This window comes from Oncorhynchus nerka, linkage group LG8 (genome assembly GCF_034236695.1).
Source record: "Oncorhynchus nerka isolate Pitt River linkage group LG8, Oner_Uvic_2.0, whole genome shotgun sequence".
In the NCBI taxonomy this organism is placed as follows: Eukaryota; Metazoa; Chordata; class Actinopteri; order Salmoniformes; family Salmonidae; genus Oncorhynchus; species Oncorhynchus nerka.
The window spans coordinates 42684609-42828787 of NC_088403.1; the positions used below are offsets into that span (position 1 = coordinate 42684609).

General features: G+C 42.2%; 4 protein-coding genes across 5 annotated transcripts; 3 read left to right on the forward strand and 1 right to left on the reverse strand.

Moving 5' to 3' along the window:
* Positions 1-19286: 19286 nt before the first annotated feature.
* snapc2 (small nuclear RNA activating complex, polypeptide 2) lies at positions 19287-24090 on the reverse strand. The gene is given in 6 exon segments (XM_065021812.1): positions 19287-20131; positions 20535-20623; positions 21073-21675; positions 21678-21840; positions 22800-22973; positions 23351-24090. Coding segments are annotated over 6 exon segments (1863 nt in total). The 5' UTR covers positions 23582-24090; the 3' UTR covers positions 19287-19528.
* A 25790-nt stretch (positions 24091-49880) lies between these two features.
* nat16 (N-acetyltransferase 16) lies at positions 49881-72624 on the forward strand. Its single transcript, XM_029666434.2, has 5 exons — positions 49881-50082; positions 66556-66779; positions 68925-69149; positions 69407-69676; positions 69980-72624. The coding sequence occupies exons 2-5, from the start codon at positions 66564-66566 to the stop codon at positions 70310-70312; spliced, it is 1044 nt and encodes a 347-aa protein (XP_029522294.1). The 5' UTR covers positions 49881-50082; positions 66556-66563; the 3' UTR covers positions 70313-72624.
* Positions 72625-98137: 25513 nt separating this feature from the next.
* On the forward strand, positions 98138-105962 carry LOC115133320 (uncharacterized). Of its 2 annotated transcripts, none has more exons than XM_029666436.2 (7): positions 98138-98462; positions 99967-100140; positions 100338-100523; positions 100803-100959; positions 102548-102602; positions 104557-104781; positions 105015-105962. In XM_029666436.2, the coding sequence occupies exons 1-7, from the start codon at positions 98396-98398 to the stop codon at positions 105282-105284; spliced, it is 1134 nt and encodes a 377-aa protein (XP_029522296.2). In that variant the 5' UTR covers positions 98138-98395; the 3' UTR covers positions 105285-105962. The 2 variants fall into 2 exon arrangements, with proteins under 2 accessions (XP_029522296.2, XP_029522295.2); XM_029666435.2 differs by having other exon boundaries at positions 98141-98462; positions 104979-105962.
* A 9429-nt stretch (positions 105963-115391) lies between these two features.
* On the forward strand, positions 115392-124967 carry nat16l (N-acetyltransferase 16, like). The gene is made up of 6 exons (XM_029666437.2): positions 115392-115459; positions 115803-115950; positions 118805-119002; positions 119170-119279; positions 119396-119519; positions 124016-124967. Exons 3-6 carry the CDS (start codon positions 118814-118816, stop codon positions 124595-124597), a joined length of 1005 nt encoding a protein of 334 aa, XP_029522297.1. The 5' UTR covers positions 115392-115459; positions 115803-115950; positions 118805-118813; the 3' UTR covers positions 124598-124967.
* The last annotated feature ends 19212 nt before the right edge of the window (positions 124968-144179 follow it).

Genomic DNA, 144179 nt, shown 5'->3' on the forward strand with positions numbered 1-144179 from the left:
CACAATGTCAAGTTATGTGTCACTAGATGTGATTTATTACAAGATTAAGGGTATACTGAGCAACTTTCATAAGGTCTGGATGCCTTATATGGAATTTCAGTACGACTAAAGGAGTCTGTATTGAAAACATGCCCAAGTCAGGGGAGATTCCTATTTAGGCAATCCCTAGAGTGTAATATTGAGCTGGGTGAATGGAATATGAATGACAGTCACCCAATATGCTGTAATAGAAATAAGAATATGCTCATAACAATTTTTTCAAATCCTCCATAGTCTTAAACAGCACCAATCGTCACACACACACACACACACACACACACACACACACACACACACACACACACACGCGCGCGCGTGCGGCTATTCTGTGTTGAGCGGTTAACAAATAAACAGGTCCTCCTATATGCTTAATTCATGCAACTTTAGTTGTGATACAAACGTTGGGATATGTTTAGATTTTTAATACATTCTAATACCGCCTGAGGCAATTCTAATGATGATTTGAAAAAGTTGCATGAAAGGCATGAGCTCTGATTTGTTTCTTGTGCACAAGCACTTGATAATATTCTCACCAGGCTTCGAATATCCCAGCGGCATGCCCCTAGTGTGGCCGCAATGTAACCTAAAAAATCCATGCCTTTTGCAGCCAAAGTGGCCGTTTTGCCCTTGGGCTGAATATAATAATTATAATTCCCCTCTAGCTGCCGTGCTCCGAAGCACCTCTCACTCACATGGATCTCAGATATCTCAATTCTTATTAGTCAATGCCCATCACGTGATCGGGTCCTTCTCACAGACATCTCAGCTAAGAAGTAGGCTACAAGTGAAGACAGACACATCGGGGATGCAACTGCATGTCCCTCTATTGAATTCTCATATTGAAGATGTTAGAATTGTCAACATTTTGCCTACTTTTAGTGAGCCAACAAGATGAGCAGGCCTAAAGAACAGCAAAAACATGTCAATCTACTATTCCCCCATAGTACAAAAGTTGACATATTCTATAGGTCAACTTGTCCTTCTGTGCAATAAATAAATATTCCAAACATACTCTGGGACAGTTGTGGGATGCGATAGATTCTATATTCATAAATTCAGACTACTCTTGGTGGACTAAGATTTTTAGTTGGGGCCAGTCATAGAAATGCAGGAAATGAGCTATAGATGCCCCCCAAAATTCTGAGGGCAGACCCCCTGCCAGGTTATTCCCCCCCCCCACTTCTAAAAATAAAGTTGCGCCCCAATCTTTACACATACTAAATAATATATGTGTGAAATTACTTTGGATTTAGAATGGACCATTATCATGCATCTGTCTCGGAACAGGAACATGGGAATAAAAGAACACGTCATCTATGCATTTATGTAGGGAATGGAGGACGCTTTCCCTGTGGTTCACATTCATGCCAGGTAAAGCGAAGCAATGTGCTTAATATTAAGCAAATCTGATAAATAAATATAGTAGGCCTAGTCTATAGAAAGCTGATAGGATCCTCTTTTTTAAATAGAGGCCATCAAAACTCTGTTTTCTCACACATAGCCTATACAAATGTTGCGCAGCATGACCTCATGGGGTGTTCGACTAGATTTCTCCGAAAACATTTGCAATGATGTCAGAGTGATTTGAGGGACAATAGAGTGCTGAGTGCCAGGCAGTCAGCAAGTTTGAGAGGCTACTAATGACCATCAGCAGCATCAGAGAGTGGAGAAGCCTAGTTACCGTGTCTAAACGGTCACATGGAATGTGACTGCGCTCATGACTCGTGACTGCCGGTGTGGCGGTAAATATGGTCACCGTAACAGCCCTAGTACTATCTCATGTCAGTGTTGTAAAACTTTAACAGACGGGATTGACCTGTGTGAAATAATGACTTGTGTTGAAAAGACATTATCAGCGAGTTTGCCATGGAGGAATCACATGAGTTGAGTATCACATTCTGCTTCTTATCAGAGATTGGGAGCGTGATAAACCATACAACAGAGATACAATTGAGAGTGCGAGCAAGTGTTTCCTGTCGATGGATCTGGCAAAGGACGGCTTGCAGTAACTGCAGGATCAACAGAAGTCACAAGTGAACTTTCTCGTGGACACTTGACAGATTCACAGCTGATTCCACTCAATTACTGCGAAACCGTTGATAAAAATGAAGTTAATTTATTAAGGGAGTATAAATGTGTTGGATTGCATATTGGAACCCACTTGTGCTGTAGTGTTGCAGAGTCATATACAGTCAGGTCCATAATTATTGGAACCCACTTGTGCTGTAGTGTTGCAGAGTCATATACAGTCAGGTCCATAATTATTGGAACCCTCTTGTGCTGTAGTGTTGCAGAGTCATATACAGTCAGGTCCATAATTATTGGAACCCACTTGTGCTGTAGTGTTGCAGAGTCATATACAGTCAGGTCCATAATTATTGGAACCCACTTGTGCTGTAGTGTTGCAGAGTCATATACAGTCAGGTCCATAATTATTGGAACCCACTTGTGCTGTAGTGTTGCAGAGTCATATACAGTCAGGTCCATAATTATTGGCACCCACTTGTGCTGTAGTGTTGCAGAGTCATATACAGTCAGGTCCATAATTATTGGAACCCACTTGTGCTGTAGTGTTGCAGAGTCATATACAGTCCATAATTATTGGAACAGTCAGGTCCATAATTATTGGAACCCACTTGTGCTGTAGTGTTGCAGAGTCATATACAGTCAGGTCCATAATTATTGGAACCCACTTGTGCTGTAGTGTTGCAGAGTCATATACAGTCAGGTCCATAATTATTGGAACCCACTTGTGCTGTAGTGTTGCAGAGTCATATACAGTCAGGTCCATAATTATTGGAACCCACTTGTGCTGTAGTGTTGCAGAGTCATATACAGTCAGGTCCATAATTATTGGAACCCACTTGTGCTGTAGTGTTGCAGAGTCATATACAGTCAGGTCCATAATTATTGGAACCCACTTGTGCTGTAGTGTTGCAGAGTCATATACAGTCAGGTCCATAATTATTGGAACCCACTTGTGCTGTAGTGTTGCAGAGTCATATACAGTCAGGTCCATAATTATTGGAACCCACTTGTGCTGTAGTGTTTCAGAGTCATATACAGTCAGGTCCATAATTATTGGAACCCACTTGTGCTGTAGTGTTGCAGAGTCATATACAGTCAGGTCCATAATTATTGGAACCCACTTGTGCTGTAGTGTTGCAGAGTCATATACAGTCAGGTCCATAATTATTGGAACCCACTTGTGCTGTAGTGTTGCAGAGTCATATACAGTCAGGTCCATAATTATTGGAACCCACTTGTGCTGTAGTGTTGCAGAGTCATATACAGTCAGGTCCATAATTATTGGAACCCACTTGTGCTGTAGTGTTGCAGAGTCATATACAGTCAGGTCCATAATTATTGGAACCCACTTGTGCTGTAGTGTTGCAGAGTCATATACAGTCAGGTCCATAATTATTGGAACCCACTTGTGCTGTAGTGTTGCAGAGTCATATACAGTCAGGTCCATAATTATTGGAACCCACTTGTGCTGTAGTGTTGCAGAGTCATATACAGTCAGGTCCATAATTGTCCATAATTAACCCACTTGTGCTGTAGTGTTGCAGACCAGTCAGGTCCTTGAACCCACTTGTGCTGTAGTGTTGCAGAGTCATATACAGTCAGGTCCATAATTATTGGAACCCACTTGTGCTGTAGTGTTGCAGAGTCATATACAGTCAGGTCCATAATTATTGGAACCCACTTGTGCTGTAGTGTTGCAGAGTCATATACAGTCAGGTCCATAATTATTGGAACCCACTTGTGCTGTAGTGTTGCAGAGTCATATACAGTCAGGTCCATAATTATTGGAACCCACTTGTGCTGTAGTGTTGCAGAGTCATATACAGTCAGGTCCATAATTATTGGAACCCACTTGTGCTGTAGTGTGCAGAGTGTTGCAGTCAGGTCCATAATTATTGGAACAGTCAGGTTGCAGAGTCCATACAGTCAGGTCCATGGAAATTATTGGAACCCACTTGTGCTGTAGTGTTGCAGAGTCATATACAGTCAGGTCCATAATTATTGGAACCCACTTGTGCTGTAGTGTTGCAGAGTCATATACAGTCAGGTCCATAATTATTGGCACCCTTGATAAAAATAAAGAATACAAATACTGAGCTATATTCTATGCTAATTATACTAATACAATTGCTCAGAGAAAGAGATGTTTAACAAGTAATACAAAAAATGTCTCAGGAAGATAGGTGTCAAAATGTTCAATACTCTAGCAACCTCCCCTTGCGAGGATAACAACACTGAGCCTTTTCTTCAAATGTTTTATGAGATTGGAGAACACATTGGGATGGATCTTACACAATTCCTTATGGACTGCCCTCTTCAATTCAAACCACAGATTTTCAATGGGTTTCAAGCCTGGAAACTGAGATGGCCATTGCAAAATGTTGATTGTGTGGTCAATTAACAATTTTTTGGGTGGATTTTGATTAGTGCTTAGGGTTATTGTCTTGCTGGAAACCTTGAATCCAAAACAAGACACATTCATTAATTAATTAATGCATTTGTCCATCCATTCCATTGTAAACAAACAAGGTATAGCTTCAAAACATGGTTAAAGAAATCATGTGGTTGTCATGGACTGTCAGTCCTTGCATCTAGAGCGTTGATCGTTTGGTTGGTTGCAGAGAATAAAAAATAAAGTACGAAGAACATTTATTGCCGCATGTGAATAACAAGCTATACAATTTACAACCCTTTGTTATCTTCTACAATGGTAGCTCCATTGGAGCTACATATCTCTTATTTCTTGCCTTGCCATCGCATCACTTCCCTCCTGTCCTCACACCAAGGCTATAATAAATCCTATTTAGAGATCAAAGTGAGGTGATGGTTAAATATTGAAGCAACAGCTCGTTTGACACAGACCACCTCCCTTTAGTCACTTCTAAGTCATTGTATATACAGCGTAATATGCACCTCAGCTCTTGTTGAATGTCATGTTAACATAGCGGTTGCCCCTGAGCAATCATGGGTCTCAAGAGAACCCATGCTATGGATATACTATGGTGTTTTCTACTATTGATGGCAGTTATAGGTAAGATCCCATACTGAATGCATTTGAATGGAAAATACTTGACCTTTTCTATGCTTTGTGTGCTTTTAAATTACATTTAACCCAAAAAGTGCAAACATATTTTGAGCTTAAAAGTCCAATACAGATGTTTTTGGGTAACAGTTAGGTACATTACTGTGTTTTCCCCCAATTAGAATGGTGAAAAAGAAACAAAAATAGCTTCTTAGCAAAGAGCAATTTCTCAAGCAAGAATTTTGCTAGGACTGCCTGGGAGTTGGTCTGAGTGGGTAGGGGGAAATGAGCTATTTGGAACTCTGTCTTATTGGTCTATTAACTAACCAACTCAGTTCTAATTGTATCTGAAAGATGAGACTCTCAACCTGGTATAAATACATTGACTGGAAGCTAAATATGTACAGTGCCTTTAGAAAGTATTCACACCCCTTGACATGTTCCACATTTTGTTGTGTTACAGCCTGAATTTAAACTTAGATTTTTTTTGTCACTGGCCTACAGACAATAACCCATCATGTCAAAGTAGAATTATGTTTTTTGAAATGTTTACAAATTATTAATTAAACATTTAAATCTGAAATATCTTGAGTCAATGAGTACAGTATTCAACCTCTTTGGTATGGCAAGCCTAAATAAGTTCAAGAGTCAAAAGTTGCTTAACAAGTCACATAATAAGTTGCATGAACTCACCCTGTGTGCAATAATAGTGTATAACATGATTCTTTATATTAATACCCCATCTCTGTACCCCACACATACAATTATCTGTAAGGTCCCTCAGTCGAGCAGTGCATTTAAAACACAGATTCAATCACAAAGACCAGGCAGGTCTTCCAATGCCTCGCAAAGAAGGGCACCTATTGGTAGATGGGTACAAACAAAAGCAGACATTGAATATCCCCTTGAGCATGGTGAGGTTATTAATTACACTTTGGATGGTGTATCAATACAGCTGTCCTTCTTAACTGAGTTGCTGGAGAGGAAGGAAACAGTTTTAAATATTTCACCATAAGGCCACAGGTGACTTTAAAACAGTTACAGAGTTTAGTGGCTGTGATAGGAGAAAACGGACAATTGATCAACAACATTGTAGTTACTCCACAACACTAACCTAATTGACAGAGTGAAAAGAAGGAAGCCTATACAGAATGAAAATATTCCAAAACATGCATCCTGTTTGCAACAAGACATTAAAGAAATACTGCAAAAAATGTGGCAAAGAATAATTAAATTCTTGTCCTGAATACAAAGTGTTATGTTTTTGGAAAACCCAATACAACACATTACTGAGTACCACTCTCCATATTTTCAAGCATAGTGGTGGACACATCATGTTATGGGTATGCTTGTAATTGTTAAGGACTGGGACATTGTTTTTCAGGATAAAAAAAAAGAAATGGAATGGAGCTAAGCACAGGCTAAATGCTACAGGAAAATCTTATTCAGTCTGCTTTCCACCAGACACTGGGAGATGAATTCACCTTTAAGCAGGACAATAACCTAAAAGAAAAGGCCAAATCTACACTGGAGTTGCTTACCAAGAAGATTGTGAATGATCCTGAGGGGCAGAGTTCCAGTTTTTACTTAAATCTACTTGAAAATATATGGCAAGACTTGAAAATGGTTGTCTAGCAATGATCAACAACCAATTTGACAGTGCTTGAAGAATTTGTAAAATAATAAATGGGCAAATATTGTACAATATAGGTGTGCAAAGCTCACTTACCTAGAAAGACCAAAGGTGATTCTAACATGTATTGACTCAGGGGTGTGAATACTTATGTAAATGAGATATTTCTGTATTTTATTTTCAATAAATTTACTAAAATGTCAAAAAACCTATTTTCACTTTATCATTATGGGGTATTGTGTGTAGATAGGTGAGAAAAAAATATTTAATCCATTTTGAATTCAGGCTGTAATGCAAAAAAATTTGGAATAAGTCAAGGGATATGAATACTTGTAGTTATTTTTTAGTTATAGCGGCTGCCATGCCCTCAAGGGGCCTAATCTGGGGTGGCTCCATATCGATATCTTTTCAGGGTACATACATCTACCTCTGTGCCAAATTCTGTGCTTTAATCTATTTGTGATGGTAAACACAGAAATCATGTTAAATATATATTATTTTGTTGGTAATCATGGTTGACAAAGTTCCAACATTTCAGAACGATTAAAAAAAAAACTGTTAAAACGGACCTCTATTGCCTCTGTTAGGGTTAACAGCTGGTAACTTAAGTTAGTGTTAGTCATCAGCAATACAATACACTTTCTATGGCTGTTATAGGTATACTTAATGGGTAGGCTAATTAAGTTTAATGGAAAATGTATTAGATTCTCTAATGATGGGTGTGGTTTTAAACTGCATTTGGCTGCTGGTGAAGTTATAGTCAGCAATACAATATACTGTACCACTTTTGAGGATCTATCAGGCAATTTTTTTTAACCACTGATTGAACCTCCGAAAAAACACAAATGATATAATGCATGCATTTTATTAATTACACATTTTTAAAGTATCAGTGAGTGAACTGTGAAATTATGGCAATGATAATTAGACCTGAGAACTTGGGGAAACCTTCTATGTGTATAATCAAATTGTAGTCATACTACTGTATAGTCAAACTCGGAGCTTAATTCGAACTGGATCCAATATCCGGCACCTCTCTGTTTCATTCCGGAACCTATTTTCCCGTACCCGGGACCTCTCATGGCATGAAACATTATTTGCACTCTTTGCAATGTAAACATTTGAATAAAAGCAATCAAACTTCATTTAAATTGCCGCTTCATTAATCTCCTACAGCTTCAAAACACGTAATGTGATAACGTAGATTTTCAGCCCACGCCTGATATGCTAAGAATTTATTTGGGTTGGGTCGGCCGGTTCTATGCTTTGCGCTACATTGTAACCTAAAGACCAATGCGTGGCTTCTGCTGTGGGTGAGTGAGGGATGCACGTCTGAATCTCTACCAGAACTAGAATGAGATTCACTTGCTATATCTCTCCCTCTCTCTGCTCTGCTAGACATGAGCCTGCAACTCATCTCTCCAGCGTTGCACTTAATCATTTATTTCCTTACAGAATCAGAGCTGCGGGCACTCCTGATAAATTGAAAAACATTTGCCAAAGTTATAGAATTACTGCTGTCTGTTCAGAAAGAAATGAAATAATCCAGAATAGCCTATTACACCATCAGTAGCTATTTTTTATAGCCTAGTTATGGATATGTGTAGCCAATTATAAGACATAGCCTACAGTCGAAAACTTGCCGAACAGCAATGCAGACAAAACAGGCCTTTCGAAATATTTCAAATACAATTTTGGGAAAACACAGGTTGGAAAGCAAAGGGCTCCCGCGGAAAACAGAAGACTCTAATCTATCTGCCCCAGGCTACCAAAATATTTGATAAACTTCCAAATAGGCCTATTTAGCGAACATTGTTTTACAAAGCAAAACAAGAGAGATATGCTTTTGGCAGGAGCGCATTGGACATCGGCAGCGAGTGAGATGCGAATCATTGGGTGAGCTAGTGAAACTGGATAGTTTTTTAGGACTATAATTTCCTCTCCATATTGTACAATATGTGTGTCTCTACACACCTATGCCTAGGCTATTGATGGATTCAAGACAAGGTCGTTTTAATTGATCTCAGATTCTCAGTGTCAAAATAGCCTGTCATTTAGATAATTTGTGTGTCTCCAGTCATGTCAAATTACGTAGAATTGCATGAAATTCAAAAATGTTTTCCCATCCGTGCAACTTCTGTAAGTGCCTCAACTCTACTGCTTTATGCCACTATGCAATGATTTATTAGAAAGGTAGAGAAAAAACCTGGTACCTAAAATACCCCCAGGTTACCACTCTCTGGCCTAACTTTTTGTTCCCGGCAACTCACGGTTTACAAATTAAGCACTGGTCAAACTATAGGCAAACATACAATAAACATAAAAAGTAAGCTTTGTCAAAACCAGAACAGCCCATAGGTCAGGAACGGCTGTTTCTGCAGAGTGACCATAGATGTGTACATGGAGAAAGACCTAAGACAGCTGTGCTACATCCAATGCTATGAGCATACAGTGGCTTGCGAAAGTATTCAACCCCCTTGGCATTTTTCCTATTTTGTTGCCTTACAACCTGGAATAAAAATAGATTTTTGGGGGGGTTTGTGTCATTTGATTTTCACAACATGCCTACCACTTTGAAGATGCAAAATATTTTATTTTATTTTGAAACAAACATGAAGACAAAAAAACAGAAAACTTGAGTGTGCATAACTATTCACCCACCCCAAAGTCAATACTTTGTAGAGCCACCTTTTGCAGGATTTACAGCTGCAAGTATCTTGGGGTATGTCTCTATAAGCTTGGCACATCTAGCCACTGGGATTTTTGCCCTTTCTTCAAGGCAAAACTGCTCCACCTCCTTCAAGTTGGATAGGTTCCGTTGGTGTACAGCAATCTTTAAGTCATACCACAGATTCTCAATTGGATTGAGGTCTGGGCTTTGACTAGGCCATTCCAAGACATTTAAATGTTTCCCCTTAAACCACTCAAGTGTTGCTTTAGCAGTATACTTAGGTTCATTGTCCCGCTGAAAGGTGAAAATCAGGCCTAGTCTCAAATCTATGGAAGACTGAAACAAGTTTCGCTCAAGAATTTCCATGTATTTAGCGCCAACCATCATTCCTTCAATTCTGACCAGTTTCCCAGTCCCTGCCGATGAAAAACATCCCTGCCACCACCATGCTTCACTGTGGGGATGGTGTTCTCAGGGTGATGAGAGGTGTTGGGTTTGCGCCAGACATAGCATTTTCCTTGACCAGAGTACCAAAGTACCTTCTTCCATATGTTTGGGGAGTCTCCTACATGCCTTTTGGCGAACACCAAACATGTTTGCTTATTGTTTTCTTTAAGCAATGTATTTTTTCTGGCCACTCTTCCGTAAAGCCCAGCTCTGTAGAATGTACGGCTTAAAGTGTTCCTACGGACAGATACTCCAATCTCTGCTGTGGAGATTTGCAGCTCCTTCAGGGTTAACTTTGCTCTCTTTGTGCCTCTCTGATTAATGCCCTCCTTGCCTGGTCCGTGAGTTTTGGTGGGCGGCCCTCTCTTTGCAGGTTTGTTGTGGTGCCAAATTCTTTCAAATTTTAATAATGGAATTAATGGTGCTCCGTGGGATGTTCAAAGTTTCAGATATTTTTTATAACCCAACCCTGATCTGTACTTCTCCACAACTTTGTCCCTGACCTGTTTGAAGAGCTCCTTGGTCTTCATGGCGCCATTTGCTTGGTGGTGCCCCTTGCTTAGTGGTGTTGCAGACACTGGGGCCTTTCAGAACAGGCATACATTGGGGCAAATAAGTATTTAGTCAGCCACCAATTGTGCAAGTTCTCCCACTTAAAAAGATGAGAGAGGCCTGTAATTCATCATGGGTACACTTCAACTATGACAGACAAAATGTGAGAAAAAAAATCCAGAAAATCACATTGTAGGATTTTTTATGAATTTATTTGCAAATTATGGTGGAAAATAAGTATTTGGTCAATAACAAAAGTTTATCTCAACAATTAATAATTAACTAGGCAAGTCAGTTAAGAACAAAATTATTCAGCCCCCTTAAGTTAATACTTTGTAGCGCCACCTTTTGCTGCGATTACAGCTGTAAGTCGCTTGGGGTATGTCTCTATCAGTTTTGCACATCGAGAATTTTTTCTCATTCCTCCTTGCAAAACAGCTCGAGCTCAGTGAGGTTGGATGGAGAGCATTTGTGAACAGCAGTTTTCAGTTCTTTCCACAGATTCTCGATTGGATTCAGGTCTGGACTTTGACTTGGCCATTCTAACACCTGGATATGTTTATTTTTGAACCATTCCATTGTAGATTTTGCTTTATGTTTTGGATCATTGTCTTGTTGGAAGACAAATCTCCGTCCCAGTCTCCATCAGGTTTTCTTCCAGAATGGTCCTGTATTTGGCTCCATCCATCTTCCCATCAATTTTAACCATCTTCCCTGTCCCTGCTGAAGAAAAGCAGGCCCAAACCATGATGCTGCCACCACCATGTTTGACAGTGGGGATGGTGTATTCAGGGTGATGAGCTGTGTTGCTTTTACGCCAAACATAACGTTTTGCATTGTTGCCAAAAAGTTCAATTTTGGTTTCATCTGACCAGAGCACCTTCTTCCACATGTTTGGTGTGTCTCCCCGGTGGCTTGGGGCAAACTTTAAACAACACTTTTTATGGATATCTTTAAGAAATGGCTTTCTTCTTGCCACTCTTCCATAAAGGCCAGATTTGTGCAATATACGACTGATTGTTGTCCTATGGACAGAGTCTCCCACCTCAGCTGTAGATCTCTGCAGTTCATCCAGAGTGATCATGGGCCTCTTGGCTGCATCTCTGATCAGTCTTCTCCTTGTATGAGCTGAAAGTTTAGAGGGACGGCCAGGTCTTGGTAGATTTGCAGTGGTCTGATACTCCTTCCATTTCAATATTATCGCTTGCACAGTGCTCCTTGGGATGTTTAAAGCTTGGGAAATCTTTTTGTATCCAAATACGGCTTTAATCTTCTTCACAACGGTATCTCGGACCTGCCTGGTGTGTTCCTTGTTCTTCATGATGCTCTCTGCACTTTTAACGGACCTCTGAGACTATCACAGTGCAGGTGCATTTATACAGAGACTTGATTACACACAGGTAAATTGTATGTATCATCATTAGTCATTTAGGTCAACATTGGATCATTCAGAGATCCTCACTGAACTTCTGGAGAGAGTTTGCTGCACTGAAAGTAAAGGGGCTGAATAATTTTGCACGCCCAATTTTTCAGTTTTTGATTTGTTAAAAAAGTTTGAAATATCCAATAACTGTCGTTCCACTTCATGATTGTGTCCCACTTGTTGTTGATTCTTCACAAAAAAATACAGTTTTAAATCGTTATGTTTGAAGCCTGAAATGTGGCAAAAGGTCGCAAAGTTCAAGGGGGCCGAATACTTTCGCAAGGCACTGTACTATGATACTGTCATAAAACTATTACAAAACTGTACTAATGACTGATTATCTACATCCGTAACTACAGAAAATCCAACCTCATCAACTGGTTTTATATTAGATCTGAAGAGAACAAATTTCCATTATCAGATAGGATTACAACATCAGAAACGTGGGTGATACCAAACAAACTCAAAGCAAATATGGCTAATTCTTTGAGGAAAAAAGTGTCAGCAACAAATGGTACGCAGGAAACAATTACCTCAAAACCTTCTGTGGTTCCCAGTGAGCCTGCCACTACAATTAAACAAACTTCAGAAGTCACAGAGAGGCAAATATCAGGCACTGCCATTGGGCTCTCATCTACCCAGGGAACCGAAAATACAACTTACACAATCACTTCTGGTCACACAACAGTGCCCCCTGAAGTTACAAGTTAGTCTTTAACTAGCACTGCTGGCACCTCAACATCAAGTGAGGCATCAACAGTGACTTCTGAAACAAACACATCCCCTGAATAATCAACAGCTATAGCAGCTGGTTTAACAACGGCAACAGATGAAGCTGTTTTCAACATCGGGAGTGACTATGAAACCGGAAACAACCAAATACACACTTGAAACAACTAAAGCTCAAGTCCTCAAGTGCAACCAGTGCCTCACCAGAAACAAGTCCTTCACAACCGTCTACTGTCACCAGTGAGCCTGTCACAACAAATGAACAAACGTCAGCAGTCACAGAAGGACAATTACCGGGCACAACAGTTGGACTCTCATCTACTCGGGGAGCTGACGGTACATCTACAAAGCCAACTGACACCTCAACTGCAGTAGGACCTGGAACAATCCCTGATGAGCACACAACAAAGGCAGAAATGACAACAACTCCCGCTGAAGCAATAACAACCACTGTCACAATAACAACCACTGTCACACAATCAGCAAGCCCAGAGACTTTGACAACTCCCACAATCACTCCTGGTCACACAATAGGGACCCCTGAGGATGCAAGTGAGTCTAACTGGAACTGCTGGCACCTCAACACATAGTGAGGCATCAACAATAACTGAAGCAATAACCACAACACCCTCTCTAACCATCCCGACCACACCGTTTACCACACCTCTTCTAACTACCCCAATTAGGCCGACCACACCATCTACAACACCTTCTCCATCTACCCCATCTACTACATCCAATCCAACTACATCTCCTCCATTGACCTCTCCTCGTCCCGCTACATCTGGACCTACACCTCCAATAACTGTGACTGTGGGTAAGGGATCACATGACCTTACCAGGAAAAACTCTCTAGTGATATTACTACCTATCTCTACACAATATGCTGTCCTGGTTGATCTACTTAACCACTGTCCTGTTTGATCTACAGTGGGGAGAACAAGTTTATGATACACTGCTGATTTTGCAGGTTTTCCTACTTACAAAGCATGTTGAGGTCTGTAATTTTTTATCATAGGTACACTTCAACTGTGAGAGATGGAATCTAAAAACAAAAATCTAGAAAATCACATTGTATGATTTTTAAGCAATTAATTTGCATTTTATTGCATGACATAAGTATTGATACATCAGAAAAGCAGAACTTAATATTTGGTACAGAAACCTTTGTTTGCAATTAGAGAGATCATACGTTTCCTGTAGTTCTTGACCAGGTTTACACACACTGCAGCAGGGATTTTGGCCCACTCCTCCATACAGACCTTCTCCAGATCCTTCAGGTTTCGGGGCTGTCGCTGGGCAATACGGACTTTCAGCTCCCTCCAAAGATGTTCTATTGGGTTCAGGTCAGGAGACTGGCTAGGCCACTCCAGGACCTTGAGATGCTTCTTACGGAGCCACTCCTTAGTTGCCCTGGCTGTGTGTTTAAGGTCGTTGTCATGCTGGAAGACCCCGCCATGACCCATCTTCAATGCTCTTACTGAGGGAAGGAGGTTGTTGGCCAAGATCTCGCGATACATGGCCCCGTCCATCCTCCCCTCAACACGGTGCAGTCGTCCTGTCCCCTTTGCAGAAAAGCTTGGGGTTGTACACATCCTTCTTCTTCCACCAAACACAGCAAGTGGAGTTTTGACCAAAAAACTATATTTTTGTCTCATCAGACCACATGACCTTCTCCCATTCCTCCTCTGGATCATCCAGATGGCCATTGGCAATCTTCAGATGGGCCTGGACATGCGCTGGCTTGAGCAGGGGAACCTTGCGTGAGCTGCAGGATTTTAATCCATGATGGTGTAGTGTGTTACTAATGGTTTTCCAGCTCTCTTCAGGTCATTGACCAGGTCCTGCCGTGTAGTTCTGGGCTGATCCCTCACCTTCCTCATGATCATTGATGCCCCACGAGGTGAGATCTTGCATGGAGCCCCAGACCGAGGATAATTGACCGTCATCTTGAACTTCTTCGATTTTCTAATAATTGCGCCAACAGTTGTTGCCTTCTCACCAAGCTGCTTGCCTATTGTCCTGTAGCCCATCCCAGCCTTGTGCAGGTCTGAAATTTTATCCCTGATGTCCTTACACAGCTCTCTGGTCTTGGCCATTGTGGAGAGGTTGTAGTCTGTGTGATTGAGTGTGTGGACAGGTGTCTTTTATACAGGTAACGAGTTCAAACAGGTGCAATTAATAAAGGTAATGAGTGGAGAACAGGAGGGCTTCTTAAAGAAAAACTAACAGGTCTGTGAGAGACGGAATTCTAACTGGTTGGTAGGTGATCAAATACTTATGTCATGCAATAAAATGTCAATTAATTACTTAAAAATCATACAATGTGATTTTCAGGATTTTTGTTTCAGATTCCGTCTCTCACAGTTGAAGTGTACCTATGATAAAAATTACAGACCTCTACATGCTTTGTAAGTAGGAAACCTGCAAAATCGGCAGTGTATCAAATACTTGTTTTCTCCACTGTATGTAACCACATTGCCTTAAATGTGAATAAATAAATAATAATAATTAAAAGGTCAAGTTGTTGTTCTTTTTCCTGTCAATTAACTACAGAGACCATTAAAGTATAAACAGATACAGTTGATCTACAGTGCCTTCGGAAAGTATTCAGACCCCTTGACTTTTTCCACATTTTGTTATTTTACAGCCTTATTCTAAAATGTATTAAATAGTTTTTAAATCTACACACAATACCCCATAATGACAAAGCAAAAACAGGTTTTAATAATTGTTTGCTAATTTGTAAAAATAAAAACTGAAATATCACATTTATAAAAGTATTCAGATGCTTTACTCAGTAATTTGTTGAATCACCTGGCAGCGATAACAGCCTCGAGTCTTCTCGGGTATGACGCTACGAGCTTGGCACACCTGTATTTGGGGAGTATCTCCTATTCTTCAAGTCCTATCAGGTTGGATGGGGAGCGTTGCTGAACAGCTAGTTTCAGGTCTCTCCAGAGATGTTCGATCAGGTTCAATTCTGGGCTCTGGCTGGGCCACTCAAGGACATTCAGAGACTTGTCCCAAAGCAACTCCTGCACTGTCTTGGCTGTGTGCTTAGGGTCGTTGTCCTGTTAGAAGGTGAACCTTCTGAGGACCTGAGCGCTCTGGGGCAGGTCTTCATTAAGGATCTCTCTGCAATTTTATTTGTTAATCTTTCCCTCGATCCTGAACATTCTCCCAGTCCCTGCCACAGAAAAACATCCACACAGCATGATGCTGCCACCACCATGCTTCACCATGGGGATGGTGCCATGTCTCCTCCAGATGTCATGTTTGGCTTTCAGGCCAAAGAGTTCAATCTTGGTTTCATCAGACCAGAGAATCTTGTTTCTCATGGTCTAAGAGTCCTTTAGGTGCCTTTTGGCAAACTCCAAGAGGGATGTCAATGTGCCTTTTACTGAGGAGTGGCGTTTGTCTGGCCACTCTACAATAAAAGCCTGATTGGTGGAGTGCTGCAGAGATAGTTGTGCTTCAAGAAGGTTCTCCCATCTCCACAAAGGAACTCTGGAGCTCTGTCAGAGTGACCATCGGGTTCTTGATCACCTCCCTGACCAAGGTCCTTCTCCCCCAATTGCTCAGTTTGGCCGGGCGGCCAGCGTTAGGAAGAGTCTTGGTGGTTCCAAACTTCTTCTATTTAAGAATGATGGAGGCCACTGTTCTTGGGGACCTTCAATGCAGCAGAAATGTTTTGGTACTCTTCCCCAGATTTGTGCTTTGACAGTCCTGTCTCTGAGCTCTACAGAAATTCCTTCGACCTTATGGCAGGGGTTTTGCTCTATGACATGCACTGTCACTGACAGGTGTGTGCTTTTCCAAATCATGTCCAATCAATTGAATTTACCACAGGTGGACTCCAATCAAGTTGTACTGTAGAAACATCTCAAGGATGATCAATGGAAACAGGATGCACCGGAGCTCAATTTCGAGTCTCATAGCAAAAGGTCTGGATGCTTATGTAAATAAGTTATTTCAGTTAACTAAGTCCCCACTCTTCCCTTTCCTTCATATCAGGGATAAAGACATCCATACTGAACCAGTGGCTGGAGGACGACTTTGAGTGGCCCGACAGGCCAACTACGAGTGGCGACTTGGTTGGTTCAAGTAGTACCACGGTCCTAACAGGTAAACTGTCTAAAGCTTGCTCTGCTATCATAGGTTGTTGCTATAATTGTGTTTTAACCCCCTGGAGTCAAATTATTGGACGAAACATTGAATTTGACGCATTGCTATTAGCCCCTAGAAATGTATTGAATAACAGATTCATACATGGAAAAAGAGATAGTCCAAAAAACATATCTGAGAAACATAAGATCAGGATGTTTTTTTTTATTGTAACACCTTTTCTTTTTGCCACTAAACTATTTCCATATACACAGTGTACAAAACATTAGGAACAGCTGCTTTTTCCATGACATAGACTGACCAGGTGAAAGCTGTGATTCCCTAATTGATATCACTTGTTAAATCCACTTCAACCAGTGTTGCTGAAAGGGAGGAGACAGGTTAAATAAGGATTTTTAAGCCTTGGATTACTTGTGTGTGCCATTCAGAGGGTCAATGGGCAAGACAAAATATTTATGTGCCTTTGAACAGGGTATGGTAGTAGGTGCCAGGCGCACCAGTTTGAGTGTGTCACGAACTGCAATGCTGCTGGGTTTTTCACACTCAACAGTTTTCCGTGTGTCAAGAATGGTCCACCGCCCAGAAGACATCCAGCCAACTTGACACAACTGTGGGAAGCATTGGAGCCAACATGGGCCAGCATGTTGACACCTTGTAGAATCCATGCTCTGAGAATCCATGCCCTGACCTGAGGCTGTTCTGAGGGCAAAAAGGGGCATTCATTTTTATAAACTCGTACCAGGCTACTTTCAGACGAGTCTTGTGAGCGTCCTGGACCGACATGTACGTGTTCGTGAGAGTCTCACCTTCCCAAAGAGGGTTCATATTAGTGTGTAGCCCAAACTGTTCGGATGCTGCAGACAGAAGTTGGCAGATTGGCAGTACCGAAATCAGATGAATCTGACACTTGTGGGGGTCGTAGAGAAAAACCGAGAACACCATCGTGTTTGTGAGAGTGTCATCTTTCCATAGAGGGGTCATAATAGTTTGTAGGACATTCGGACACTACAGACATTTTTGTGAAGACTGATTTTTCAGGATGTCTCATGGTCAGACAAACATAGCTGTAGCGCTGCCACCTTTCACCGCAAGTGCAGAAGGCCAAAACAGAAGGCCAGCAGTGTTGAGATGCAGCCCATGCAACAACAAAAAAAGATATCTCTAGCTTAGACAGATTTTTATGTGTATTTAAAAAATAAAATAATGCTAATTATATCCCGTGTGGGCGCAGACATCGACTCTAGTTAAAGGGATAATATGCCATTGTTATACAAAGTCTTTGGCATAACACCACCTTCCCCAAAAAGGTTTTATTAATTATCCTCATCAGTAGAGTACTTGGCCTGGTTTAAAACATGATTAGCTTGGGGGACCATTTGTAAATATATTTTTTCTCCCCTATCATAGAGAATAACCCTAACCCACCTTATGGTGGCCGAGTGGGCTTGCAGTACGAGGCAGAGGGAGACTCCTCCAACGTCTCCCTACCATGGAACACAGGCACAGTTGGGGATTCTATTCAAGCTATACTAGATGCCATCTCCTGACCTTGTGCCCCTTGAGCAAGTCATTTAAACACTTTCTCAAGGGGTTAAAAAGCAACAAAAACATGATAAATAAAATTGGACAGTAAAGCTTTGTTCTTACTCTTTCTTCTCCTATAAAAGGTGTCCAGGGAGAGGTTTGAAGACCATCTACCAGTTCCTGGGGGGCTGATAGGGACGCCATACAAGACATACAGACACCTGAACCGACCGACCTCTTCAGGGCAACGTTTTGCATTGAGTGACCCTGGCAGCCAATCAAAGGCGGAAAGAAGGACAGAATGCCGTATTTAAAATGTATTATATACTGTATTTCTTTGTCGTCAAAATTTGCAAAAATTAGTCTAGCGCTTTTGGAATTTCTGATGCTCCCAGAATGTCTAGCTTTCATTTCGATGACTGTTAGCAAGCTGGACAAAAGTGAAGAGACTATAAATGAAGGTCCAATATAATTTCTACAAACGTTTGATTTGGTTTTAGTAATTTCAATGTCGATTGACATCGTTTTGCTGCAACAAAACAAAAACATTCAGATTGTATAGGCTCGCCTTGAGTTTGACAAGTGGGCTACATTGTCATTCAACCGGTTAAAAAAAGCTGTAAAATACATTATACTGTGGTTGCACTTTATAAACTGGTGTACTTTCATGGTAAATTACTACATAGGGATACTATGGAGGAGCTAATGTTGACTTTAAAAACCTATTCCATACTTAAATACCTTTTTTCAATATTCCCTGACAGTTTATGATCAGCAGACCGGAGATAAAGTCACTCTGAGATGTCTTGGATCATCCTTTAAATCAGTGTTTCATCGACCACCGGGAAAAAAACAGACTGGAACAAGAGCTGTATTGGAAGGTCTCCTCTTTGGGAGCGAAGACTGAATGAAACAGCAAAAACTATTTTACCAATGATATGATGAAACTTATGCCAGTTTGACAATTAGCAGTACTCATTTTTAACGTTGGTACTAAAGCTAATGAATAATGTTGTAATATCACATGTATATAATAACATGGCCTAACGTGTCTGTATACAGAGAACAGATATTGAACACTCAAAACATCTTTGAAATGTGTAATAAAAAAGATTTATTTCCTGACTCATTTTTGTAAACTGCATAATATCAAAGCAACCAAAAATGACAAACCACAATCAAATGAACCATGAATGAAGGTTAAAGTGAGACATTTCTAATTAAAGAACATAAGTACTGCTGTACTAATCTAAGGCTTAGAACATTCTATGAAATCCTCAAGTTGTCAGCCATTTCGTTTTTTCCGTCTCAAAATATAAAACAAAATGGAGGCTACTGTAACACAGCCTCGTCCAGCGACTGGATCTGTTTCCGTGCCAACAGTTTCAAAGGCACCATGAAGGGGTTAATGGGACAGAGTCCCGCCTTCTCCCAGTCAGATTTTCTTTGCGTAGCCGTCCCTGACTTTGCTGACGTGTCATTGGTCGAGGGCGTTTGTCCCTGGGCTTGTCCATTGTCCTGTGAAGGCGCGACAGTCTCAGTTCCCGCTCTTTCCTCTGTACTCCCCTGCAACGGCACAGCCCCATCCTTAGCAACGGAATTGGAACACCCGGCGACCAGGTTGGCAGGCACCACCGTTGCAGCCACACCCTGATTGGTTGAGGTGCATTCCATCCCATCACTTCCCAGACCATCTGGGATTCCACTAATAGCCACACCTCTTCCTCCTTCTACCTGACTTCCCTGTTGTACTTGAAGTGGGGCCCCCACCTTGTCACCAGCATCTAGACTTGGGGGCGTTGTCACAGCAACAAGTATTGCATCTGTTGCTCCATCTTGTCTTCTTTGATCTCCCACTGCTGAGGACCAGGGCCTCCCAGTACCGGTGCCCTCCTGGGTCACTTTGGGAACTGGGGCTGAGAACCGTTCATGGACCTAGGGGTAAGAAGAAAACAGAGTAATGTTGTCAAATATATCTCAAAAGGGAGAGATGGTGGAAAGAATATATTAAAAAGAGAAAACGTAAGATGGTGGAGAGGTCTGACTAGCAAAAGGGCAAACTCCCTCAAACAGAAATGAGTGAGGTGGAGATCTATGACACATCCGCAATTCTAGGCCTGGGCCCGTACTCACAAAGGGTCTCAAAGTTGGAGTGCTGATCTAGGATCAGGTCCCAATTCTTATTCCTTGCTAAATTAAAAAGCTAAACTGATCATAGAGCTGCACTAATACTTTGTGGATAAAGTCCCAGGTCTTATTCATTATGAATTAAAAAGCTAAACTGATCCTAGATCAGCTGGGCAATCTGATTTTAGATCTGTAGTTGAGTGTACTGTACCTGGAGCAGGTGGTGCTGCAGTCTGGCACAGTCCAGGAGGGGGAGCTCTTCAGGCAGAGACATCAGCAGGTCCAGTATTATAGCACTTTCTGGGGAAAAAAGAAGTCAAAGAAGAACAGGAACAAGAAGAAGATTATGATGAGGAAATGGGACAGACTGGCCAATCTTTTTGCAACATATGAATGTGACAGAGCATGTTGACCACATTGGAAATAGCCTAGTGCTCTAATGTGTTATCCTCTTGACCCAAATGCATCTTTACAAGCAATTGGTTGTATAACAAGCAGGGTTGGGGTCAATTCCATTTCAATCCCGGTATATTCCAGAACTACACAGAAATTCCAATTATCTTCAATGCTTTTCAAATGGGAATATGAACAATTAAAATTTGGTTAACTTTCTGAATTGACTGGAATTTAAAATGGAATTGACCCCAACCCTGGTAAGACATGTAGAAAGAAAGAAACCAGATTATCAACTGTCATAAGGTAAAAAGTGTATAACTTACACCCCACCCCAACAATAGCTATCATCTCACCCATAGGAGTCAGTTTGAAGCATTCACTCTGCACATGGACCGTACTTAAGAAACGATAGATCTTCTCAAAGTCCACAATGCTCCCCAGGCCTGTGTATCTAGGTGTGTTCTCATCCGCATGTTTACTTTTCCTTGGCCCAGCCCCGGGATGCTGAGGCTGCGGCCTAATAGAGGAGCCTGCAGCAGAGGGCTGTTGTTGTTTTGACACATCGGCAGGGGCAGGAGAGGACATCACTGCCAGCTGAGTGGAAGGGACGTTGGGCATGGTCTGCCCATGCGCGCCACCTTGTGCCACCGACTGGGACTGCAGTGTTGTAGTAGGACCAGACGATGAGGCAGAAAGGGACTGTACAGGCATTGGTACTGTAAGCAGAGTGGAAATGGCAGACCCTTCTTGAATCTGACTGAGGATGCTGGAGTTAGAGCAACCAGGCTGGGGTAGGGCTCCAACCGTAGAGGCTGGTGTAGTGGTCCTGCCTCTCTGTTTGGACGCGCCAGAAGCGGGGTTCATTGTGGACGGCTGGGTGGCAGGAACACCAGAGACTGGTACAGAGACTGCAGGTGGTGGTTGGGGTGTAGAAGCAATGTTAAACACTATAGGGCTGTTAGATACCCCTGAGGGGGCTGGTTTTTTTGGGAGATAGGGGTGGGTATGGGTCTAGGTGGGATGGTCTTGAAGTTGGAGCGTTGTTGCTTAGGGAGGTAGTCTTCTCGAGGCGGGTCTGAGTTGGTCAGGCTGCCGGGCTCTGTGGCTGAGATGACTAGCATCTGGAGAGAAGATTGAGGGAGAAGGGAAGAGAGCGAAAGAGGGGAGATGAGAGAGGGAGAGTTTGTATCTTTCAATCTTGAATATGTCTAGACTATCATCTAAATATTTAAGCCTAGTCAAATCAAATGTTATTGGTCGCATACACATATGTAGCAGATGTTATTGTGGGTGTAGCGAAATGCTTGTGTTCCTAGCTCCAACAGTGCAGTAGTATCTAACAATTCAAAAATATACACGTATTTAAAAGTAAAATAATGGAATTAAGAAATATATAAATATTAGGACGAGCAATGTCAGAGTGGCATTAACAGTAGAATCGAATACAGTATATATTGCCAGCAGCATACCACCCTGCATACCACTGCTGGCTTGCTTCTGAAGCTAAGCAGGGTTGGCCCTGGTCAGTTCCTGGATGGGAGACCAGATGCTGCTGGAAGTGGTGTTGGAGGGCCAGTATGAGGCACTCTTTCCCCTGGTCAAAAAAAAAAATATCCCACTGCCCTGTGTAGGGTGCCGTCTTTCGGAGGTGGAGGAGTCAGGTGTCGTGACTCTGAGGTCATTAAAGATCCCATGGCACTTATCGTAAGAGTAGGGGTGTTAACCCCGGTGTCCTGGCTAAATTCCCAATCAAACCATCACGGTCACCTAATAATCCCCAGTTTACAATTGGCTCATTCATCCCTATAACTATTCCCCAGGTCGTTGCTGCAAATGAGAACTTGTTCTCAGTCAACTTACCTGGTAAAATAATAAATCAAATAAAAAATACATATGAAATGAGTAAAGCACTATGCAAACATTATTAAAGTGGCCAGTGATTCCATGTATATAGGGTAGCCGGCTTGTGATGTTTTAATCCATATGTTTGCACTGTTTTCTAACATAATTGCCCCTTTTGAGATACTTTCACCTTCCCTTGAAAGACGTGGTATTGTGTAATATATATAAATGAACAGACCTGCGCGAAGGCTGAGGTAATGGGTTCCTCCAGAGCTCCAGCCATATCATGGGCCAGTTCAGCCCACAGCTGGATGGGCTTCAGGGCTGCCTTCTGCTCAGACCTCTGCTTCTTCACCTGGCCCACCACCGCTCTCAGCACACGCATCATCAGAGACTCCAACTGGGACTGGATCTGGGAGGGAGAGTGGATGGAAGAGAAACACTAATTGGTGTGTTGTGTATGAACATACGATACAGAACTGGACACACACACACACACACACAGTCATGCGCAGCTAACCTTGTGGGGACATACAATTCAGTCCCATTCAACATCCTATTTTCCCTAACCCAAAAACCTAACCTTAACCCCCCTAGAAATAGAATTTAACCTTATGGGAACCAACATAATGTCCCCAGTTGTCAAATGTTTGTTTACTATTCTTGTAGAGAGCGAGACACAGAGAGAGAGAGAGACAGAAAGAGACAGAGAGATAGAGAAATACATCTCTCACATGCACAATGAATGATCGTGACCTCAATTTGAAATACACTTTCTAGCTAACTTACTTCTTCTCTGGACTGCTTGGGAAGTTTTTCGTGCAGGGCCTCTAGGTCTATTGCCCCGTGAATCCCGCCAGTCATCTTGTTCTGCTTGTTGAGGCACCGCAGCAGGACCTGTTGCTCCGTCCGACTCCATCCCGTGCACGCGAACTTTGGTTTTCGCTTCGAGACAGTCTTTTCGGTCTTCTTGTTCACATAGCGCGTCGGTTGTATTCGAGAACGAGAGGGCGGCTTCATTGTGTTAGCTAGGTAGCAACGTTTAGTTGGATGGAAGACAAACAATTAGACAGGAGCTATCGTAGCTAGCACTGGTCCACGCGCATGCGTCGGATTTCCAATTAGCGTTACGCGCTGACGTATTCGCGTGGACCAGAGCTAGTCTGGCGGTATACAAAGTGCTCAAGTCGTCTTCCTATTTTGAAGTAATGGCACCCTGTACAGACAGAGACAACTTATCCAGCAACACATTTGCTTTGATGAAAGGATATAGTAAAATGGAACGCGACAAAAGAGTGCAGAGGCAACTCGTTGTCGTCGCGCGAAAGACCAGCGTTAACTTGCTTAACTACAAAGCTATCCTTGTCCCAGTCCCTAAATTATAGTTTATCGACGTAATAAAGTGCAAGTAGATACCTGTAAATGTTGAGTTTTATCCGGAAAGAGTGAATCCTGTTCTGTTTCTATACCTAACCTTGACAACACGTTTACTGCTCAAGAATCAATACACTACGGATTGCCGCAGGTTAAAAAAAGTACGAACAATGTACCACTCGAGAAACGCGTTCTGGAAATACAAACTACATTTTGTAATGATGTGAGTGATTTTTGCACATTAAAGGAAATATATCATAGATTATAGTCGTATATGAAATATAATTCTTTATGAAAATTTAAACAAAGAAAAAAACATTGGCAGCGGTGGGATTCGAAGAGACTGGAGCCTTAATCCAGCGCTTTAGACCGCTCGGCCACGCTACCGTTGCGCACAGCATGAACTCTATAAGTTTATGTTTCATTTCTTTAAATTCATCTGACTCGCTAATGAAGACCAGCAGACATATCCCACCATTTACACGACATAACCAAATGTATGTGGACACCTTTGCTGATATAACAACCTCCACTCTTCTGGGACGCTTTCCATTAGATGTTGGAACATTACTGCAGGGACTTGATTCCATTCAGTCACAAGAGCGTTAGTGAGGTCGGGCACTGATGTTGGACGATTAGGCCTGGCAGCCAGTCGACGTTCCAATTCATCCCAAAGGTGTTCGATGGGGTTGAGGTCAGGGTTCTATGCAGGCCAGTCAAGTTCTTCCACACCAATCTCCACAAACCATTTCTGTATGTTTCCTACTTTGTGCACCAGGCAGTAGCTGTGTGTGGGTAAAATCACTGGGGAAGCAAAGCCACCCATATTACTTGCTATGTGTTGTAATAGTTCAATAATTTATTCAAATGCCTTGCGAATGTGATATTGGCCTAGAGACCGAGACAATAAAAAGACACAGTGGCAGAATAAATTCACTGCGCCTTTATTTATTATTATTATTATTATTTTTTTTTTTCTTAATTCTTCTTGGGCCTCTATAACTATATCTTTTTATTTTTTTTTGTGTGTGATTTGGATTAATCCCCTCTACCACACGGAACCCCACTAATCTACTGACGTATTCATTGATCTGGCCAAGGCTTTCGACTCTGTCAATCACCACATCCTCATCCGCAGACTCGACAGCCCTGGTTTCTCAAATGATTGCCTCGCCTGGTTCACCAACGACTTCTCTGATAGAGTTCAGTGTGTCAAATCGGAGGGTCTGCTGTCCGGACCTCTGGCAGTCTCTATGGGGGTGCCACAGGGTTCAATTCTTGGACCGACTCTCTTCTCTGTATACATCAATGAGGTCGCTCTTGCTGCTGGTGAGTCTCTGATCCACCTCTACGCAGACGACACCATTCTGTATACTTCTGGCCCTTCTTTGGACACTGTGTTAACAACCCTCCAGGCAAGCTTCAATGCCATACAACTCTCCTTCCGTGGCCTCCAATTGCTCTTAAATACAAGTAAAACTAAATGCATGCTCTTCAACCGATCGCTACCTGCACCTGCCCGCCTGTCCAACATCACTACTCTGGACGGCTCAGACTTAGAATACGTGGACAACTACAAATACTTAGGTGTCTGGTTAGACTGTAAACTCTCCTTCCAGACCCATATCAAACATCTCCAATCCAAAGTTAAATCTAGAATTGGCTTCCTATTTCGCAACAAAGCATCCTTCACTCATGCTGCCAAACATACCCTTGTAAAACTGACCATCATACCAATCCTCGACTTTGGCGATGTCATTTACAAAATAGCCTCCAATACCCTACTCAACAAATTGGATGCAGTCTATCACAGTGCAATCCGTTTTGTCACCAAAGCCCCATATACTACCCACCATTGCGACGTGTACGCTCTCGTTGGCTGGCCCTCGCTTCATACTCGTCGCCAAACCCACTGGCTCCATGTCATCTACAAGACCCTGCTAGGTAAAGTCCCCCCTTATCTCAGCTCGCTGGTCACCATAGCATCTCCCACCTGTAGCACACGCTCCAGCAGGTATATCTCTCTAGTCACCCCGAAAACCAATTCTTTCTTTGGCCGCCTCTCCTTCCAGTTCTCTGCTGCCAATGACTGGAACGAACTACAAAAATCTCTGAAACTGGAAACACTTATCTCCCTCACTAGCTTTAAGCACCAACTGTCAGAGCAGCTCACAGATTACTGCACCTGTACATAGCCCACCTATAATTTAGCCCAAACAACTACCTCTTTCCCTACGGTATTTAATTAATTAATTAATTTTGCTCCTTTGCACCCCATTACTTTTATTTCTACTTTGCACATTCTTCTATTGCAAATCTACCATTCCAGTGTTTTACTTGCTATATTGTATTTACTTTGCCACCATGGCCTTTTTTTGCCTTTACCTCCCTTATCTCACCTCATTTGCTCACATCGTATATAGACTTGTTTATATACTGTATTATTGACTGTATGTTTGTCTAACTCTGTGTCGTTGTATGTGTCGAACTGCTTTGCTTTATCTTGGCCAGGTCGAAATTGTAAATGAGAACTTGTTCTCAACTTGCCTACCTGGTTAAATAAAGGTGAAATAAAAATAAAAAAATTAAATAAATAAAAATTTGATCACAAAAAGTCCACAAAGCATATTGCATGTGGGTGATTTGAGCAAATATGGGGCTTTATGTGTCTCAGGGTTAGATCTTTAATACAACATTTTCATTTAGATTTGTTTATTTCACATTAAGTAGAGACTAAAATAACCTTACATTTTTCAGCTTTCAAAATGTTTTTTAACATTTTATTTTCTAAACTATTTCATGTCTGTATTTCACTGTTTTGCACTATTTTTGTCCTGTCTCACACCCAGACACTTTACATTCTGTATGTACTACACTTATAAAAGTCTTGATAATTATAACATTTTTAATGCACTTGTTGTATTTAGGATCGGACCCTTTTTTTCAATTTTCGCCTAAAATGACATACCCAAATCTAACTGCCTGTCACGCCCTGGCCATAGTTATCTTTGTTTTCTTTATTATTTTGGTTAGGCCAGAGTGTGACATGGGTGATTTATGTGTTTTGTCTTGTCTAGGGATTTTTGTAGATTTATGGGGTTGTGTTCTTTTAGGTGTCTAGGAAAGTCTATCGTTGCCTGGATTGGTTCTCAATCAGAGGCAGGTGTTTATCGTTGTCTCTGATTGGGAGCCATATTTAGGCAGCCATATTCTTTGGGAATTTTGTGGGTGATTGTTTCCTGTCTTTGTGTTTTATGCACCAGTTAGGACTGTTACGGTTTTCACGTTTATTGTTTTGTAGTTTGTTCATGTTTGAGTTTTCTTATTAAAAAAACATGAACTATAACCACGCTGCGTTTTGGTCCGCCTCTCCTTCCCAGGAAGAAAGCCGTGACACTGCCTGTAGTTCAGGACCTGAAGAAAGGATATGCATATTCTTGATACCAGTTGAAAGGAAACACTTTGAAGTTTGTAGAAATGTGAAATTAATGTAGGAGAATATAACACATTAGATCTGGTAAAAGACAATACAAAAAAACAAACATTTTTTCAATATTTAAAAAAAATCATCTTTGAAATGCAAGAGAAATGCCATAATATAATATTGGAGTTTAGGTGCAATTTAGATTTTGGCACTAGATGGTGTGCAAAGTTTCAGATTGATCCAATGACGCGTTGCAATACTGCACAATATTTTGTATCAAGTCTGCCCAAATGTGCAGAATTGGTACGTAACTATAGAGAGAACAAACAAAAATATAGAGAGAACAAACAAAAATGATATGGTAATGCAAAATTTTAGTTTACACACTCCCAGGAATGTCATAAATAATAAAGGTAAAATTAAAATACATGATGGATCATTAGCTCATTCACTAACCTTCACACATCTAGATGGCCGGGGGCGTGGTGGGTGTGGAGCTAGAGACAGCAGGGGTTCAAACTGTAGAACTCAGTTCCTACATTTTAATATAAAAAAATATTTTATCAAACAAATCTATGCTACATTTTATCTCTGGGTCCCTCAGGATGACAAATCAGAGCAAGATTATTGAATGTAAGTACATTATTTACCTTTAGAGGTGAATGTATCAAACCAGTTGCCGTGATAAAAGTGTTTTGTTGCTGTGCACACTCCTCAAACAATAGCATGGTATTTTTCCACTGTAATTGTTACTGTAAATTGGACAGTGCAGTTAGACTAACAGGAATTTAAGCTTTCTGCCAATATAAGACATGTCTATGTCCTGGAAAGTTTGCTGTTCCTTCTAATGTCATTCTAATCACATTAGCGCACGTTAGCAACAAACATTCCGGTATAGGGACACCCCGTAGCGATTAAAAAGAGAGTCAAATAAATGGAAACTACGTATATATTAGATATGCACAAGCCATTTTATACTTTTTTTTTACACAAAATACAGTCATCTCTAAGTATTGTGTCATCACCACGAAGAGCAAATTACATGATAATAACCTTCTTTCAACATTTTGTGTACTTGGTTAGTATGGATATGAATAGTAACATGGATGTCATGGAGGTGAATTCCAATTTAGATGCCAGGAAATGATAGAAAATAAAGGTAAATATGACTTTATACATCATTACCAAATAGGCTATAATTTTATCAAATTATGTTAGATTTTTGAAATAATGTTTTAATTATGTGTATTTAGGATACATTGTATGCTAGCTGTTCAACAGGAGTTAGCATTCTAGAATCCCTGCTATTTACAGTATGACCAAATACTGTAAAGATGTCATTCCCACCACACGTCATTACCACCATATAACTGTGATGGTAAGGACAGAATGTGGTGGTAATGAGTGGTGATAATGGTGGTAATGAGTTCATACATTTTACTTACCTTAAGACCTGAAAAGACAAACAAATTACATATATGATTATGGTTAAGTTGAAATTGGACACCTATTTGCAAAATAAGACCATTACATGTTGTATTAGGATAGGACGATTGAGTGCTTTTGATGTCTATTTATGTGACCTACTATGGTTATTACTGAATTTAATTATTTATAAAAAATGTTTCTGTAAGATGCCCTCTAAATCAACCAAGGAGAGGACAAGGACATACGCTATATATACATAAGTATGTGTTCACGCCTTCAAATAAGTGGATCAAATTAGTGGATTCGGCTTTTTCAGCCACACCTGTTGCTGAAAGGTGTATACAATTGAGCACACAGCCATGCAATCTCCATAGACAAACATTGGCAGTAGAATAGTCCATACTGAAGAGCTCAGTGACTTTCAACGTGGAACCGTCATAACTGTAGGATGCCACCGTTCCTTCAAGTCAGTTTGTCAAATTTCTGCCCTGCTAGAGCTGCCCTGTTCAACTGTAAGTGCTGTTATTGTGAAGTGGAAATGTCTAGGAGCAACAACGGCTCATTCGCAAAGTGGTAGGCCACACAAGCTCACAGGACGAAACCACCAAGTGCTGAAGCGCGTAGCGCGTAAAAATCATCTCTCCTACATTGTAACACTGACTACAGAGTTCCAAACTGCCTCTAGAAGCAACGTCAGCAAAATAACTGTTCGCCGGGAGCTTCATGAAATAGGTTTCCATAGACAAGCAACCGCACACAAGCATAAGATCACCATGCACAATCACACTTCACCATCTGGCAGTCCGATGGACAGATCTGGGTTTGGAGGATGCCAGGAGAACGCTACCTGCCCCAATGCAGAGTGCCAACGGTAAAGTTTGGTGGAGGAGGAATAATGGTCTGAGGCTGTTTTTCATGCTTTGGGCTAGGCCACTTAGTTGCAGTGAAGGGAAATCTTAACGCTACAGCATGCAATGACATTCTAGATGATTCTGTGCTTCCAACATTGTGGCAACAGTTTGGGGAAGGCCCTTTCCTGTTTCATCATGACAATGCCCCTGTGCACAAAGCGAGGTGCATACAGAAATGGCTTGTCGAGATCGGTGTGGAAGAAATTGTCTGGCCTGCACAGAGCCCTGACCTCAACCCCATCGAACACCTTTGAATTGGAACTAATAGTCTGTTCTATATCTTCAATAAAATGAAACACGTACAACTGTGACATTAAAATGTTAAACGTTATTTTTTGTCAGTTGTTTAATATGAAATGTCATATCCACCACACTCTGTCATTACCACAATGCTAAGTCATTACCATCACACCAAATATTTTAGAGGCAAAGGTGTATTAAATTACAATTGATATTGATGATTTTTCCCATATGTGAACCTTATACTGTATGCTTGTTCTTAAGATAATTTCTAAAGTAATGTAAAATGTTAAGATATTGATGTGGTAAATACATGTTTCTGGGTATCATCAAGGCATATATGGACCTTTAGACATGACAATAATGAATACATATAATTAAGAATAAATCAAATTCACGTGAAATGTTATATGAAATACCGTAGGCACAATTTCTGTCATTTTCTTTTCAACTAAAATATCCAATTTTATGACACGGTGGTTATGACATTTCCCCTGGGGTATTTGGCCAAACCGATAAAAATCTTAAATAGTATGGTCTCAGCCACTATTAGGTCTTTTTTCCAGACAAGAGTGAAGAAAATATTCAGATAGATAAAAAGCAGTTTCAAGAGGTTTCATTTTCCAAACCATTTTACATCCAAAAGTGCCTGTATTTGCAAAATCAACCATGTACAGTAACAGAAAGTTACATGGCCTACAGGATGGTCAAGCAAGTTCATGTTTCCCAACATTTTCGGACCACTAAACAACTATTGATTTAGAACCAAAGAGAGTTACCGCAAGTCGCAAAGAAAACAGGAGCTGCCTCCACGATTCCAGCACCATTTCAACTTCCACATCATCAAATCTTAACAAAGGGCTGCAGTTAGTTTCAGAATGGGTGGCAAGGAATATGTTCATTCTAAATATTTCAAAAACGAAAAGCATTGTATTTGGGACAAATCATTCACTAAATCCTAAACATCGACTAAATATTGTAATGAATAGACCCTAATGTGGAAATTGAGCAAGTTGAGGTGACTAAACAGCTTGGAATAACCCTGGATTGTAAACTGTCATGGTCAAAACATATTGAGACAACAGTAGCTAAGATAGGGAGAAATCTGTCCATAATAAAGCTCTGCCCTGCTTTTTGAACAACACTATCAACAAGGCAGGTACTACAGGCCCTAGTTTTGTCGCACCTGGACTACTGTTCAGTCGTGTGGTCAGGTGCCTCCAAAGAGGGACTTAGGAAAATTGCAATTGGCTCAGAACAGGGCAGCACAGCTGGCCCTCGGATGTACACAGAGAGCTAACATGAATAATATGTATGTCAATCTCTTCTGGCTCAAAGTGGAGGACAGATGAACTTCATCACTACTTGTATTTGTGAGAGGTATTGACATGTCGAATGCACCGAGCTGTCTGTTTGAACTACTGGCACACAGCTCGGACACACATGCATACCCCACATGACATGCCACCGGAGGTCTCTTCACAGTCCCCAAGTCCAGAACAGACTATGGGAGGCACACAGTACGACATAGATCCATGACTACTTGGAACTCTATTCCACATCAAATAACTCATGTAGGCAGTAAAAATTAATTTAAATACCAAAAATACAACTTATGGAACAGCAGGGGCTTTGAAGTGACACACACACAAGCACTGACACATGCATACACACACACGCTATACACACACACATGGATGTTGTGTTGTAGATATGTGGTAGTGGAGTAGGGGCCCCAGGGCACACACTTGGCCTATTGTGAAATCTGTTGTAAATGTGCTTTGAAATGTGTTGTGAATGTGTTGTAATGTTTTTAAATTGTATAACAGCCTTAATTTTGCTGGAGGAGTAGCTGCTGCCTTGGCACCTCTGCTTAGTCTAATACAGTGACAACTAAAAGATACCAAAAACTATTTAGTCCAATCAACGTAAGTTAAATATGTTGTGGCTGTCCATGGTTCTGATTTCTGTGTGTGCCTGTCAGTGTGTGTGTGCGCGCTCATGCAAGTAGAAAAACATGTTGACTCACCCTACTTGTAGAGAAACGCCAATGCCATCCTCCTCTCTTTCATGTTGACGAAACTGTCATACAGTACACACTTTTATTTTTTGTTGTATCTATCTGGCTAAAATGCTTGCTCACTAGCCAAATTTCCATTCATGGGCAAAGTTAGCTAGTTTAACATTAGCCTTCTGCATCTAGCTACATATGGAACTTCCTTCCTCTCGGGCCAGGGGCACAACAATGTATGAATTAATGGTTGGATCAGAATTGCCGTTCTAACCATTGCTCAGTACGGAGAATTACGTACAACCACAAGTCCAAATCTCTATCTCCATCCATGGCTAATTTAGGAAAGGGCCCATTTTAGCTAGCTAGCTAGCCACCGGAGGACAACAATACAACCAGATGCAACAATTGAAGTTTTTCTGTCAGTGATGAATGCTCCGAAAGGGATTTGATAGGAGTGATGTCAGAATCAAAGCTGGCTTCACCTGAGACTTCATTTGGTGCACCAGGACCATTCACAGTTGAGCTCGCTCAGTTCAGCTCAATGCTGATTGGCTAACTGTTATATTATTTTTTATCAAGGGAGGCCAAAAACTTGCTGGCTTCCCTTGCTTACAATGTTATGTGCGGCAACAATGTCATACTCGTTTGGACCAGACAGCCACGGATAGAGGGCCTACGATGAGAGAGACAGAGGGGCGCTGTTTTGCTCGCTCAGATGCTTTCTCCTCTGAGATACATTCAGCCTCTTGTGAATTGAAGGAAAATTATGAAACACAGAGAGACAAAATATAAATAGTTTTATGTTTTTTGGGGGCGGAAGCCTGGCTTCCCTTGGCAGCCATGAATACACGCCACTGGCACGGGGGCATTGTCATGCTGAAACAGGAAAGGGCCTTCCCAAACTGTTGCCACAAAATTGGAAGCACAGAATCCAGCACAGAATCAACACCACTCCAGCCGACGTTTGGCATTGCACATGGTAATCTTAGGCTTGTGTGCGGCTGTTCAGCCTTCATGAAGTTCCCAACAAACAGTTATTGTGCTGATGTTGCTTCTAGAGAGGTCAGATTATTTTTTACGTGCTACACTCTTCAGCACTCAGCAGTTCCATTCTGTGAGCTCGTGTGGCCTACCAGTTCATGGCTGAGCTGTTGTTGCTCTTAGACATTTCCACTTCACAATAACTGCACTTACAGTTAACCGGGTCAGCTCTAGCAGGGCAGAAATTTGATGAACTGACTTGTTGGATAAGTGATATCCTATGACGGTGCCACGTTAAAAGTCACTGAGGTCTTCAGTAAGGCCATTCTACAGCCAATGTTTGTCTATGGAGATCGCATGGCTGTGTGCACAATTTATACACCTGTCAGGAACAGGTGTGGCTGCAATAGCAGAATCCACTGATTTGAAGTTGTGTCCACATACTTTTGTATACATAGTGTATCTCCCTATTGTAGCCTAGTGGTTAGTGCATTGGGCCAGTAACCAAAAGGTTGCTGGATTGAATCCCCGAGCTGACAAGGTAAAGATCTTTTGTTTTGCCCCTGAGCAAGGCAAAGCACCCACTGTTCCCCGGGTCACAACTTGATGATGTCCAAGTGTATTTTATTCAAGTTATCTCTTATTGCCCAAACAAAAACGATGTCAACTAACAACACAACAACTCCGGATTAGGAAAACAAGATCGTTTTATCTGCAGCATAAACAGATAATATGATACTGATGTAGTAGTTGTGATTAAATATTTGTGACACAATCAGTTTTGTATTACAATTAGGATAAACATAATGCTTTCTCTGCAGCCTGAGCCTACGATAGTGCACAATGATGCAGCCTAGTTGTGATTTGTGTCATTTTCACTCAGTCGGTACTGTCTCAACTTCTCTCTATCTGCACAGCTACAACAGATAGTGGTGAATTGCTGCTGTAATGGAGAGATAAGGGCGTTTTAATCCTGAAGCCTATCCTAGCCGGAAGTCTTACAGACTGCCTGTTATGATAAGCACAGTTATATTTAAATAGCTAACCCTTTCTTCTTTTCCTCCTCACTACAACCTCTACCCCCCCCCCCTCTCTCTTCTCCATAACACCACCCCCTGCCCCGCATCTATATTTAGCCCACACAGCCTCCCTACTGTGTATCCAAAATAACTTCAATGACACACATTAGGGCACTGAAGCCTCTCCTTTCAGGACAGAGAGTCCTGTCGAGAATGTAAAAGCAAATATGTTACAGACATGGTAAGAAACACATTGATAAAGAGATTACCTTTGTAAATAACATACGTTACGTGTGAACGACTAGGTCGTATGGAATGACAAATAGAAGAATATATTGTCAAGAAGTAATGGGATGTAATGGCGAGAATGATAGAGGGGAGAGATGAAAAGAGAGAAAGAGAGAGGGGGGGGGATTGAGAGGTTCACAGTTTTAATTTGGACAGGATTCTTTTTTGCAGTGCCTTGCTCCTCGTGTTTAAGCTTGACCTCAACAGGGTCAGGGGTGACAGCTGAAGAAGAAGAAACAGAATATCTCAGGGAAGATAAATATGTCACAACATCATATCCGGCTGTGTCCCAACTGGCGTCCTATTCCCTATACAGTACATTACATTTGACCAGGGGCGGTGACATGACTGAACAAGGTGTAGCCTAAACAAACGGTTAAAGGCCAGGTCCTCAAGTAGCCCAGTTTTAGAACGGCCCACGAAGGTATGATGGAAAGAAAAAAACGTAGCGATGGTATTATGGGTCCTATCGTTTGAATGATAAGGGCTATAATCAAGCTGAGACTTGGCTACGATGGCTACAGTCCCTGGCTAGGAAATGCAGTGGTGACAGTGGGAGGGTTGAGCGAGACTACAAATTCAAAGACAGCCTACTTTTCTATGCTCAAGGGAGAGAAAAACTTGGTTAAGCTGTTGTTTTACTATGAAACTCAATGCTGCTATTGTTTAAAATTCCGTAAAGCAGCTTGTGACTCTTAACTGGCTGGTGATGACTGGTTAGGTACACGGAAGCAAGAGAGTCGCCTGCGCGACTTGTATAATCGGAGGCGGAGCCTGAGCCGGAGCGGAGCCTGTCTGCCTGCCTGCCCACACTCCTTGCTTGCTCCCCCGCAGCTAACCAGCTTATGTAGGCTGGCTGTGTGTGCTGGCGTGTTCTTCCCACTGCTGAACAGATATTAATTGTGCTTATCACTGAAAAGCTCTAAATCGCTCCGAAATCTCTTGTTCAGTCCACTTAGTAGTCAGATTTTAGTCAGAGAGATAATTTTGTCTCATCTCGTTGTAGTCAACTGAAATGAAAAATCATTTTTGTTTACTTATAGTCTCATCAATTGCCACTGAAATTTAGGTGTTTGATGAATATTTTAGTCACTCATTTGGGTTAGGGTTAAGATTAGGGTTGGGATTGAAATCAGATTGTAAGAAGATACATTTTAGAAATAGGCAGGGTTTAATCATTTAATCATTCATTTTCCTGCCGTAGCAAACTGGCTCAAATTAAGATCCTACATATGTATATACAGTTCACCCAAACATTCCCCCACGTAGGTTGGTGTCATAATTTATTCATTTGGATTTATTCAATGGGAGGGAAGTTATTTTAAAGTGAGGAAATGGAATTTGCCGAATTTAAAATAAAACACAACATGGGGTGAAGAGGAATTTGATAACCTCATTGTTTCTGACATACTACATGACAAAAAGTATGTGGACACGTGCTTGTCGAACATCTCATTCCAAAATAAATATATAGTTGGCACTGATGTTGGGCGATTAGGCCTGGCAGCCAGACGGCATTCCAATTCATCCCAAAGGTGTTCAATGGGGTTGAGGTCAGGGCTCTGGTGCAGGCCAGTCAAGTTCTTCCACACTGATCCCCACAAACCATTTCTGTATGGGCCTCGCTTTGTGCACAGGGGCATTGTCATGCTGAAACAGGAAAGGGCCTTCCCCAAACTTTTGCCATAAAGTTGAAAGCACAGAATCGTCTAGAATGTAATTGTATGCTGTAAGCATTAAGATTTACCTTCACTGGAACTAAGGGGCTAGCCCGAACCTTGAAAAACAACCCCAGACCATTATTCCTCCTCCACCAAACTTTGGCACTCTGCATTGGGACAGGTAGCTTTCTCCTGGTATCTGCCAAACCCAGATGTATCTGTCGGACGGTCAGATGGTGAAGCGTGATTCATCACTCCAGAGAATGTGTTTTCACTGCTCCAAAGTTCAATGGCGGCAAGCTTTACACCACTCCAGCCAACGCATGGTGATCTTAGGCTTGTGTGGCTGCTCGGCCATGACAAACTGACTTGGAAAGGTGGCCTCATATGGCGGTGCCACACACACACACACACACACACACACACACACACACACACACACACACACACACACACACACACACACACACACACACACACACACACACACACACACACACACACACACACACACACACAGAGACGCCTTTCGTTCCAGTTCTCTGCTGCCTGTGACTGGAACGAATTGCAAAAATCGCTGAAGTTGGAGACTTTTATCTCCCTCACCAACTTCAAACATCTGCTATCTGAGCAGCTAACCGATCGCTGCAGCTGTACATAGTCTATCGGTAAATAGCCCACCCAAATTACCTACCTCATCCCCATACTGTTTATATTTATTTACTTTTCTGCTCTTTTGCACACCAGTATCTCTACCTGTACATGACCATCTGATCATTTATCACTCCAGTGTTAATCTGCAAAATTGTAATTATTCGCCTACCTCCTCATGCCTTTTGCACACAATGTATATAGACAAGTTATTGACTTGTTAATTGTTTACTCCATGTGTAACTCTGTGTTGTTATCTGTTCACACTGCTATGCGTTATTTTGCCCAGGTCACAGTTGTAAATGAGAACTTGTTCTCAACTAGCCTACCTGGTTAAATAAAGGTGAAATAAATTAAATTAAATAAAAACACACACACACACACACAGCCACAAACATGCACATATTGGTTTGATGACCTGAGGGGCACTTTGGTTACAAAGGTTCACTCTACTACTTCGGTTAGATAGGCCTAACTGCTCATCCCAAATGACCCTGACAACCTATTGGGTAGCCTGCAGATATAGGATTTCCATTTTAGACAGTTTACTACAGCAGGAAAATAATCCTGTAGCAACACAACATTTATTATTATGTGGATTATAATGAATGGACATTTTTGTAGGGGTTTATAGAGAGAGGAAACATCGAAGTGGAAATTACAAACTTCAAATACACTGCAAGTTTTATATTTCCTGCATTGCAGGAAAGTTCTCCTGCAACAGGGTGATCAAATTAAGATCCTAGTGTAGGCTATGGGTGGATAGGGTATTCATTTAATCTGTTTGATCACTTCATAGTCCAGTGGTCACCAACTCTTGCCCGGGACTAAATAAAGGTTGTAGGCTTTAGTTCCAGACAGATTGGAATAGAACACATTCGACTTGTTCTATTAATGCTGGCATGGATTAAATGCCTGAACTGCCTTGACCAGGATCGGGGTTGGTAAGTAGGCTACTGCTATATCCCACTCCACTGATAAAAGCATAAATCTGTATCTATCACATATGGTGTCATGAGAGACAAAATATGGGACAATATTCAGTTACTTATACTGTGACTGTGAACGACCAAGACTGACCCCCTTTCCCATTCCCCATTTCAATCAAAACCTCACTTTAATCTTGTCTAACTAGAACATGCTGTATTTTAGGGACAGCGGAAACGAGATGACTTCCCCAAAGCTCAGAAGATAAAAGAGATTTCTGGCCCTGTGCATCCCAAATGGCACCCTACTACCTATATACTGCACTACTTCTGACTAGAGCTCTATGAGTCCTGGTCAAATGTAGTGCACATTTGGAGCTCTACCTGGGATAACTGCTGCAGTCTGCTTTCATATCACTGTGACAGCTGTTATCCCCACTACTTCCAAGATGAGTCGCTCTTATCCGCCCTGTAACGATGGTTAATGTAATAACACCGGTTAATGTGATAACTTTTCTAAACGTATTAACCTTTAGATTTTTTATGTAATAAAGCCGGTTAATGTAATAACTTGGCAGATAACGCAATAAAATGTTGAAAGGGTAACATAATCATTTTTTCCACTTAAAGGGATAGTTCACCCAAATGACAAAATACATATTGTTTTCCTTACACTGTAAGCAGTCTATGGACAAGGTATGACAGCAATCGATGCTTTGGTTTAGTTTCCCTGGCATGGTTTCCACATGCATATTTTTTAGCGTTTGTGGCACAAATCCCATACTAGTCATGGGACCGATTTTAACATTTTACTCACATGTTCAAAACATCTATAAGTGACTCTGTTGAGCTTCACAATCTATTTTAGATACTTTCTGATGATTTGGACATGATGTGGACTTACACTCTTAGTTGTTAGTCTGTTTCTCATTCTGAGCATTTGAATACATTAACACATTTTTTTATTGGTTTTCAGTTTGCCGTAGATTACATTCAGTCTCTCTCTGTAGGAGAGCAACAGTAGCTTCCATGTTCCTCAGTTCTTCTACCTACCTGTCAGTCTGGCTTCTGCGGCTCCTAGTTCCATCAGGAGGTTACACATGTCTGGCTGGCAGCTACTGTTTGTCTTGGCTAGGGTAGGACTCTCTTGTACTTGGTTCTATCGTGACATGACTTCATTAATATCGAATAAACTAACCAACTGTTAACTGTTACTCGATTAAATTAACCACGTAACAATTAACTCATTAGGATTTGGGGCACCACGGAAGTTGTTTAACGAGTTACCATCTCCTGAATTAAACGCTAGATGATATATACATAAGATATATCGATAACAGTAATTTATTAATCATTACCTCATATCAGTCTCATTCTGAATTTTTTACATTTTTGTATTTTTATTTATCCGTTATTTTACCAGGTAAGTTGACGGAGAACACATTCTCATTTACAGCAACGACCTGGGGAATAGTTACAGGGGAGGGGGTGAATGAGCCAATTGTAAACATAGCAGACCTCTTGAATCTGCAAGATCCTGCACAAATTGATTGAATTATGTGTTTAATAACTAACTAAATACTAACAAAGAATACACGTACGCACTTACATGAGACAAAGGTCCCTAGTGAACTGACAAGATATGACGGCTTATTACGCAGAGATGGAGAAGGGGGTGGGAAAAATAGAGAGATAGGGAAAAAGGGACATTTATCATATATTTACGCTCACAGTAACCATATATCTTGCACATGAGCTGCCGCCCGTTTGTGTAAGAAACGCAATGTATTTACATGTAGATGTCTTTGTTCGTCATCTCTCTGTTGAAACCAATCAATCCTTCTATGGGGAATGGCTCGATGGGTGTAAGGTTCTGGTTGTCTACTTGAGGTCACAATGTCCTTCTTCTTAGTTGTCCTGTCTCCAATGACTGTTTCCTCGCAGCAGCTACTTAGCTGTACAAGTGACTGTCTGAAGTGAGCTTCTCGCCTCTTTTCTTCCTCGGGTAGAGAGTCAAAGTCCCAAATCACTTTACACATGCAGCTGCAGACTGGCGTTGTTTCTGGTCTGGTAGGTTTATCTTCTTCACCTCATGTAGAGATTGAGAGTTTCCAACCATTTCAACGTGTGAACCACGGTCACACGTCTTCTGGCATAAAGGAATTATTCAGGGTTCAGCTCCCGACCATTTTACACGCCAGCAGCAACCCAGCAATGTCTGCTGCATAGCAGAGTCCACTTGGGGGCTTAGAGTACTTATTTTATACACATGATTGTCAGACTTGCTCCGTTCGGCCTCACACTTATCTGTCATGGTTTGCAGGTAGAGAGGTCTTGAGTGCGGAGCGAGAGATTCAGTGATGAGATTTCCTCCGCTTGCTTAGAAATCAATATTTCCATCTTCATCACCTGATTTCTCTCATCATTCATTTGGTCAGCGACTTCAATGAGTTCCACTGATTTGTCATCCAACTTGGCCACAGTGTTCATTAACTGATCGTCTCTGGCCTGCAGCATTTGTACTAGAACATTATTGCTTTGAGGAACGTTCATCAAAACTGCATGCATGTTATCAAGTTGCGCGCTCCTGCTTGTAGATAACTCATCAGATTTATCTAGTTTGGAGAGGGCCTCGTCGTATTTAGTTTTGGCTAAATTGAGTTGTTCCTGTAGAAAATGATTTTGTTGAAGAGTTTGTGATCGTTCATCGTCATACGTTTTTCCATGACTTTTAATTGTTCCGTTTTCAAACACAGTTCCTCGGCTAGCAGAATGTTTTCCTCTTCCGCTTTTGTCATTCGTTTCCTGGTTCTCTCCAACTTTCCCTTTATATCAGCAGTTTCTTGCATGTGCTTCTGCTGTACACTGTGGTACTGGACTGATGCCAATCTCTGATGGTGACACATCAGGGCTAAACTGGAGAGAACCTATACAAGTCCTGCGCCCAATGGTTTAATTTGGAGGGCGATTGTCGCAATATCTGCTGGTTTTCCGCTCATGGCATAGTTAGGTTTGATATCGCTGCTGAGGTCAGCGATCAATCTTTTTATGAGTGAGGGTTCACTAATTAGCAGGGGAATGGGGACCACTCAATTAACAGGTGTGCCTTGTTAAAAGTACATTTGTAGAATTTCTTTCCTTCTTAATGCGTTTGAGCCAATCAGTTGTGTTGTGACAAGGTAGGGGTGGTATACAGAAGATAGCCCTATTTGGTAAAAGACCAAGTCCCTATTATGGCAAGAACAGCTCAAATAAGCAAAGAGAAACGAAAGTACATCGTTACTTTAAGACATGAAGGTCAGTCAATCATGAAAATGTCAAGAACTTTTAACATTTCTTCAAGTGTAGTCGCATAAACCATCAAGCGCTATGATGAAACTGGCTCTCATGATGACCGCCAGAGGAAAGGAAGACCCAGAGTTACCTCTGCTGCGGAGGATAAGTTCATTAGAGTTACCTGCACCTCAGATTGCATCCCAAATAAATGCTTCACAGAGGCAAGTAACAGACACATCTCAACATCAACTGTTCAGAGGAATCAGGCCTTCATGATCGAATTGCTGCAAAGAAACCTCTACTAAAGGACACCAATACGATGAAGATACTTGCTTGGGCCAAGAAACACAAACAATGGACATTAGACCAGTGGAAAGCTATCCTTTGGTCTGATGAGTCCAAATTTGAGATGTTTGGTTCCAACCGCCGTGTCTTTGTGAGACACAGAGTAGGTGAACGGATGATCCTCTGCATGAGTGGTTCCCACAGTGAAGCATTATGGAGGAGGTGTGATGGTGTGAGGGTGCTTTGCTGGTGACACTGTCAGGGATTTATTTAGAATTCAAGGCACACTTAACCAGCATGGCTACCACAGCATTGTGCAGCGATACGCCATCCCATCTGGTTTGCGCTTGGTGGGACTATCATTTGTTTTTAAACAGGACAATGACCCAACACACCTCCAGGCTGTGTAAGGACTATTTGACCAAGAAGTAGAGGGATTGAGTGCTGCATCAGATGACCTGGCGTCCACAATCACCCGACCTCAATCCAATTGAGATGGTTTGGGATGAGTTGGACTGCAGAGTGAAGGAAAAGCAGCCAACAAGTGCTCAGCATATGTGGGAACTCCTTCAAGACTGTTGGAAAAGCATTCCAGGTGAAGCTGGTTGAGAGAAGGAGGAATATGGAATGCCAGAGTGTGCAAAGCTGTCATCAAGGCAAAGAGTGGCTACTTTGAAGAATCTCAAATATAAAATATATTTTGATTTCTTTAACACTTTTTTAGTTACTACCTGATTCCATGTGTTATTTTGTTACATTATTTATTTTGTGTATGGTGTCCTAGAAACAAGGGGTGGCACAACTAACCCTTTGGCACAACTTACCCCACTTTCTTCTACTGTGAAATATATAGGTTTTTAGTTTTAGTTGAATAGTAATTTAGTTAAATAGTAATACATTTTAAATTATTTATTTGTATTGTAATATTGTAGATTAAATGTGATATGTTTTACTTACTTGTAGTAGGACCAATATATATGATTGGGACTAGGAAAAATGAAGTATTTTTCCCAACTTGGTAATAGAGGATTCCTCACTTCATTTCAAATGTTGTCTTGTTTCCTGTCAGACCAGAATATTGGGTGCTTATTTTGAGTTGTGATCCTTCGCAAAGAATATTAACGCTGCGATGTGTTCAGTTGAATTTGTAGAGGATAAAAGGATGTGTTATCATTTAAAACCTCTAGAGGGACAGTTGTAGTTTGAGTCAAAGTAATCTGAGCAGCAAGGAACGTACCAACTAACCTACAGTATGCAGACGATGTGTTTCTCTCTGTCACAGGAAGAGGGCGGTGTTTCTTTACAGGTATGTGGTTTGATTGAGAGTGATTGATGAAAATGTCAGACTTAGATGTTGCAGATTCAAGATGACATCTACATCGATTTAAAATGAATGTATACACAGAGTCTACAATACATTAAACACTTGTGCTTTCCATGACATAGACTGTATGGGTGGTCCCAGGAATCAAACCCACTACCCATATCCTTGAGCTAACAAGGACAACAACCCTGAAGCAATTATAGTTCAGCGCCTTGCTAAATGACACATGAACAGATGTTTCACCTCAGGGATTCGAATAACGACCTTTTGACTACCGGCCCAACACCCTAACCACTAGGCTACTGTCCGCGGTTACTAATTGTCGCAAAGACTGATAGCAAAAACAGTCAATTGGTTGTACATCTCTGCTGTGTGTTGGATTGTAAACTATTGTGTGAAAAGGAATCTTGTAGTAGCGGGAGGTAGATTTGTGTCGTAATGTTGTTCTTCCCTGCCAATGTGGCCAAATATACACACATATACATACCAACACAGGGATTGACATTAAAGGAGTTGCTCCATCCATTTTTGGAATGAAAACGTAAGGATGTACCTATTGATTCTTGAAAAATATAACTTAGAAAAGGCCTTGTGTACTTAGTTCAACTGTCATACCTCATCAGAACTCAAAGTATAAGCTTGTTTGACTCCAGTATTTGTAAACAAACACTATCATAGCCTCAAAACATGGTTAAAACTATAATTTTGATATCATGGATGGTCAGTCCTTGCATCCATAATAATAAAAGTAATAATAGATACACAATGAGTAACGATAACTTGGCTATATATACAAGGGGTACCAGTACAGAGTCAATGTGCAGGGGTACGAGGTCATTGAAGTAGCTATATACTGTACATACAGTATAACTAGGATTAAAGTGACAGATAGTAAACAGTAGCAGCAGCGTATGTGATTAGTCAAATAGTTTGTGCAAAAAGGATTCCTCCCAAGTGGTGCAGCAGTCTAAGGCACTGCATCGCAGTACTATCTGCGTCACTACAGATCCTGGTTTGATCCCAGGCTGTGTCGCAGCTGACCAGGAGCCCCATTGGCCCAGCTTCGTCCTAGCAAATTCTGTGACGGGCCGGGTGCAATGCACACTGACGCTGTTGCCAGGTGTATGGTGTTTCCTCCGACACATTGGTGTGGCTGGCTTCTGGGTTAAGCGAGCATTGTGGCAAGAAGCAGTGTGGCTTGGCTTTGGAGGATGCATGGCTCTTGACCTTCGCCTCTCCCCAGTCTGTACAGGAGTTGCAGCAATGGGACAAGACTGTAACTACCAATTGGATATCATGAAAAAGGGGTAAAAAAAACTCAGGGTAGCTGTTTGAACTGTTTAGTAGTCATATGGCTTGGGGGTAGAAGCTGTTCAGGGTCCTGTTGGTTCTAGACTTCGTGCATTGGTGCTGCTTGCTATGTGTTAGCAGAGAGAACAGTCTATGACCTGGGTGGCTTTTTAGGGCCTTCCTCTGACAGGGCATGGTAAAGAGTTTCTGGATGGCATGGAGTTCAGCCCCAGTGATATACTGGGCCGTACGCATTAACCTCTGTAGTGGCCTGCGTTTAGATGCTCTCGAACCGCTCCTCTACAGCCCTGACGATGTGAACGGGAGTCTGTTCGGCCCCATTCAACTCCTTTGTTTTGCTGATGTTGAGGAAGAGTTTTTTATCCTGGCACCACACTGTCAGGTCTCCCTATAGGCTGTCTCATTGTCGTTGGTGATCAGGGCTACCAAATTTGCGTCATCAGCAAACGTAATGATGGTGGTGAAGTCGTGCAGTAGTGGGGAGAACAGGGAGTACAGGATGGGACTAAGCACGCACCCCTAAAGGAGCCCCCGTGTTGAGGGTCAGAGTGGCGGATGTGTTGTTGCCTACCCTCACCACCTGGGGGCGTCCCGTCATGAAGTCCAGGATCCAGTTGCAGAGGGAGGTGTTCAGTCCCAGGGTCCTTAGCTTAGTGATGAGCTTGGAGGGCACTATGGTGTAAAACACTCAGCTGTAGTCAATGAACAGCATTCTCACGTAGGGGTTCCTTTTTTCCAAGTGGGAAAGGGCGGTGTGGAATGCAATAGAGATTGCGTAATATGTGGATCAGTTGGGGCAGTGTGCAAATTGGAGTGGGTCCTGATGCCAAAACCGAGTCCCGGAATATATTGCAGTCAGCGCTAGCGAAACAGTCCTGTAGATTAGCATCCGCTTCATCGGCCCTCTTCCATATTGAGCACGTCACTGGTACTTCCTGTTTGAGTTTTCTGTTTGTCAGCAGGAATCAGAGGGATAGAGTTATGGTCAGATTTGATAAATGGAGAGCGAGGGAGAGCTTTGTATGCATCTCTGTGTGTTGAGTAAAGGTGAGCTAGATTTTTCTCGACTCTATTTGCACCGGTGACATGCTGGTAGAAATGAGGTACGATTAGGTACGACAGATTTCAGTTTTCCAGAATTAAAATCACTGGCCACTAGGAGCGCCACCTCTAGATGAGAATTTTCTTGTTTGCTTATGAACCTATACAGCTCATTGAGTGCTGTCTTAGTGCCAGCATCAGTTTGAGGTGGTAAATAGACAGCTACGAAAAATATAAATGTAAACTCTTGGTAAATACTATGGTCTACAGCTTGTCATGAGGTATTCTAACTCGGGCAAGCAGAACCTTGAGACTTCCTTAAAGGAAAGGAACAAACACAAACGGTCCCCTAGTCAACAAGCGTACAGTCAACAGAATCTCAGACTGATTACGTGCCAATGACACGTTTGAGGCAAAACGTTTTGCTTTTACAAACCCAAACCCTTTCAGGTCGGTATTTGAACTAGTGTCGGGGTTCCTATTGTATGGACTGGTTTTGTGCAGTGGTTCCCTCCCTATTTGGCCTTACCTTCCCATGTAGATCTCCTTAGCACATAGACATTACATCACAGCTCTGTCATACTATCACACACAGTCATACCGTCACGTCTAAGAACATACTAAGTCAGAGCATGCCATGGTATGGAAGTGGAAGTGGGCATGCGACGGTGTTGGTGTTTGCCAGTATATACTCTGAGTGTACAACACATTAGGGTCACCTTCTTAATATTGAGTTGCACCCCCCTTTTCCCATCAGAACAGTCTGGATTATTCAAGGCATGAACTCCACAAGGTGTCAGAAGTATTCCACATGTGTCAGGTAGCCTAGTGGGGTGGCAGGTAGCCTAGTGGGGTGGCAGGTAGCCTAGTGGGGTGGCAGGTAGCCTGGTGGGGTGGCAGGTAGCCTAGTGGGGTGGCAGGTAGCCTAGTGGGGTGGCAGGTAGCCTAGTGGGGTGGCAGGTAGCCTAGTGGGGTGGCAGGTTGCAAGATCAAATACTTGAGCTGACAAGGTAAAAATCTGTTGTTCTGCCCCTGAACAAGGCAGTTAACCCACAGTTCCTAGGTTGTCATTGAAAATAAGAATTTGTTCTTAACTGACTTGCCTAGTTAAATAAAGGTTAAAAAAACTAAATCTACACTGATTGAAGTGGATTTAACAAGCGTCATCAATAAGGAATCATAGCTTTAGTCTGGATTGCTATGTCATGGAAAGAGCAGGTGTTCATAATGTTTGTACACTCAGTGTATGTGCGGGGTCTTTGTTAAGTGTGTGTACACTATGATAATGTGTACGTACGTATCAGTGAGTTTGTGCGCCTGTACACACAACACAACTTATGTTGCAATAGCAGATTAAAAGTCCACATTTTTGTGTGCACATTCGTTTGTTTGTAAGCGTGTACGTACTGTATCACATGTGAGTGTACGCGACTACTGTTCAGTATGTGGATGTCACAATAGCAGATTAAAAGTCACCACAGTACCATATTGCCATGGCAGCTGAAATAGAAGTGGAATAGTACAGTATGGGCGTGGAAAGATTTCTTAACGCTACTTACAGTGAATTACTGACACTTGCTGTGATTGCCTCTGTTGTCTGTAACAGTGTTCTTTCATTCTTAATAGCGTTGAAATAACTTCACTTTCTTTATATTACAACACTTGCACAACTACTCACATTCACTGATTGTCAAGTGAGTGAATCACCTGCGTATAGGAAGTGACAAATGAGAGACACAATGCATATCTTAGGTAGGTATGTACGTTACTGATGTGACATTCCAGTTCACTAGTTCATAAGATGTTGATATGATCAGGTTATTTTATAATACACACATAACTAAGTTCACAATATTGCACTTTCTTTTTCTGGCTCGTTAATATATGTCATTTAGCAGACCCTTTTATCCTAAGAGTGCATACATTTTATGTATGGGTGGTCCCATACATAAACTTCTGTCATCTTCCGACAAATTAAATGTATTCATTTGGGCCATTGAAACTAAAGCCAGCATATGTTTTTTTTGCTTCACCAAAACTGGTGTCTAACCCTTTGGCCATTTGACACAATCAAGACTGTATCAAAAGACTGCCCTCCACTGTGTGAGGTTGAACGCTCAATCAAACTGAGCCAGATCTGAATGACACAGTTATTTACCTGGAATCATAGAATCAGCAAAAATACAATTAAAATGTTATCTGGAGTTGGATTATATTTAGGCCTAGATTGCATATATTATTCTTATTTCCTTTTCTTTGCAATATAGTTTCCAAGCATATTTAACACGCGGTGGAAGAGAATAAATCAGATCCGTGAAAAGGGTGCAGTGACTCGACACAATCTATTGTCTGAGTGTCAGGCGTAGGTCCAACAATTGTTTCCACTCAGTACACCCTCCCCGAAAGGCAGCACATGAGGAGAGAAGCAGGTTTCTCCATCCATTGTCCCTCCTCTCCTCGCGAAGCTGTTTTAAGTAGCGGGTGAGTGATAAAACGTATCGGCGCTCGTCGGCTATTGGCCATAAACATTACACAACAAGTTGGAAATCGCAAATTCAACAATGAGTGGTTCGGAAGGAATCAGTGGCTAACTGCAAGCGGTGCAAATGCAATCCCTAGCCTGCTTTTCAGTGGAGTGGGTGTGTGGTCTGGGTTTAAAGGGTCTCTTTACCAAGCTGAAAAGGACAAACATTCAACATTGGCCATGCTGCCAATCCAGCATGACCATGCTCAAAACAACTGGAAACTCGGAACTGGGAAATCTCAGACTTCAGTGAGTTTGAGACAACTGGGAACTCTGAGGGAAACGAGCTCCGCCTGGGAAAATACGTTTTAAACTGTCATCCAACTTTGAATTGCAAGTCGGGAACTCAGGCCTCTTTCTAGAGCTCCAACATGAAGATCACTGACATCACCATGATTCGACCTTGTTTTTCCCCCCGAGATCCCAGTTGTCTTGAAAGCACCATAAATCCAGAGAATGCCCGACTTTGATGACAAAGCTTGAAGACAAAATTTTCCCACACAGGACCGTCGTGCCACCTTCCTGTTCAAGTGAGCACAGCACCACAAGGTGAGTCCAAAAATGCCTTGTATGCTGCTTCATAAGTCATGTCATATGCCAGGGCGATACGAATGCTATAGCTAAGAAAGTAATACTAAGTGTATGTTGTGTAGTAAGCTGTTAGTAGCCCATGTGCCTCATCCTAATAATTTGGTCCCTTTTCCCCCTCATCATTTTGCCTACTGTTCTGACTTGGTGGTGCACATGTAGCCTATATAGCCTGTTGTAGAGAAATGTAATCACCGGATATTGTAAGAGCTTTCATTGCCTGCTTATATGCCCCCTTTATTAATCCTATAGTTCTGACTTGGCATACAGGGAGAATACTGTAAAAATGGCCCATGTTCTGAATTCTGTCGCTGTATATTTAAAAAGTGCTGAACAAATAGTTATATTGACTACGTCCGTCCAAGCTCGCTCATTAATGTCTTAATCGAAATTACGGATTGCCTCTTATCGACTCGTCGTCCCCTTATGTCATAGTTTGTACATCTCAATTGTCAGTAGAAACCACATTTGTTTAACCCTCCTGTTGTGTTCGTTTCATTTTAATTAATTTTGTGTTCCCGGTCCAAAATGACCACCCCATAACTGATTATAAATCCATAATAATACATATATTATCACCTAATGTTGTGTTAGATCTTTTTATCAACTTAAATTCTTGTGAACATTACAAGTTTTGAACTTCTAATTGCTATTTATGGCCTGTAGGCCTCATTGACCTGAGCTCATACAACTCGTTTTTGAGTTTAAAAAAAGCATAATGTATGGATTATTTTGACTATAACAAATACTCAGATGGAACATATTGTGCTACTGATCACAGACTACTTTGTGTCAAAGTTTAACAAAGACTCTCTCCTCCTCACCAGTGTCATGATCAAAGATATGACCAAGAGCCTCACATATAGTATATCGTTTGGTCATTGCGCTGCCACAGAATGAATTGTGAGCAAGGTCTCAAAAAAGATGTATACACCAGAGCTGCGAGAAAAGTTCTATATATTATTGAAACAATAATTGTTTGTGAGAATGCCAACAGGTGTGGTTCCTGTGGGGGAAAGATTCTATTGGGGAAAGGTTCCCGTAGGGTTTGCCATGGAAGCCAAGAAGGGGAGTGAGGTGTGTATGTGTGTGCTCAAACACACATGCATGTGGGGGTCTGGGAGAGAAAGTGTGTCCATTTGATGAATGGGCATGTGCCTGAAATCAATTTTATACATTCATTGTAGTCTCACCCATTCATTTCAAATTTTTGACGGGGGAACACCACAGGTGTACAAAAGTTAAATCATCTAAATGTATTTTGTGTGTTCAGATGCCCTGTGTGGACAAAGTCATGGAAGCTTATTAACTACATTTTTCAGAGAGAAAACTTGTAAATCGGTCCAATTGGAATGGAACACGGCAAGTTTTTTTTAAAGACCGTAAATAAGGCTGAATGAACTGTTTGGCTGCCAGACAAGGCTCCGCTGATAGCCAGGTGTAGCAGTGGTAAGGTGTTGGGAACTGCTGTTGAGACTCTGCTGTTGGGACAGCTTGTGGCCACTGTTTGTCACCGTTATAATGCCATGAATGTATTGTTTACTGTAGTGTTGTGTTGTGGCTTTGCTGGCATGTATCTAAAAAAAAGTATTTTTACCCCCCCAGATTTACATGGGAAACTCGCCACTGCACAGAACCACAAATCATTTGAAAACAAATCCAATTTTGATAAACTCCCATATCTATTTTGTGAAACACAACAGTATACCATCACAGCAGCCAGATTTGTGACATGTTGCCTTTCATACTTCAACTATTTGCATATTGTTATAACACTGTACACAGCCAGTAATATAACATTTGAAATGTCTCTATTCTTTTGAAACTTTTGTGAGTGTAATAGGCTATTTACTTTTAATTATTCCACTTGGTTTGGCAATGTAAACTTGTTTCCCATGCCAATAAAGAGAGAGAGAGAGAGAGAGAGAGAGAGAGAGAGAGAGAGAGAGAGAGAAAGAAAGAGAGAGAGATATTGATGGGCGGCTGGGTGGGGGATATTTCGGTGATGATGGTAGGCAGGGGTTAGGATAGCCTAGCCTACTACGAAGAGAGAGAGAGCCGAGCATGCAGGGTTTGTAGGAGGGGCCTAAACGGTAATCTCTTATATTGAAAACTCGAGCCGGTGGCTGGGAGAATTTGTATTTTATCCTGAATTTGAACAGTAGCTGCTGTAACCATCCATCCACCTCTTGCACCTGGCAATACACCTGCCGTTACCGACAACACTTGCACGAGACCTCCGGGCTTCACTAACGGTAAGAGGGAATGAATACATTTCACCGGCAGTGGCAGACATTTGGAGCACATTGGTGAGCATAGTCAAGATGATCGATCACTCACGATAACGGTATCCATCCATGATCGATCATTATGATTTTGTGATATTTGTTGTCATATTTGAAATCATATTTTATTTCTGGGCCAAATTATATTTTCAAAGAAGGCTACGTGTGATCGGGTATTCTGCATTGCCTTTCTATCATGTCTCTATAGCCTACCTAAACCTTTTCTCATATTCCCGACCCGATTATTCCACTATCCCCATCCTATTCTTATCGGCCATTTTGTGTGTCCAAATTTAAGGAATTTGCCCGAGAGACTTAGTTACAGCGGAGGAGATGGTAATGATAAAGCAATTAAACGATGTATAAGACTACCCCGAAACTAGTCCATAGGCTACAATGCAGTTTTTATAGTCTACTGTGGGCCTATAGCATTATGGGACGGTGTGTCTGTCTGTATGTACTATAGTATAGGCAATGCGGATGAATGATGCCGATAGCCGATCTAATCGAATATGGACATGATCAAAAGATTCACCCAATCACCGTTGAGGATGCAATCCTGGCGCTGTCACCACCATCACCCTCAGCCGAATATAATAAATGAATATAGTCATACGAAACAATAACGATAACAAACATGTTTCTCAGATATCACCTTTCGGCATCACTTTTGCGATATATTTATTTGTTAGGCTCTATCCAAAGATAAGCTATGCAGTTGCAGTCAGCATGGAATGCTGAAAGCCCTTGGAAAAGGAGTCGCATACATTTAGGCATAAAGGACAGATAGATGACGTGTGTGGGCGGGTGAAAGCGGGAGATTTAGGGTGCAGGAGATGGCAAGCTACGATGAATAATTCCTTTATTCACAACATAGGCTATGTTGCATAAATACGCATCTGCGGCCGCAATGCTATGGCACCAGTGAGGGAGCTGCTGAGCGGTGCGCGCGCCTCCGGTATGTGTACGTACAGCACGTGCTTGGATAGAGTCGTGACAGCTAGAATTCTTAGGTTCTCTATACGTTGGTGCACGTGTGGAGCAATTCAGGTTATAGGCTATTTCTCAGAATTTAGCTATAACAGCAATTCCTGTAATTCTACGTATAGGTTTAACTTAACATGTAAAGGAAATACATTATGTATAAGCACACATGCTATGCATGCATTCTAGGCTATGGTTATTTCCCAGCCTGGGACAGTTCCACCGTAGATCAAAGCCTGATCTATTTCTCCACATTCAGTCTGGGTTGGGAAACTCGCTCACATTCGGCATGAGGAGCTGTGAGAGATGGAGTGAGACTCCTAACCAACCTGCTCTTCGAACCAACGTGCCCATACAGTGCGCGTGCCGTGCGCCAAGGAGCGCGTGTGCGTGCGCTCGCGTTTTTGCTCCTCTCTTCGGGAATGACGAGGGAATGCATGCATACTTTGTGATCTGATTCCACTTGGCAGTTTGGAATTCGGGAATGAAAGAGGAGAGACATGACTGTGTCCTCATGATTAGATGTATCCAGAGACAGTTGATGAGGGAGAAAGATGGGAAAGCACACAACATTGAGTAGAACAGATTCAGGGCATCAAGGCCTGCAAACTGTCCAACCTTTTATAGATATACAGACAGTTCTCTCTTTCTCATCCTACTCTTTGATTTCTGGTCTGTCTGTCTCTCGCTCTCGCTCTCTCTCTCTCTCTCTCTCTCTCTCACTGTCTCTCTGTGTCTCACTCTTCTCACTCTAGATAGATTTGGGATGGAGTGAAGTGAGTGAGTGTCGCAGCATTTTCAAAGGACATGCCCGAAGGACTTGCTGTGCGTCCCACATGACACCCTGTTCCCTATGTAGTGCACTACTTTTGACTAGGGTCTGTAGGGTTCTGGTCAAAAGGAGGGAAATACATAAGGAAAAGGTTACCATTTGGGGTGGTTGAGCAGTTATATGTTTTATCATGAAGGGCTGTCGTGGAAATTCAGTACTGAGAGAAACTTGGTCATTTTTTTCAAACAATCCTCTTTATTTAATATCAATTAATTATTGCAATAATGAGGCTGGTCGACCCCCCCACTCTTGAGTGTTGGACTGAGTAACCTAACCCGTACAAGTGCAGAGTCCTGTATATAGCTGACACTAAGAATGATTCATCGTGGTTGGTTCAACCACTTCATACAGACCAAGGAGCATCATAAGTCACTCTGGGTTCATCCTGCCGTTATCTGCACGGGGAAGTGGTCTATCTCGGTTACACCGACCACATCTTGTATATGTAATGCAGTCTTTAACTCATCTGTCAGCTCAAGCCATCTCTAGTGACCATACGCCCAGATTAGCTGCAGGGAACTAGAGTGGAGACCATAAAAACACAGACACTACTAGGACAGAAATGTCTTACTATTAGTTAAGTAAATAATTGTTACATATCCAACAAATGAGGTATGTATGCAATTTTCAGTGTGTGAATTACAGTGTGTGGGGGGGGGGTCTCTTCCCTAAATGCAACAGCAGTCAAACTTTGGGGTTTTTGCTAATTTAACCATTCTCCTTTTTGTTTGAAATGCAATTTACCTGGGCATGAAAATGAAAGGTTATTGTAAATGAAACGAAGACCCCCACCTATCTGTCATGGTTTAAACCATGTATTGGCTGTTTGGATGCTGGAATTATTTCGGAGTGGACGAATATGCACAGGTAGCCTGCTTTTTGAAGTGATTTGTTTGACAATCAAGATGAAAACATAATGTCTGGTTGTGTTCATGCCCCCCCCATCACATTCATCAACCCCTCCCGTCCCCAACCCTCCACCCTCCCGTCCCTCTTAACCCAAAAGCAATTCTGGTGAAGTTAATTTATTCAGACTCACTGGAGTGTCCTCTATACCCACACAGGACTGAGTACCGACCATGCAGTTTATAAAGGCTTAACAACACGCACACACGCACACACACACACACACACACACACACACACACACACACACACACACACACACACACACACACACACATATATATATATATTTTGGGGTGGCAGGTAGCCTAGTGGTTAGAGTGTTGGGCCAGTAACCGAAAAGTTGCTAGATCAAATCTCTGAGCTGATAAGGTAAAAAAATCTGCCGTTCTGCCCCTGAACAAGGCAGTTAACCCACTGTTCCCCGGTAGGCTGTCATTGTAAATAAGAATTTGTTCTTAACTGACTTGCCTAGTTAAATTTAAAAGAAATAGTTGGTTGAAGTTCCTCATGTATTGCCTACACACTGATCTGAGATAATTCTGTGTTTTTCCACCCTAAGGTTAGGAGTGGGGGGGTTAGGATTGGAGGAGGTTAAGCTGATCCTAGATCTGTGTAGAATGGCTAACTCTCTTACCGGAGTGAGTGACAAATAGTGTTATGGGAAGGTAAGAGTGTTGATGAGTTCAGTGCAAGAGCGTCATCGTCAGCTATTCAGTCTTGTTAGTCTGTTGCTGCATTTGCTTGCTTGTGATGCAGACATTATTGTGATGCCGATCTGGGTCTTGTTCATTCGGAACAAAACGGAAGAAAACAGACTGAAACAGGTAGGGACCTGTACTTTTCCAATAAGAGATGTTCATTTCATTTTCATTGTGTGTCCTAATGATCATGGTGATCCATTCCAGGGCATTTGTCCTGTGTCACTCACATCAGTATAATGGACCTCAAGGGAAACAGACTCATGCCTTGGTCATTCACAGCTGGATAAGAATAGCATGTTTGTTTCATAAGTGTTTTCTAAGACATTTTCTTAACATAGAGATACGAAAAAGGGTCATGTTTTGGTCGCAACTTTAATTTTTCTACTATCCCATCCCAGCACATTGCATCAAACCGATGCCCGTTTTTGTTTAGGGTTATCAATTCAAATGTTATTTGTCACATGTTAGTGTGTTAGTGTTTGCTTGGTCCAGCACAGCTCTAGTATAATGTATGGCTATATTTCTGAAGCTCTAGTATGATGGATGACTATATTTCTGCAGCTCTAGAATTATGTGCGTCTACATTTCTGCAGTTCTAGTATGATGTACAGGTAACTGCCAAAATAAAGGAAACACTTGAGTGAATGAGGAATACAAGGTATGTTTAAAGTAGGTGCTTTCACACAGGTGTGGTTCCTGAGTTAATTAAGCAATTAAAACATCCCATCATGCATAGTGTCATGTAAGAAAATGCCCAGTTGCTCATTATTCTTCGTACCATGGCTAGAAGAAGAGATCTCAGTGACTTTGAAAGAGGGGTGTCAAAGGAGCATAGAGGGTTTGAAAGGTGTGTGAGTGTGTGTGTGTCTCAGTCACCAGGTCTCAACCCAATTGAACACTTATGGGAGATTCTGGAGTGGCGCCTGAGAAAACAACCAAATTATAGAATTTCTCGTGGAAGAAAGGTGTCGTATGCCTCCAAAAGAGTTCCAGACAAGGCGCATTTAAGCTGTTCTGACAGTTTGTGGTGGCTCAATTCCCTATTAAGACACTTTATGTTAGTGTTTCCTTTATTTTGGCAGTTACCTGTACGTCCCTATTACTGCAGCTCTGCTAGTATGTTCTAATATGTCTATATCAATGGTTCCCAACCTTTTCCACGGAGAAGCACAATCTTTAAAGCATGAAATATATTTGCGATCACATTTAGTCCATTTTAACAGTGAATGTAACAAATGAAAGGCCTAATATTATTATAAACCATTTGTATTGTGAAAAATAATGTCAGATTGCTTACAATGCCATTAATACTCCCAAATATTATAGTTTTTTAATGTTTATTTTTATTTTTTTAGATATAGAAAATATATGTAAAATAATTTGCAGACCAGCTGCAGTACTCCCGCGGACCATGTGTAGAAAACCACTGTTTTCTACACATACTGTACTACTCTAGTATGATCTAATACATATATATTTTCTGCAGGATGTAAATGTCTTTTTCTGCAGCTCTAGAATGATTTCCAATCCTAACCCAAGGATATTGTATGTAATTCTCCTTAATAAAACTTACATAACCAGAGAGATGGGAAGAGGAAATTAGCCTTTTGAAATTATGCAATGTAAAACTTCCATATATCAGGATAGTAAGTTTGCGATTTTGACAAAAACTATAGGATGAGAGACAGATAGAGAGAGAAAAAGAGAGAGAAATAGAGAGAGACACAGAGAGAGAGAGAGAGAGAGAGAGAGAGAGCAGGACATTAGAGAATGAGACATTTATATAAACAAGGAGTTGTTCTGTAAAATGATGGGCTGATGAAGATGGGAGTAAAAAAGGGGGGGAGTGGGAGATTTATACAAACGAGAGGAAGTAAGGTACTCATGCTTGATGATGATGCCCTCAGACAACTGTTAAAACAGGCCACATATGCCATTTTGATTACATGTGAACGTCATGTTCCATAACGTGTGTGACGTCCTCTAGCGCAAAAAACATCTAACTGATTAGAAGCTGCCCATAGGCACATATCTAGGATCAGCTCAGGCAATCCCCAATCCTAACCCCAACCATCATAGGGGCAATGTCAAAACCGACTTCAGATCAGCTGCTCTGGGAGGGAAATACTGTACAGGGGAAATACAGTGTATAAATACGTCATGGGATTTTACCACAGAGAGTTATGTAAACACACAAGCATAAGCACATGGACTAGATCCAGAGGGAGGGAGTCAGAGGAAAGAGACAAAGAGCAAGGGAGAGAGAGGATGAGGCTGCTGCCACGTGCGTTTGTTGTGTGCTTGTGCAAGCACGCTTGCGTGTGTGTGTGTGTATGTGTTCGTGACAAAGAACGATAGATAGAGATAGAGGCTACTACCCTCACGTTGCACTGCCTATTGTGACGTATTTACAGACAAAAGCGAACTGAAACCAGGGGGTTATCCTTTTACAATCACCTTGAAACGCTGCAGCAAAAGCCTTCTCTAATGTAGCCTAATTCAGGAATCACGACGGATGTTCAGTATCTGCTTTGTGAAAATTAAACGTAATCTCCAGTTGTAGATTGTGTTGATGTGTTCTCCCTATTCAGATGAGAGGATGGAGAATTGTATCGTGCCGATGCAAAATGATCACGCACACACACACACACACGTCTCGTGTGCTTGATGACGATGGGACGTATCGACGTGGCATTTTACCTCACACGGATCGGCAGACACTGCTCGCTGAATAAATCATCCAAGATTAGAAGGGATGTGTGTGTGTGTGTGTGTGTGTGTGTGTGTGTGTGTGTGTGTGTGTGTGTGAGAGAGAGAGAGAGAGAGAAAGATAGAGAATCCTCAATCTTACCCCGTAAGGTCTTCGAGATAGAGAACAAGGAAGGTCATAGGTGAGTATTTGATCCAGAAATAGATGATGTGAAGAGTGTTATGTGTAATAGGTTAATTAAAGGTGTGATCTGTAATTTCGTCGTCACCTAAAGGTGTGATCTGTCGTTTCTTTGTCCCTTGTGTGGCCCACGGGATAAAATTGACAAAATCAAATGGAAATCTCAAACCCCCCCCACACACGCACACACACAGTCACACACACACAGTCACACGCACCACGCACCTGAGTAATAGGATAGGTCATTGTGTTGATATTGGACTTACACTGCAATAGCGTGAAGTACTGAGGTCACACTTATTGCGTACCTCTCTTTGTTTTGGCTCTCTAAAACTCGTAATAACTTGGCCTGCAGGCCTATCGCTCCAATCCTCTGTGTTTAGTAAAAGAGTCAGGACAGTAGCGCATGTGTGTGTGATGGTGTGTATATGTGTGGGTGTGTGTGTTTGTGCACATGTACAAGAATGTGCTTGTCTGTGTGTGTGTGTGTGTGTGTTTGTGCACGTGTGTGTGTGTAGTCTAGAGTATCATCACTACAACACTGTGACAGCAGCACTGTATAGCCTAAATCCTCCTCTTCACTGTCACCCTCTGTTGACATGTGATCCAGTTTAGTCAGTGTCACTGCTGTTTCAAATGGATAGGAAGAAAGACAATATCCGGGCAAATGGATTTGACTTTATTCTATGCTTTCTTATTCTATTCTATTCTATCCTATTCCATCCTTTTCTATCCTATTCTATTCTATCCTATCATATTCCATCCTATTTTATCCTATCCTATTATATCCTATCATATTCCATCCTATTCTATCCTATCCTATTCTATTATATCCTATTCCATCCTTTTCTATCCTATTCTATCCTATCATATTCCATCCTATTCTAGCCTATCCTATTCTATTCTATCCTATTCCATCCTTTTCTATCCTATTCTATCCTATCATATTCCATCCTATTCCATCCTATCCTATTCTATCCTATCCCATCCTATTCTATCCTATTCTATTCCATTCCATTATATTGTCCTATTCCATCCTATTATATTATATGCTATTCTATCCTATCCTATTCCATCATATTCTATTATATTATATTCCATCCTATTATATCCTATTCCATCCTATCCAATCCTATTCTATCCTATCCTATTCTATTTCATCATATTTTATCCCATTCCACCCTATTCTGTCCCATTCTAGTATATCCTATTCTATCCTATTCCATCCTATTCTATTCTATCCTATCCTATTCCATCATTTTCTATCCTATTCTATCCTATTATATTCCATTCCATTGTATTGTCCTATTCCATCCTATTATATTCTATCATATTCTATCCTATCCTATTTCACCCTATTATATTATATCCCATCCTATTCTATCCTATTCCATCCTATTCAATCCTATTATATTCTATTCCAACCTATTCTATTTCTTCATATTTTATCCTATTCCATCCTCTTCTGTCCTATTCTATTATATCCTAATCTATCCTATCCTATTCCATCCTATTCTATCCTATTCTATCCTATCCCATCCTATTCTATCATATTCTATTCCATTCCATTCTATTGTCCTATTCCGTCCTATTATATTATATCCTATTCTATCCTATCCTATTCCCTCCTTTTCTATTCTATTCTATTCCACCCTATTCTATCCTATTCCATCCTATTCTATTTCATCATATTTTATCCTATTCCATCCTATTATGTCCTATTCTATTATATCCTATCCTATTCTATTTCATACTATTCTATTCTACCCTATTCTATTCTATCCTATTCTATTCTATTCCATTCTATTGTCCTATTCCATCCTATTATATTCTATCCTATTATATCTTATCCCATTCCATCCTATTCTATTATATTCTATTCCATCCTATCCTATTCCATCCTATTCTATTATATTCTATTCCATCCTATTATATCCTATTCCATCCTATTCAATCCTATTCTATCCTATCCTATTCCATTCTATTCTATTTCATCATATTTTATCCTATTCCATCCTATTCTGTCCTATTCTATTATATCCTATTCTATCCTATCCTATTCCATCCTATTCTATCCTATTCTATTTCATACTATTCTATTCTACCCTATTCTATCCTATTCTATATTGTTGTGAAATTGTTAGATATTACTGCACTGTTAGAGCTAGAAACACAAGCATTTCACTATACCCACAATAACATCTGCTAAACATGTGTATGTGACAAATACAATTGGATTTGTTTTGATTTGACACACTGTTTCTAAGAGATGGGAAGAAAGAAGAAATGGATTCCAATCTATTTCATTTATGCAAATAGGCTTACTGTATACATCATGTGGTTTGAACATACACTATATATACAAAAGTATATGGACACCCCTTCAAATAAGTGAATTTGATGATTTCAGCCACACCCGTTGCTGACAAGTGTATACAATTGAGCACATAGTCATGCAATCTCCATAGACAAACATTGGCAGTAGAATGGCCTTACGGAAGAGCTCAGTGACTTTCAACGTGGCACCGTTATAGGATGCCACCTTTCCAACAAGTCAGTTCATCAAATTTCTGCCCTGCTAGAGCTGCCCCGGTCAACTGTAAGTGCTGTTATTGTGAAGTGGAGCAACAACGGCTCAGCCACACAAGCTCACAGAACGGGACCGCAGAGTGCTGAAGCGTGTAAAAATCGTCTGATTTTGGTTGCAATACTCACCACCGAGTTCCAAACTGCCTCTGGAAGCAACAGCCTAAGATCACTATACGCAATGCCAAGCGTTGGCTGGAGTGTTATAAATTTCACCACCATTGGACTCTGGAGCAGTGGAAACACGTTCTCTGGAGTAATGAATCACGCTTCACCATCTGGCAGTCCAATGTACATATCTGGGTTTGGCGGATGCCAGGAGAACAATACCTGCCCGAATGCATAGTTCCAACTGTAAAGATTGATGGAGGAGGAATAATGGTCTGAGGCTGTTTTTCATGGTCCGGGCTAGGCCTCTTAGTTCCAGTGAAGGGAAATCTTAACACTACAACATAAAATTACATTCTAGACGATTCTGTGCTTCCAACTTTGTGGCAACAGTTTGGGGAAGGCCCTTTCCTGTTTCAGCATGACAATGCCCCCGTGCACAAAGCAGATCGGTGTGGAAGAACTTGACTGGCTTGCGCAGAGCCCTGACCTCAACCCCATCAAACACCTTTGGGATGAATTGGAACGCCGGCCTCAAGCCAGGCCTAATCGCCCGACATCAGTGCCCAACCTCATTAATGCTGTTGTGGCAGAACGGAAGCATGTCCCCAAAGCAATGTTCCAACATCTAGTGGAAAGCCTCCCCAGAAGAGTGGAGGCTGTTGTAGTAGCAAAGGGGGGACCAACTCCATATTAATGCCCATGGTTCTGGAATGAGACGTTCAACAAGCAGTTGTCCACATACTTTTGGTAATGTAGTGTGTCACTTGGTGCCTCTTTGTTCAGCATGTTTGCTTGCCTGCCAACCAAACGTCAGCAAGAACATCATGCAGAAACAACCTTCCTATCCTCTCTTCTCCTCCTTACACCATGCACCTCTGATAGGCTTTTGTGTTTCTGTAATGGACAGGTGTCTGTTTACACTCGTAGAAAAAAGGGTTCGAAAGGGTTCTTCGCCTGTCCCCATAGGAGAACCGTTTTTGGTTCCAGGTTTGGTTCGGGTTCCATGTAGAACCCTCTGTGGAAAGGGTTCTATATTGAACCCAAAAGGGTTCTACCTAAAAACCAAAAGGGTTCTAACCTGGAACCAAAAAGGGTTCTCCCATGGGGACGCGCGCATGTATATGTGGATGGGTCGATTGATTGGAAGGGCGCTGCTGAGGTGTGTATTGATGCCATGCTAAAGTTCATGTGGCAGTGATTCATTGTGTGTGCAGGTTTGTGTGTGTGACACTGTCACTGCCCCCCCCCCTCCCCCTCATCCCCCAGTGTGTTTATGGCACCGTGCCTATGCATGCCAGTTGATGGAAAAGTACCAGTTAGAGACAGGGGAGTGTGTTAGGTCTGCTGGGGCCAGACAGTGTTTTCTCTGTCCCAGGCAGGCGGCTTCCCTCCCTCCCTTCCTTCCTCAGCCCAGACACATCTCCCATCGACAGATTATCGGAAATGTCTGGCCCTGCCTCACTGCTTCAGCTAGAAGCCTCATTCCCCCTGGGGCCAACTAACACTAGCTGTCCATGCATGCATGGGACAGAGAACACACACACAGATGGAGACAGAGATACACTCTTACACATAGAAATACACACAAAAAAGTGTGAAAGTCTGAAAATGTATGCACTCACTACTGTTTGCTACTCTTGATACGAGTGTCTGCTAAATGACTAAAACGTAAATGTAAAATGTACACACATATTACACACGGACGGGGGAAACACACACACCAGGACACACACACACATACGTACGCATACGCACATGGACACACACACACACATACGGATGCATACGCACATGGACACACACACACATACGGATGCATACACACATGGACACACACACACATTCGGATGCATACACACATGGACACACACACACATACGGATGCATACACACATGGACATACACACACATACGGATGCATACACACATGGACACACACACAGGCTTTAACCACTCAATAATCTCTGCACCTTTCCGGAATCCCTTTCCAACGACCTGAGCCCTCCTCCTCTCTCGCTCGTTTCGCCCCATGCTTTTCCCAAGCTCAGAAAAATGTGATTGTTTTCCGAGTGAGCCAGTGTTTTCCGAGGAATCCAGGGAAGCGGGTGAGGGGGAATTACCGAAGGGATTAGGGGGATAGGGGGTTGGCAGAGGGGGGCGCGCCACAGGGACGGATGCCAGTCGCCTCTCTCTGTGCCACATACAAACTGTTGCCAAACTGGGCTGGCGTCCTGGCGATGACCAGAAGTCACATTAGTGCCGTCTGTGTGGTTAGGGGTTGTGTTGTCTGTGTTTTTCCTGACCAAGACCCCGTCCACTCTGGTCAAAACATTGGGATGCGGTAGTAAGTTAAGAGGTTATGGTTGTATAGACTGCCTGACCAAGATCCTTTGAGGTTGACGTGTTTTGAAGCTACTTACTCTGTCTGACCAATTCCCATTGATGTTAAAGTTGACCCATTGATGTGAATTACAGGGATATGGTTGAAGTGTTGTGAAGCATAAAGTATACAGGCATCTAGACAGTGTATGGGTGTAATAGGAATTGCCAGGACTGTAATGGGGAAATGTAAGGTCACTAAAGTTGCATATATTTGCATATATGCATATATTTATATGTGTCACGCCCTGACCTTAGTATTCTTTGTTTCTTTATTATTTTGATTAGGTCAGGGTGTGACATGGGTGATACGTGTGTTTTTGTCTTATTCTAGGGTGTTTGTGCTGTCTAGGGTTTTTTGTAGATTTATGGGGTTGTTTTCATCGAGGTGTTTATGTTGGTCTATGGTTGCCTAGATTGGTTCTCAATTAGAGGCAGGTGTTTATCGTTGTCTCTGATTGGGAACCATATTTAGGCAGCCATCTTCTTTGGGTATTTCGTGGGTTATTGTCTATGTTACGTTGCACGTTAGCACATTGTTTACATAGCGGTCACGTTCGTCTTATTCGTTTTGTTATTTTTGTTTAAGTGTTCTTCGTGTTCTTCATTAAATAAAGAAGAATGTATTCTAACCACGCTGCGCTTTGGTCTACTCCATACGACAGATAGTGACAGAATAACCCACCAACAATGGACCAAGCAGCATGGTAACAGACAGAAGTAGCGATCAAAGAACTTCTGGACTTGGGAGGAGATTCTGGACGGTAAAGGACCATGGGCACAGCCAGGGGAATATCGCCGTCCCAAAGCAGAGCTGGAGGCAGCGAAAGCAGAGAGGCGCCGGTATGAGGAGGCAGCACGGCGGCGCGGCTGGAAGCCTGAGTGGCAGCCCCAAAAATGTATTGGGGGAGGGCACACGGGGAGTGTGGTGAAGTCAGGTAGGAGACCTGCGCCAGCTCCCCGTGCTTACCGTGGAGAGAGAGGGCGTTGTACCGGGCAGGCACTGTGTTATGCGGTGGAGCGCAAGGTGTCCCCGGTGCGTGTGCATAGCCCGGTGCGGTACATTCCAGCTCCTCGTATCGGCCGGGCTAGAGTGGGCATCGAGCCAGGTGCCATGAAGCCGGCTCTACGCATCTGGTCTCCAGTGCGTCTCCTCGGGCGGGCATACATGGCACCAGCCTTACGCATTGTGTTCCCGGTTCGCCTGCACAGCCCAGTGCGGGCTATTCCACTTCGCCGCACTGGCCTGGCTACGGGGAGCATTCAACCAGGTAAGGTTGGGCAGGCTCGGTGCTCCAGATCTCCAGTGCGCCTTCTCGGTCCGGTCTATCCGGTGCCATCTCCACGCACCAGCCCTCCGATGGCAGCCCCCCTAACCGGGCTTCCTGTGCGTCGCCAGAGCCCAGTTCTCCCTGTTCCTCCTCCCCGCACTCGCCCTGAGGTGCGTGTCCTCGGCCCAGTACCCCCAGTGCCGGCACCACGCACCAGGCCTACAGTGCGCCTCGTCTGTCCTGAGCCGCTAGAGTCTCCCGTCTGTCCTGAGCCGCTAGAGTCTCCCATCTGTCCTGAGCCACCAGAGTCTCCCGTCTGTCCTGAGCCGCCAGAGTCTCCCGTCTGTCCGGGGCCGCCAGAGTCTCCCGTCTGTCCTGAGCCGCCAGAGTCTCCCGTCTGTCCTGAGCCGCCAGAGTCTCCCGTCTGTCCTGAACCGCCAGAGTCTCCCGTCTGTCCTGATCCGCCAGAGTCGCTTGTCTGTCCTGAGCCGCCAGAGTCTCCCGTCTGTCCTGAGCCGCCAGAGTCTCCCGTCTGTCCTGAGCCGCCAGAGTCTCCCGTCTGTCCTGAGCCGCCAGAGTCGCCCGTCTGTCCTGAGCCGCCAGAGTCGCTCGTCTGTCCTGAGCCGCCAGAGCCGCCCGTCTGTCCTGAGCCGCCAGAGCCGCCCGTCTGTCCTGAGCCGCCAAAGTTGCCCGTCTGTCCTGAGCCGCCAGTCTGTCCTGAGCCGCCAGAGCCATCAGCCAGCCAGGAGCCACCAGAGCCGTCAGCCAGCCAGCTACACTTCAGTCCTGAGCTACCCCTCAGTCCTGAGCTACCCTTCAGTCCTGAGCTGCCCCTCAGTCCGGAGCTGCCCCTCAGTCCAGTGGGGCCCTTTAGTAGGGTTGCCAGTCCTAGGTTGGCGGCAAAGGTCGCCGTTCCTAGGAGGCCACAAAAGCGGACTAAGACTATGGTGGAGTGGGGTCCATGTCCAGCACCCGAGCCGCCACCGTGAAAGAGGCCCACCCGGACCCTTCCCTTTAGATTAGGTTTTGCGGCCGGAGTCCGCACCTTTGTGGGGGGGTTCTGTCACACCCTGACCTTAGTATTCTTTGTTTTCTTTATTATTTTGGTTAGGTCAGGGTGTGACATGGGTGATATGTGTGTATTTGTCTTATTCTAGGGTGTTTGTACTGTCTATGGGTTTTTGTAGATTTACGGGGTTGTTTTCATCGAGGTGTTCATGTTGGTCTATGGTTGCCTAGATTGGTTCTCAATTAGAGGCAGGTGTTTATCGTTGTCTCTGATTGGGAACCATATTTAGGCAGCCACCTTCTTTGGGTATTTTGTGGGTTATTGTCTATGTTATGTTGCACGTTAGCACATTGTTTATATAGCGGTCACGTTCGTCTTATTCGTTTTGTTGTTTTTGTTTAAGTGCTCTTCATGTTCTTCATTAAATAAAAAAGAATGTATTCTAACCACACTGCGCTTTGGTCTACTCCATACGACGATCGTGACAATATGGTATTATACAGGGCGCATAATATTTAGCTTATAGTGATTAACACAATGTTTAGCATATTCATATATGATGTACTACACATGATTTCCAGTGTTCAATTTGTGATACTCAAGGTGTGGGTTGACAGTCACTAGACTTCATACTGAATGTTATGGATTATGTTTATGTCTTTTGATAGTGATTGACGCCAGACTGCGAATAGACCAGTGAATAATCAGTGTCCTCGGTCCTTGTACCTTCAGTCTGGTGTCAATCACTTATCAACAGATATGAGAATAATCCCATAACATTCAGTGTCAAGTCTTGTGACCATCATCCAGCACCTTGAGTGTCACAAACAGAACACTGGAAATCATGTGTCGTACATTGGGGTGACAGGTAGCCTAGTCGTTAGAGCGTTGGGCCTGTAACCAGTCGGTTGCTAGATCGAATCCCCCGAGCTGACAAGGTCAAATCTGTCGTTCTGCCCCTGAACAAGGCAGTTAACTCACTGTTCCTAGGCCGTCATTGTAAATAAGAATGTGTTCTTACTTGCCTACTTAAAGAAAGGTTCAATGGAAAATATACATTTTTTTAGGTACACCCATCTAGTATAGGGTCAGCCTCCAGAACAGCCTGAATTCTAAAGGGAATGGAAATGTTGCTCAATTGGTATCAAAGGACCTAACGTGTGCCATTGACACTAGGCAGGATGGAGCCATAGACTTATGCTGCTTTTGCCAAATCCTGACTCTGCCATCAGCATGACACAACCCGTTGTGGTCGTCTGCTGCAATAGCCCATCCGTGACAATGACAGACGAGTTGTGGGCTCCCAGATGCCATTCTGCACACCACTGTTGTACTGTGCCGTTATTTGCCTGTTCGTGGCCCCGCTGTTACTGTAGCTTGTACGATTCTTGCCGTTCTCCTTCGACCTCTCTCATCAACGAGCTGTTTTCGCCCAAAGGACTGCCGCTGACTGTTTTCTGTTTGTCTCTCCATTCTCGGTGAACCCTAGAAAGACACTGTTGTGCGTGAAAAGCCCAGGAGGCCGTCCATTTCTGAGATTCTGGAACCGGCGAGCCTGGCAACGACGCGGTCACTCGATTTTGCCCATTCTAACGTTCAATCGTACGATAACTGAATGCGCCTATGCCTGTCTGCCTGCTTTATATAGAAAGCCACGACCACATGACTCACTGTCTGTAGGAGCGAACCATTTTCGTGAACGAGGTGTTGTACCTAATAAACTGACCACTGAGTGTATAAATATGCTAAACATTGTGCTATTCACACTAAACTACATTTCCCCATTAAATTGGGTATTTGTCATCTTTCTTTTTGAAGGATACTTTGTATACCTAGCAGCTTTGGAGAAATGGTGGATGTGAGTTCTGCAGCATATTTCCCTTCTGTCGAACCTGCTGTTCAGTATTTCTCCTTAAAGGCCCAATGCAGCTATTTTTATAGCAATATCAAATTATTTCTGGGTAACAATTAAGTACCTTACTGTAATAGTTTTCCATTAAAATTGTCAAAAAGAAACACAAATCGCTTTTAGAGCGATTTTATTGGCCTATTAACTAATTTATCACCTGATGATGTCATCAGGCAAGCCGAAACTCCACCCATGCAAAACCTGCGGATTACAAGGTCATGTGTAGATTGTATTTTCAACCAGCAACAATCAGGAAATAACACAGATAAAAATGTGTCACTCTTTTACAGTGTAAGTTTCATAAGCTGTTGTACAATATGATACAAAACAGAATTTTGACTGCACTGGCCCTTTAAGATGGGATGTTATTTATCTATTTATCTCTAGAGTATATACTGTAGCTTTACTTTACTGGAGTTAAATCAGATCACATTCTCAATTACAGCAACGGATGTGCTTCCTGTCCATTTGCTTTATAGGCCTGCTCCTGGTCCCTAATCAGATTTTTGCACTCTCTCGCCCTTTCTCTTTCTCCCTCTTCCTGATCTCTATTGATCTCTCTCCCTCACTCCCTCCTCTCATTCTCCTTATATCAATCTATATCCCTCCAATCCCTTCTCTCTCACTCCTTCACTATTTCTACCCGATCTCTTCATTTATCTATTCCTCTCCCTCTTATTTGACCTCTTCCACCCTTGTCTCTCACTCTCCTACTCACCTCCATCTTCTTCTTCTTCTCTTCCTCTCTACTTTCTCCAATATTCTTTCCTCTCCTCCATTCCCCCCTTTCTCACTCCCTTCTTCTGGCCTTCCTCTCTCTCCGTCCCATCTCACACCCTCCATCCCTTCTTCCTGTCTCCAGCTGTAAAGATGAAGATTGAGAACAGCCTGCCCCGCCCGCAGCTCCCCGAGACCCCTCCCCAGACGGGCCTCCAGTTCACCGTGGCGACAGAAGAGGACTTTGAAGAGATCATGGCGATGAGCCAGGACATCTATGGAGGGCTGGACTACCTGCCGACCCGCTACACCGCCTGGCTGTCCGAGTCCAACCGCACCGTCATACTGGCCCGCAAGCAGGGCAAAGTGGTGAGAAAAGGTTATAAAGTGTGTCATAAACATGTTGAAGCATGTTTACAAAGAGGTGTTATTAAGGTGTTGTAAGAGTGTGAGGAACGCTACCAGGCCTGGCAACAGGAGACCAACTGTACCGTTGTACTGGAGTGCAAAGAGGGAAAAGTGGGGAGAAAAGGCTATAAACAGTGTTATAAGGGTAATATAAACATGTTATAGCTTGTTTTTAAGGGGGTTATTAAGCTGTAAAAAGGGCTGATTTAGGAACTACCAGTACCTGCCCATGCACTACACTGCCTGGCTGTTCGAGACCAACCACACTGTCATACTAATGCTTTGCAAACAAGCAAGGCAAAGTGGTGTGAGGAGTTACAAGAGTCTTCAAGGGTGATATCAGAGAAATAGAATCCATGTTAGAGTCCTAAAGGAACCCTGGAGATTAGGAGTGGCCTACTTTGGAACCATTGAGAGTTACAGTTGAAGTCAGACGTTTACATACACTTAGGTTGGAGTCATTAAAACTGGTTTTTCAACCACTCGATAAAAGTTCTTCTTAACAAACTATAGTTTTGGCAAGTCGGTTAGGACATCTACTGGGTGCATGACACAAGTAATTTTTCCAACAATTGTTTACAGACAGATTATTTCACTTGTAATTCACTGTATCACAATTCCAGTGAGTCAGAGGTTTACATACACTAAGTTGACTGTGCCTTTAAACAGCTTGGAAAATTCCAGAAAATTATGTAATGGCTGTAGAAGCTTCTGATAGCTAATTGACATCGTTTGAGTCAATTGGAGGTGTACCTGTGGATGTATTTCAAGGCCTATCTTCAAACTCAGTGCCTCTTTTCTTGACATCATGGGAAAATCAAAAGAAATCAGCCAAGACCTCAGAAAAAAATTGTAGACCTCAACAAGTCTGGGTCATCCTTGGGAGCAATTTTCAAACGCCTGAAGGTACCACGTTCATCTGTACAAATAACAGTACGCAGTATAAACACCATGGGACCACGTAGCCGTCATACCGCTCAGGAAGGAGACGCGTTCTGTCTCCTAGAGATAAACGTACTTTGGTGCGAAAAGTGCAAATCGATCCCAGAACAACAGCAAAGGACCTTGTGAAGATGCTGGAGGAAACAGGTACAAAAGTATTTATATCCACAGTAAAACGAGTCCTATATCGACATAATCTGAAAGGCCGCTCCGCAAGGAAGAAGCCACTGCTCCAAAATGTCCTCTGGTCTGATGAAACAAAAATAGAACTGTTTGGCCATAATGACCATCGTTATGTTTGGAGGAAAAAGGGGGAGGCTTGTAAGCCGAAGAGAACCATCCCAACCGTGAAGCACGGGGGTGTCAGCATCATGTTGTGGGGGTGCTTTGCTGCAGGAGGGACTGGTGCACTTCACAAAATAGATGGCGTCATGAGGTAGGAAAATTATTTGGATATATTGAAGCAACATCTCAATAAATCAGTTAAAGTTTGGTCACAAATGGGTCTTCCAAATGGACAATGACCCCAAGCATACTTCCAAAGTTGTGGCAAAATGGCTTAAGGACAACAAAGTCAAGGTATTGGAGTGGCCATCACAAAGCCCTGACCTCAATCCTATAGAAAAGTTGTGGGCAGAACTGAAAAAGTGTGTGTGAGCAAGGAGGCCTACAAACCTGACTCAGTTACATCAGCTCTGTCAGGAGGAATGGACCAAAATTCACCCAACCTATTGTGGGAAGCTCGTGGAAGGCTACCCAAAACGTTTGACCCAAGTTAAACCATTTAAAGGCAATGCTACCAAATTCTAATTGAGTGTATGTAAACTTCTGACCCACTGGGAACATGAAAGAAATGAAAACTGAAATAAATCATTCTCTCTACTATTATTCTGATATTCTTAAAATAAAGTGGTTATTCTAACTGACCTAAGACAGTGAATTTTTACTTGGGTTAAATGTCAGGAATTGTGAAACTGAGTTTAAATGTATTTGGCTAAGGTGTATGTAAACTTCAGACTTCAAAAGTATATTACCTAGAAATAACAAGAGAATTACAGATAATGTTCACACAATGTGTATCTCTTCAGCTGTTCATAATCTCCCTACGTCTTTCTCTCCCCCTCTCCTTTCTTCCCCATCCCCTTCTCCTTTATCCCCCACCAGATTGCCCTGGAGTCCGTGTGTGTGATAGATGACGGTGACACCATGCTGGTGGAGGGGTTACGTGTGGCCCCGCAGGAGAGGGGGAAGGGCGTGGCAGGGGTGCTTCTGCGGTTCTGCTCTCAGCTGGTCAAGTCCAAGTGGCCTGAGGTGAAGGTGACCAGGCTGACCCGCGACGACCAGCTGGGGCCCAAGGACTTTCAGAAGTACCGCCTCATCACCAAACAGGTAGGTATTGGTTAATTGGTTCATTTGTTGCTTGCCTGATTGGCTAATTGATTGATTCGTATTGTTAAGCCTTCCAAATTTCCAACATTTTTCAAGTTATTTCTAGTCGTCCTATTTCTGACGAGAACTCTAGTCCACTTGTGTCAGGAAATCATGTTCTACCAAAATGACACATTCCCCTTTCACAACAGTCTATTAACCAACCACACAACCTTCTCTTTACCCTACGTCTTTTCACCACCGCCTCTCTCCGAAAGGGCATCCTGCTAGTTCGCTTCAATGCCGAAGACCTCAAGCTCCGGCTCTCCGAACTGGGGCTGCATGTGACCCTCCCTCCCTCCTCTGAGGGTACCTCCCAGGGTTCTGACACCCCCATGGTTCCCCCGGTCCTTCTGGACCTCAACGAGGCCCACCAGATGTTCCTCAACTCTGGCCTGATGTCCAACGTACTCCCTAATGCTACCATCGTCCAGGACTGGCAGCCGTTCAAGCCCCTACCTAGCAACATGGACATTCTTCTGAAGAAGGTAAAATATTATATCATAATGAGAACCTCTGTGGAAATTAGTTGATTGACTTTATCGTGTTTGGGGTTGCAAAATTCCTGTAACTTTCCCCAAATTCCCAGGTTTCCCAGAAATCTCGGTTGGAAGACTCTCGGAATCAGGGGAAAATAAGCATCTGTAAAACTTGGGAAAGTTACTCTAATTTTCAAACCCAAAAGTTGTAAAAATCCTTGATTATTTTCAATGTATTGCTCTACTCCCATGGCTGAAGCAACTCTATACGTATTTCACATTTCTCAAATAAAATGAATTCATTCATTCAAGGACATCGACTGGATGGTGGACGACCGCGACGTCCCCGCCGTGGCCAGCCTCTGCACCCACCCCTTCCGGGTGCCTGGAGGTCCTTACCGAGTTGGTGACGACACGTACTACCTCAACATCGACGTGTTCGGTAAGGACATAGGCCTGGTGCTCCAGCAGTTCCTGAGTCACCTCCGGCGCCACACAGCCACCCTGAAGGGCTACGTCATGTGTCAGATGTTTCTGGATCCCCCCATGTGGAAACCCATGGTCGAATTCTGTCGCCAGACACTGAAGGTGGAGCTGGTTAAGGAATACACAGAGCAGTGCGTGGTCGAGTCGGATGTCATGTAGCTGACAGAAGAGGAAGGAGGAAGAGGAGAAAAAATATGAAGGAAAAAACGGGAAAAGTGGACAAATTCAGAAAATGTTTCAGAGACCCAATGAATGAACAAACCACATTCTCTTTAGAAAATGAAATGGGAAAGTTCCCAAAGAAACCTCGGAACGATTAGCAACAACCTCCCTAAGCAAGTCTATAGTGAAACAACTTAGAAGCCGCATTAGATTTGCAATATATTTGATATTAACACTACCGCTAACAAAAATATTTTTGGGAAAAAAGGCAGTTATTCAAAATACCTTTTGACAAATTAGTTTCAATTCATTTCTCAGTCTTTTACCATTCAGTCATCGCAAAAATCTAACTCTTAACAACAGGAGTAACTTCATGCTAACGTTACTCCTTTAATAAAATAGAAAATGCAAGCTAGTTTATGGTATGTTATGCCGTTTAATCCTTTTTTTTTGTAAATATAAAGTATAAATATGTACACATTCTGAATTGCAAATAAGTCTGCACAACTCTTGAGGCACTTTATTAAACCATATGAGCTGTTGTGCTAAAGTGCGAGTGAGGAAGAGAGGAGTTGGTTTACTTTTAGAGATGACTGAATTGAACTGATTTAGAACGCATCACTCCCATCCATAGTCATGGTAGAATTCCTTTTGGACTCATTCTATCTAACACCAAATCCCCAAATACTGTCGAACAAACAACAGCCCTTCAGTGAATCTTACAGAGCATTTGCACGCTTATAATTCACACTAAATGGCTGAAAATGAACAGCTAGAAACACACTTAGCTCATAACACTGAAACCTGGCCAGTTAACTTTTAAAACAATTTTAGTTGTCTTCGTTGTTTTTTTTTTAACAGTCACACAGTTTTTTTTTTTTTTAAGCACTTAACCATATTGCTAATTTATAGCTACTTTTCCATGCGTACTTGAATGCGTCAGTAGTACGTAAAGAGGTAATATATTAACAGCAGAAGCTTTCTGGAGGCTGTCGTATAACAATGTGCAATCTAAGCTAACTCTTTAGTAGATTGCTAACAATGTGAAAAAAAGGTAGATGTACTATACAGTATTCCGCAAAGACTCAAACAATTGAACTAATATAGTTGAGATTGACTTAGCATTAACAACATTGTTCGGTAGCTAGAGACATATTTCAATGGTAAACGTCGCCATCACAAATATTATCTGACAGCCTTTGTAAAGGTTCAATTCTAGTCCCTCGTGGTTGTTGAAAACATCAACATAGATACTACAGTCACTCTAAGACACTTCATATCCACTCTACGAAGCTGCGTAGCCACCCTAAGAAGCTTCATAAGCTTTGGCACATGGTAAGAGCTCAGCAAAGCAAATGGGACACAGTTTGCTCTCAAAGGCCTCATAACCACTCTACAAAGCTTCATAGCCACTCTACTAAGCTTTATAAGCTTTTGGCTCTTTGCTCTTGAACGTTCCCTTTAAGAAGTGATGCTTTTGACATGACGTAGCACTGAACGAGCCTACATTGCAACCCCCAAATTGAGACTGAAGCCATCTAAAACCACTACAGAAGAGAGACTGGCCATTCTATGGACTCTCCAACCTGCCCTCGTTGTAAAAGGGACCTTGTTGTAAGGGATGAATTGGACGGAGGAAGAGAATATCTTTTTTTATTTGTTTGGTACACTGACCCTTGTCTGGACACCCCATCTGTCATCCTCCTGTCTTTCCGAGACGAAAGGTTAAACACATTCACACATGATGAACTGAAGGATTGGACTGGATCGATATCGGACGATGGATGGACAAGATGCCTGGAGAAAGTGGAATGAAGAATGAAGCAAATGTCATACTGGATTCCATATTCGTCAAAGCAAAACAGAAACAACGAAACAATGCTTTGTAAAGGCTGATGATGATTTTCTCAGTTCTTTTGAGAAGCACTTTCCATTTTTTTCCACCCATTGAAGAAGCAAACCTGGACTGACCCCCCCTTTTTTGCTGCAGCTAGTCGTGAGGAAGAGGAAGATAAAGATTTTTAGCAACCCGAATCCAGTGGTGAAGAGTAGTACACAAGCAATCCCACATAGATGTATTTTTTAACAAGATTGGCATTCACATTCTAGACCATTTACATCTACCCAATGCATACACTCCACCAGCACCCGTCTCTAAAGTCTTACCCCTACCCCACATACGAAACCCCACATGAACCCCCCCCCAGACAAATAATTTCTGAGAAATTCTCCATGATATGGGAAGGTAGAGCTTTTCCTCACAATCAAGAACAACCCCTCTCTCATTCTCTCGTTCTTCATGAATAGATTCAAGAGTTTAAAACATCATTATGTAGATTATCGTCAACTCTTGGCTGGTCAAAGGTAAGGGGCCCTGGTTGTGCTGTCATATCCATGCTGGCCATCTGGTGTATGTAAATGGTCTTGGAGAGCCTGCTTTCCTGCTGCTAGTGTGTGAACAGAGGACCAGATGATGAGGGTTTTTACTATTCATGAAACTTAAGCAAAAACGTTATTAACCTAATATAAACATTACTTGGCTTCTTGTTCATAAAACCTATTCAGAAAACCGCCGAGTTACTTGTGGCTCCGTAGGATACACAAGTGAGTAATAGTTTTTAGTTGGTGTTGGACGTTCGTGAGTAGAGATCCGTGCATTTACGGGAAAGCCATTGAGATGGGAGAGGAGGAGCTAATTTGTCTCTCTGATAAGACGGAAGAGTGTATCCCTGTTTGACATTTGAAAACGATCCTTTTTCCCTCCAGTCCAGTTCCACACCCCATATCTGTCTTTTTGTCTGCCTGTCGGTCTGTCTGCACAACTGGCAAATGGGAAGCAGTTCTACTGTTCCTTCCTGGTCTCCGTAACAATGGAGCTCCCTGGTCTCCGTAACAACGGAGCTCTCCGTTCTTAAAAGCATCCGAAGTGACAGTGAGGAGTGTGATATAGCTATCTTATAGTAACACAGTGTCATGGTAGTGGGACGCCGGTGGACGTTGCGTGGTCTCAGATAGACCGTGTTGTATTGTATACCCATAATACCTTGCAAAGTCCACAGACCCACGAATCCAATGATTTTCCAAGACCATATGGCTAAATTGGATACCACAGCACGGCCCAAGGATACGACAGGGAGGATGTATTTGGTTGGAGGGTGAACACGCTAGGTAAACTTACTATATCTGATATGATACGCACGCACACACACACACACACATACACGCATCAAATCCACACAAAAGGAAATTGCAACCTTCCCCAAAAAACTACCCCTCATCCCCATCACGCCCATGCAATCTATTGCCCAGATGCCCACTTACCCCCGCAACAACATGCCCTAATCTATGTTGTATCTACTACCACAGAGACAAGGTTGTTGTCATACAAACTGCCTCAGTGCCCAACATACCCACCCAGGAAAGACTGTCTATACCCATGGTCTCCATCTTCACTTAGACTATACAAACGGTTGTCTGGTGAATTGGTGGTTTGTCTGTGTCGTCTAGTATATTGATATATATTTGACCTACAGATATGTGCACAGTATTTCAGAGGGATGTTGGATTCAGTAGGTATATTTTGTCTTGGGACTTATTTGATTATTTGTAAAGGTATGTTGGGTTGTGTGTTTGAGGGAAAGCTGGAAGGACAAAGTTTGGTAGAGATCCAAAGAGATTGGATTGGTTCTAGACTGCTTCATAATGAATTTGTCTCCCATCAGATCATTCAGATTGATCAAAAGACTCTACAGCAGATAATCCACGCTGATCTATCCTTGTACTCAGAGATATTCTCTAGAGAAGTACAAGTCATCCACTGTTCTGAAACATTCTAAACAAACTCTCCTCTCTCCCTTGTCCCCCAGAGCACACAAACACAGCAAAGAGAATGAATGGTGTTTAACCAACAGCCTTAGGGTTTCCTAAAGCACTGTGTAGTAGTATGTGACATGCACTTTACATGTGAAAGCTACTGTATGGATATGTACTAAACCAAGAAGAGGGTACTTCATACTCTAACCATCCCTGATAGCGCTGATTTGATTCGTTTTTTTTTTTAATAGAACGAGTTTACTGTTACTGTGCTACCATTGAGTCGGATCTCGGTCTAATGATGGTAAAGTAAGCATTTTGTTCAGCCCGATTCATTCGCTCTCTGCCGCTGTGATTCTGTTGGGGAGGGCAGCAGGGCAGCGAATGAAACGGGGGTCTGTTCAAAATGATTGATGGAGTGTTGGGAATGGAATGGAAAGATGAACAGGAACACTCGATAGTGTTCTAATGTTTTCTGTCTCGCTGTCGTCAACGGCGATGTTAATCAGCCATGGTTACAATCGCCACGGTTACGCAACTCAGAGCAAAGATAAGATCTCCGTTGTGAATGAATTCTTTCTCGTTATGAATCTGATTAGATGCTTAATTGGTTGATTAAACATAATAGTCATACATACTCATTATTGATCACATTTGATGTACAAACAGTGCTTTGATTTACAATTCTGGTGACTGTTGATGGCTGGTTATCATCTTGCTGTGGGTTTGTGTTCTCCAATTGTACAAATTGTTAATTTTGTCTGAGATTCTTTAGTTTGTAAAAATTATTTTATCTTCTACTAATTATTTCGTCTTATCTAACCAGTATTCTTCCACCATCCCATTTTTTTTCATTTTAATTCCTCACCCATGTTCACCTTGTTCTTAAAACCACTCAACATTTAATCTCTTTAAATCTAGATTTGGTCATTTTGAATGCAGAGATGGTTGTTATTAAAAGCCTGAGCTGTCATGAAGTAGATAGAGCAGAGACGTGTTACAGTTATTAGCATTTTGTATGATAGGGAAGCATGAAAGGTGCCATGGAATGTGTTTCAAACACAGGGAAGATGTATTGTCTCAAACCTGTATTGGTAACATTGCTTGTTCCCAGATCTGTAGGTGTTTCAGCCATCTCCTCTGTCTATGACAGTCAGAGAAAGTTGATTAAAACACATACTGATCTGGGACCAGTCTAGTGGCTAGTGGTAGCTATGCTTGGTGGTGGAGAAGGAGAGAGTAAAGGGCGTTTAGGAAATGGCTTTTCACTTCTTCTTTTTTCTTGGCCTGGTCGCAAAGACAGACGAGGGAAGGAGAGATGGGGGGAGGTCATAGAGGATATGGGGTTGAGGGAAGGAGAGGTCAGGGAGAGCAGGAGGGGAAGGAGGGATGGTGTGGGGGTTGTGGAAGAGGAGATTAGAGTAGAGTAACAGGAGTCGCTCTCTCTCTCTTTATTATTGCATTACCACTTTGGTAATTAAAGGGCGTAAGAGGTTGGAAAAACCAGGGGCGGATGGTTACAGTAGGAACTGTAGACTCTACTGTACCCCAGGCACCCTGAAAACATTCCGTGAAGCTTTGTAGCCACACTAAGGTGCTTTATAACCACTCTATGAAGTTCCATACTGTAGAGTCTAAACTTTTACCCACATCTTTGTGGGTAAAAGTTCAGGCAAAAACGTGGGTGGGGGGGGGTGAGACAGAGATAGCAACAGAGAGGAAGAGGTGAATGACAACTGAGGACGAGGCCAGTCAAACTATTTATACATACATACTACCATTGACATGTATCCACACTATGTGTCCTTGTAGACACTCCAGCAGGGCTCTCCAACCCTGTTCCTGAAGAGCTATCCTCATGTAGGTTTTCGCTCCAACCCCAGTTGTAACTAACCTGATTCGGCTTATCAGCCAGTGATTAGAATCAGGTGCGCTATTTTAGGGTTGGGAGTGAAAACCCACAGGACGGTAGCTCTCCAGGAACAGGGGTACAGCCTGTGTCTCATTGGCAGTGCTGTGAGTGATAGGTTGTCTTTTCTGGTCACCAGTTATTTCGACTGGGTTACATTTTTCACACAACCAGTGTTGTGTTCACATCTGCTATGCAGGGCAACTAGAGAACCAGGAAGTCAAGTGAAAGCGCTATGCTGTTCTGTATGCAGGGTGAGGCTGTGTCCGGAATGACACTCTAGTTTTGACCAGAGCCCTTATCAAAAGTAGTGCACTATATAGGGCAAGGATGGGCAACTGGCGCCGCCCCCTTTTGATGGCCCTTGGATCAATTCAGTTGGGATCTTAACTTACTGTTGCAAGTTAGAATAGTAGAATACACAAGGTTCTCTGCTCTGCTGGCCAGTATTTATCTCCGCTCATACACAAGTAATAAAGGGCTAGTGTACTAATTTGATGGAGAAAATGTATTTTAATTTATAAAAATGTAAATTAGATTTTTCATGGGGTGTTGAAGTACTCTCAGCACCCCTACTTCCCGCAGCTATGCAAACATTTCTCTCCACCCCAAGGCAAAATGTGTAGAATTGCAAAAAAGTACTTCTAAAAAATTCTAAAATGTTCTCTCAGCTGTCAAAAGGGGGGCTGCTAAAATAATTTGCTGCCAATGTGGTGGGGCGTACGCACATATGGGTACGCAGACCCACGAGTAACTGTGGTCCCTCATGACGTGTTCCGTTTTTCTGTGTCCCCAACCCCATCAAAGTTGCCCATCCCTGATATAGGGAATAGGGTGCCATTTCAGACACACGGTCAGGGTTTCCTTTCAAGACTAAAATACATTTAATCTCCTATGGGGAGGTAAGAACCAGCAAGGTTTGTATTTATATATATATAGACTAACTCCACATGGAGATGGAGTTGAAGGCCCATCGCCTGCTGATGGCAGGATAAATGATACAGTAAGGGGCCCTAAACACACACACACACACACTTTACATGCGTCGACGTGAACACAGGCAGGAATGTCTATTCCTCTCCTGAACTGCTTACTGCTTACCCAGCGACACTGAAGAGGCTCCGCGACAGTTAGCTAGAGTTTCAGCCAGACTTTCTCCCCGTGTGCATGCCTGCGTGTGTGTGCGTAATCTGTCGATGTGTCGCAGTGTCTGGTTGCACGGGGAGAGAGACAGAGACCCTTTTCAGTCAAATAGGGCAATGGTCTCCTTACCGAACCACCTGATCCGCTACTGTCTCAGCGGGTTGTGAATGGAAAGACTCCTCCTCCGTCCTAATTGGCACCCTATTCCCTCTGTAGTACACTACTTTTGACCAGGGCCCACATAGGGCTCTGATCAAAAGTAGTGCACTATGTAGGGAATATGGTTCCATTTAGGACAATGGCTCTGTAAAGAGAGAACAGGAGAAGGGGAATAAGAGGAGAAGGGGGGGAGAGGTTAGGAAGAGAGAGAGTTTTTCAGATGCTTGTCGTGGGTTTTGGAGAGAGCCAGACGGATACCTACTGTCTACTTTTATGGCTGTTGGAAGCCGCTGCTGGTGGATGTGGTTTTGGCTCAATGCGTGAAGCTCTGGATGTTGGAATGGACTCTGTGTCGAGGGTATAATGACAGGATAATAGTCATTAATGGGTAAATTATAGCTAGGCTTGGAATGGATTCAGACAGTGCTGCCATTGATATCGAGTAGCCAGGAGTAGCGTAGTTGTACACAGACATGCACATGTAATACACAGATGTAACATATGTAATACACACATGTAACATATGTAATACACACATGTAACATATGTAATACGCACATGTAACATATGTAATACGCACACAAGCACATACTGTAACATGTCAAATTGATCATAATCCCATTTTTCTATATTTTCTAAATGGATGAAAGCACCTACCCATAATGCATGTTTGATCATCGCCCTGTCCTGGGAAGTGTTTTTTTACATTTGTTTTGTTTTCCTTTGTTTTTTTCATCCCCTTCTTCTTTATGTTTATTCCTCTTCCTCTGAACCCTGAAAGAGTCTTACATCTCCTCATTCAACTCAAGGTTCATTTAAGACAAATCTTCATCTCAGTCAAAGACAGAAATGCAGGCGTAAGTTTGTGTCAAAATGTTGTCCGCGCCTGTGAAAAGTAATTAAGACGAGAAGCACAAATGAAAGCTTAATGTTTTGCGAATGATAAATTCAACTGAAACTGTCATTCAAACAAAACACTTTCCACTGAAACCACAAGCAGAACTATGAGGTTTCAAGTCTTTTCCTCTTCATTTCCTTTCCGTGACTACTTGACCATACTGCCCCATGCCAATGTCTCTTCGAACTGTGAACAACTACTGTATTGTGCTTTTGTGCATTTATATGTTATGACTGTTGATGAAAAATACTGTAAGGAACATGGGAGTGGAAGAAACCCTAGGAATAGAAACATGGCGGCCGTTACCATTGATTTGAATGGGGATGGCCATTCTAGGTATTCTATCTCTATGGGTGAAACGCAACTGGACCCTCTACCCCATTTATCTGTGACCATGCATATAGCCTCTGTGTTGTGATAACTAATCGTGCGAACCGTGCTATGTGCATGTTATCCAACCCAAAGTAGCACTGACTGTCTTGGACATGAAATACAGTATGTACCCTTGTTGCATACAATTGTAAATAGCCTAAAAATCTATCTATCTGAAAGGAAGTCTGAATATGTACTTTTAGAAGAAGACAAGACACACCATATTGTAATTTTGTATGTTTGAACAGTTTAAAAGAGGTTTTAGATGCTATATGCACTTTAAGATTAAAACAAACACGAAAACAGTTTCCGGTTGCGTATCCATACCCAAGTTCTGGAAAAAATGTTAAGTGGGATTGATTTTTCTGTAACACCAGACCGGGGTGGGGGGGATTTCTGTGTAACACCAGACATGGTCATTCAGTGGGGTTTCATTCAATTCACTTCAAAGGTCTCAGAGCTTCCTGATCAAATGGTCCACCACCACATTCATTCCTCAGGTAATCTTGAGTGAATACTCTTACTTAACTCCCTTTCCTTCTTTCTTTCTTAATTACATCCAAAGATGTAAAGCAAAGAAACAGCATACTATGATATTATTCTCCCTATTAAGTGGAATAATCCCACCGAATACTGGGGTGTTCTGGGTCCAAATGTCAGTTAAAGTCAAACCAAAGTCTTCTCAGATGGTCTCCCAGGCAACACAAACACAGCCCCATCTGTCAAACTATACTATTGTTATAACGTCACAATCAGAATTGATTATCTATAATATTAAGGTTGAAACACAGCTTCTCTGTATGACCTACTGTAAAAAATCGAAAGGAAAAAATATCACCGTAAATGTACATGTACAGAAATTGAATGATGGCAATTACTGCTGTGCCTAAAAGTGACTCAACAATCTCCTTTATTAGAAATAATAAGAGATATTTGGAGATTTCAAGATTAGATGTATCTGGAGACGCCTTTAAAGTTAACAAATAGACAGCTTTGGTCAAAGACATGGCCATTGCTGTTCATGATTGTTTTTGTTTTTCAACATCCAAAAAATTAAAAGCGGCAAAATATTCACACGTACCTTGCCAAACTTTCCCTTTAGGGGGTCCAACTAAATGACCAATGTCTGAATGAACATACAAATACATATGTTATGTAGACTTGGGTTACATGAAAGTGCCAAGACCTTGACCCCTGCTCGGAACCACCAAGGTCATAAGGTCAAAGGTCATAGAGCAAAGGTTAAGGTGCTGGAGTTTTCATATAGCCCTTTTTTCCTTGATATGGCTGCAGCTGTCGAGTTTCACCTAGAGTCTCACGATTATATACGGACGCAGAGTATAGTGTGGAATATATTGTGCGTTGAAGCCTATATGCCACTGCCTCAACAGTTATAACAGGTTATAACCTGCAATCAGGTTATACTGATCAATTCATGCTAGTATTATAGGATCCTGAGTGATAAAAGTCAGGATATACTGTACATTTATTAGTCTAATAACTTTACAGTTTAAAGTCATTTTAGTGAGACTTCTTATTGGATTTACAGCTGTGTGTCTGCCGAGGGGTACATACAATAATCAAGCCAAGTTGGTTATTTGAAAAAAATGTATTCCTTTATTTTCTCTTTTTTTTCTCTTTAATAATAGGTTTTTTTTTATACCCAACTTTCCCTGCTTATTCTCAAGCGGTGATTTGGAGAGAAAAAAAACGGATTGAAAAAAAAAACGATTTAGTTTATTTATTTATTATTATTATTGATTATTATTATTCCGTTTTCAGAAGAGAAAACCATTTGTGAGACTGACAGATGCAAAACTATTTTAAATACAATCATTTAAAAAAACAACAACTTTACAATCGACGAGAGGTCTAATTGAGCGTGTTGTTTTTATCCACCTCGAATGCAAAATGTGTGAATGTTGGGGAGTGACGAGGGGTTTGGCACAGAAACGTGGCTAGGTTTACACTGAGCAAAATGACGAAGTTCAAACATACAAGAGAAATACTTGAGAAACCTCATAGGACAATACTTAAGATATGCATTTTGACTTTGTCTATGGCAGTATGTTTCTGTATTGACCAAGTGATTGAGTTATGCATTCTTTTAACACGTTATTCTTTACTAAGGAGGGAAGCTAGTATTATTTGGGGGGAGAGTAATATGCTTAGATTATGGGACACAGAGGTAGAAGTTAAAGTTTCATGACTTTACACACACACACACTCACAAAAGGATTTTTCGGTGTAAACCTAGCCATATACTTACATGTAATACAATATTTTTTTTTAAAACACTGTATAATCTTAAAGTGATGGCTACAAAAGGGGAAGTAGTATTGACTGGTAACATTCCTTTCCTTTTTTAAATTTTTTGCTTGCGTTTATATAATATTGTTGTAGTAGTAGTAATCTGTGAAGAAAATTGTGCATTTCAACATACCTCCCTTTCTCTCCATTGTTAGGATAGGTAGTTTAACCAAGGACGTTTTTAACATCTACAAATATATAAACCTTATTACATGTATAATGCAACAGTAGATATTGTGACATTGTTAAAGACAGAACAGCAGTAAAACACAGAGACGTTGTGTAACTGTAGAAACATTGTGAAGCCATTCTAACATTGTGATGATAATAGCAAACTGAAGTCCGGGCTGCTTTATGTGTGTAGTAGTATTTGAGTAATATTTGAGTAGTATTTCAGTAGTATTTCAGTAGTATATCTGTAGTGGTATTTTGTTTCTTATAGGATAAAAGCGAACAATGCAAGACTAACAGGGGAACAGAACAGAAATGTTAGAAATGTTCGAGAATGAAACACAGCACTACAGACTCTGACGTTTTCAGAAGTTCTTTGTTGATTGTTTCTTTATGATTTTTTTTGTTCCTTAGTTCCCGCCCCCTCAACTTTCTCTGTTTTGATATTTGCCTTTGTTGGGTGTTTGTTAGGTTAAAAAAAGAAAAGAAACACGAAAGGAAAAAACAACAAGTGCATGCCAGAATGTTAGGCTCTTTCTATATATTAAAAGAGCTCACTTTTTTTGTGTTAGACTTATAGATATTTACAAGGACAAAAAAAAAAAAAGAACAATAAAGGTGGGGTGGTGAGATGTGTGTGTTTTACAGGGGCACAGACAACAAACAAACAAAACGCCACGACAATGTGAGAGTGTAACACAAGTGTTATTATGCACCACAATGTACAAACGCACACAAACATAAAGAAATGAAACAGATAGCATACCCATTGAACATAAATCACACAAAAAGCCACGTGTGTAGGCTTCGGGCTACATTTACCATTTTCTTTCATTCTTTCTTCCTTTCTTTCACACACACTCTCAAACATACAAACACACAGTAGAATGTAGTGGGGGTCCAAAAAAAAGATCAAAGTTAAGTTGAAATTTTGGTGAAAATATTTGTAAGCATTGGTCTGAAATGGTGATGCCGGACAAGGCTTGACGGGTGGAAGATTTAAAAACAAGAGTGTTATCTGTTTATAGCGTTAACTCAACCACCAACATAACTATGACATTTTCAATGGCACCACGGTATCAGAACTATCCTTTTCTCAAATGTACTGTATTTATATTTCAGTGGTATAGGCAATGGTTCAGTGGTATAGGCAATGGGCAAAGTAGTTGATGTGTGGCAGGGCACAGAGAGAGAGAGAGCGAGAGAGAGAGAGAGTCAGCATGGAAGACCAATCTGATTTAAATTGTCCATAAAAATGGCATCCATTAGAAGGAGTTCTGGGTCACACACACATATACACATACATACACACACACACTTTTGGGTTATGGCCTTGGCCCCAACACTGGGTTTGATGGAGCCATTACTAAACAACACAACACTATAGCCAAGCAGTGGCATATACGCCTCAGGGACACATTCTGTTGGAACTCAATGTTTAATGCAAAATGCAAAAATAAGACTTGGTCAATACACAACAATACAATGGCATAAAGGACAAGCTGGACCTTATCTCAACGGTTATAACACGTTATAAAAGGTTATATAGAGGTTACATGATTTTTTTCACGTCATTATGTAACGGTTATAACACGTTATAAAAGGTTATATAGAGGTTACATGATTTTTCATGTCATTATGTTTTTCAATACTCAACAATATAATGACACACTTAACATAGAGGTCAAAAGGATGGCTATATAGAGGTTATAAAAGGTTACCAGATTTTCCATGTCATTATGGTTTGAAATGACACACTAGCCCACTAAATATCAGGGTTTTATAAGTCAAGGTTGTTGTTTCTCGTGGGTTGTAAAAGTATTTGGGAAAAAATTGACAGTAGCCTACTTTGGGTAGATGGTTGGAATACAACAGTAAATCAGTGTGGGAGTACGTGGCTGTGTGTGTGTGTGTGTGTATGTTGTGCTCTCTGCGACCAAGAAAATAAACAAATAACCCCTCCACCCTCCCCCACTCAAAAAACAAAGCACAGAGATAATCTAGTTTTGTGGGTAGAAAGAGGACTGCATTTGGTCCTCTGTTTTTTTTTATATTTTCAGGTGCCCAGTGTGTGGATGTGTGTGTGTGGGTGTGTGTGCACGCGTGCGTGCGGGAGCTCTTACCAATGCGTCTGTGACACGACTCATGGATTTCTTTCTCTCTCTCTCTCTCTCTCTCTCTCTCTCTCTCTCTCTCTCTCTCTCTCTCTCTCTCTCTCTCTCACCAACCCATCAAAAGCTATCTGCTGTATAACACCTTTAAATAACACAGCACCCGTTGAATAACGGGAGCACTTGAACAACTTTAACTGCAAATGGTAATAGAAATGTATAAGATTCCAATGGTGTCTATGGTCTCTCATCTGCTCTGACATGGTTGTGAGTTAATTTAGGGGGGGGGACAACAACAAATGGCTGTAAATGACAACCTGCAATAGCCAGATCACACTCCCTGGAAAGGGAGATGGAGAACGAGTGAAAGAAAGGGAGGATTACCGACTGAGAAATTGTGGGGAAAAAAGCTAGAAACAAGAAGAGAGGGAGCCAAAATTGCTTTTAAGAAAAAACATCACACAGTAGAGTTTAGGGCTAACCACCAGATTAGGGTTTAGGGCTGGATTCAATTCGGATCTCGGAAGAGCCGCGCTATGGCGTGAGACTGCATTTACTTGAAACGCTGCGTGCCGTATGTTGGCTCAATCGGAAATGACCTCATTTCAATCGCGCTAGAACGCAGATTTTCCTCGATCCGGGTTGAATCTAGCCCTATGGTTAATTTTGGGCAACAAATAGGAACAGAGAACAGGAAACAGAAAGAGAGAGGCTTTTATTACGGTTGGGGATAAACTCCACTTGGGTTTATTTCTGGTAGCAACAAATGGTGTCCATGTTTGACAGGTGGGGTTAGACGGGGATGATCCACCAGTGCCAGCTGACCCCACCTGCTCCATGACCCCACATGGTGGCCCCCTCACTGGGAGAGACAGATAGACAGCACCCTCCCACAACCCTGAACCTAAACCCAACCACCTCTACCAGGGTGCGGCTAACACTCACACTGGGGACAGACAGATGGACAAATGGATCCATTTGGTATGTGTATGGAGGGGTTGATATTTGTTGGGTTGGGTGTGTTGTTTTCTGCCCGCAATTAGCAACGGCCATTCAGTATTCCTTTTGAGGTTTTAATTGGGCCAGACCACACAGGAGACACTGATAGGCACAAACAAACACACATAGATAGACTCAGAGCTGCACTCAGACTGGGAAGAGAATCAAGGACATTTGGGGCCCTACAGAGGGGGAACGTGGTTGACCAGGGGTGGTTAAGACAGGGAAGAGTTGTACATCTTTTCCAATTGATTTAGTGGAGCGTTATTTTAGAACGCTTTAGAAAAATACTCCTTTTGAGTCTTCAAGCTACCTTGCTCGTTTGTTTTTTTAATTTTTCTTCAAGATTCATAGCACCAGTCTACCTACTGTACAGTGTTCTAACCCCTGGCCATAGCAACACCACACAGACGGTTACTCTTACAGAATTACACTCAATGAATATCTTAGGTGACGATCTCATCACTTTACAAGGTGGCAGGTCCAGTAACATGTACTGTTAACACACACACACACACGCAGTCTTGTATAACTAACCTTCTGGGGACACACAATTCAGTCCCATTCAAAATCCTATTTTCCCGAACCCCTAACCTTAACCCTTACCCCAAAACCTAACCTTAATCCTAACCCTAAGCTCCTTACCCTAAACCTAATTCTAACACTAATTCTAACCTTAACCCTAAACTCCCCAGAAATAGCATTTGACCCCAGTTGGTCAAATGTCTGTTTATTTACTTTTCTTGTGGGGACTTCTGGTCCCCACAAGTATAGTTAAACACATCCACACACGTACAGTTAACAACAACAGTTTTCACTTTGAGCTGCATTTTGTGTACGAGATATCCTATAGGCTACAGATAACGTTCATTTATGTATAATGTACTGTAGGTACACAGTAGTCACATGCACTGTGGGTGGGACTCAACACAGACGGACACAAGTATGACCACGAATGCTCTGCAATGGGATGAGTGTTGTTCTATGCCGCTGTATATATCCATTATCAGGATATTGTCTCATATGATGTACTTCTTTCCATGCATTAAACTGTAGCGCATATAGGGTTTATAAATAGTAGCAGGATATGGTGTTTATGCACACACACACACACTCTGATCATTATTATTTCGATTTTGCAGATCAATTTAGGATATAGTATGAATACCTCATAACCATAGTCAATAACTCGTTGAAATGGTCTACCAACAATATGACATTTCATTTAGATCTAATTCATGTATCATACACGTTGTATTTTTCCATCCAGGGCCATATTGAAGCCCTGCTCTGCACAGACAGTAACACATCATGTGTATGCAAAGACACACACAGCCGTACACACAGAGTGAGTAATGTGTCACGTGGATTTACAGCCCTCTAGCTGCTGCAAACACCGGATGGCATCGAACGCACAATAATCCCACCATGGCACTGACACCCCAAGGTTGAATGCCACTGTGTGTGTATATAATGCCAGTGGACCAGACAATAACCCAGTGGAATTTTCCTCTCCTCCTCTCCCTCCCCCTCTACTCCCCCGCTCCTATACACCCCCCCCCCAATTGCACTGTGGGGGAGGAGTGGAATTCTGATTGGACAGAGTTGGGGCAACAGTGGGAGGGGAGTTGTGTGTGTGTGCGCGTGCATGTAGTTTGTGGTGTATGTGTGTGCACGAGGCACGCTGGCACAGTTATCCCAGCTGGCAGTGTCTCTCTGAGCCCCTGGGCGTCCATGCCAAGCTCATGGCTCAGCATCAGAGAAGAGGAGCGGAAAAGGAGGATGGGATGGAGGATACTGTAGGACTACAGGCTGATGTAACAAACGGCCCCGCAGCGCATCGAGCCTCCCCTCTCCTCATCCCCCCGATACACACACACACACACATATATCTCTTTAATCATTATGAGCAGACTGTAGGCGAGGCAGATAGAACATATAGGGAGGGACACGGGATTACACCAATCTACATAGTCTTTACTAAGTGGTGGCATATCTATATAGAATATCTATGCATTAGATATTAGTGGCTAATTACTTCCTAAGACCTGCAGGTATACAATGTATATATCCCAATCTGTGTCTGTCTGGTCCTTCTTTGTAATCTTAGCGAACAAAACTAAATAAACACATATATAAGATCCTGCAACAAGATAGTTTATAATACACATGGTCATGCTGTGCCAACTGAGGTCACAGTGTAGTGTGTGTGTGTGTGTGTGCCTGCATGACTATGTGCGTGTATGCATGCGTTACTAAGTGCCTGTGCGTTTATGTATATGTGTGAGTGTATCACTGCTCCACTACTTCAATGTGAGAACCATGTGTGTTTGTACAGCACTGCAGACGACTCTTCCCCACAGTCGTGAAGCTGAATGTGTGTGCATGCATGTGTCATGACGCTGAAACTGAAGTCTCTTCAAGCATAATATTCCCTCCCAGACCGGAGGATAGAACCAGGATGGACAGGAGGGGGGAGGGGAATAGAGGGTGGGACAGAGATGGAGATACGAGAGAGATGGAAGGAAGGAGGAAGGGACGTAGACAGAGAGAAGAGGAAGTGGGAGAGGGAACCAGACAGATGGAGAGGGAGGATTAAATAGAACCTTTAACATTTTGGGTGATCATCACTAAGTAGTAATAATGGAAGTGAGATGAATATATGTACTCCAAGAGCAGTCACCTAGAACAGATCAAAGTGTTTAGAAGGGGAATCATTATGCAATAAGGAGAATAAGATTTAGGGCTTTACCCTTGTCTTGCGTGCTTATGTGTGTATGTGATTGATTTTATTTGATTAGGATCCCCATTGGCCGACGCCAATGGTGACAGCTAGTCTTACTGGGGTCCAACACATAACAAAGAAAGACATTACAGGAAAAAAAAGAGTTTACAATTTACATACATTTAAAAACATGAACATGTAGTGTGTGTTTGCACCTATCAGTTACAGATCCATGTCGGTACATGCACACAACAAGTAGGTCACGTGGGGGAGAGGCATCGTGCCATTTGTTTTTGAAACCAGGTTTGCTGTTCACTTGAGCTATATGAGATAGAAAGGAGTTCCATGCAATCTTGGCTCTGTAAAATGCTGAACATTTCCTTGAATTTGTTCTGGACTTGGGGACTGTGAAAAGACCCCTGGTGGCATGTCTGTTGGGGTAAGTGTGTGTCAGTGCTGTGTTTATGTTAACTATGCAAACCACAAGAAGTGATGCAGTCAGTCTTTCCCCAACTCTTAGCCAAGAGGGACTGGCATGCATATTATTGAACAAATAAAATACAATTCTAAATAATTTTAAGATGTTAAGCAAAATGCTTATGTTCCTGGAGAACAGTCCATTAATACCTAACAATACACAACAATACAGGAAAATCCAAAAAAGGAATTAAGAAATATAGAAATATTATAACGAGTAATGTCAGAGTCCAGAATATAAAAAGTGTATTCAGAAAGTATTCAGACACCTTCCCTTTTTCCACATTGTGTTACGCTACAGCCTTATTTTAAAATGGATTACATTGTTTTTCCCCCTCATCAATCTACACACAATACTCCATAATGCCAAGGCAAAAACAGGTTTTTAAAAAACAGAAATAATAAATAAGTATTCACAACCTTTGCTATGAGACTCGAAAAAGAGCTCCGGTGCATCCTGTTTCCATTGATCATCCTTGAGATGTTTCTACAACTTGATTGGAGTCCACCTGTGGTAAATTCAATTAATTGGACATTATTTTGAAAGGCACACACCTGTCTATTGTCATGACGTTGCCTTGTTGGGGGAGGTTTATGACCCCCATAAATACCTTTCCCCCTTTTCTCTCCACTCTACAGAATGGACTCTTGGAAAGCCCTTTGTTAACATAGATAGAGTATGGTAACATAAAAAGGTTGGGGAAAATAATAATATTTCTGTAATCCAACCAGTTGGTACTTAAAGAATATGATATCAGATCAGTTGGTGTCTAGGACATTATATCTGATGATAGGACAACATAAATTGTTTCTTGGAAAGTCTACACATTCTAGTTATCAGATTCACTTGGAATTGTGCAATTTAAATGTTTAAATATGAAACTATTTGTGAAAAGACTAAATGTAATTTTAACTTCTATATGAGAGAATTGTTTTCATAAAGTAAACTATGCTCACTCAGTGGCCACGCCCAAGTGAACAGACCTTGGTTGAGAACTATGAAACACGCCCTTCTCTCCCCCACTGCAAAAGCCTGTTGACAGGAGTCAAACCTTAGTTCCCGATGACATGAAGACTGGTTTCCATGCATTTAAAAAGGCTAATTTCAACTACAACCTAACGAAATTAACATTTAGTTGACGTAAGGACTGGTGTCCATATGTTCAAAAGGGCTAATTTCAACATGGAGGTGACGATCACCACGCTGGAATGGTGAATTTCGACTAGTCCAGCCAGAATAAGGCACGAGCTGAGTATGGCAACTTGGTATGAACTTTGAACTTTTAGACGTCGAGTTATCAGCAGCAGCTGTAAACGTACGTGGCCTAGGAAAGGACAGACAATCTCCTGAGAAGATAGTGTACTACAACATATCCGCCATACAACACTACGACCAGACAGATTCTACAAAGTACAAGGACGATCTCTGCTGGGCAAACCAGTCTTCCATCTTCGACCCATCTATCAAAGCGCAGCTCAGGTTAAATATATATCTTGCATTTTCCTTTTCCGCATTGGCGGTTATTAGAATGCATAAGATTCTGTATTTACATTAGCAAAGCTTTTCAAGGTCCGATAGGGTACTAATCTCCTTTGTACCTCAGTCTTCCCACTCTACCATTCAAACCCAACACCCTTTCTTTGTGTAACCAGCCGTCATATCGGTTTCGTCCGCTAGGGACTTTTTCTTTTATGACATGATTAGTAATCAATGTATGATCCATCCTGTGTATATGTAATTCTGTGTGATTAATTAGGTATTCAGGAAATACAATTTTTAGAAAATGTTGTATTGCTGATTCAACTTGCTAGCCAGGGTTCGTGAAGATAACCAAGACTTTTACGACGTTCAGATGAGACTGAATAAGGTGACAATTAATAATTGACTGCTATTGATATAACAGATCTTCAGATCTTTAAGAGTTTATTCGGAAGACAGCCGATCTATGAACACTCTTCCGTGGTGCCCCAGGTTACTAACAAGTTAATTGTTGCATGGTTTAATTCAATCAGGTAATCAATCAAACGTCAGGTAATCGGTTTGATAAAATAGCTTGTCACATAATTTAATCAGTCACAGACACGACACTATATAAGGTCCCACAGTTGGCAGTGCATGTCAGAGCAAAAACCAAGCTATGAGGTCGACGGAATTGTCCGTAGAGGTGTGAGACAGAATTGTGTTGAGGCACAGATCAGGGGGAAGAGTACCAAAACATTTCTGCAGCATTGAAGGTCCCAAAGGACACAGTGGCCTCCATCATTCTTAAATGGAAGACATTTGGAACAAACAAGACTCTTCCTAGAGCTGGCTGCCAGGCCAAACTGAGCAATCGGTGGAGAAGGGCCTTGGTCAGGGAGTTGACCAAGAACCCGATGGTCACTCTGACAGAGCTCCAGAGTTCCTCTGTGGAGATAGGACAACAATCTCTGCAGCACTCCACCAAGCAGGCCTTTATTGTAGAGTGCCCAGACGGAAGCCACTCCGCAGTAAAAGGCACATGACAGCCCACTTGGAGTTTGCCAAAAGGCACGTAAAGGACTCTCAGACCATGACAAACAAGATTCTCTGGTCTGATGAAACCAAGATTGAACTCTTTGGCCTGAATTCCAAGCGTTACATCTAGAGGAAACTTGGCACCATTCCTACGGTGAAGCATGGTGGTAGCAGCAGCATCATTCTGTGGGGATGTTTTTCAGCAACAGGGACTACTTAGGATCGACGGAAAGATCCACAGTTACACCTCCAATTGAATCAAATTATGTAAATTAGCCTGACAGAAGCTTCTAAAGCCATGACATAATTTTCTGGAATTTTCCAAGCTGTTTAAAGGCACAGGAATTGTGATACAGTGAATTATAAGTGAAATAATCTGTTTATAAACAATTGTTTGAAAAATGACTTGTGTCATGCACAAAGTAGATGCCAAAACTATAGTTTGTTAACAAGACATTTATGGAGTGGTTTAAAAATGAGTTTTAATGACACCATCCTAAGTGTATGTAAACTTCCGACTTCAACTGTACATGGACACACAGACTTTATTTAATGCCAGTGGCAAGTCATTGGTAAAAACAGAAAAGATTAGAGGACCAAGAGAGCTGCCCTGCATACACCACACTTTACATGTTTAACATTAGAGAAGCTTACAGCTATTAAATAGATACTTTTGTATATATAGTGTGTGGACACCCCTTCAAATTTGTGGATTTGGCTATTTCAGCCACACCCATTGCTGACAGGTATATAAAATCAAGCACACAGCCATGCAACCTCCATAGACAAAAATTGGCAGTAGAATGGCCTTGCTGAAGAGTTCAATGACTTTCAATGTGACATCGTCATAGGATGCCTTTCCAAGTCAGTTCGTTAAATTGCCCGGTCAACTGTATGTGATGTTATTGTGACGTGTAAACATTTAGGAGCAACAACGGCTTAGCCGTGAAGTCGTAGGTCACAAAAGCTCACAGAACAGGACAGCCGGGTACTGAAGCGCATAGTGCGTGAACATCTTCTGTCCTATGTTGCAGCACTCACTAGCGAGTTCCTAACTGCCTCTTGAAGTAACGTCAGTGCAATAATTGTTCACCGGGAGCTTCATGAAATGGGTTTCCATGGCCGAGCAGCCACACACAAGCCTAAGATCACCATGCGCAATGCCAAGCATCGGCAGGAATAATATAAAGCTCGCCGCCATTGGACTCTGGAGCAGTGGAAACGCGTTCTCTGGCGTGATGAATCATACTTCACCATCTGGCAGTCCGGCAGATGAATCTGAGTTTGGTGGATGCCAGGAGAACGCTACCTGCCCCAATGCATAGTGCCAACTGTAAAGTTTGGTGGTGGAGGAATAATGGTCTGGGGCTGTTTTTTTGTGGTTCAGACTAGGCCCCTTAGTTTCAGTGAAGGGACATTTTAATGCTACAGCATACAATGACAACTTTGTGGCAACAGTTTGGGGAAGGCACTTCCTGTTTCAGCATGACAATGCCCCTGTGCACAAAGCGAGGTCCATACAGAAATGGTTTGCCGAGATCAGTGCGGAAGAACTTGACTGGCCTGCACAGAGCCCTGACAACCCCATTGAACACCTTTGGGATGAATTGAAACGCCGACTGCGAGCCAGGCCTAATCGCCCAACATCAGTGCCTGACCTCACTAATGCTCTTCTGGCTGAATGAAAGTCCCCGCAGCAATGTTCCAATATTGGAAGGCCTTCCCAGAAGATTGGGGGCTGTTATAGCAAAAAAAAGGGGTACCAACTCCATATTAATGCCCATAATTTTGGAATGAGATGTTCGATGAGCAGGTGTCCACATACTTTTGGTCATGTAGTGTAGGTGAAAGGGTTCAAAAGGGGGTAGGGCGTATACGATTAGGTTGTATATGATTAGCGTGAGTGCTTATTATAAATAGTCAGTGTGCATATGGTTCTGCTTTTAATAATCCTCCTTTATTTTCTTGTGTTTTGTGTTTCCAAAATCTCCTATAGAGTTTGGGTATACTCAGAGCAACAATAAGAGGATAAAAAAGAGAAAGTGTAAAAGCATTGGGTTTGGCTGTGTATTAGTGACCTATTTATGGGCACACATTCCTAAGGGCCTTTCAGATGCAGATCTATCAGTAGGTTGTCTAGTTGTGCAGAGACAGTTTCCCAGAGACCTGAGTCTGTATTTACTAAGTGTCTGGTATAAGATCAGGTCCCCCCTCTAATTCACTATGATTTAAGAGGCAAAACCGATTCTAGGACAGCAATCCTACACTCTTAGAAAAAAGGATTCCAAAAGGTTTCAGGTAGAACCCTTTTTGGTTCCATGTAGAACCCTCAATGGAAAGGATTGCATGGAACATGGAACGCAAAATAGTTCTACCTGGAACCAAAAAGGGTTCCTTAAAGTGGACAGCTGAAGAACCTTTTAGCTTCTAGATAGAACTTTGACGGCGCTCTAGAACAGGTTCCAGCACCTTTCTCACTGCAGACAGCACAGCACTCAGCTCAAAATTCCACCCCATTGTTACATAACCTTGACATGCCAGCCCTGCGATCTGATTGGCTTCTGCTTCCCGGCCCTGCGATCTGATTAGCTGCTCTGCTCCTGGAGGACAACGGTGGGCAGCGGCACACAGAAGCTCCCCTCTGTCTGTAATGGACTGATGAATCCCACGTACGCACACACACACGCACACGCACACACAGCTCTAATCAATCTACAGAACATAAGAAGACAAAGAGTCATCAGGAGATAAAGGTCAAAGCCACTGGGGCTACGTCCTAAATGGCACCCTATGCCCTATACAGTGCACTACTTTTGACCAGGACCTACATGACCTACATGGCTTCCAGTGTGTAGGAAGGCTACATCTATATCTAGCATCTATCTGCAGTGTACTGTGCAGAACTAAAAATAATCCTCCATGTGAGTTTGTGGCAAAAAGCAGGGTTCAAAAACTATTCTAAATCATTTCAAATTTACATTTACATTTAAGTCATTTAGCAGACGCTCTTATCCAGAGCGACTTACAAATGGGTGCTTTCACCTTATGACATCCAGTGGAACAGCCACTTTACAATAGTGCATCTAGGTCTTTTAAGGGGGAGGGGGAGAAGGATTACTTTATCCTATCCTAGGTATTCCTTAAAGAGGTGGGGTTTCAGGTGTCTCCGGAAGGTGGTGATTGACTCCGCTGTCCTGGCGTCGTGAGGGAGTTTGTTCCACCATTGGGGGGCCAGAGCAGCGAACAGTTTTGACTGGGCTGAGCGGGAACTGTACTTCCTCAGTGGTAGGGAGGCGAGCAGGCCAGAGGTGGATGAACGCAGTGCCCTTGTTTGGGTGTAGGGCCTGATCAGAGCCTGGAGGTAGTGAGGTGCCGTTCCCCTCACAGCTCCGTAGGTATCTGTGTTTCACTAAACTTGCCTGGCTTAATGGAACCAATAAAATATCCCAAAACTACAAACCCCTTCCATCTGTCACTCCAAGAAGGATAGAGCAAAAGCTAAACATATTTCAAAGATTACAAATACAATTTGGTCTCAGGTCTGGTGTGGTGAAACCATAAAGAGTGATAGAGTCCTCTAGTGGCCAAAAGGCTATATGAGCATGGGCAGCGCCATTGAGTGCTTCCACCATTGTAATGTAGTCAACTGTGTGAGACTTCCAATTTCATTGGCTGATCCCTCCATGTTGGAGTCATGTCCACCCGGGACACCACGAGGGATCAGCCAACCGTGTAGAAGAAAGTTGACTAATTCAATAGGGAGATTGTCTCAATGGCGCTGCCAATGCTGTCACAGATACATAGATGAGTCCTCTATCTATCTCTATGGAGGAAACATACTGCATGCATGCTGCTGCTGGTGGTGATGGTGCAGCTCAGTATGCTCTCTGGTGGTGAGAGCTGTGATGTTCGTGTTTGACATTTCCATGTGGTTAGTAATTAATAGAAGAGCCCGGTGGGAGAACACAAACAGGCATACACACACACACACACACCATGGTGACATCATGGTGTGTTAACGTTAAGTGGAATATGAAATATTATTCAAATCTGTTCATATACATCCCCAGGAAGAATGTTACTTTTAAAATGTATTATTGTTACATTTTCTGACAAGCAAGCACTTAGACATGGTTATTTTAAAGTTTTCACAAATTTATAGAATGTAAGGCATAGCAATATGGAGTGGGAAAGTGGCCGTGCGTTTGGTCAAGTAGTAGACACTGCAGTAAATAAAACCTAATAAAAACATCAGTCTTGTTCAGGACCGGAGTCTACGCAGACCGGTGCGCCATAGAAAAATCAGAGCTACAGCAAGCCTATATGCAAATAAGCAAATTTGCCACACTGGCCTGCCACCATTCACTTTGAACTGGACTGTGTGTTTACAGGCAGTAGCAACAGCGCGACTTTAGATCATTACAACGCATTCGCCAAAATACACCTGAATGGATTTCTGCAAATACGTTAATACCACGGGAGTCATCTTACATTTGGGAACTTCAGAGTCCTATTGATCAAACAACCATAAAAAGGTAGACTATCTCTCCCTCAATGTGCCTATGCACATCAACAAGGTCAACAACTAATGCTAGCCAGAGTGAGATGAGCTCAAATCTAACGAGGGAACATTAGATAAACCCTCTGAAACTTTTCCAGCTAGTTGGACGTTGAAATTGCACTGATAAACAACGGGGGATGGTAGCTTGCCTGTGGATGCATGCTTTTCCCAACCCACGTTTTGACAACTGAAGGGGGACTAGTGTTAGGGTTGCGTAAATTCAAATCTGGTATCAGGATAAATATAACAATGAGTCACCGATTTTATACTATGTATTTTTTATTAGCTAAGTAATAAATGGCAAATGCAACTTTCGTATATACGGGCTCACTGTAATACCACGCAGGGCAGAACAGAGAACTGACAAGACGTTTGTAAAAACAGTATTCTTTATACTGTGATAGACATAGTTTCAACCCGTCTGTTGGCCTATCACAGTAGAGGCTGGGCGTGGTTTAAACTTGCCCAGCCTATTGCAGGCGCTCAGGCGGGTCCCCGCCTCTTGGCGCTTCTTGGAGTCCTCCCTCCGTCGATGTATAGATCCTTACTGTTCTGGTATCGCAGCCTAGTTAGAACAGTTGCTCAGTTCCTGCTATTGTGTTGTTCAGTATTTTTCCATCTCAGTTAAACCTCGTGATGACCACCCCTCCCTATCACAACTTTGTAAGATACAGCAAGTCACACCATGTGCTCAATATTGTTACATACAAACACAAGGACAAAGCATCTGCTGGGCTGTTATCTACCGTTTTGCAACATGCAGGTCACACCATGTTACTCAGTTCTTGTCACAAACAAACAGGCAAGTAGCAAGCAGTTGTTTAATCTCATAATGATGCTCCAGTGCACAAATGCAGACACCTCACACAACCAACATCAGATAATATTTAATCATATATATCTAATGGCTATAATGTAAAATACAGGATCCAACACTAGCTAACTAGCAAAGTGATTCACATTTCTTGCTAGCTAACTAAATGACACCTGCACCTCTAGCTGTAGCCACCGAAAAAATGATATGAGGGTAAAAAAAAAGTCCGTCCTCCACTCCTCCAATGACATGACATCCTCCCAGCAGCTAGCTAATGCTAGGCTCCGTGTTTTTAGCTTGCTAAATAAATAGGTAGCCACAAGGGTGTCAAACTAAATCAGGGCATGGATCATATTGAACAACAACACAATGAATTCGCTGGGCCAGACACAGCCTACTTGTTTAAAAAATAATAACTTGCGACTGCGACCCAATCTGGCCATTGTTTTATCAGAAAAAAAGATGGCCCTCCATAATGTACACGTATGTACATAGGATGCCGTATATAGCATGTTAACATATTAAAACAAAATAAGAGATAAATAATGTGTCCAGTCTTTGCTGCTCGCAGATGTGCATTATATGCTGCAGCCCTAATCAAAAAAAGTATTTAATAACTCCAAATAACAAAGACGAAGCCGTGTGTTGTTGTAACACTTAACCTCTAACTTTCAACGTGTTTTTTGTTGTTGTTGCGCTGCATGGATCACCGATGCAGGTGCAGTATTGATGTATGTTGCACTCAAAAAGCATTGTAGTTGAGTAGCCCAGCCTTCTTATTTTCAATGACGGCCTGGGAACAGTGGGTTAACTGCCTGTTCAGGGGCAGAACGACAGATTTGTACCTTGTCAGCTCGGGGGTTTGAACTCGCAACCTTCCGGTTACTAGTCCAACGCTCTAACCACTAGGCTACGCTGCCGCCCAGTTCTGTGAAGGGAGTAGTACACAGCGTTGTACAAGATCTTCAGTTTCTTGGCAATTTCTCGCATGGAATAGCCTTCATTTCTCATAACAAGAATAGACTGATGAGTTTCAGAAAAATATATTTGTTTCTGGCCATTTTGAGCCTGCAATCGAACCCACAAATGCTGATGCACCAGATACTCAACTAGTCTAAAGAAGGCCAGTTGTATTGCTTCTTTAATCAGAACAACAGTTTTCAGCTGTGCTAACATAATTGCAAAAGGTTTTTCTAATGATCAATTAGCCATTTAAAATGATAAACTTGGATTAGCTAACACAACATGCCATTGGAACACAGGAGTGATGGTTGCTGATAATGGGCCTCTACGCCTATGTAGATACTCCATCAAAAAATCAGCCGTTTCCAGCTACAATAGTCATTTACAACATTACAACATTAACAATGTCTGTATTTCTGATCTATTTGATATTATTTTAAAGTTCGATTTTTTTTAAATCTTCCAATAACAAGGACATTTCTAAGTGACCCCAAACTTTTGAATGGTAGTATACATACATACATACATACATACATACATACATACATACATACACATACATACATACACATACATACATACATACCATAAACAGACAAATAAATACAAATTAAATAAATAAAGACAAAAGAAAAGAAAAGAATAATTGAAAAAAAGTGTTTTTGACAGAAGTCACTTGTGCCCCTTCTGACACAAAGAGAAGATTCATATGGTGGACAAGCCCACACACAATCTATATACACACACCATTTACCAGAAAGGAGATACATATTTTTACTATTTAATTATAGGAAGCCCTTTTTCTTTTATTCCAGGCTTTATGTAAATATTCCGCAAACGTAAATACACAATGGACCAAAAAAACATTTAAACTTCTCCTCATCACTGAGCCACATAATGCCAGGGTATATCTGGTGTGCTTTCTGGAATAAGAGCAAGCGTATATCGCGGTAGAAAGGGCAATAGAGGATAAAATGAGTTTTGTCCTCTTATTTCTTTGAGGTCATAATCTAAAAATGATTAGCTGATATGTTTTATTGAGTGACTGTCAGTGACTGACATAACAAGAGAAAAACTGCTGATGCACAAACCCAATTTCAACATTGTACCTGGTGTATTCTAATGTTCTTACTCTCAATAGAAAGTTGAGACCCGACTGAGCCCCCAAAAAATGACGTTGTTTATGCTTGGAACTGGCCCTGTACGTGTCACAATTGAAATGACCATGAACAGCAGGAAAGATTCCAGATTAGGGCTTATGACTGATTAGGCCTTATGACTGATTAGGCCTTATGACAGATTAGGCTTTATGACTGATTAGGCCTTATGACTGATTAGGCCTTATGACAGATTAGGCCTTATGACTGATTAGGCCTTATGACTGATTAGGGCTTATGACTGATTAGGGCTTATGACTGATTAGGCCTTATGACTGATTAGGCCTTATGACTGATTAGGCTTTATGACAGATTAGGCCTTATGACTGATTAGGGCTTATGACTGATTAGGCCTTATGACTGATTAGGCCTTATGACTGATTAGACCTTATGACTGCTGTCCAAACCACATCAAGGGATCCAAAGCTGCATCCTAATATTAGTGATGGGATATGTTATTGGTTTCTGGTTTCTTTAGGGTACTGTCTATTCAGCCACACCAACCTCACGGTTCTATAATGTCTGTGTTTCAGGCTTCATTGAGTCAGTGTGTGTGTGTCTGTGTAGTTCAAATGAAAGCAGAATGGGAAAACCGAAATAACCCTTGAACATGTCAGAAGCTGTATCGTGACTCTGTTCACTTCCTCTTCCTCTTCCTTTCGAGTGAGTGAGTGAGTGAGTGAGAGTTAGTGAGAGAGAGAGAGCGAGGAAGAGAGAGAGGGAGATACAGAGATACATACAGCGAAATCATATGAAAGGTGCTAAGGCCGGAAGTGTTCGGAAAGAGGAAGTTGAGAGTTGTGAGTCAGAGACAAGAAATTGGTGTGAAGACAGAGATACACTCAGAGAAACAAGTCATGAATAAATTAGAGTAAGTATGGTGGAGTGGAAAAAAGGACAGAGGTAAAAAATAAAAAAAAACAACGGATGAAACTGAACTGGAAAACACAACAAAAAGACAACAAGTGAAGAGGAAAGGAGAAGGCTGAACATTGCGACAGATGACAGAGTCGGATATGAGAAAACGCTGTGTCGGCACTCTTCTGGTCCTCATGCTGATACAGACAGGTTGGTTAGACTAACTCGTCGAGAACAAGATTCAAGTTTTAGTTTAGCAAAAACTGAATTAACATAATAATTGAGCATGTAAAAAAATATATATATACATATTTCCGTTGTGGTCTTCAAAAACCAAGGTTTCATTACATTGCATTGTTATGGTTATGCAGTACTAAAACCTATTTTAACAGTTGAATGTAGGGTAATACACATCCAGCTGATTTTAAAAAGTGCAAGGTTTCGACAAAAAGAAAAGTATGTTGCAGGTTTTGACCGTTGTGTTTGTGCGTGCATGTCTGAATGCAGTTGTGGAAAAAGTACTCACAATTGTCATACTTGAGTAAAAGTAAAGATACCTTAATAGAAAATGACTCAAGTGAAAATGAAAGTCACCCAATAAAATACTACTTGAGTAAAAGTCCAACAGTATCTAGTTTTAAATGTAGTTAAGTACAGAGGTGGAGAAAGTACTCAATTGTCATACTTGAGTAAAAGTACAAAGTAAAAGTAAATGCTATACATCAAATTCCTTATATTACGCTAACCAGACGGCACACTTTTCTTTAAATGTTTTATTTTATTTACACACACACCAACACTCAGACATCATTTACAAACGCAGCATTTGTGTTTATCGAGTCCGCCAGATCAGAGGCGTTATGAAAACAACAACGCGTTAACCTGATAGATGCGTGAATTGGGCCGTATTGCGGTCCTGCCTGAGCATTTGAAATGTAACAAGTACTTTTGGGTGCCAAGGAAAATGTATGGGAGTAAAAAAGTACATACACTGAGTGTACAAAACATTATGGATACATACATGACATACTGTAGACTGGCCAGACAAATCCGGGTGAAAGCTATGATCCCTTATTTATGGCACTTGTTAAATCCACTTCAATCAGTGTTGATGAAGGGGAAGAGACAGGTTAAAGAAGGATTTTTAAGCCGTGAGACAATTGAGACATGGATTGTGCATGTGTGCCATTCAGAGGGTGAATGGGCAAGACTAAAGATTGAAGTGCCTTTGAACAGGATATTGTAGTAGGTGCCAGGCACACAGGTTTGTGTCAACAACTGCAACACTGCAGTTCAACAGTTTCCCGCGTGTATCAAGAACGGTCCACCACCCAAAGGACATCCAGGCAACTTGACACAACCATGGAAAGCATTGGAATCAACATGGGCCAGCATCCCTGTGGAACGCTTTCAATATTAGGAAGGTGTTCTTAATTTTTTGTATACTCAAGTGTATTTTTGGGAAAGTAGTGGAGTAAAGGTAAAAGTTGTAAAAAATATAAATAGTAAAGTACAGATACCTCAAAAAACTACTTAAGCAGTACTTTTTTACCTAAGTACTTTACACCACTGTCTGAATACGTGTTCTAGTGTCTTTAGTGTATGATCCACAAAAACATGGTTTCAGCATTATTTCACTGGAAGTTTCACTGCTAGTTTTTACTAGCACCTACACAACTTGCCGCAACAACGTCTTCTTTCTTACTTCCCACAGGCATGACAGACAGTGGGATTTCTGTATCTCACAAATGGCATGGAGATCACCTATCTATCACCTGTCGTCTCATGGGGGACAAAGACACTGTTTCTCAGATCAACTGGGAGATGACCAGCAGTTCGAACCACACCACCACCAGATTGAAACTGGGCATCTTCCACCCCGTGTTTGGTACTTAATATAATAATACATATTAATACGTAACACATAATAATACATATTACTCGCTTTTACTTTGACTATTGATTATTGGTCCCAGTTTACAAACTGAAGAAAGGCAGAATTTGCATAACACAAAATGCCACAAGAATAACACACTTAGATATATAATATAATATATATCAATAATGTAATATTTTGCCATTAAGGTACCTACGTGGTCCCGGAGTACAACGATACTGTGGAGATCCAGGGTAACGCCTCCAGCGGCCATTACACGCTCAGGCTGAGAGGTAGCACTGTGTTGGAGGAGAGTCAGTTCTGCTGTAAATTCATGACCTTTCCCTCTGGAGGGCTGGAGCAGTGTACAAATACCAGATTTAATGAAAGCACAGGTACCTTTATCTTGTTTGTCTGTATCTCTCTGTTTCTCTCTCTCCTATCCCCACACATCCTGGTATTTCCCCTCTTTTAATTTTCTGTTCCTGTTCTTTATTGATCACAACTATCCATAAAAAAAACATTACAATTATGTTATTTCACAACATTCACCAAAACACAAGTTTAACCTTGCCATTACAACCCACTTGGGTTAGGTAGTGCTTGTATGCACAATTTTGTGTGAATTTATGTGAGCATGTTTTAATGTGTGTCTATCTATGGTCTACTCACAGAGGAGGCCCAGGTGTCAGAAGGCCCACAGGGTTTACTAGAGGAGAGACAAGTGGAGCAGTGGGCTCTGCTAGTAATGGGACCTACCATCTGTCTCCTCAGTATCGCAATCTCTCTCTACTACTGCTTGAAGTATTGCTGCAGACACTGCTGCCGCAGGTACCTACTCGTCAACCAAACCCATTCTCTCTCTCTCTCTCTCTCTCTCTCTCTCTCTCTCTCTCTCTCTCTCTCTCTCTCTCTCTCTCAAAAGTTTGGACACACCTACTCATTCCAGGCGTGCCTTTTTAAAAGGTAATTTGTGGAATTTCTTTCCTTAATGCGTTTGAGTCTATCATTTGTGTTGTGACAAGTTAGGGTTGGTATACAGAAGATAGCCCTATTTGGTAAAAGACCAAGTCCATATTATGGCAGGAACAGCTCAAATAAGCAATGAGAAACAACAGTCCATCATTACTTTAAGACATGAATGTCAGTCAATACTGAACATTTCAAGAACTTTGAAAGTTTCTTTAAGTGCAGTTGCAAAAACCATCAAGCGCTATGATGAAACTGGCTCTCATGAGGACCGCCACAGGAAAATGAAGACCCAGAGTTTCCTCTGCACACCTCTAGGCTGTGTAAGGGCTATTTGACTAAGAAGGAGAGTGATGAAGCGCTGCATCAGATGACCTGGCCTCCACAATCATCTGACCTCCACCCAATTGAGAGGGTTTGGGATGAGTTGGACTGCAGAGTGAAGGAAAAGTAGCCAAAAAGTGCTCAGCAGATGTGGGAACTCCTTCAAGGCTGTTGGAAAAGCATTCCAGGTGAAGCTGGTTGAGAGAATGCCAAGAGAGTGCAAAGCTGTCATCAAGGCAAAGGGTGGCTACTTTTAAGAATATAAAATATAAATATATTTTGATTTGCTTAATACTTTTTTGGTTACTTTATGATTGCATATGTGCTATTTCATCGTTTTGATGTCTTCACTATTTTTCCACAATGTAGCAAATATTACAAATAAAGAAAAACCCTTATATGAGTAGGTGTGACCAAACTTTTGATTGGTATATAAATATATACACGGAGTGTACAAAACATTAGGTGAAAAACATGCTATTTTCATGACACAGAGTGACCAGGTGAATCCAGGTGAAAGCTATGATCCCTTATTGCTTGAAGTGCCTTTGAATGGGGAATGGTAGTAAGTGCCAGGCGCACAGGTTTGAGTGCGTCAAGAACTGCAACCCTGCAGGGTTTTTCACACTCAACAGTTTCCTGTGTGTATCAAGAATGGTCCACCACCCAAAAGACATCCTGCCAACTTGACACAACTGTGGGAAGCATTGGAGTCAGCATGGGCCAGCATTCCTGTGGAATGCTTTCGACACCTTGTAGAGTCCATGCCTCAACGAATCAGGGCTGTTCTGAGGGCAAAAGGGGGCGGCAACTCAATATTATGTATATATATATGTCTATCAATATCATTCATCTCTGTATCTCTCTCTTCTTTGTGTATCTTTATCATTATAACTCTCTCTCGCAATCCATCTCTCTCTTTTCTTTAAATAAAAAATCTCCATCTCACTCTCTCTATATCATTTGCTTTATCTTCCCCTTTGTCTTCTTTTTCGCTTTTATTTCTCTCACACTCACATGGAAAGACGGGCCTCTTTCTCTCAGTAAAGTTTCCAGTAGCACTGACTATAACACCAAAAGTCATCAGATCTCAGATATCTGCTGTTATATATCTTTTTTTTTCCAGGAGGCGAGTGTTCGAGGTGGAGACTTATCTGACAGACCAGCACACAGACTCGGAGGTAAAGTTATTCTGTCAGCTATTCTTCCAGCTCAACAACCCATACACACCTTTTTGACACAATGGAAAATAAATGAAGTATCGCAAGGCAATTCTAACGCCATTGATGTAACTGAAAGTAGGCTACCTTGGACCATTGCCAAAATACATTGGCCTAACTTCATCTAATGTAGGCTCCCTAATCACAAGCCTTTCTAGAGTCATAGAGATAAAGCATGTCCTCTATCTATGGCTAGAGTGACCCCTGTAACTATAGCAACCTACGTTACCATGAAAACCCACAGGGCACCGTCACCACGGTTATCGCCATGGTTTCCTGTTGTTCACTGTGAATGACGTACATGTGGTTAGACGTCTCGGTCATCGCTCTGCCGTTTCTCTCTCTCACACACACACACACAAATACACACTGGTAAATGCGGTTTGATGTCTCGGCCATCGCTCATAAGTTTCCCACACTTTTTATTTTTTATTTTATTTTTATTTCACCTTTATTTAACCAGGTAGGCCAGTTGAGAACAAGTTCTCATTTACAACAGCAACCTGGCTAAGATAAAGCAAAGCAGTGCGACACAAACAACAACACAGAGTTACAAATTAAATAAACAAACATACAGTCAATAACACAATAGAAAAGTCTATATACAGTGTGTGCAAATGAAGTAAGATTAGGCCGTAGTGGCGAAATAATTACAATTTAGCAATTAAACACTGGAGTGATAGATGTGCAGAAGATGAAAGTGCAAGTAGAGATACTTGGGTGCAAAGGAGCAACAAAATATATATATATAAATAAAATAAATAACAATATGGGGATGAGGTAGTTAGATGGGCTATTTACAGATGGGCTATGTACAGGTGCAATGATCTGTAAGCTGCTCTGATAGCTGATGCTTAAAGTTAGTGAGGGAGATATGAGTCTCCAGCTTCAGTGATTTTTGCAATTCGTTCCAGTCATTGGCAGCAGAGAACTGGAAGGAAAGTCAGCCAAAGGAGGAATTGGCTTTGGGGGTGACCAGTGAAATATACCTTCTGGAGGGCGTGCTAAGGGTGGGTGCTGCTATGGTGACCAGTGAGCTGAGATAAGGCGGGGCTTTACCTAGCAAAGACTTATAGATGACCTGGCGCCAGTGGGTTTGCCGACGAATATGAAGCGAGGGCCAGCCAACGAGAGCATACAGGTCACAGTGGTGGGTAGTATATGGGGCTTTGTTGACAAAACGGATGGCACTGTGATAGACTGCATCCAATTTGTTGAGTAGAGTGTTGGAGGCTATTTTGTAAATGACATCACCGAAGTCAAGGATCGGTAGGATAGTCAGTTTTACGAGGGTATGTTTGGCAGCATGAGTGAAGGATGCTTTGTTGCGAAATAGGTAGCCAATTCTAGATTTAATTTTGGATTGGAGATGCTTAATATGAGTCTGGTAGGAGAGTTTACAGTCTAACCAGACACCTAGGTATTTGTAGTTGTCCACATATTCTAAGTCAGAACTGTCCAGAGTAGTGATGCTGGACGGGCAGTTAGGTGCGAGCGATCGGTTGTAGAGCATGCATTTAGTTTTACTTGCATTTAAGAGCAGTTGGAGGCCACGGAAGGAGTGTTGTATGGCATTGAAGCTCGTCTGGAGGTTAGTTAGCACAGTGTCCAACGAAGGGCCAGAGGTATATAGAATGGTGTCGTCTGCGTAGAGGTGGATCAGAGAATCACCAGCCGCAAGAGTGACATCATTGATGTATACAGAGAAAATAGTCGGCCCGAGAATTGAATCCTGTAGCACCCCAAAGAGACTGCCAGAGGTCCGGACAACAGGACCAATTATTTTGAATAGTGTTTACACATGATAGAATAGGATAAAAGGACAACTGAAACATTACTTACCAATTATTTTCAAAACAACATGCATATGACCTAGTCTCTCTTGCCCCACCCCCCCTCTCTCTATACCATCCAGGGGGTCACAGAGGAGCCACCCCATCAACCCCCCCTTCCCTCACCCCCTCCCCTCCAGCTCCAGGGTTTTGACCCCTCTAAGCTCTACACTAAGATCAAGCAGGACCTGCTGTATGGACGACTGTGGAAGGCCTACCAGGGGACAGCTAAGGCCTGGGGCCCCACAACACAGCAGGGTCCACACCAGCAAGGGCCACAACAAGGGGCAGAACTAGGGCCACAAAAGGTATATCTTTCTTTCGAAAGTTTTTTAAAATGAATATGTCTATGCATAAGGAAACATTGCCTTACAAAACAGTCAATTGAAAACAAAGAAATTGAAAAAGATTATGTAATGTTTGTTGAAGCCTGTGCCTCATGCCAAATAACACAGAAATCACACACATACTGTAGAGTATTTGATAACGTCATCATCGTCATCAGGTCTATTTTCTTCTGGGGGATCATCGGGTGTCACAGAGAGAGGAACCAGAAGAACCAGAACTAGAACCTAATCTAGAACAAGAACAAGACCCTCAACCAACCCTTGAAGGAACCGTGGAACCACATACTGAGCCTGAACCTATCCATCCATTAGCCCTGGAACCTGGAACACAGATGGAGGTTCAAGAACCAGAATGTAATTTAGAACTAGAACCCAACTTCCCATCAACCCTTTCTGCACAGAGGGAGGAACTGGAATCAGACATAGGAACAGAGAAAGAGGAAATTGAAGAAACCAGAGACTAACCCTTCAGCGAGGAGGTTCATGAAGGGAAGGTGTGTTGTGGTGTTGTGTGTGTGTGCGGGCCGTGCGTGTGTGCGTGTGTACGTGTGTGTTGGGAGGACTAATGCACTGTTGACATTGGGTGAATAATCCTGACCTCCTAAGGTTAGCTGTCAATCAATACGATTAATAATTATTGCCCCAGTGGGAAATTTGTAGTGAAAATTAAACTCACAGGTAATCGCCATGGTTTTTTGTTTACTGTGAACATCGTACATGTGGTTAGACGTCTCAGCCATCACTCAGACGTTTCTCTCTCTCACACACACACAGACAGACAGACAGACAGACAGACAGACAGACAGACAGACAGACAGACAGACAGACAGACAGACAGACAGACAGACAGACAGACACCACACACACACTGGTCAATGGGGTTTGAAGTCTCGGCCATCGCTCAGATGTTTCTCACATTTGAGCTCACAACAGTGTGGCATACAGTAACTGTATGATGTGCGGTGTGAATAGAACATTATGCTTTTAAATATAGTAATGGGTTGCATGACCTTTAGATTCTAAAAAAAGAGCTGTTATAGCCAACTGATCTGTTATTGTAAGGAGGTTTTGTGATTGCAATTTCTGTATATAGTGTTTATTCCTTTATTCCTTTGTTTCAATTAAAAATCAGACTAGCAAAAGTGTTTGAGTCCTTCACTTGACATCTAGAATATGCCTGCTTTTTTGGGGGGGCCACTGGGGGACGACACAAGACCATTTATTCACTAACCTCGGTCCCAGGAAATTTAGCACAACGCATACGTCAACGATTCATAGTTGGCCTTAGTGGGAGTGACCATAGAATTCTATGGGAGTGACCTAACTGGGTAAAGTTGGGATAGTTCTAACCACAGGAGGTTAGTGGTACCTTAACTGGGGATAACAGGCTTATGATAATGGCTGGAGTGGAATCAGTGGAATGGTATCAAATACGTCAAACAGTGTTTCCAGGTGTTTGATGCCATTCCATATGTTCCGCTCCAGACATTATTATGAGTTTTTCTCCCCTCAGCAGACTAACGTGGTTCTAACAGACTAATGCCTGTAAAATATTGTGTTAAGAGGCAAAGAATATTAATTATGGATACTAGATACAGTAGTTCTTCCAGAAACCATTTGAAAATAAGTCAAAACAAATAGGCTAGCCTAAATCGGGAATAGCAGTAGGCTACAATGGCACATGTGGCGCTTGCTACAATGACCTATAGTGCAGTACAGGTTTCTGACATTTCCAGTCCAAGTCCAGGTGAAAAGTCAACTTTTATAACGGTTACACAGAAGGCCACAATTGGGACTAAAGTTCAATCCCTTCCTGATGTTATTAGGCAACCTAGTCTCACAGACAAAACGTAACATACTAAATGAAAAGCGGGGACACTCAAATTACTAGGGGCCGATGAGATGTTACATTTGGTATGGTTACATAAGACAGATGGTTACTGAAGGCAAATACGCGAATGTCAAGCAACCCAAAGGTTGCGTGTTCAACTCTCATCACGGACAACTTTAGCATTTCAGCTAATTAGCAACTTCAGCAATTACTTACTACTTTTTAGCTACTTTGCAAATAATTAGCATGTTAGCTAACCTAACCTTAACCCTTTAACCTAACTCATAACCTTAACCTTAACCCCTAAAGCCAAGTTTAGCTAACCCCCTAATCCTAACCATAAATCCCTTTAACCCAGAGTTCCCCAACTGGTGGCCCGCCAAAGGCTGTAAAAACACTAGCAAAGACTTAAAAACACCAGCAAATCAGCTCCAAGTGATTTCAAATTAGGAAGCATTCCCACGCATAGAGAAATATACAGCACCAATCAAAAGTTTGGACACATCTACTCATTAAATGGTTTTTATTTATTTGTACTATTTTCTACATTGTAGAATAATAATGCAGACATCAAAAATATCAAGTAACACATATGAAATCATGTATCAACCAAAAATGTGTTAATCAAATCAAAATATATTTTATATTTTATATTCTTCAAAGTAGCCACTCTTTGCCTTGATGACAGCTTTGAACACTCTTGGAATTCTCTCAACCAGCTTCACCTGGAATGCTTTTCCAACAGTCTTGAAGGAGTTCCTGCATATGCTGAGCACTTGTTGGCTGCTTTTCCTTCACTATGCGGTCCAACTCATTGAAAACCATCTCAGTTGGGTTGAGGTTGTTTGATTGTGGAGGCCAGGTAATCTGATGCAGCACTCCATCACTCTCCTTCTTAGTCAAATAGCCCTTACACAACCATGAGGGTCATTGTCCTGTTGAAAAACAAATTACTGTCCCACTAAGCGCAAACCAAATGTTATGGCGTATTACTGAAGAATGCTGTGGTAGCCATGCTGGTTAAGTGTGCCTTGAATTCGAAATAAATCACAGTGTCACCAGCAAAGCACCCCCACACCATCACACCTCATCCTCCATGCATCACGGTGGGAACTCCACACACAGAGATAATCCATTCACCTGCTCAGCGTCTCACAAAGACACGGCGGTTGGAACCAAAAATCTCAAATTTGGACTCATCAGACCAAAGGACAAATTTCCACTGGTCTAATGTCCATTGTTCGTGTTTCTTGGCCCAAGCAAGCCTCTTCTTATTATTGGTGTCCTTTAGTAGTGGTTTCTTTGCAGCAATTTGACCATGAAGGCCTGATTCACACAATATCCTCTGAACAGTTGATGTTGAGATGTGTCTGTTACTTGTCTGTGAAGCATTTATTTGGGCTGCAATTTCTGAGGGTGGTAACTCTAATGAACTTATCCTCTGCAGCAGAGGTAACTCTGTCTCTTCCTTTCCTGTAGCGGATCTCATATGAGAGCCAGTTTCATCATAGTGCTTGGTGGTTTTTGTGACTGCACTTGAAGAAACTTTCATGATTGAATGACCTTCATGTCTTAAAGTAATGAAGGACTGTCGTTTCTCTTACTTATTTGAGCTATTCTTTAAATAATATGGACTTGGTCTTTTACCTAACAGGGCTATCTTCTGTATACCACCCCAACCTTGTCACAGCACAACTGATTGGCTTAAACGCAGAAGGAAAGAAATTCCACAAATTAACGTTAATTAACAAGGCCCACCTGTTAATTGAAATGCATTCCAGGTGATTACCTCATGAAGCTGGTTGAGAGAATGCCAAGAGTGTGCAAAGCTGTCATCAAGGCAAAGGGTGGTAGAATCTCAAATATAAAATGTATTTTGATTTGTTTAACCATTTTTGGTTACTACATGATTCCATATGTGTCATTTGAAATTTGTGATGTCTTCACTATTATTCTACAATGTAGAAAATAGTAAAAATAGAGAAAAACCATTGAATGAGTCGGTGTCCAAACTTTTGACTTCTGTATGTGATTGTATACAAATGTAAGCAAGAATGGAAATTATTATGTTTTAGTCAAATATTATGTCTGTTTGGGCTCATTGCAGTCAATTTGCAGTTTATTTATTATTTGTAATAGTGGTCCGGCCCCCTGACCATCCGCTCAAGAAAAAGTCAACCAGCGGCTGTATCTAGTTAACCTAACTCCTAACCTTAACATTAACTCTAACCTCAGCCCTAACCTTAACCTTAACCCTAACCCTAACCCTAACCTAAACCTAACCTCTAACCCTAACCCCTAGCCTAGCCTACTTAGTTAACGTTAGCGTTAGCCACCTAGCCACCTAGCTAGCATTAACAACAACAAATTGGAATTTGTAGCATATCATACGTATGGCAAATATGTAACATATTGTATGAATCATAATTCAGAACATATCATGTGAATTGTAATTCGTAACATACAGTTGAAGTCTGAAGTTTACATACACTTAGGTTGGAGTCATTAAAACACGTTTTTCAACCACTCCACAAATGTCTTGTTAACAAACTATAGTTTTGGCAAGTCGATTAGGACATCTACTTTGTGCATGACACAAGTCATTTTTCCAACAACTGTTTACAGACAGATTATTTCACTAATAATTCACTGTATCTCAATTCCAGTGGGTCAGAAGTTTATATACACTAAGTTGACTGTGCCTTTAAACAGCTTGGAAAATTCCAGAAAAAGATGTCATAGCTTTAGAAGCTTCTGATAGGCTAATTGACATCATTTGAGTCAATTGGAGGTGTAGCTGTGGATGTATTTCAAGGCCTATCTTCAAACTCAGTACCTCTTTGCTTGACATCATGGGAAAATCAAAAGAAATCAGCCAAGACTTCAGAATTTTTTTTTATACCTCCACAAGTCTGGCTCATCCTTGGGAGCAATTTCCAAATGCCTGAAGGTACCACGTTCATCTGTAGAAACAATAGTACGCAAATATAAACACCATGGGACCCCGCAACCATCCCACTGCTCAGGAAGGAGACGCGTTCTGTCTCCTAAAGATGAACGTACTTTGGTGGGAAAAGTGCAAATCAATCCCAGAACAACAGCAAAGGACCTTACAAAAGTATCTTCATCCACAGTAAAACGAGTCCTATATCGACATAACCTGAAAGGCCACTCAGCAAGGAAGAAGCCACTGCTCCAAAACCACTATAAAAAAGCCAGACTACGGTTTGCAACTGCACATGGGGACACAGATCTTGTCCTCTGGTCTGATGAAACAAAAATAGAACTGTTTGGCCATAATGACCATCGTTATGTTTGGAGGAAAAAAGGGGAGGCTTGCAAGCTAAAGAAAAGCATCCCAACCGTGAAGCACGGAGGAGGCAGCATCATGTTGTGGGGGTGCTTTGCTGCAAGAGGGACTGGTGCACTTCACAAAATAGATTGCGTCATGAGGGAGTAAAATTATGTGGATATATTGAAGCAACATCTCAAGACATCAGTCAGGAAGTTGAAGCCTGGTCGCAAATGCGTCTTCCAAATGGACAATGACCCCAATCATACTTCCAAAGTTGTTGCAAAATGGCTTCAAATCCCTGACCTCAATCCTATGGAAAATTTGTGGGCAGAACTGAAAAAGTGTGTGCAAGCAAGGAGGCCTACAAACCTGACTCAGTTACACCAGCTGTCGGGAGGAATGGGACAAAATTCCCCCAATTTATTGTGGGAAGCTCGTGGAAGGCTACCCGAAACGTTTGACCAAATACTAATAGAGTGTATGTAAACTTCTGACCTACTGGGAATGTGATGAAAGAAATGACAGCTGAAAAAGATCATCCTCTCTACTATTATTCTGACATTTCCCATTCTTAAAATACATTTGTGATCCTAACTGACCTAAGACAGGGAATTTTTACGAGAATTAAACGTTAGGAATTGTGAAAAACTGAGTTTAAATGTATTTGGCTAAGGTGTATGTAAACTTTCGACTTAAAACTGTATCATACATATTGGATGATGAACTTCCACAAATTAAGACAAACCATAACAAATGTAAAATGCCATACTCATTGATTTTCCATGATTGCTTATATTATGTTACATCTACACCTGAGTCCAGGTTGCAGCAGGGGAAAGGGAAAGGCTTCAAACTCAGCAATTACTGTTCTCCTAGCAGCAGAATATTATGCTGGCAGCAGGGGAGTGCAGGTTTCTTTTCTTTAAAAAAACAAGTCTTCCTGTAAAGACATGCTAAACTTTGGAAAATATCTATCTATCTATCTATCTATCTATCTATCTATCTATCTATCTATCTATCTATCTATCTATCTATCTATCTATATAGTCGCTCTGGATAAGAGCGTCTGCTAAATGACTTAAATGTAAATGTAAATATATATATTTCGGACTATGGTGCAGTACAACTTTTTTACAAAGCATTGCAACCACCTTTAAAAAATAATTGTTAATTTGATGTATTTGATTTTTATACCAGCATTTCTTTTGAACGTTTACACAAATACTGGTATGTAATTGTGTAGGATGTATTTGAAGAAATACACTTTTAATAAAATACAAATTAATGTTTTCGGAATTACTCAATAGAGTCTCCAAAACAGAATGCTGGCGACTCCTTACTCCACCTACTCCATTCACTGCAATACAATACACTATACACGGTAGGGGTATTCAACTCCTACCCTATGAGGTCCGGAGTCTGCTGGTTTTCTGTGCTACCTGATAAATAATTGCGCACCGGTCTAAATCAGTCCCTGATTATTGGGGAACAATGAAAAAAAGCTGGCTTCAAGGTCCAGAGCTGAGTTTGAGGGGTATATGGGATATTTATTGGGTTGTAGTGAAATACATGTACAACCTGTTTCATTTAAACTGGTGTGTGAAATACTCAGTCAGATCTCCACTAACCAAATATGGTTCATTTTTGAGGGGGACTGTGTCACACAGCCTGCTGCTGGCTTTTTGCTCTGTCCCCTCTATTGCCCCCACTGGAATAGAGCCACGCAGTGGAGGTGTCATAATACCCATAAAACCACCATTCATATTTCCCTTAGGGGATTTTAGAAACACATCAAACAAGGGCTGTAGATTCATTAAGGCTTTACCCTGGCGGGACATTTTGAAAACCACAGAAATCTCTCTCGGACAAAGTGACTTTTATTAATATCTATTCTACCTGTCTCAGCTAAAGTGGGGTTGAAAATACTCCGTAGGGTCTTTACTAACCAAATATGGTTAGTTTTGGATGGGGACCGTGTTGTACATATCCAACAACACAGCTGTAAATGACCTGGTACTATCCATGGTCCTGAAATCAATACCCACTCAACAACAACAAAATAATCACAAAGCTAAATGTTTTTTTTATCAAAATGAAAATCTATTTTATTTACCTGTTAAATGTAATGAATATTAACCAGGCTATTAGGACACAGTATAATTTTGTTGTACTTTTTACCCCGTGATATCCAATTGATAGTTACAGTCTTGTCTCATCGCTGCAACTCCCCTATGGACTCGGGAGAGGCGAAGGACGAGAGCCATGCGTCCTCCGAAACACGACCCTGCCAAGCCGCACTGCTTCTTGACACACTACTTGCTTAACCTGGAAGTCAGCCGCACCAATGTGTCAGAGGAAACATCGTCCAGCTGGCGACCGAAGTCAGCTTGCAGGCGCCCGGCCCGCCACAATGAGTCGCTAGAGCACGATGGGACAAGGAAATCCTGGCTGGGCCAATTGTACGCCGCCTCATTGGTCTTCCGGTCATGGCCGACTGTGACACAGCCTGGGATCGAACCCGGGACTGTAGTGACGCCTTAGACCGCTGCGTCACTCAGGAGGCCCTAAGACAGGACTTCTAATAAGGCCAAGTAACAATAATTAGCATTTTCTCGCAAATTACAATTTGTAGAGATGGGCTATGACCCATGAATCAGTCCAACACCCTTATCAAAGAGGCATATCTTTGGATTAACTGCGACCAAGGTGGGTTTAAAAAAATCGTTGCAAGGCTCTGCATAATTGTAGTGTTAGAAATCTGTAGCAACATGATTTTACTAGGATACTGCATCAAAAATGTTTTATTTGCCAGGCCAAGCGATTAAATTGATGCATATTTTGGCTCATGTTAAGGCTGGCCTTGAGCTGATCTAAATGTGTAAAGGTGCAGCCATCAGCATCACCTTTAGGTTAATCTAGGTCGTTAAAGGGTATGCCAGTCCATCAATGCTCACACTGTGTCCTTTGATGCAGTTGGCTTCTCGAACAGTCAACTGCTAAGAATCTGTATTTGGCACCTCCATCAGGGCAAGGACAAGAGTGCTTGAAAGTCTAGTATGGAAAGGCTTTTCATTTCACACTGGAAGCAAACAGGGTAAGCAAAAAAAAGTGTTAAGGTGTATTGTCTTTCCAACCGATATTCAACACAGCATCAGTACATTAATGTATGTTTTGGAATTAATATAACATACAGGACTAAATGCATATGTCTACAGTGCATTCGGGAATTCAGACCCCTTCACTTTTTCCACATTTGTTACCTTACAGCCTTATTCTAAAACTGGCTGGGGCACTCAAATTCAGAGAAATTCAGAGACTTGCCCCGAAGCCACTCCTGCGTTGTCTTAGCTGTGTGCTTACTGTAGGGTTGTTGTCCTGTAGGAAAGTGAACCTGAGCGCTCTGTAGAAGGTTTTCATCAAGGATCTCTCTGTACTTTGCTCCGTTCATCTTTCCCTCGATCGTGACTAGTCTCCCAGTCCCTGCTGCTGAAAAATATCCCACCACAATGCTTCACCGTAGGGATGGTGTCAGGTTTCCTCCAGATGTGAAGCTCGGCATTCAGGCTAAAGAGTTTCATCTTGAATTCATCAGACCAGAGAATTTTGTTTCTCATGGTCTGAGAGTCCTTTAGGTGTCTTTTGGCAAACTCCAAACGGGCTGTCATGTGCCTTTTACTGAGGAGTGGTTCCGTCTGACCACTCTACCATAAAGGCCTGATTGGTGGAGTGCTGTAGAGATGGGTGTCCATCTGCAAGGTTTTCCCATCTCCACAGAGGAGCTCTGCAGCTCTGTCAGAGTGACCATCGGGTTCTTGGTCAACTCCCTGACCAAGGCCCTTCTCTCCCAATGGCTCAGTTTGGCCTGTCGGCCAGCTCTAGGAGGAGTCTTGGTGGTTCCAAATATCTTCCATTTAACAATGATGGAGGCCACTGTGTTCTTGGGGACCTTCAATGCTGCAGAAATGTTTTGGTACCCTTCCCCAGATCTGTGCCTCAACACAATCCGGTCTCTGAGCTCTACGGAAAATTCCATCGACCTAATGGCTTGGTTTCTGCTCTGACATGCACTGTTAGCCGTGGGACCTTGTATAGACAGGTGTGTGCCTTTCCAAATCATGTCCAATCAATTAAATTTGACCACAGTTGGAGACAAATAAAGTTGTAGAAACATCTCAAGGATGATCAATGGAAACAGGATATACCTGAGCTCAATTTTTTCGAGTCTCATAGCAAAGGGTCTGAACACTTATCTAAGTAAGGTATTTCTGTTGTTTTTTAAAAACTGTTTTTAATTTGTCATTATGGGGCATTGTGTGTAGATTGATGAGGGATTTGTTTTATTTAATAAATGTTAGAATAACCAGACACGTTGCTTGCACAAGCGTTGCAAAATAAATGTAGAAATACATGTTATTCAATTATTGCCCCCAGACTGCTCATGTGCGCCAAAGAGCGTCTGTGTTGCCAATGGCTAAAATAGAAGTCTTCAACAGTAGCAACCAGTAAAGATCTCCTTCCATGGCTCAGTGGTTTCGTGCCAAACTTTTGCATATTTGGGCTGTATACTATGTGTTTTGGAATCACATCAGTGGCTTTTCCCTTGGCTCTTCTGGCTGACCCCTATGGCTTGTAGAGGCCCTTGGCTCTTCTGACTGGACCCTCTGGCGGGTAGAGGCCCTTGGCTCTTCTGACTGGACCCTCTGGCGGGTAGAGGCCCTTGGCTCTTCATTATCAACAATGGAGGGGAGTGGGGGAGGTTGTGGATGGGGGGTGGGTGGGTGGTCATCATCACTGATAACGTTATTCCTGTCAAGATCTGTTTGCATAGGTGCAGCATATGCATTCAACAGCCTGGCTGGCAAATGGCCTGTCCATAGTCCATATCTGACCTATCGCTATCACAATCCCTCAGGACAGCATCTTTCTCATTTTGAGGGATAACTGCAATGTTGCACGCCTTGTCTTGGCGGTCACCTAGATCCAACATATCCAGTACATGACTCAAAGTGAAACTAAAAGAAAGAACAGAGTTGGTTTCGTAGAACAAGAACTATGTATGTGTATAACTATGTGTATATCTAGATGCACTGTGTTATCCCGCCAGTCACTATTGTTGCCGTCAACATGTTTACTCATTCTATAACCACACTGAACAAAGTTGAGTAATTGAAAATGCATATATCAAAACTAGACACCTTAAAGATGATGTGTACCAAAAATCGTTGTCCTAACTTTATTTTAACACACTTTACTTTTAACATATTTTCCACCCCACATTAGCTGAGACAGATGACTAATTGCCTTTTATTGTTGGGACAATAAAAGTGGCCATTGATGAAAATTAAGCATCATTTGAATGATTCAACGATATTGCAATGTTCTGAAATGCGGGCTTTTATTTTGAAGGTTTCTCATTACGATATAAATATGACGTTGTTTTTGGTGCTGCTGGCAGCATACTAGTAAAATCACGGAACTGACGGATTTCCAGGCGACTCAAAGCAAGTCACTAGGTATGAAACGTTATTCAGTCTCTGTATATAGATTCCTTACGCATGATGTTAATATTTCTTTATCATATTACTTTTCGGGATAAAGTTGCAATGAGAAAATGTCTGCTATTGTGATAATGTTCAGTGTTTGCAAGTCTAGGCCTATGTTTAACAACTTCTTAATGGAAAAGTAATTGTAACATTGCAACAACAAAGTTGTATGTTTTGTTGGGGTGCATTGAAAACGGATCCCTGTATTGCCAAAAATGGATTGGTTTTCGTTATTGGCTGACATAGCCTGCGTGTGTTGTCCTGTGTTGAATGTCTAACTACACTTGCTGCCTGGCTGTCTGTCTGATTACAGCCTACAGTAAATGACAGCCTACAGTGACTTTGCAATGTAACAGCTAGGACACGGAATTGCTTTAGAACCGACGTGGGACACTGACCCGTGTTGGGGAAGCTACTCTGAAAATACTGTTTACCAAGCAATTACTTCACACTGGAAGAAGGTAAGCTACTCTAAATCTACCTTTAAGAATAATACTGTTAACTTAAGTTACTTTGAAAAAGTAGTTCACTACATCGTGTAATATAGCCTATTAACTATTAAACACACAAACAATGATTCAAGTGAGAAATAGGCCAGTCTGAAGCTGAAAAAGAAAGGAAACGATTGCCTAATTCACCAATACTTTGTTTTATTACATTTTGAGTAAAGGGGGAAGGAGTTTCGTTTTTTGGCTAAACGTACCCATTTGAAACGGCCTATTTCTCAGGCCCAGAAACTAGAATATGCATATAATTGTCAGATTAGGATAGAAACCACTCTAAAGTTTCCAAAACGGTCAAAATATTGTTTGTGAGTGTAACAGAACTGATATTACAGGTGAAAACCTGAGGAAAATCCACCAAGGAAGTGCTGTTTTTCCTGAAAGCTCTCTGTTCCATTGGATGCCTTGCCTCCATTTAAAGGGATATCAACCAGATTCCTTTTCCTATGGCTTCCTCAAGGTGTCAACAGTCTTTAAACATAGTTTCAGGCTTTTATTTTGAAAAAATGAGCGCGAAAGATCACTTCGTGTCAGTGGATTTCTGGGTGTTGGCAGAGTTTTGCTTGCGCAAAAGAGTGGGGCAGCCATTCTCTCCCTCTCCTATTGAAAAAGCTACAGTCCCGGTCGATATATTATTGATTATATATATATTTTTAAACCTGAGAATTGAATACTGAGGATTGCTTCTTGACACACTAGTCGCTTAACCTGGAAGCCAGCCGCACCAATGTGTCGGAGGATACACGTCCAGCTGGCGACCGAAGTCAGCTTGCAGGTGTCCGGTCCGCCACAAAGAATCGCTAGAGCACGATGGGACAAAACCAGTTCTAACCATTTTTCTTTGCATTATTCAAATTGGATTAAATAAAATAATAAAAAAATCTCACTCATCATACACACAATACCCATAATGACAAAGTGAAAACATGTTTTTAGACATTTTTGCAAATTTATTGAAAATGAAAAACAGAAACATCTCATTTACATACGTTTTCACACCCCTGAGTCAATACATGTTGGAATCACTGTTGGCAGGAATTTCAGCTGTGAGTCTTTCTGTATACATTTCTAAGACCTTTGCACACCTGGATTGTACAATATTTGCCCATTATTCTTTTCAAAATTCTTCAATCTCTGTCATATTGGTTGTTGATCATTGCTCGACAACCATTTTCAAGTCTTGTTATAGTTTTAACTTAAATCTTCTTGAAAATCTAACTCGGCCACTCGGGAACATTCACTGTCTTCTTGGTAAGCAACTCCAGTGTAGATTTGGCCTTGTGTTTTAGGTTATTGTTCTGCTGAAAGGTGAATTCATCTCCCAGTGTCTGACGGAAAGCAGACTGAACTGAGTTTTCCTGTAGGATTAAGCCTGTGCTTAGCTCTATTCCATTTCATTTTTATCCTGAAAAACTCCCCATCTCTTAACGATAACAAGCATACCCATAACATGATGCAGCCACCACTATGCTTGGACTAGATTATGAATGACTCTTGGCGTAATGCATTGCTTGACTGCCGTGAGGATGATAATTAGCCTGACGACACACAAAATGATTCCGCTGCTCTGTTATTCGCTACATACTTCTCATTGTGGAGAAGAAACTAATGTCCGTGGGCGTTGGCCAGAGCAAGGAGTATGTGTAGCCAGGCAAGATGATAAGCACAGTCGTTCGCAAACTGCTTCCCCAAAGCGATTTGTTCTCGAGTACTAGTTTGTTGCGCAGAGGCTGTGTAATATAAGTTTTGGTTCTACAAAGATGTATCCATAACGTTCAATAATCAATGAATTGCAGTCATTTTTGCACCATGCGATCAATTATGATTTCTAAACATGTCTTTTTTTATCTCTGTGCTCTTGATCTATTTTCCTGCGCGCATATGACAGAAAGTTGGTGGTCGGAGCACGTCTCTGGAGACAGAGGAGCGTGCATTAATCCTGCTGAAGGACTCATTGCGGCCAGCACTAGCAGGTCAAAATAACGACTAAAATGAACGAGTCACTAGCAGGTAAAAAGCCTTGTTAAAAAAGAAAGAATCAATTGCGAACTTCACACCTCTTCCGTCTTCCAGCTGATGGCAAAACTCAAGTGGAACAGCATTATTTCTGCTTTGTGCACAAATTAATGTTGTTACTCCGATGAAGAGAGAGTGAAATATTCCTCGATATTGAAAAAGACCCCTGCCACTAATAATAACAACGCAAGCCTATCGATACACTTTCCTACTCATTCATTACAGCTGCAGTGCTGGCTGTAGCGCAAGTGGAAGTAGAAAGAGGTTGCATTTTGTTGCTCATAAGTGTTGAATAAAAAGTGTTGACAGTGCTGAGTAGGAAGTAAAACATGAACTCGCTCACAAAAACAGCAGCTCTTTGCTGTATTCCTTGAAAGTCTCTCTAGTCAAGGTTTTGAAATCTCACAATATCAACTTTGCTGTACCTTTCTTTTACACCTGCTACGTTACTGCAGACACTGTAATCTGAGCCATCCGATTGGCCAGCAGTAGGCCTGTAGTGCACTTGAGTTGCTTTCTGGACCCTCCGTGGGGGAAAATGGGAACACTTGGCCTGTTGATTCGGCTGCACCTACCGCCAGCACCCCCTAAAAACAACAACATTAAAAAAACTGCAAAAATAAATAAAACCAAATGCAAGGCGGCCTCATGTTTTTATTTTTTTTACAGAAATGTTTGCCGATTGACTAGGAATGTCTTTGAGATCAACCAGTCGATCGCGATTGACCAGTTAGTGACCACTGATATGTAGCCAATAATTCTTTACTCCATTGTTTGTAAACAACAACTTTTACAGACAGAAACCATGGCAGGTAGCTGTGTTGGGGAGAGCGACGGCCTGACATTCTGGGTGGCTCAACAAAAGGACTACGATGACGTCATGTCCATTTCTGTTCAAATCTATGGAGGGAATGACTACCTGCCTCATCGATATGCCGATTGGATGACTGAGCCTGACAGAGTGGTTATACTGGGACGCAGAGATGGCAAATTGGTCCGTGTAGTGCTCTCTCTCTCTCTCAACTTCTATCCATCCCTATTTATTCCTTCCGTATCTCTCCATCCATCCCTCCCTCTCTCCCTTTCTACCATCCATCCCTCCCTCCCTCTGCCTCCTCCATCCATCCCTAAATCCATCGTCATCCCTCCCCTCTCCCCCAGGTGGCACTGGTGTCTGGTCTAATCGTTGACGAGGGGTGTACAGTGGTGGTGGAGGGGTTGAGGGTGTGTCCCAGCGAGAGGGGTCGCGGCGTGGCTGGGGTTATCCAGAGGTTCGCAGATCTTTTTTTATGATTTATTTGGTTATAGATTAGTTTTTTGACACACAACAAAAAAGAAAATTAAATCGTAAATTAAAGACGAATGTACGGAATGTATACATATACAGATTTGCTGACCAGTACATCCAGCAACTGTACCCCAGCGTCAGGACCAAGAGACAAACCAAGATTGACGAGCCTTCAGCTGGGCCCACACAGACATTATCCAAATTCACAGAGCTAGGGAGACGGGTGAGTTATAATTCATACTATACTAATATATACTATACTACTGTATACTTTACTATACTACTGTATAATTTACTTTACTGTACAAACCTTCAACTTTTTTAATGAGTGGTGTAGAAAACTGTTTTGAAGGGTATTGTTTACCGTAACCCTCAACCACAACCCAAACCCTCAACCACAACCCAACACAGGGACCCAACCCAATACACCCCAAGACCTCTGAGGTGGTGACTATGGAGAAAGGGGTAAAGGTGGAGAAAGTTGTGATGACCGGACAAAACAAAGGGAAAACCAATCCTGACCGTTTCCCTTCTGAACCCTCCCCAATACTAACCTCTCCACCTACCTTCTACCCACCCCATTCAGTCTGCTTCCCAGAGCCCATTGTGAGACTCTCCCGCTTACCTTCACCAAGACAATCCACCACAACATCCCCAGCCTGAGATAAACCTGACACGGAACCCAAACCGGATGAGCGCGTGCGCCATTGTGCATACATTTATTTTGTCCCCCTACACCAAACACGATCACAACACGCAGGTTAAAATATTTTTAAAAACGAAAAGCATGAATCATTCATGGCAATTTAGCTAGTTAGCTTGCACTTGCTAGCTAATTTATCCTATTTAGCTAGCTTGCTGTTGCTAGCTAATTTGTCCTGGTATATAAACATAATTTTACCTGAAATGCACAAGGTCCTCAACTCCGACAATTAATCCACACATAAAACGGTCAATCGAATCGTTTCTAGTCATCTCTCCTCCTTCCAGGCTTTTCATCTTTTGAATTTATATGGTGATTGGCATCTACACTTTCATAGTATTACCACGACGACCGGCAACTCAGTTCGTCTTTCAATCACCCACGTGGGTATAACAAATGACGAGATGGCACGTGGGTCCCTGCTTCTATAAACCAATGAGGAGATGGGAGAGGCAGGACTTGCAGCGCGATCTGCGTCAGAAATAAAGGACTTCTATTTTAGCCCTTGGCAACGCAGACACTCGTTAACGTTTGGGTGCAATAATTGAATAACATAGATTTATACATTTATTTAGAAAAAGTATTTTGGTGTAGTCAGGGTATAAGACTTACTCATAAGTGTTTATATCGTGTTTTTCTTGAACAGAAGGTAGTTTCACAATCTCTAACATGATATGCGTAGCCTGTAGGTACCCAACACTCCTTGTGTAAAAGTGCATACATTCATGTTACGGCAAATTGTCCGTTATAGTTATTTTATTTTTTACATCGGAGGATCAGAAAACTTTACATTATGTTTCAAGTTATAACAACACGTTATGAGTCCTTCAGTTTAATACAGTGTTTATAAAACGTTTTTACATGTAATTTGCGCTATTGGCGCCATTTTCTCTTTCTGACAAAGATTAGGAATAAAAAGTCCCTTAGCACTCAAAATCCTGATTGGTCGTTTATCCAGTAACACGTGCAGATCATAAGATGTTCTGCTGACTTGCCAATGGCATCTGTTTTCTATCTCCTGACCTCCTCAGGGCCATTCAGAGTCGTAAAGGGAGATCCGTTTATTGGCCTTGTGATAGGTTGAAAGGGGGCGCTGTCAATAACAGAACTGTTGTTAACAGAACTCGTGGGCCCTCGTTACAAAAGGGTTACATAGTTTAATAAAACAACAAAAATACTTGAATTCAGCCACAGAACAGATTGCATGATCCCCCCCCCCCCCCCCCAAACCCAGTGGTCACCAACCTTTTTTGAGTCGAGATCAAATCGAGTCAAGATTTTTTTTAAAACATTTTTAACATTAACCTAGTAAAAACAGTTCTGTAGAAATAACGTTTGCAGTAGGCAGTAGGCCTAATACAATATTGTTGTTCTCAGACCATATTATATTTCAAAACTCGAGTTTTGATAACAAAATAGATCCGTTTGTGTAACACTTGCGAGGCACAGCTGGGCAATTTTACTGGACTGGTGATACCTGCATCTGATGGTCATGTTGCTTTCAAGATAACTGGGAACTTGGTTAGAGTTTACGAGTTGTATAACCGTTCAAAACTATTTTTCCCAGTCTAATCCAGTTCCTAGTTCTCTTGAATGCACTGAAGTCGGAAGTCAAAGATTTCAGGCACTGAAGTCGGAAGTCAAAGATTTCAGACTTCCGAGTTCCCAGTTTTTCTTTTTAACACTGCGTTAGTATCAGCGGAGGGAGGGAGAGAGCAGCAGAGGGGTCCACCTCTCACGGTCTCTACTCTCTCCTTCCTTTCCTCCGGTGAGACTGACCAGAGAGAGAGGACAGTCTTCCACCTGATGGTGAAACTCGAGTCGCACACGACGGGCTGCTAATAATAATAAAAACGCAGGGCGATCGATACACTTGGCTACTCATTCACTGCAGCTGCAACGCAAGTGGACGTAGGAAGAAGCACGTTTTATGTTTTGTAGTAGTGTTGAATAAAAACTTACCGCCCCATGTTCCCCCACCCTCTCCAGACCAGACTGATTTACCGCCCCATGTTCCCCCACCCTCTCCAGACCAGACTGATTTACCGCCCCATGTTCCCCACCCTCTCCAGACCAGACTGATTTACCGCCCCATGTTCCCCACCCTCTCCAGACCAGACTGATTTACCGCCCCATGTTCCCCACCCTCTCCAGACCAGACTGATTTACCGCCCCATGTTCCCCCACCCTCTCCAGACCAAACTGATTTACCACCCCATGTTCCCCCACCCTCTCCAGACCAGACTGATTTACCGCCCCATGTTCCCCCACCCTCTCCAGACCAGACTGATTTACCGCCCCATGTTCCCCCACCCTCTCCAGACCAGACTGATTTACCGCCCCATGTTCCCCCACCCTCTCCAGACCAGACTGATTTACCGCCCCATGTTCCCCCACCCTCTCCAGACCAGACTGATTTACCGCCCCATGTTCCCCCACCCTCTCCAGACCAGACTGATTTACCGCCCCATGTTCCCCCACCCTCTCCAGACCAGACTGATTTACTGCCCCATGTTCCCCCACCCTCTCCAGACTGAATTTCCATATACACATGCAGACCGAGGAGGAAGTTGCAATAGGCCAGTGCAACCCAAGTTTTGATATCGGCACAAACAGAAACCATCTTAAACCTAATCCTATAGCTTCATGTCCACATACTGGTTCAACCCTAATGTTAGCAATTTATGTTATTCTTGAATAACACAAACTCCAAAGCAAATCAGGGGGAGACAAATGGGTTCATTCAGTGAGGACAAATCAAGGTGTTATGCTGGGAGGTAGATGTTCAGATGTTCAGTCTCCCCTGTCCTCAGATTTTCCCCACCGAACAAAGGAACAAGATGCCATTTATAACCCCCATCCTAGCCTGGGGTTGACCAATCAGAAGTCCTTGCAGGACAACTGAGCCAATAACCAAATAACAAGTTTCCTGCCCCCGGCTCAATGCACAGAATGTAGCTGTCAAGACTGACATCCCACAGATCCTAAACAGATGTTGAACTGAAAACCAACTCCTTTTGATCATTAATCCTAGTCCTCTCGTCCTCTGCATTGTGTATTTATCTAGAAAATATTCTTATACTAACATTAACCACAAATTCCTTTTTTAATTTTTACTTCTGTGTCAAAGCCTTTTGAAAGGCAAATGTGCAGACAGTCTGTCTGCATGTCCTATTTCTTCCTAGAAACCAGCCCAAATGTCAGTATCTCATACCTGGAAACACAGTGGTTAAAAGTCTGTCTCAGCGTGTGGCTGTGTGGTGCTCTATACAACTGCCTTTCAAAGAACACCTGACTAAAGGAAGAAACAGCATGTGTCTTTGTCCTAAATGGCACCCTATCCCCTATATAATGCACTACTTTTGACCAAGGCCCATAGGGCTCCAGTGCACTACAGCGCGAATAGGGGGCCATTTGGGATGCAAGCCTGTGTCATGGGTACTGGTGTGGTGAATACAATATGAAACAGTGCTGTGTACTAATGGAAACACTTAGACTGGTTTATTGCAGCAGTAGTCCCATTGAGGACTGCGGACCGCATGGAGACAAGTTATATCTAATCTAACTGAGTCAAAGAGTGCGTCCCAAATGGAACCTGTTCCATATAGTGCTGCACTTTTGACCTCAGCCCTATGGGCCAATAAAGTTGAATGGATGATTTATTCATTGAGTTTCTGAGGGAGCTTGTTAGGGATAGGCTGTGCTTGTATTGCTAAGAGACTTGCGCGCGCACACACAGATACACAGATGCACACACACAAACTATTGCTGCACCTTTCACAAGAGGACGAACACCACAATGGACTCGTAACTAAGGTCTCAAACCACCCGTTTTTCTTCTTTTTACATGTACCTCCGCTTCATCCCCCTCATATATACGTTTGCTGTCACTGTTTCACCCACTCGTTTTCTCTCTTAATTTCTCTCTCCCACTCCCTCATTATTTCCCTCCCTCCCCCCCTCTCTCTACCCCATCCCCTCTCAATCTCTCTCCGTCTCTCTCTCTCTCTCTCTAGGCTGGACTCTCAATCATCGGGGAGGCCGACAGTTTCGAGGGTTTCATCTCACACCTGAGGAACAAACTACATTCCACCACAGGAAGTGAGCCAGGTGTGTCCGTCCCTCAAATGTTTCTGATAGAGGATGAGCAACACCTGAAGAACATCCTCCTTGATCCTGAACTCCCCTCCAGGGTTGAACTTCCTGGTGGTGCCATTATCCAAGACTGGCAGGCCTTACAACCAATCGAAGGCAACCTTGAGATCTTAGCAAGGCGAAACCTCACCTGGTTGGCCGACAAGCCGGAAAGACCTGCCTTCCTCAGCTTTTACACGCCACCTTATCCAATCCCGTACAAGGGAGGATCGCTGAGATTCAATATCGATATGTTTGGAACTGATCTAGTTTCAGCAAAGAGGGCACTTGCCTGCCATTTCGAGAAAGTGAGGGAGAGGAGAGAGATGAAGGGGAGGGTGATGGTTCATGTGTATCTGAATAAGTCACTATGGGAGGGGATGAGGGAGTTCTGTGAGGGATACACAGGGGTAACGAGGTGGAGAGAGTACTGGGAACAACTGTTTCTGGAGAGAGGGATGTGAGGAGATGGGGAGAGCAAAAGAGAGGCCAGTGAGAGTGCGCAAATTAGACTTAGAGAAGGGTTTTCCACATTATCTTTTGCTTTTATTATTTGAATCAGCTGTATAGTGCTAGGGGAAAAACTAAACATACCCCCCTGGGGGAGGGTTAACCATGTAATCAATATACATTATATATCATACAGTATCTAACATACTTTTTATATTGATTTGATTGATTGGAACAAAGCCAGCCAGAAGTTAATATGAAGAAATGTTTTCTTATTAAATCATTATACATTTTTGTAAAGACAAGTCTATCAAATCACTGATTCATCATGACTATGAAATGCCAATCAGTATCAATAAGAATAAATGAATAGAATGTCGCTGATCATTCTCTCTCTCTCATTACTGTATCCATTTATAACTGAAGCAGGTGGAGCTAAAAAGGGGGGGGGGAAATGACAGAGCTAATTGTCTGCATCATTTCCAATCCTGTGTGTGTGTGTGTGCGCTGCATGGAAAACATGAATGAAAGCACCATGAATCCCGGTTGCTGATACAGTATGTCTGTTATTCAGTACTTTAGGTGAAGGGTGATTCATATCGTTGAACTCAATGAACTGAATGAGGACTGACGCTGTCGTGCTACTGTACAGTAGCTCTCGCAAAACATGGTTACTGACTCACTCCATCTCACAGAGAAAAGAGCTGGGTATTGGGGCTCCAGTAAACTCAATGACCTTTCTCTGTAAGACGAATGAATACATGCTTCCTGACTCTTCATTAACTTATAGTACAATTGTATCCAGTGGCTTTAGTTTATGATGCATCATCAGCCAGTAACTGTTCCAGTAACTGTAGCATATCAACGTGTGAAATCATAATTGACGTCACACCAGACCAGACAAGTATTTTGCTACAACCACAAGCGTTTCGCTCCGCTCGCAATAACGTTTGATTTGATTTGAGATGTACTGTACAGTACCTGTATATCTTAATGGCAGTTGATATCTGAAGTGTATATATCGTAGTTAAAAGGAAGGTCCTTGGTTGGAGGACAGAGCTTTCAGCTTTTAGGTGTCTTGGGAAAGGTCAATGTGCAGGAAAGATCCTTGCTGTTCCATTCTACCCTGGTCTCCCCCTCTTCCAACGACTCCCCTCTGGCAAAATTGTTCAGGTCAATCACGACTAAACCCCCAGCTCTTTTGTTGTTGCTGACGTTGAGGGAGAGGGAGAGAGTACAAGAGGGGACTGAGGACGCACCATTGGGGGGCCCCCGTGTTGAGAATCAGTGTCGAGGAGGTAACGTTGCCAGCCTTTACCGCCTGGGGGCAGCCCATCAGGAAGTCCAAGACCTAAGTTCAGGGCCGTGAGCTTTGCAGTGAGCTTCAAGGACACTGGTATTGAAGGCCGAGCTGTAGTCGATGAACAGCATCCTCACATATGCATTCCTTTTGTCCAGGTGGGTGAGGGCAGTGTGCAGAGTGGATCTGTCAGCGTGGTCGGTGAATTGGAGAGGTGGAAGGAGGTGATATTGCCTTTTTTATTTTATTTATTGAATATTCGAAACATGCAATATACTTGCGGTGAAGCCGCTCAACAACTACATCATACCAGTCATCTAACAACTACATCATACCAGTCATCTAACAACTACATCATACCAGTCATCCAACAACTACATCATACCAGTCATCCAACAACTACATCATACCAGTCATCCAACAACTACATCATACCAGTCATCTAACAACTACATCATACCAGTCATCCAACAACTACATCATACCAGTCATCCAACAACTACATCATACCAGTCATCCAACAACTACATCATACCAGTCATCCAACAACTACATCATACCAGTCATCCAACAACTACATCATACCAGTCATCCAACAACTACATCATACCAGTCATCCAACAACTACATCATACCAGTCATCCAACAACTACATCATACCAGTCATCCAACAACTACATCATACCAGTCATCCAACAACTACATCATACCAGTCATCCAACAACTACATCATACCAGTCATCCAACAACTACATCATACCAGTCATCCAACAACTACATCATACCAGTCATCCAACAACTACATCATACCAGTCATCCAACAACTACATCATACCAGTCACCCAACAACTACATCATACCAGTCACCCAACAACTACATCATACCAGTCATCCAACAACTACATCATACCAGTCATCCAACAACTACATCATACCAGTCATCCAACAACTACATCATACCAGTCATCCAACAACTACATCATACCAGTCATCCAACAACTACATCATACCAGTCATCCAACAACTACATCATACCAGTCATCCAACAACTACATCATACCAGTCATCCAACAACTACATCATACCAGTCATCCAACAACTACATCATACCAGTCACCCAACAACTACATCATACCAGTCACCCAACAACTACATCATACCAGTCATCCAACAACTACATCATACCAGTCACCCAACAACTACATCATACCAGTCACCCAACAACTACATTTACATTTACATTTAAGTCATTTAGCAGACGCTCTTATCCAGAGCATACCAGTCACCTAACAACTACATCATACCAGTCATCCAACAACTACATCATACCAGTCATCCAACAACTACATCATACCAGTCATCCAACAACTACATCATACCAGTCATCCAACAACTACATCATACCAGTCACCCAACAACTACATCATACCAGTCATCCAACAACTACATCATACCAGTCATCCAACAACTACATCATACCAGTCATCCAACAACTACATCATACCAGTCATCCAACAACTACATCATACCAGTCATCCAACAACTACATCATACCAGTCATCCAACAACTACATCATACCAGTCACCCAACAACTACATCATACCAGTCATCCAACAACTACATCATACCAGTCATCCAACAACTACATCATACCAGTCATCCAACAACTACATCATACCAGTCATCCAACAGACTCCCATTCAGAGCGACACACAGAAGCATCCAGGGTCAATGCCCTGCTCAAGGGCACGTTGACCGATCTACCATCAGGCCAAAAAACATGAGCCCGAACCCTCCAAGATCCCCCCACAGTTCCCCAATAGCTGTCCCTCAACCATTCGAGACCCCTCCCACAGCCCCCACCCCAGAATAAAAATAAAAAATACAATTAATTCCATTCCCCACCCCCAAGAATCCCCCATTGCACCAACAACCAAAAGAATGAACTAAAAGAGAAAAAAGGAAAAGACAGAACAAAATAACAACGCAAGAAAATATAATAAAACCAAATAATACATTTAAAACAAAGGACATCAAGGACAACTAAAATCATAACAGCAATGCCATGTGTGCATGTCTGGCACTATTACATGTATGTGTGTGTTCTTGTAAGCGTTTATTTTAAAGAGAGTGTGTGTATATGCATGTGTACAAACACCTGCACGGCGTCACCCTCAGGCAAACCGGCATTAGCTGTAAAAACACTGCCCCTCAGTGTCATTCAAATGTACTTTTTATTATGTTTAATTTTTACTTTAAAAAAACTTCTTTAAAAACAATCTCCCACACAGCAACTCCACTACCATTTGTCTCCAATTCCGCCTACCAAGGTGATATGGTCTTTGATGAGCCCCTCGAATCACTTCATGATGACGGAGGTGAGTGCTGCGGGACGCTTGTCGGTTTAGTTATTTCCACTTCTTGGGCACAGGGATGACAGTGAACAGCGGCCTGAGCTAGAGAGTTGACACGTTTGAACGACTTACATAAGTACACAGCCCTCGTTTTCCCTTCAGGGGCTCTCGGGCAGCTCAGAGTCGTCGTTGTCCCTCGAAGCGTGAGGAGAAAGTGTTAAGCTCGTCCGGTAGGGCGGCATAGATGTCCGCGCCGTGGCTGACTTTCTTTTTGCAATCCGTGTCTAAACCGCCAAATTGCTCCTCTACTTTGTTGCTGTACTGGTGTTTCGCCGTCTTTATCGATCCGCGTAATTGTACTGTTTAACCACACTATTTGTCCCCGGTCACCTTGCCGTGTTTGTAAGTAGCATCTCTCCTTCAGTTTCCCGACAAGGCTGCCATCAATCCACATTTTTTGATTAGGGTTTTGAAAGACACTATCAGTATCACATCATTTATTCTGATTGGTCGGACCAACGGTGTACAGACCTGAACCCCCCGGGGACTTCCCTCTTGAGTCTTTGTTTGTTAGACGGGGATCAGCAAATTGTCATCCTGGTCATCCTTTTACTGAAAGGCGGATGGGAGACAGCCTTGTACCCCATGTCTAAAAGGCGCTGCGGCAGTGGTCAAGCGTAGAATTTCCACAAGTAGGAAACCTGCATTGCTTAACAGGGGCTCGGAGCGAGGCGACCATCTTATGTATGATGTACACACACATATTTATTGTCTGTCTGTGTATTCTGTTTATTGGGGCAGCACCATTTCACAGAGTCAAATTCTTGTACATTCAGATGTATTTGGCGAATTTAGGTGATCCTAACCATTTTCTTCCCTCCACCCATCTGTTTTTATGAATGGACTGCAGTCCCCACCTCTAGTGGGCAGCAGAGTCAGTCAATAAAGCTGTCAGAGTGGTATTGGTGTGTGTGTGTGTGTGTGTGTGTGTGTGTGTGTGTGTGTGTGTGTGTGTGTGTGTGTGATGCGTGCGTGCATGTGTGTGTATGCATGCGCACGTGTGTGTGTGAGTGTTTTCGTGTGTGGGTGTGGGTGTCCTCTAGTGGGCAGCAGAGAGTCAGACAGTAATTTGTCAGGGCGGTATTGGTGTGGTGATGTTGCAGTGTAGTGAGTCATAGAAATAATAGCTGGTGGGGAGAGATAATTTAAGCTGCCAGAATGGATGGATGGAGGTAGGGTGGACAGGACAGGGCGGAGGTGAGGAAGGTAGGGAGGGAGGTATAGTGAAGTAATGAAAGAGAAAGGGAATAGTTTAAGATGGAGAGTGAGAGTGAAAGTAAGATGGGGTGGGGGGGAGTGAGGAAGGTAGGGAGGGAGGTATAGTGGAGTAATGAAAGAGAAAGGAATAGTTTAAGATGGAGAGTGAGAGTGAAAGTAAGTGAGCAGAAGCAGGTTCTTCAGATTCATTCTTCTCGCCTTTCAGAGGGTTTATGGTGTAGCGTGTGCATGTAAAGGGGTAGCGGGAGGTGGGCTGATTTTTTTCTCTCTCTCTCTCTCTCGTTTCTTTCTCAACTCTTCATCTCTTCCTTTCTTTCGCTGTCTCCCCCTCTCTCTCGCTATCTCTCGCTCTCTTTTATTCTCAATTCTTCAACTCTTTCTCTCCATCTCCCTTTCTTTCTCTTCATCAACTCTCTGTCTTCTCTCCAATCTTCATTTATTCTCCCCTTATTCTCTCTGCTATAATTTTACATTGGTTTCCCACTTGACCCGGCAGTTTGAGAATGACGCATCCCTTAGATGGAGAGAGAAAGTGAGAGAGGAGGGGGGGATGGGGAGAGAAGCGAGAGAGAGAGAGAGAGAGGGAGAGTTGGAGAGAGAGAGAGTCAGAGAGCGGGGGAGAGAAAGAGGGGGAGAGAGAGACAGGTCCTCAGCTAATCATGATACTTAGGATTGCGATGAATGTAATGACACACTTCCGTTGCTGCTCACACACTAACACACACATCACTCTCTGTGGCAAATTATCATCAATTTGGACGGCGAGGAAGCTCAAACACGCCTACTTTCACTCTCATATGATCGTCTCCTTATCTATCTTCTATCTCACACACACACACACACACACACACACACATTATCTTCTAGCTCCCATCCTCTCTCTGTGTCAACTCGCCCCAAAAACAGTTTAAAGTTTCTGGTGCACTAAAGTGGCTCTATGATGACTCGGAGTCTGTGTCCCAAATTCCATAGTGCACTACTTTTGATCATAAGGGTCCATCAGGCTCTGGTCAAAAGTAGTGCACGGTGAAGGAAAAAGGGCACCATTTGGGATGCAGACGAAATGTATCACTTGTGTGCGTCATAGAAGATGAAAGGTGGAGGGCGATGAGAGGAGAAAAAAGAAGGGAAAAAAGGAGAGACAGGTTAGAGGAGAGATTTAAGGAGAGTAGGTATGGAGGGTGAGCAAGGTGAAATGTGCGTCACAGGAAGGGAGAGATGGATGGAGAAGAAGAAGATGGAGAGAAAGCAGAGAGAAGGGTGAGGAGATTTGGGGTGAGGAGGGGTGATTGAGGGAAGAGTGGTCAAATTAAGGAGAGGAGAAAATGATAGAGAAAAGCGAGGGAGATTGAGAGAGAGAATGGTGAAAATGAAGAGGAGAAAGATGAGATTGAGGTGATAGAGGAGAGATGGAGAGGACAGCAGGGGAGGACAAACAGGTCAACACTTCCATTCAGAATCTACAGAACCAAGGTTATAGGACGGGAAAAAGAGTTTACCTTCAAATGTAACTCAGTTCACTTCACGTTTTTGTTTGGAAGGGAACAGCTGTGAGGTGGGGACACTTTCCCTTACACCCTTTCCCTGTGTAGACCAGGCCCTCTTCCCAACGCACAGTCAGTCAGAAGCCTAAAGTACCTGTTCTTGTTCTGTTGAGAGGTTAGACAGATGCTTCAACTGTGATTGTATAGATTTCCTATTAAATGTATTCTTTGCATTGATTCTGTATTCTATATCTCTATTTTCTTATTCTCTCGCTGCTCTCGCTGCATTCGCATTCATTATTTTCCCTCTGACTTTTAAAGCCCTACAACGGGCTATTGTAGCTAGAGATCGACCGATTAATGGGGCGATTAATTATGACCGATTTCAAGTTTTCATAACGATCGATCGGTAATCAACACGGCCGAATACATTGCATTCCACGAGGAAACTGCGTGGCAGGCTGACCACCTGTTACACGAGTGCAGCAAGGAGCCAAGGTAAGTTGCTAGCTAGCATTAAACTTATCTTATAAAAAACAATCAATCTTCATATAATCACTAGTTAACTACACATGGTTGATATTACTAGGTTAACTAGCTGGTCCTGTGATGCCTGGTCCTGTGGTGCCTGTTAATTTATCATCGAATCACAGCCTGCTTCAACTTCGCCAAACGGGGGATGATTTAACAAAAGCGCATTCACGAAAAAAGCACAATCGTTGCACGAATGTACCTAACCATAAACATCAATGCCTTTCTTAAAATCAATACACAGACGTATATTTTTTTAAACCTGCATATTTAGTTAAAAGAAATTCGTGTTAGCAGGCAATATTAAACTAGGGAAATTGTGTCACTTCTCTTGCGTTCATTGCACGCAGAGTCAGGGTATATGCAACAGTTTGGGCCGCCTGGCTTGTTGCAAACTAATTTGCCAGAATTTTACAGAATTCTGACATAACATTGAAGGTTGTGCAATGTAACAACAATATTTAGACTTAGGGTTGCTGCCGTTCGATAAAATACGTAACGGTTCCATATTTCACTGAAAGAATAAACGCTTTGTTTTCGAAATGATAGTTTCCGGATTTTACCATATTAATGACCAACAACTCATATTTCTGTGTTTATTATATTATAATTAAGTCTATGATTTGATAGAGCAGTCTGACTGAGCGGTGGTAGGCAGCAGCAGGCTTGTAAGCATTAATTCACAAGCATTAGTTTACTGAGTTTGACGGCAGCTCTTTGCAATGCTTGCTTCACAGCGCGGTTTATGACTTCAAGCCTATCAACTCCTGAGATTAGGCTGGCAATACTAAAGTGCCTATTAGAACATCCAATAGTCAAAGGTGAAATACAAATGGTATAGAGAGAAATAGTAGACGTGTCATAATTTCTATAATAACTACAACCTAAAACTTTTTAACTGGGAATATTGAACCACCAGCTTTCATATGTTCTCATGTTCTGAGCAAGGAACTTAAACGTTAGCTTTTTTACATAGCACATGTTGCTCTTCTACTTTATTCTCCAACACTGTGTTTTTGAGCATGTTTCATTATTTATTTGAGACTAAAAAGATTTTATTTATGTTTTATAGTAAGTTCAAATACAAGTGTTCATTGTTCATTCAGTATTGTTGTAATTGTCATTATTACAAATATATATATACAGTTGAAGTCGGAAGTTTACATACACTTAGGTTGGAGTCATTAAAACTCGTTTTTCAACCAATCCATAAAATTCTTGTTAACAAACTACAGTTTTGGCAAGTCAGTTAGGACATCTACTTTGTGCATGACACAAGTAATTTTTCCAACAATTATTTACAGATGGATTATTTCACTTATAACTCACTGTATCACAATTCCAGTGGGTCAGACGTTTACATACACTCAGTTGACTGTGCCTTTAAACAGCTTGGAAAATTCCAGAAAATCATGTTATGGCTGTAGAAGCTTCTGATAGGCTAATTGACATAATTTGAGTCAATTGGAGGTATACCTGTGGATGTATTTCAAGGCCTACCTTCAAACTCAGTGCCTCTTTGCTTGACATCATGGGAAAATCAAAAGAAATCGACCTCAGAAAAGACCTCAGAAAAAAATTGTAAACCTCCACAAGTCTGGTTCATCCTTGGGAGCAATTTCCAAACGCCTGAAGGTACCACGTTCATCTGTACAAACAATAGTACGCAAGTATAAACACAATGGGACCACGCAGCCGTCATACCGCTCAAGAAGGAGACGCGTTTTGTCTCCTAGACATGATCGTATTTTGGAGCGAGAAGTGCAAATCAATCGCAGAACAACAGCAAAGGACCTTGTGAAGATGCTGGAGGAAACATATACAAAATTATCTATATCCACAGTAAAACGAGTACTATATCGACATAACCTGAAAGGCCGCTCAGCAAGGAAGAAGCCACTGCTTCAAAACCGCCATATAAAAGTCAGACTACGGTTTGCAACTGCACATGGGGACAAAGATTGTACTTTTTGGAGAAATGCCCTCTGGTCTGATGAAACAAAAATAGAACTGTTTGGCCATAATGACCATCGTTATGTTTGGAGGGAAAGGGGGAGGCTTGCAAGCCGAAGAACGCCATCCCAACCGTGAAGCACAGGGGTGGCAGCATCATGTCATGGGGTGCTTTGCTGCAGGAGGGACTGGTGCACTTCACAAAATAGATGGTATCATGAGGAAGTGAAATTATTTGGATATATTGAAGCAACATCTCAAGACATCGTCAGGAAGTTAAAACTTGATCGCAAATGGGTCTTCCAGATGGACAATGACCCCAAAGAATACTTCCAAAGTTGTGGCAAAATGGCTTAAGGACAACAAAGTCAAGGTATTGGAGTGGCCATCACAAAGCCCTGACCTCAATCCTATAGAAAAGTTGTGGGCAGAACCAAAAAAGAGTGCAAGCAACGAGGCCTACAAACCTGACTCGGTTACACCAGCTCTGTCAGGAGGAATGGGCCAAAACTCACCCAACTTATTGTGGGAAGCTTGTGGAAGGCTACCCAAAACATTTGACCCAAGCTAAACAATTTAAAGGCAATGCTACCAAATACTAATTGAGTGTATGTAAACTTCTGACCCACTGTGAAGGTGATGAAAGAAATGAACGTTGAAATAAATCACTCTCTCTACTATTGACATTTCACATTCCTAAAATATAGTGGTGATCCTAACTGACCTAAGAGAGGGAATTCTTACTAGGATTAAATGTCAGGAATTGTGAAAAACTGAGTTTTAATGTATTTGGCTAAGGTGTATGTAAACTTCTGACTTCAACTGTATATGGATGCAAGCAAGGACTGACCATCCATTATATCGAAAGTATAGTTTTAACCATGTTTTGAGGTTAGATAGTGTTTGTTCACATTTACTTTGTTTATAAACATTGAAGTAAAAAAGCGTATATTTTGGGTTCCGATGGGGTAAGACAGTTGAACTAAGCTCACGAGGCATTTATAAGTTATATTCTTCAAGAATCAGGGTACTGTCACGCCCTGACCTTAGAGATCCTTTTTATTCTCTATGTTTGGTCAGATCAGGGTGTGACTCGGGTGGGAAAGTCTATGTTTTCTATTTCTTTGTTTTTTGCAGAGTGTGGTTCCCAATCAGAGGCAGCTGTCTTTCGTTGTCTCTGATTGGGGACCAATCAGAGGGTTTTGTGGGATCTTGCTTTCTGTTTAGTATTTCTGCCTGACAGAACTGTGCTCTTTTGTTTTTGTTCGAGTGTTTAATTTTTTAAATTTTTTATAAAAGGATCATGAACACTTTCCACGCTGCGCTTTGGTCCACTCTTCCTTCTCCCAACGAGAGCCGTTACAGGTACATATCATCAATTTATCATGAAGTCCAGTAATCGATGCAGGAACTGCAGATTGCCCCTTTCAATTGAATTGAATTGTTTCGGAAGAATTCTGAATTGGAACACCGACTGTTTTTCCATATGAAGAGTGCAGACTGATTGAGTAGCCATGGGCAACAGCTGTGCACCCCTGGTCTGGCTCTGTTGCTGCTGTCACATCCACCATCATATTTTCCTTTTCTATTCCCCTTGAAAGAAGTAAATAAACTCTGCATCTTCCTCTCCCTTTCTCTCCCCCAGCTGGTGTGCATGCGTGCGCTTGCTTGCAGACAGGAAAAGAGTTGCTTTCGTGAACACGCTTTCCACTCAGTGGTTTTCAGTCTTATTCAATGGGTTCTAGAGTAAGGAGACAGGTGCAGGGAACTTATCCTACTTCAGTGCAAATCATTATTTTTTTATATAGGCTGCTTAGTTTCCCACACGTAACAAAGGCAGGGTAATGACTCATAGCCGGGAGAGGATTTATGTTTATCTACATTATGTGTATCAAATGGTGATTTTCCCCAACTGGTGTCTATTCAAGTGTTTACTTAAAATAACCAGTCAACACGGGAATACCAGTACAGTGCATTCGGCAAGTATTCAGACCTCTTGACTTTTTCCACATTTTGTTACTGTACAGCCTTATACTAAAATTGATCAATTTTTTTTTTGCCCCCACTCAATCTACACACAGTATCCCATAATGACAAAGTGAAAACAGGTGTTTAGACATTTTTGCAAATGTGATAAAAATGTAAAACAGAGACATACTTTTTTTTACATAAGTATTTAGACCCTTTGCAGTGAGACTCGAAATTGAGCTCAAGTGCATCCTGTTTCCATTGATCATCCTTGAGATGTTTCTACAACTTGATTGAAGTGCACCTGTGGTAAATTCAATTGATTGGACATGATTTGGAAAGGCACATACCTGTCTATATGAGGTCCCAAAGTTGACAGTGCATGTCAGAGCAAAAACCAAGCCATGAGTTTGAAGGAATTTTCCGTAGAGCTCCGAGACAGGATTGTGTTGAGGCACAGATCTGGGGAAGGGTACCAAAAAATGTCTGCAGCATTGAAGCTCCCCAAGAACACAGTGGCCTCCATCATTCTTAAATGGAAGAAGTTAAGAACCACCAAGAAACAAGATTCTCTGGTCTGATGAAAACAAGATTGAACTGCCAAGTGTCATGTCTGGAGGAAACCTGGCACCATCCCTATGGTGACTCATGGATGTGGCAGCATCATGGAGCAAAATACAGAGATCCTTGATGAAAATCTGTTTCAGAGCGCTCAGGACCTCAAACTGGGGCGACGGTTCACCTGCCAACAGGACAACGACCCTAAGCACACAGCCAAGACAACGCAGGAGTGGCATGGGGACAAGTCTCTGAATGTCCCTGAGTGGCCCACCCAGAGCCCTGATTTGAACCCGATCAAACATCTCTAGAGAGACCTGAAAATAGCTGTGCAGCGACGTTCCCCATCCAGCTTGAAAGGATCTGCAGAGAAGAATGGGAGAAACTCCCCAAATATAGGTGTGCCAAGCTTGTAGCATCATTGCTTTGTCATTATGGGGTGTTGTGTATAGATTGATCAGGGGAAAAAACGATTTCATACATTTTAAAATCAGGCTGTAACATAACAAAATGTGGGTCTGAATACTTTCCGAATGCACTATGTAGCCTTAGGGATAGGTGTCCCGCTACCGGGACAACTTACTGGAGGGCGCGCAATTCAAATAAATAATCATAACAATTATGGATATTAAACATTTAGGTACATATAAGTGTGTTATATTGGCTGAAAGCTTCAATTCTTGTTAATCTAACTGCACTGTCCGATTTACAGTAACTATTACAGCGAAAACATGCCATGTGATTGTTTGAGAACAGCCCCCCACATCAAAATATTTTTCCACCGGCACAGGTTTCATACATTCACAAATAACAATTAAATATTCATTTACTTTTTGAAAATCTTCCTCTGATTTGTCATCCAAAGATTCCCAGCTATAACATGTAGTGTAGTTTTGTTAGATAAAATCCTTCTTTTTATCCCAAAAAGTCTATGTAGTCATCGATTTGAGTAATCCACTCCCTAAACTTTCTTTCAACAAATCAAAATACATTTCTATTGACTCCCCAGATACCCTAAAATGTAATCAAACTATAATATTTCTTACGGAAAGATGTATGTTCAATAGTAATCCGATGAACTTCCGGCGCCGACAGAGATGGTAAGAAGAGGGGCGGGGGCGTATGCCTTATGGCGAACGAGACATGGTGTGATGAAAGAAACATACAGGAACTCATCCTTCTGTTCACCTGATTTAGAATTCCTCACAATCAAATGTAGACCGCATTATCTACCAAGAGAATTCTCTTCGATTATAATCACAGCCATATATATCCCCCCCAAGCAGACACATCGATGGCTCTGAACGAACTTTATTTAACCCTTTGTAAACTGGAAACCATTTATCCGGAGGCTGCATTCATTGTAGCTGGGGATTTTAACAAGGCTAATCTGAAAACAAGACTCCCTAAATTTTATCAGCATATCGATTGCGCAACCAGGGGTGGAAAAACCTTGGATCATTGTTACTCTAACTTCCGCGACGCATATAAGGCCCTGCCACGCCCCCTTTTCAGAATAGCTGACCACGACTCCATTTTGTTGATCCCTGCCTACAGACAGAAACTAAAACAAGAGGCTCCCACGCTGAGGTCTGTCCAACGCTGGTCCGACCAAGCTGACTCCACACTCCAAGACTGCTTCCATCACGTGGACTGGGATATGTTTCGTATTGCGTCAGATAACAATATTGACGAATACGCTGATTCGGTGTGCGAGTTCATTAGAACGTGCGTTGAAGATGTTGTTCCCATAGCAACGATTAAAACATTCCCTAACCAGAAACCGTGGATTGATGGCAGCATTCGCGTGAAACTGAAAGCGTGAACCACTGCTTTTAATCAGGGCAAGGTGTCTGGTAACATGACCGAATACAAACAGTGCAGCTATTCCCTCCGCAAGGCTATCAAACAAGCTAAGCGTCAGTACAGAGACAAAGTAGAATCTCAATTCAACGGCTCAGACACAAGAGGCATGTGGCAGGGTCTACAGTCAATCACGGACTACAAGAAGAAATCCAGCCCAGTCACGGACCAGGATGTCTTGCTCCCAGGCAGACTAAATAACTTTTTTGCCCGCTTTGAGGACAATACAGTGCAACTGACACATGCGGTCTCTCCTTCACTGCAGCCGAGGTGAGTAAGACATTTAAACGTGTTAACCCTCGCAAGGCTGCAGGCCCAGACTGCATCCCCAGCCGCGCCCTCAGAGCATGCGCAGACCAGCTGGCCGGTGTGTTTACGGACATATTCAATCAATCCCTATACCAGTCTGCTGTTTCAAACATGCTTGAAGAGGGCCACCATTGTTCCTGTTCCCAAGAAAGCTAAGGTAACTGAGCTAAACGACTACCCCGTAGCACTCACTTCCGTCATCATGAAGTGCTTTGAGAGACTAGTCAAGGACCATATCACCTCCACCCTACCTGACACCCTAGACCCACTCCAATTTGCTTACCGCCTGAATAGGTCCACAGACGATGCAATCTCAACCACACTGCACACTGCCCTAACCCATCTGGACAAGAGGAATACCTATGTGAGAATGCTGTTCATCGACTACAGCTCGGCATTCAACACCATAGTACACTCCAAGCTCGTCATCAAGCTCGAGACCCTGGGTCTCGACCCCGCCCTGTGCAACTGGGTACTGGACTTCCTGACGGGCCGCCCCCAGGTGGTGAGGGTAGGCAACAACATCTCCTCCCCGCTGATTCTCAACACTGGGGCCCCACAAGGGTGCGTTCTGAGCCATCTCCTGTACTCCCTGTTCACCCACGACTGCGTGGCCACGCACGCCTCCAACTCAATCATCAAGTTTGCGGACGACACAACAGTGGTAGGCTTGATTACCAACAACGACGAGACGGCCTACAGGGAGGAGGTGAGGGCCCTCGGAGTGTGGTGTCAGGAAAATAACCTCACACTCAACGTCAACAAAACTAAGGAGATGATTGTGGACTTCAGGAAACAGCAGAGGGAACACCCCCCCTATCCACATCGATGGAACAGTAGTGGAGAGGGTAGCAAGTTTTAAGTTCCTCGGCATACACATCACAGACAAACTGAACTGGTCCACTCACACAGACAGCATCGTGAAGAAGGCGCAGCAGCGCCTCTTCAACCTCAGGAGGCTGAAGAAATACGGCTTGTCACCAAAAGCACTCACAAACTTCTACAGATGCACAATCGAGAGCATCCTGGCGGGCTGTATCACCGCCTGGTACGGCAACTGCTCCGCCCTCAACCGTAAGGCTCTCCAGAGGGTAGTGAGGTCTGCACAACGCATCACCGGGGGCAAACTACCTGCCCTCCAGGACACCTACACCACCCGATGTTACAGGAAGGCCATAAAGATCATCAAGGACATCAACCACCCGAGCCACTGCCTGTTCACCCCGCTATCATCCAGAAGGCGAGGTCAGTACAGGTGCATCAAAGCTGGGACCGAGAGACTGAAAAACAGCTTCTATCTCAAGGCCATCAGACTGTTAAACAGCCACCACTAACATTGAGTGGCTGCTGCCAACACACTGACACTGACTCAACTCCAGCCACTTTAATAATGGGAATTGATGGGAAATGACGTAAATATATCACTAGCCACTTTAAACAATGCTACCTTGAATAATGTGGGGTAAGTAACATTATATATCTCATATGCATACGTATATACTGTACCCTATATCATCGACTGCATCCTTATGTAATACATGTATCACTAGCCACTTTAACTATACCACTTTGTTTACATACTCATCTCATATGTATATACTGTACTCGATACCATCTACTGTATCACTAGCCACTTTAACTATGCCACTTTGTTTACATACTCATCTCATATGTATATACTGTACTCGATACCATCTACTGTATCTTGCCTATGCTGCTCTGTACCATCACTCATTCACATATCCTTATGTACATATTCTTTATCCCCTTACACTGTGTATAAGACAGTAGTTTTGGAATTGTTAGTTAGATTACTTGTTGGTTATTACTGCATTGTCGGAACTAGAAGCACAAGCATTTCGCTACACTCGCATTAACATCTGCTACCCATGTGTATGTGACAAATAAAATTTGATTTGATTTGAGCAGGTGTATCCTGTCTTCTTAACCATTATAGCTTATTATGTTAATATACTGGGGATACCCCCAGCCGAGTATAAAGGTCTGCTTGAAGCTAGCCAGGCATAGGGAATCCCAGTCTTTAGTGAGACATTGTGTTAGTAATGGAGATGGAGAGCTAGTCTCTGGGGAACAGGGATATCCTACAGGCACCCAACCACATACAGTGCACAGACACTAATACACAGTGTCAAATATTATGATTACTATGTTTGATGTACAGTTGCAAGATGACATGGGTTGTCCTGAACAGAATGAGTCTGTTTATTGTATTGTGAAGGCAATTTGCCACAGACCACACATCTGAATGCGGTCTTTGCACACCCAAATTACAATCTGCTTCTTTGAATTGCCATATGAAAGCCTAGAACTGTAAAATCGTATTATATATATATATTTAAAAAAAAAAAAAAATGTTATCCAATTGTTTTTAGTAGCTACTATCTTGTCTCATCGCTACAACTCCCGTACGGGCTCGGGAGAGACGAAGGTTGAAAGCCGATAAACAACCCAACCAAGCTTCTTAACACAGCGCGCATCCAACCCGGAAGCACCAATGTGTCGGAGGAAACACCTGGCAACCTTGGTTAGCCCGCGCTGGTGCACGATATCCCTACCGGCCAAGCCCTCGCTAGGCCAATTGTGCGTTGCCCCACGGACCTCCCGGTTACGACCGAGCCTGGGCGCGAACCCAGGGTCTCTGGTGGCACAGCTGGCGCTGCAGTACAGCGCCCTTAACCATTGCGCCACCCGGGAGGTCCTGTATTATATATGCCCACCTGACCCAGATTGTGATTTATAATGGACCGTTTTTTTGGATTGCGTAAACAACAACAGTAATTGAGTAAATGCGGGGATGCAGGACTGTTTTCCAACAAATCAACTACAAGTGTGTTTGCTCTAGTTCATCAACGGCACAGCCCGGAGAGCTCAAAACAGACTCTTTGAGTCATAAAAGTGCATTAACATTACTTAGGAGAGATGTGTGGCCACTTGGAAACACCAGTTAGACCTCTCACACAAACCCTTGTCAATTTTTTTGTCTTATGTTGCATCTACCTCACATTTTCCAAGGAAATGATTGTGATGTTACTGAATATATCCAGGGTATTTTTACATTTTGTTATCAACAAATGTGGCAAAAAGTATAGTAAATGTAAAATGCACAGAAAAACAACAGTGTAATGTTTGGATTCAGGATTGTGTCAGTTGAAACAGTTGTATCATCACCTTAATTATTTTAATTGCTACCATGGTTATGCATATTGAAGTGCAGGACTTGTCGGACGGTGTATTCTTAGGGTTTTCTTAGCAGTTAATGTGTTAATGTGTTCTCTCCCAGGTAAACAGACTACAAAGAGGTAGGATTCCGGTTGAGGTGGTTTGATAATGCTGATTCACATAGAGCAGGAATGGTACAGCACAACACAATGTATTTGGCTAAGCATTGGCGATTTTAGCATGTAAATTTTGGTGAGGCAATCTCCCCCCCCCAAAATGTTAGATGCAAAACATAGCTGACTTGCTTTAATAAATGTGGTTTCTACTGACAATTTGAGATGTACAAACTACGGCATATGGAGACAACAAGCCAGATAAGACGCAATCTGTAATTGCGATTAAGACATTAATGAGCGAGCTTGGACGGACGTAGTCAATACAACTATTTGTTCAGCACCTTTGAAATGTACAGCGACAGAATTCAGAGAATGTGCCGTTCTTACAGTATTCTCCCTGTACACCAAGCCAGAACCGTACGATAAATAAAGGGGGCATCAAAGCAGACAATGAAGCTCTTAAAATATCCAATTATTACATTTCTCTAAAATAGGCCATAGGCTACATGTGCACCACCAAGTCAGAACTGTAGGAAAAATTATGAGGGGAAAAGGGACCAAATTATTTGGGTGAGGCACATGGGCTACTAATGGCTTACTACACAACATACACTTAGTATTACTTTCTTAGCTTCAGTATACAAATCTCCCTGGCATATGACATCATTTATGCAGCAGCATACAAAACATTTTCGATTCACCTTGTGCTGTGCTCACTTGAACAGGAAAGTGGAGCGGCAGTCCTTCATGGGAAAATTCTGTCATCAAACTGTCATCAAATTCTGGAATTATCTGGATTTATGGTGCTTTCAAGACAACTGGGAACTCTGGAAAAAGCAAGGTTGAATCATGACGTCAGTGATCTTCAGGTCGGAGCTCTAGAAAGAAGCCAGAGTTCCTGACTTGCAATTCCAAGTTGGATGACCATTCAAAATGTATTTTCACTGTTGTCTTGAACTCACTGAAGTCTGAGATTTCCCAGTTCTGAGTTTTCCAGTTGTTTGAGCGCAGAAAAAGTCATGCTGGATTGACAGCATGGCCAATGTGTCACGCCCTGACCTTAGAGAGCCTTTTTATGTCTCTATTTGGTTTGGTCAGGGTGTGATTTGGGTGGGCATTCTATGTTCTGATTCTATGTTTTTGTGTTTCTATGTTTTGGCCGGGTATGGTTCTCAATCAGGGACAGCTGTCTATCGTTGTCTCTGATTGGGAATCATACTTAGGCAGCCTTTTTCCCTTTTGTCATTGTAGGAAGTTGTCTTTGTTAGTGGCACTATTGCCCTCGTAAGCTTCACGGTCGTTTTTGTTGTTTCTTGTTTTGTTGGCGACATTTTACTAAATAAAATGTACGCTCCCCACTCTGCACCTTGGTCTTCCTTTAACGACGGTCATGACACAATGTTGAATGTTTATCCCTTTAAGCTTGGAAAAGAGACCCTTAAACCCAGACTTGACCACCCACTCACTCCACTGAATAGCAGGCTAGTGGTGGCTTTGCAATGCTTGCAGTTAGCCACTAATTCCTTCCAAACCACTCATCGTTGAATTTGCGATTTACAACTTGATGTGTAATGTTTATTGCCGATGAGCACTGACATGTTTTATGTATAATTTCTCTTCATTATTTCTCTTCATATGACAAGGGTTGAAAAGGACTTGTCAGTAGATTGTCGACTTGATTCACGATGATGACTGCTAGCTTGTTAGCTAAGATTTTGAAAGTATGATGTTGACGTGATCAGTCCAATCAAAGCTACCGTAGATATAACGTGATTTGACGTCATTTTATTTGTGGCCATTGACCTTGAGCCTTCTAGAATGGATACTTCTAATGTAACTCTACGGCAGCACCCAAAGGGCTTGAATTTTAGAGCTCTACCCATAGATTTTGGGTACGTAATGTCCTCTTGAGTGACAGAACACTGAACCAATCACGGTGCAACTAGAGAACTTTACCAACCCCTATGCTCCGTATTTTCCACTGGCTGCCCCACTACCACAGAAAGCACTGAGCTAGGCTGTAATACCTGCATTTTGGAGCTGCCTTACTCAAGAAGCAAAAAAGAGACCATGTTTGTATGTAACTTCTCAATGATTTTTAAAAATGTTTTATTACATTGTTTGCAAAATGATATGTGACACGTATTAATGCCAAAATAACATGCAAAAAAAGGCACACCACAAACAAATCTCCAATTACATAGGCTATAAACAAAGAAATGGCTACAATGGGTTATATGCTGCACAGGACAATACAGCCTAACGACATAGCTGTGACTTCACTAATGAAAGATCAGAGGGGTGCAGCCACACAGCACCACAAAGTAGCACCATCATCCTCACACAACTGCATGAATTTGAATGCATCTCTACTGAAGCTACAGTAAAATACCCACAAACTATACTGCACACATCTATAGTTAAATATGGAAACAAGTCACTAATGGACATTACACTATACATTACACAAACACTGATTACCATAAAGAAGTTAATTACATAATCGTCGCCGAGGGCATCCACAACATAAACACATGAAGAGTGAGAAACACATACTCACATTTCTGAAGGACACACACTGGCTAAAACAAAGAATGCTAACTAAAGGAAATCAGAGGAGATACCTGGAACTTATCACTTGAATTTACTTTTCTCTACTTAGTTCTCTAGATCAATATACACAGGCAGTTAGGAAGGCTAG

Coding starts and splice junctions, on each gene's coding strand:
- nat16 (XM_029666434.2), top strand. CDS start 66,564: ATGAAGATTGAGAACAGCCTGCCCCGCCCGCAGCTCCCCGAGACCCCT. Junction 66,780..68,924: donor CCCGCAAGCAGGGCAAAGTG/GTGAGAAAAGGT, acceptor ATCCCCCACCAG/ATTGCCCTGGAGTCCGTGTG. Junction 69,150..69,406: donor ACCGCCTCATCACCAAACAG/GTAGGTATTGGT, acceptor TCTCTCCGAAAG/GGCATCCTGCTAGTTCGCTT.
- LOC115133320 (XM_029666435.2), top strand. CDS start 98,396: ATGACAGAGTCGGATATGAGAAAACGCTGTGTCGGCACTCTTCTGGTC. Junction 100,141..100,337: donor CATCTTCCACCCCGTGTTTG/GTACTTAATATA, acceptor TTTGCCATTAAG/GTACCTACGTGGTCCCGGAG. Junction 100,524..100,802: donor CAGATTTAATGAAAGCACAG/GTACCTTTATCT, acceptor GTCTACTCACAG/AGGAGGCCCAGGTGTCAGAA.
- nat16l (XM_029666437.2), top strand. CDS start 118,814: ATGGCAGGTAGCTGTGTTGGGGAGAGCGACGGCCTGACATTCTGGGTG. Junction 119,003..119,169: donor GACGCAGAGATGGCAAATTG/GTCCGTGTAGTG, acceptor CCTCTCCCCCAG/GTGGCACTGGTGTCTGGTCT. Junction 119,280..119,395: donor GTGGCTGGGGTTATCCAGAG/GTTCGCAGATCT, acceptor ATACATATACAG/ATTTGCTGACCAGTACATCC.